We start from the raw sequence: 144,179 nt of genomic DNA, 5'->3' as shown, positions 1-144,179 counted from the left end.
TTTCTCACTCAACAATGCTGAGTGTGTCAATTCAAATGCGAACACCCTTTCCTTCCTGAACAGTTTTTGTAATTATCGGATTCTTCAAATTACAATGAACTAGCTAGAAAACGTAGCTCATTTCGAAATTACTGATCCTAATCATCTGATTGTGTTGATACGGCGATTCACTCGAAAAACAAAACCCGTTGTTTTTTACACTCATTAGGCTGACGATCATTTCTGAACTGACTGAAAGCTTAGCTGAACATTAGTAATGTGTAGATCTACTCCATCGCTTGCTCAATTCGACAATCATTTTCAGCGCAATTAAGCGTCATAATTGTCGCACCGTCGCCGATGATTATTGCCATCGTTCAACTGAAAGTAGTAATTTGGGTAACATCCGCTGCTCGATTCGTGTAACTCGACCGAAATTTTCGTCGGCATGTTTTTACATCCTTGACAATTTCAGTGCTACATGTATACCTTCTTGTAGCGATGATACTGTATGTTTAATTAATGCATTCAAACACCATTTTGCTTCATTTTCAACAAAGCCGAACTTACCTTTGCATGTCCAGTTCATTTACATACCCCTCCCTCGGTAGCCAATTCCATTCCGGAAAGCGCTACTCGTTGACGCCCAACCCCTTTATTGATCCGAAGCCATAATTGTGGGACCCATTATCTCACCGTTTCCGGCCCGCATGTGTCACTCAGCTCAATCACCAACCAACCAACCATCGTCAGGTCAACTTTTGGCGGTAGCACCCAAAGCGGTCAAGTTTTCCTGTACGTAGGTACATACCTCTTTTTTTCTTCTATCGCTGTTCACTGCAAAATGGCCTCCCGATTATGGCCAATTAGGTGAGTTAGAACGTGAAAATTTTAATGTCACCTGCTTCCATGATTTTCGTCTGTCGACGTGCAGCGCGCTGCTAGGCTAGGCGTTACAATCGCTATGGTTCAGGGATTGGTAGATCCTTATCATCACACGTTAGCTTGGTTGGGAAATTGTTGCTGTGGTTCTGATAAATGTTGAAGGAAGGTATGATGACAGTAATTTGTTTGTGTTTGTATGATGACCAACTTCTTGGAAACTTTGGCTCAAACACACTGAATAATAATGGTACGGTACAGATATTACAGATGGCGTGGTTTGATCGCTCGGAAAGTGATAGTTTGCGAACACCGCCAATCATAAGATTTATGCTCTACTGAAAAAACTTACAATGTGGAAATGGAAGTAAATTTTATCAGACCTGTTGCTATCATCCTCTTTCTAGGAGAAGGAAAGATTTCAGTGTCCACCGACGGTTAAGCGTCAATTAAGTCACTACATTCCCGTAACGAATTGCTGTGTTGTTTTGGGGCTACTTCGTTTTCGTTCCCTCAATTTAATTACTTTTATCATCATTAATTACAGGTTGAGTGTTTTGGAAATGCTTAAAAACTGCAATGCATTATTGTCTATCGACACAGTAGGAAAAAAACAATAAAAAAACGCGACTTTACTCAATAATTTCAATGAAATCTATGTAAATATTTTCAAAGTATGTTTTTCTTATGCAAAAATGACCGTATAATCGATTGATGAAATTCTTTTTTTACCCCAATGAGTTTCATAAATTGTATCATTATCTGGAAACTGTTGCCTACATATGAAATAAAAAACAATTGTTTTTGAGTTAAGACCAACATTTAAGTGAATAAAAAACATTTCACTCATAACCTGATTCACTGTCTGGCTCAGGGAAAAGCCGCACGGGTAAAAATCTATTGCCGGTACCATGATTGAAAATCATGAAATCATGAATTATGTCTATCATGAATAATAAGTCATGATTTCATGAGCAAAATGATTGATATCATGAACAATAACACATCTTTCATGAATATTTTCATGATATCAAGCATTTTACTTATTAAATTTTATGAGTAGGCATGGTTCATGATTAAAAAATCATGCTACCGGTAATAGATTTTAATCTGTGCGGGTATAAAAAATGAGCTTTAAAAACCTATTTTAATCCACCTAGTAGTGTAATGCTGCCTTTCTCATATCACTCATTTTTTCGTATATATTACAGCAGAATTTCTCCGAAATACTACAATTTCAAAAAGTTTAAAGGAGAGTTTTGCAGATTTCTATTGCATAGTACTACAATAGAAATCAACCATACACTAATAAGACTTACGATTTATTAGGATTCTCTATGATGATTTGAATCAAAAACTGTACCGGTAGTCGGACTTGGATAAAATTGCGCAAATCATTTATGGACTATTAATGGTTTATTTGGTTACAGACTCTCATGGTCTGCAAACTAGAGAAATTCATTAGCCAATATAAAGAGGTAGTTTATAAAAAAAATCAACTTGAAATTGGCATTTCTACACTAAGCACCATACCTCCGGAACCAGGGGTTTAATCCGAATAAAAATTGTAATATTTTTGTGGAATCTTAAGACTTTTCAGTAGAATCTAAGAAAGTGAAAATCGGTTCCGCCATCTTCGAGAAAAGAGAGTGACATAATTTTCACTTTTCTGGTGCATATCATATATCGAATTCGAATGGTATTCAGGAACTTTATATAAGACCATGAGACCTCTCATTTGAATCTAAGTTTGTGAAAATAGGTTCAACCATGTTCGAGAAAAGTGAGTGACAATATTTGTCATACACACACAGACATTTGCTCAGTTCGCCTAGCTGTGTCGAATGCTATATGACACTCCGCCCTCCGGGCCTCGGTTTAAAAATCGGTTTGCACAGTGATTGTATAGTCTTTCTATAGGAGAAAGGCAAAAAAAATATTTTACTGGTTTTACCTCGCCGCTCCTAGTGACGGTATAAACATTTTAACAATTATCACCCTGTAATTCCAGAACCGGATGTCGGATCCGAATGAAATTCAGGAGTTCAATGTGGGACCACAAGATCTTTCATTTGAAGTTTGTGAAAATCGGTCAAGCCACCGCTGAGAAAAGTGAGTGGAAACTATGACCACTATTTTCGATGCTCAATAATCGAGAACCTGGATAGCCGGAATCGGTTTGTTTGGTTGTCTACTAATAATGGCTACCGATTGTAGTAGTTTCGAGGACAAGCCTCGCCGCATAAAGTGACGGTGTCAAATTTTTAACACACTTTACCCTATAAATCCGGAACCGGAAGTCGAATCCAGATGAAGTTTTGGAAGAAACCATACGATCTTTCATTTGAAGTTAAGTTTTAAAATCGATCACGCCATCTCTGAGAAAATTGGGGAAGTAGTTTGAAATAAAAATTATCACACTTATCACCCTGTAAATCCGGAACTGGAAGTGGGATTGAAATAAAAATCAGGAACTTCATATGGGACTACAAGACGTTTTATTTGAATCTAAACTCATGAAAATCGGTTCAGCCATCTCCGAGAAAAGTGAGTGAAAAAAATGTTTCATAGATACATACACACATGAAAACATTTTGCTTACTCGACTAACTGAGTCGAATGGTATATGACACTCGGCCCTCCAGGCCTCGGTTCAAAAGCCTATTTTCACAGTGATTGCATAACTTTTCTATATGAGAAAGGTAAAAATAATGTTCTAATTGTAATACACTAAGGTCTCCTTTTACACGTTTTTTTTCACACGGATTCAGGAAATATCACGGGTTTTAGTTACGCAGTCTTAGAAATTACACAAAAAAAGAACCGTCATTTGTTGTGAGGAAAATTAGAAAAAATGAAACAGGTTGTCTGAAAGAAACCGGTTATGAGAACTAATTTAAAGTTTGAAAGTTAGCAAAAATCATTCATTCAACAATTCACTGGAGTATTGACTGTTGTTCCATAAAATGATTAATCAGTCGTCAGATCTTACATCCCCTTAGTAAATTACACGACAACGTCTTCTTCTGTTGTAGTGTATGATATATTGTCAGCATCGTCATTGATATCATTGCGTATTTCGTATAGTTGAATAACTAGTCTCTTCAACTCTTCATCATATTTAGCATTATTTTATACTACTTTGAATGATACATATTATGGTTTACGCCGATGAAATGAGTTGCTTCAGCATGACACATGCAAAGCAAAGTCCTAGCATTACATTCCTTTTGTGGAATTTGGCCTTTCTGTTTCAACAGACTTCGCAGCCGATTCTTAGTGTACAGAATCATTGCATGGCTAGTACTATGGATCTTACTGACACTAAGAATCCTTCCAGGTCGGGGCTCGAACATACGACAACTGGCTTGTAAGACCAGCGCCCTATGCATTGAACCACCAACCCGGGTCATGACACATAGTAATAGCTTTTATAATTTGATCCGTATTTATGTCCATGGATTCATCCCCTATCACTGCGTGCATAGATCTTTATCCAATACCCATATATTCTCACTCAGTTTAGTTAAAATGACTTTTAAAATCGTTGACTGAAACGATTTTGCAAACTTAGATTCAAATGCTGGTCTTGTGGTCTCATTCGGAATTCTTGAACTTCATCCGGATCCGAATTCCTGTTCCAGAGTTATAGGGTAAAGGGTATTAAATATTGTACACCGTCACTTAAAGCGACGAACAAAACCTGTTGAAAAATGTCTAATCTTGACTCAAAACAACAAAAATCGATAGCCATTATCAATAGGCAACTAAACTATCCGATTCCGCCTATTCTGATTCCCGATTTTCGATTAACAGCGGGAGATAATAGTCATATGCTCAAAAATGGATCTTACTTTAAAAATTTTAATTTAACTGGTGACCTAATCCAGACCTAATTCTAGAAATGACCGAAAATTTCATTTTTAATTACTTAATATTAGATTAGCTTGATTTTACTGGTTTCGACTGTAACTTGCATTCTACTAGCAGGTGCGACTGTATGAATTTAAATGCATATTTTTTACCAGTCAATCAGATGTGCGCTTTTGTGGCTCTGTCGATTAACCGACGTACTTTGCGATCCAATGATTCTTGGTTCAAATTCGGGCGGTCGCTATCAGCATTAATTTTTTTATTTCAATGAATTTCATGTCATAGAATTTCAGACACAATATTAAATGTTCTTCCATGTAAATTCGCGTGAACTGCGAAGCTCCATTTATGTTCATCTAATAAGATGTAACACCTGGTTGGCGGTTCAATGCATAGGACGCTGGTCTTACAAACCAGTTGTCGTATGTTCGAGCCTCGACCTGGATGGATTCGTAGTGTCAGTAGAATCGTAGCACCAGCCATGCATTGGTTCTGTACACTCTGAATCGGCTGCGAAGTCTGTTGAAACAGAAGGTCAAATTCCACTACAGGAATGTAATACCAAGGATTTGCTTTTAATAAGATGTAAAATCACATTCCGAATTTTGCATTCCTAAGTATTCCTTGCATACGCGCTACCATTTCGCCACCCTAAACCTTGCAATAGACACAACTCTAAAACACGGTTAGGCATGATAGAACGTACATCGAACATGGTCTACATTCTGGCCGTCTTCTGACCGGTACCATACATCCAAACATCTTCCGCTCAAGCACTGAGTAGGAGAGTGTATTTATAGTCACTTGTCACCTTCTCTACTGGTGCCAGACAGACACAGACGACAGACCCTATGAAGGTTGTATTGATAGTCTGCCCTTTCCTACCAGAAACAGATTGTTACGGAAAATCAAACCGCAATTGTGTTTAACGATTTATTAATTTTAGTTGGTTTGACGTAAAGTCGCCATATAACTAAGTTCCAATGTATGGTACCGGTCGGAAAAAGGTCAGGATGTAGACCATGTTCGATGTACGTTCTATCATGCCTTACCGTGTTTTAGAGTTGTGTCTATTGCAAGATTCAGGGTGGCGAAATGGTAGCGGGTATGCACAGAATGTATAAGAAGGCAGATTCGAGTCCTGTCTCTGAGCGTATCTTTTTCAAAAAATCATCTTTCATCTTTGTAAGGTGTAAAACTCTATACTGATCTTTTTTTCAAATATCGAAAAATATTTCTTTAAAAAGAAACCATTTCCAAACATTGCCCGACTCGGTCGATAAACTAATAAGACATTTGAAAAGTATCCGATTTCAGCGGGTTCGTGCACAGTTTCCAAAATGTCAAATTTCTTATGAAGCGGAAAAGTCGATTTCCGACAAAAGCAACAAATTCATTAGTTCTCGTTGCCCGGCCGCATTGATTTGTAGAAAACAACAAGCTGCATCTGTTTAGCTTAGAAAACGATCTGTTTGCTGTTTTCGAAGGGGTTGATTTGATTCACTATATTAGACAAATAAATAACATCAACGGAGTCCATCAACGAAATGGGATGCGAGCAACCCGGGGGAAAGGGGGAAGTGATATGGTGTCATTTGAACCGGAGAAAACACTCCTAAAATGAACCTCTTCACATGTGGATATTTTCCGTCGCCCGTCGAATTTCTAGCGAAATTTCAATAATCCAAGGGCTATCTTCAAACGGAGACTGTGCCGATGAACAGTGGATATTTGACACAAAATTTTCACAGTGTCTGCCGGTTTTCGCCGCCACCAGTGTCTGCTTCTCTAATCCGACGAGGGTTTGTTTTCCTGTTTGTGTGGTTGCTCGCCTCAAAGTCACCCTTTTTCCGAAATCAAACAATAAAACCTTCGTCTAGCGAACAGACGGAATCTCTCAGTCTCTCAAAGCTTATTCGTTCCGGTTCGCTAGCAATCAAAACAAAGAGCGAGAAATGGAAAAAAGCCAAAATTTGTTTGTGTGCAGAAAATATCCTGATTTCGTCCACACATTCGTTGAGTGGCGGGTGGGGAGGGTGGCAAGGCGTCAGCGAAGGACTTCATTGTATGAAAAATGCTTTATTTAAAACACATGTGACATATGTCAGGTTGATCTAATGGTTCTCTAATACAGTTTTCCGCCTCCCAGTCACCCACGACAAACTGAGATTGAGCTGAACTTCCAGAACCGAATTGGGCTTCGAGAAGAAGGGTTCTTTTCTTGTTGTTTTGCTGTGACAGCATCTAGGAAGGAGTCCCTCCTTGCCAGTTTGTGCTAGTCTCCACAGTTTGCTAAATTGAAGAAGTGAGTTGATTTATGAACCCGTCAGCAAATCCGGTTCCATATTGCTGTGCGGATTATTGGTAAGAAAATGTCAGGGAATAAAACTGCTTGAAAGAACAACGCATTCGAAAACAATCTCTTTGTCACTTTTATTAACGCACTTTTTTTTTCTTATGGAGTATCACTTTTTACCGTTTTTTCAATCGGTACTGTTTTGATCGCCGATCCTTGGTTGTTGATGAGGTCCGTGATCGACAGGACCGGAACCTCTTCCGGTGGTGGAGGAGGTCTGGTAGGATACGGAATACCATTCGACGCGTCGACGTGCTCTGAAAAGCTATACACTTCCTCCTGGTTAACCTGTTGGTTGACTTCTTCGAGGGGCAATTTGGGAACTTCGATCTTTTGCTCGGTATCAGCTAAAACCTTGGTGGGTAGTTCCGCTTTCACCGAAAACTGTTCGACCGGTTCAACAGCCACCGATAAACATCCTGCCACGGAGTAGAACACCACGATAGCACTGATTACAGCAGCAGCAGCGTTTCGCATTTTCACCGTATCTTGATTCGACTAACTCCAGACAACTTGTGAACACTAACGGAACTCGTCGTCGGGCTTATATTTGTTAGTTTGACCTCGATTCTGGAACGACGACAGGTTTAATCTTGGGAACGATCACTCGGATGGAAAGATTTTATTGCCTTCGTTTAGCATACCAAAAACATAACAGATCGAATCATCCAGTGAGGATTCCCTAACGGAATGAGGCTAATGTGCTATTCCGGTGCTAATTGCCAAACTACTGAAGCGATCGTGTGAGTTTGGGAACTGCATTTCGTTCATAGCACAGTCATTTCGGGTTTCTATTCGATCCAGTAAATGAGAATTGGTGAGGTAGTCGATGAAGTCTTATGAAGATATTCGATTTGAAAAGGGTCATTTCTCCTTAATCTATCTCTCAACTCGAGAATCCATGATGTTACCTTGATTATGCAGGTTGTACTATAATTGATGTTATCATAGTGTTCGGAATAAATCATACTTAATATTAGCTGATCTCATTGAATTTAATGGGCTAGAGTGATGAAATAAAAAAATAGCGCAGCTGAATATGGGAGCGGTTACCATAGAAACAATCGAGCTAGAACTGGATCCAAATATTAACATCTTTTCGTTGGTCGGAACTCGTTTGAGAGAAATTTTTTCGCTTAAGGTGTTTCTTTTTCTTAACATCTAGCAATATTTGAATGTCGCAAAGATACCACCAGTAGGGGGTCAGATTCTACAGGGTAAAGTGGGGTGAGGTGTCCCTCTGTGAGATTTACGCATTATCGAGTTTGTAGTTATAGAAGTGCTCTAGAGTGAAAATTATTTATTATTTGTATTTATTTATTTATTTATTTATTTGTTTTTTTATTTATTTATTCATTTATTTATTTATTTATTTATTTATTCATTGTCGTGAATACGACTTACTTTGCTATGGGGTGCATTTTCAAAATTTACCCTCTGAGAGAGTGATAAGTTTTTGATCGTGAATATCTCTTGTTGTATCTAACTAATCAACATAATTTTTGCTACATGCCATCGGAAATATGATCACAATTTTATGATAAAATATTCAGTTGTGTGACATAATCTCAAATAATTCAAAATTCAACTTTTCTGAAATGTTTGGTATAAACGAGTATCAAAGAGGATAATTCATAAGGCACGTTTGCTTTTCTCGTATTTTTAAAGCTCATAGCTCAGTGATCTTTAGAAGGATTTATATAATCTAACTACCAATAGAATCGAAAATTTTCAACTTGATCGTGTATTGCAACAACATTGAAGTTTTTCAATAGTACACTTTTGAAAACCCTGTCTCATTTGACCAATGTCAACAGTGCCCAATCAGAATGCGTTCTGAGGAAGAGAACAAAATATCTGCTGCTGTACAACAAATCGTTCGAGAAAATGTTTCGAACAGTGTTTAATATCGTAGTGAGTTCCTCAATTTGGTCCTTCTGAATGCGAGAAATGAATCCCTACAACATATTGATAGTTTCTTTCAATAAATTATGCAAATCCGAAATGAAATAATCGACATTAAAATTCTGTATGCGGCTATTTTTACAGCCGTTAGGACCGCTCATTAGTGAAAAGGCTACAAACGAAATTAGGTAAAAACAAACCTCTCAACAAAAATTGGATCTGTTTGGATTCTACCGCCATTGCGACCAGATGTATTTTGTGTCGTTTGCAAAGCTAGTTTCGCCTACGACAAGAGCGATTACGTCACAGCTGCCAGTCATTTGTTTGTATTGGTGAAAAAGCAACGGTGGAGGGCATTACACAAAATCAGCCGTTCTAATGGCTCTAAAAATTTAAAAAAAGAACTACTAGGATTTGTTGTTCGCAAATCGAAGAGAAATATCCCCAGTTCAGTGCAAATCTAGAACAGTTTGGTTAGATTCGTGCACTTTTCGCTGTGTGAAATTTATAGTAATCGAGATCAAGTGAAGCCTTCTTTGTTTTTGCGAAAAATGTTGAAAAGGGAAATGCTTGCATAATTCATACAATTGATCAACTAGTTGATATTCTGAAGTGTTAAGGAACATGTCAGTTGTTTCCGTATTCACGACATCCAGTTATGTCTCTGATATTACCCACCCGCCTCTTTTTATTTATCGGTTTATTTATCTATTTATTTATTTATTTATTTATTCATATATTTGTTTATTTATTTATTTATTTATTTATTTATTTATTTATTTATTTATTTATTTATTTATTTATTCATTTATTTATTTATTTATTTATTTATTTATTTATTTATTTTTTTATTTATTTATTTATTTATTTATTTATTTATTTATTTATTTATTTATCTCTTTATTTATTTATTTCGTCAAGCAAATGTAGACTACATATTAATATTTACCATGTTTACTAATAATTTTTTGACATAGCCAGGTCACGATGATTACAAAATTGATTACTTGAAATTGACGCATTACTCGAATGACTGGACTTTTTTTGCATAATTTATTCTATTGTGTTTTTCTAAAAATAATTTTCGTGTTCGTAATTAACGTCCAGGTACATAAAAATGTTATTGCGATAGAAGTGAAGATGATTGTACGTGTTGAGAAATAATGTCGTTAATAAAATAAAGCATTGAAAGATTACGACGTTCTTCAAATGTTTGTATATTGATGAGCATGGAGCGTGCTTCGTATGATGGTAGAGGAAATGCTTTTCAGTTGAATTTGCGAAGATCATATGAAAAAATTGTTTCTGGAGCGATTCAATGCCTTGTTCGTGAATAATATTATAAAGATTCCATACTAGGCCGCAATATTCCAAAATGGGTCTGACATAAGTAAAAGTTCGGCTGAAAAGTTCGTATCGTTTAATAGAAACACACATTTTTTTGCCAAAACTCGTTTTTATTATTCAACATAATTGTCATCAGAGGCGATACAGCGATTATAGCGATCTTCCAACTTTTCGATACCATTTTTGTAGTACGATTTGTCCTTTGCCTCAAAATAGGCTTCAATTTCAGCGATTACCTCTTCATTGCTTCTAAATTTTTTACCAGCGAGCATTCTCTTGAGGTCTGAGAACAGGAAAAAGTTACTGGGGGCCAAATTTGGAGAATACGGTGGATGAGGGAGCAATTCGAAGCCCAATTCGTTCAATTTCAGCATGGTTTTCATCGACTTGTGACACGGTGCATTGTCTTGATGAAACAAAACTTTTTTCTTCTTCAAATAAGGCCGTTTTTTTGAAATTTCGTCCTTCAAACGCTCTAATAACGCTATATAATAGTCACTGTTGATGGTTTTTCCCTTTTCAAGGTAGTCGATGAAAATTATACCATGCGAATCCCAAAATACAGACGCCATAACCTTACCGGCCGATTGTTGAGTCTTTCCACGCTTTGGGTTCGGTTCATCGCGTGCAGTCCACTCAGCTGACTGTCGATTGGACTCCGGAGTGAAGTGATGGAGCCATGTTTCGTCCATTGTTATATATCGTCGAAAAAAATCGGTTTTATTTCGATATAACAGCTCCAAACACTGCTCAGAATCATCAATTCGTTGTTGTTTTTGATCGATTATGAGCTCACGCGGCACCCATTTTGCACAAAGCTTTCTCATATCCAAATATTCGTGAATAATATGTCCAACACGTTCCTTTGATATCTTTAGGGTGTCAGCTATCTCGATCAACTTCACTTTACGGTCATTGAAAATCATTTTGTGGATTTTTTTTCACGTTTTCATCGGTAACAGCCTCTTTTGGACGTCCACTGCGTTCATCGTCTTCGGTGCTCATATGACCAGTACGAAATTTTGCAAACCACTTACGTATCTTTTGAAGGTTGGTACTAACTGAAAATGGTATGGATTTAATTCTAGTGGCGCCTTCTCATAGAAACGATACGAACTTTTCAGCCGATCTGTTACACCCAAACCTCCATGTACGTAATAATCGGGACTTCGTAAATCGAATTATGACGTAAAAAAATTTACGTTATTTGGAATTTTCAACGTAAAAAAAGTTTTTCCTATGTATGTATATTATTGGACATGTGTAATATAATGGATAACTATGGAACAAAAATTATTAGTATTTGCAAGAAAGGATGTTGTGGGTCGCATCAATTTCCAAGATGGCGACTTCCGGTTCATCGATGTTCGTGACAAACCATCAGAATACGGGAATATTTTCGGAACGGGTTTGATGAGTAGGGGAAGATGGGGTAAAACGCACCCCCGAGGCACAATGCACCTTTTGCTTTTCTCAAATGTTACCAATTTTTTTCAATGAAATTTTAATTAAACTGAAATAAATAAAGTCCGCCATAACAACAGATTACTATAAAATTTTGGTAGCGATGGTTCAATCATATCTGGAAAAAAAAATTGAAAACCTATTATGTCTCTGTTATAAGTAATTTTTGAAGTTTCGTTTCATAGTAATTTTCTAAGGTGAGGAAGACGATTTTAATTTTGTAACCAGTGAGCTTCTTTGTCAATCATTCGGGTTTCTAAAATTAGTTCTAATACAGACGGTCTATATGCAAATTTATAGAAAAATCGTCAAATTCATCGTCTCATATTTTTGGGGGCTAAACGACCCGAATTGTGTGAGGCAAAATGCTCACGAATTCGCTTACAAAAATTATCCATAAGTTATCAATTTATTGAATAATAGTGAACAATCTTCCACCTGCAAATATTTCGTCAACGAAAAGTCTAAAGCTTTATTTAAACAAGAAGAAGAAGATTTATGAGGGTGCATATTGCCCCTTGGTTGTCATGAGCTTTAATCCGTCGTTTTGACGGATGTTTTCCCGTTGTTTAAGATCATCCTGCCTCTATGTTTAAATAATCGTCACTTCGCGTAATTTAGAATGTATATTTTTCATGTTTTCCACGATCGGGCGTCATGCCCCGCATATATTTCAATAGACAATTTTTAAGGGTTTTAGAAAATAAGATATTTCATGTATTTTTTAATGTATTCAGCGAGTATTTGTACGTAATTTTGAGAAATAATGATTACGAAAGACAGTCATGCATGAAACTCTTCCGTGTTATTCTCTATAGTTAAGATGTAGCTACATTTCCTTAGGGGTGCATTTTACCCCATCTACCCCTAGATGTCAGAAAACGATGTTTGAGGTGGTTCTGAATTCCAAGATGACGGCTTTCGGTTTATTGATATTCCTTGAAAACTCTTTTGTAACGGTATCGATATTACTCGAACTGCTCGAATACCTTCACAATATGCATATTTTCGGAACGGTTTTCATAAGTAGACATTTACATTTTTGAATCAGTAGTATAACATCTGCTTCAGATCTAAATCATAGTCGGATTTAGTAAATACTAAAATACCTGTCAAATCAGATTATCAAAACTGTTGAAATTGCTGAACAAGAGTCCCAAATTAAGCAAAATTCTACATATTAGGAACTAATTCAAAACTCAGAACCACCTCAAACATCACTCACAATATCTCCTCATCGAACCCGTTATTGTAGGGGTTTTGAGGAATGCCAATATACCGGAAATCGCCATCTTGGAATTCAAAATGCCCATATTGTAGTAATTTCCATGGAATATAAATGAGCCGAAAACGATTTTCATTGTGTGCAAAAACCTCTTTTTACGAAGTAAGTTCGTAAAAAAAGTTTACATTATTTGAGATTTCGTTCAGTTTGGGTTTCGTTTTTCCTACTGGAAGTTATTGAGTTACATTTTTTTACATTGAGTTGGAGTAGACTTTTACAGCACCGAATGTGGAATAGCTTAACTTTCGTTCTGGAATATTACAGCGTCGTAGATATTTTTAATTCTCATGAATAGTTTAATGTCGTCTGCATATATAAGCACTTTCAGATTTTTCTGTATAAAGAAAATGTCGTTTATATGTAAAACGAAAAGAAGAGGCCCTAGGTGAGAGCCCTGAGGTACACCAGATGTTACATTAATTGGTTCAGAGTTTATGTTTTGGAAGCGAACTACCTGTACATGATTTAGGCCACTCAAGAAGGCTATGTTATATGCCATATGTTTGTAGTTTGTATATAAGTAATGGTGTGTCAGTACGGTCGAAACCTTTGGAGATGAGCCTCAGTTTTCTCTTGTTTATACATTTTATGTGCTTTCTGTTTTTTCTCATTTTTCAGGTGTTTGAGTTGTAGATTAAACCACACAGGTAATTTACTGTTTTGATTTTTTCTTCTTGTTTTCATTGGCAGAGTTTCAGATAATATATTTTTTATAGTAAGTCGTCGGCATTTCCTTCTACATTCAGTACACTGTGCCAATTTATTATATTTAGTCTACGCTTGACTTCTTCGAAGTCGATTTTATTGTATTCCAGCACTTTTTCATACTCCAAGTCGCAGGGAAGGTAAATATTGTGTGGAAAAAATGAATCGCTAGCGACGGACAATACTTTGAATAATACATATGTAAGCACTTTTTCGCAATAAAGCTTTTAATTTTGGAAAAAACGGCGGAAGCAAAGTTGTACACCTAATAAAAGAAGGTATTTCATTCGAAATCCACCTCAAAACAGTGACATAACTCATTTTCGTTAAGGATATCAAAGATCACAGGCAAAAGTTTGGTTTACACAAACTATGGGAAAGATATCTTTAATATGAAACGCATGACGTAAAATGCGTACATTCTTGATCAAAGAATGTTTTGATTCTTTTTTTTACAGTTTGCAGCTTGCGGACCTTACATAAAAGAAAAACTAATATAATGCCTAATTTGTGGTCACCCGAAAATTTGGAAGCAGCTATTAAATGTAACGAAGAAGGACAGTCGAGATTATCAATTTGTCTTCTTCTCAATTTTCGATCGTGGGGTTGTTCGAGCCATCGATGTGGAACAAGGTAATCAAAATTTCTAATGATCGGCATTTTTAATGAATCGTCACACTTTTGAATCCAAGAATGCACGAGAGTCTGCTTAGATTGATCTTTATTAGGAACCAACACCGAACACGCGAACCCAAAACATAGACTCTATTTGTCGTGATTTGTATTTGTTTTGTAGCCGACGAAATTACATCAATAGCCAAAATGTATGCAATTATATGTTTATACATACTTGCGATACGAATTTCGATATAAAGCTTTTGTTCAAGTTTTGTATGCAAGCAGTTATTTTTATAGCGTTTCTCTACTATTACTTCCATTCTGCGATTTTGGTTGAAGCGATAAACTTGTTCACATTATCAATCGAGTTCATCGCATATAAATTAGAAATAAATCTTATGCATTCAAAATTTACCCTGGGGTAGTTGTCAATTTCTCAGGCGGAACGACATAACATGGAATTTCATCCGATCTTGCATGACACAAGGTCAGAGCATACCAATTAAAGCTTCAAATCGTTGTATGGAACTTTTTGTCTTGCTGTCTAGCAACAACCTACCTCTAGCATGCTACGCGTAGGACTGAAACGTTAGCAAAAATTTTGCTTATATTTATAGCTTCGCGTGCTTCCAACAGCTTCGCTTTTGCATCGATTGACCAATCAGGGCGATGCTTTCCCATTGCTATATCGCTTACTCCTTCAAAACCGTCGATTATGGCAGGGAAATCCGGTATGCCGGAGATTTTTTGCAGACAATAAAGGACACTGATAGCTATTAATCAACATTTCAATGATATACTATTAAAAATACATGGCTATGAACATTGAAATCAATACGTAGAAATATTTTCAATCAAATGGTGACATAATATTAATAATTGACACAAAATTGACCAAGCTGTACTTGTTCAAAACCTGACCACATTTCTACGTGTATTTTTGTCGTGAATACGACTTACTTTACTATGGGGTGCCTTTTCAAAATTAGCCATATGGAAGAATGGGCAGAACTTAATCGTGAATATCTCGACTTGTATTAACGGTAGCAACATAATTCTTTCACCATGTCATCAAAAATATGATCAGGAATTGAGGATAATATTTTGAACAGTGCGAGATAACCACAAACAACTCAAAAATTAAGTTTTCTCAAACTTTGAAAACAACGCGGAAAACTCTTTACTTTTGCTTGGCGCGAAAAAGCAAGGACGACGATTTTGAGGTAGTCAGGCACATATCTTCAACTGACTGCGTATAAAAGGGGAACCGTGGTCAAAAATCGATCATTTCTTCTTGTGCGTTGGACGGAAGCAGACGTCGTGGGACTAGCAGCTTCGGAGAGTGCACCTTCTGCGTGGTTAAAAACCTTTATATCCAATCAGTGTTTGATATATTAGAAAATTATACAATTTGGCCCTTCAAGCACGCCTTCATTAGAGGTTCTTTTCAAAACCACCAATATTTTATCATAAAGACTATACTGGTTATTTTGTAATATTTGTGTGTCAGAATGTTTAATGTAACTAATCTGTACTGTAGTTTGGGTGTGTCGTTTCAAATTCTAGTAGTGTAAAAAGGCAAAACTTGCGATCAACTAATTGATATTTGGAAGTATAAAGAAATAGTGCCAGTTTTATTCGTATTCACGATATCCAGTTATGTCTCTGACATTACACACCTGTACTTTTTGAATTTCTAATTTGCACCCCTATATATAAAACAAAAATGTATTCCGCATTAAAATTTTTTTTGTTGCTTATTATTTATTATGATAATCATTGATTTTCACCGAATAAACATATCCTGATCATTTTATTTCAATTTAAAGAAAAGTGCGGCATGTTTCCCCACTTTACCCTTTTATGTATTTGAACTGCTCTGCACTGATGAGTCAAAGACGAAACGTAAAAAAAATAAAAACGGTTATGTGCCCTAGCACAAAATTTGGCTAACCCCTAAATGACATTAAAATAGTCGTATAAATCTTCAATTAGGCTGGTATGGTTAGTTTATGACCAAATACATTGGTTTTGGGTATATCGGATCATCGTTCCTGGTTCCGGAAGTACCGAAAAAGTGCTCGTGTGCTCGAAACCGGAAATAACTCCAATGTCTCAGAAATGGCGAGACCGATCTTCGCAACCTCAGATTTAAATGAAAAGTATTATGTTTTCCTGAGTTGATGTTGAATTTTATCCAGATTTGGCCGGAATTACAGGGTACTGTGTATGAAATTTGGTTCTGCTGCTGCTTCAATTTATGAGTTATGCTAGTTGCAGGTCAATCGAACCAATTTCAGCTATTTCGGTTCTAAGCTTCCAGTTTCGGAAGTACTGAAAATAGTGGTCGAAAACTCAATTCTCTTCATTTTCTCAGAAACAGCTGAGTTGATTTTCATAAACTTAGATTAAAATAAAAGAGTCAACGTCTATAAAAATAGTCTACTTTTGACCTTTGTGCGAATTTCACTTCCGGTTTCGGAACATCAGGGTGAGATGTGTTTAAAATCTAAAACCCGTCATTTGGAACGAAAATGCAAAAATAAACGAATATTTCCTATTGACTTGAGTCAGAACTGTTAAAAATTGAAAAAGTTCCGCCAATAAATGCCCACACAAACTTTTTTGTTCACTTTCGATATTCGAAGAAAAGTTTATTTTTGAAAAGTTTTAAGTTCATCTAGTTATGTTATTGAAAGCATGAGTTATACCAGAAAAGCATAATAGCACCATCAGGTGAATTGAAGCAGATTTTTTGAGTTCTCTAAAGAACGGCCTTTTTGCTAGAAAAAATGATTCAATAGTGCAGTAAAATTAGCGAAATTTCCAGTTTTTTTCATGTCAATTTCATTAGGAAATTGGTTGGGTGTAAATTTGTTTTCACGATTTACTCAACGGTGTTCCATTCCAAATTTAATAGGAGAAATTTCTGGCCCCTTTCTATTCAGACCAGTAACTCACCCGAAAATCGTTATATTCAAAAATTGGAAAAATAAAGGTTTAGGTAGCAGCAAATTGCCACGCAGAATTCGTAAATGCATAATAATTTCAAAATTAGAAGTGTTATAAAAACACTTTATTATGTGATTTTGCAAAATCGTAGGGAATTTCGAATCGCTTTGCAAATTAAGACCATTTAAACACAAATTTGTATGAGCCGTTTATTTTTGACTTCGTAATAAAGCAACACAGGAACGGGTATTGTGTGAAGGGGGTAAGTCGATACGTTTTACGCAGCTCATCTGGGTTCGATTCCCGACCCCGCACATAGGTTGAGCAATTTTTTCTTCTGGTCCGAATGACTTTGAGGTCTAAGCCTCTATAATCGAACCAAAAAATAAAGCAGCAGTAGATTTCAATAAAAATTGTAACTAACAAATCGATGTTTTAATTTGAGAGGTGCAGTTTTCGGTTGATTATGTTATGATTCAACAGAAGAACCCCCAATGAAATAGAAGACAAATGTCATGAAGAATGTAAATAATATTCATACAGAATGATTTTAAAGATACTTATCTGTTTGGTTTTTTTTCTAGGTAACCAGAACATTTTCTTGAAATCTAGAGCTTTTTATGTGCTATGCGATCGACTATTCAAAAAATTCGTTTGACATATGAACAAAACAGTATTCATATTTATTTATAATCAAATTAATAAAAATAAAACTAATTGCAAAAAAAAATGGATTGACAAAATTGATTTACTCTTTTCCAATGTTCATGTTTGTTAAAAACCTCACGTCGTATTAGCTTTCAGTTACTTACTTGCAGAAGTTTTAGTTACTCGGCTTCGTCATTGCCAACAGGCACACCAACGCCGCCAAGAGAAGTTCTCTCTCAATTTGTCAAGCAGGATTAGGAAGCCAGATTGCACTTTTTTGTTGTTGTTTCACTCTTACAGTTTGTAAAAAAAAAAACAAACAAACAACCAACAACCCAGGAGACAAGGATTAGGGCAACTTTTTTCTACTTCCCGCTGTGCATCTTCCTCCAGTTCCTATCTATTTTGCCTAATCCTTGGCCGTGTTTACTTTCCTATTAACTGAACCCCTCACCGAGCACCGATTCTCAAGCGGTGTGCAAATTACGAGGGAGGAACTGTATGGAGGGAGATAGGAAAAAAAATCATATTAAAAAAGAAGTGCACCATCCGGTTGGACCATTATTGCGGTAATTAGCTGCGGTGGATTTTCTATCAATTTAATATCCATAAGCAGGGACAGTGACTTCAAATGCATTTTTCGTTTATCCAGTACAGACTGGAACCTGTTTGACTGGGTGTTGTTTATGTTTTGAGGCTTTGTTTCCAAACTGTTCGGTTTTTTGAGTAGACATTTTTTTTAAACTTTAATTTTGCTACGTGTTATACTATCGAATATACATATCATATACATTCAACCATCGTTCTTCAAATCGCACTTTCCAAAGCAATAATAAGAGACCTTGTATCACCTCGCCGTGTCCCGCACCAAGCTTAGATGGAGCTCGAGAGCGTCTCAGATACTCGGACGTAACACAACAACATATTTATCTTAGTATGGACCAATAACGTAAATTTACCTGAAAAATCGAATTCGGGCATTATTTGTCATAACATGTACTTCAAAAAAGCCTCGGTCTGACGGAGAAAGCAATACTTTTCTTCCAAACTTCGATTTCTATTTTAAATCAGAGAACAGAAAATAATAAATGAGCGCCAATGTGGCGAATATGGTGGATGCGGTTGCAATTTTAATTCCAGTTTATGGAACTGCAAACAGTTTTTTCATATTCAAAATTATATTCCATTAATCACGTTTAAATTCAGTATACCAGTCTTTAATGGTTGATTTGCTTAGATCAGAGCCAGTAAATCGGTTATCAAGTCATTTCTTCACTTGCAATGTTTTTCCTTCTAAACAAAGGGGTTTTTGTTGCCTTTTTCAAGCCATTAAAATAGTCTAATTGAATCATTTGTTGAGATCATATGTTCGGCCATCCTTGATTGTGAGTTTATCAAATAACCTAATAACACATGGATCAATAAGTCCCGAGACTAACAATGGTTTTTTTGCAAAGTTTTTTTTTATTCATCAACATAATCACCTTTTAGGGTGATACAATGGTTCCAACGTTTTTCCAATTTTTCAATACCATGTTTATAAAAAAATTTATCTCTCCCTTCAAAATAAGCTTCAGTTTCAGCGATGACCTCCTCATTTGAGCCAAATCTTTTTCCCTGGAGCATTTTTTCAAGATCAGCAAAGAGCCAGTAGTCACTGGGGGCTAAATCTGGCGAGTATGGGGGGTGGCGAAGCAGATCAAAGCCCAATTCGTTCAATTTCGCCATTGTTTTCATCTAATTGTGGCAGGGTGCATTGTCTTGATGAAAAAGGATTTTTTTCTCTGCATGTGCGGTCGTCTTTTTGCGATTTCCTCCTTCAAACGCATTAGTAAGTCAATATAATAATTACTGTTGATCGATTTACCTTTTTCGAGGTAGTCAATGAAAATCACGCCATGCGTATCCCAAAAAACTGACGCCATGACTCTGCCAGCTGACTGCTGCGTTTTCGGACGGCCTTCGCCAGCGCCAGCCGCTTCGACTCTGGAGTGTAGTGATGTATCCATGTTTCGTCCATGGTCACGTAACGACGCAAGAAATCTTTTTTGTTGCGAGTAAATAGCGATAAACTGCTTTCTGAATCATCGACTCGTTGCTGTTTTTGTTCCATCGAAAGCAATCGCGGCACCCACTTGGAAAAAACCTTTTTCATGCTCAATTTTTCATGAAGGATAGTAAATACACTTCCATATGATATCTGTGTCATCTCAGCAATCTCACGGAGCTTCACTTTACGATCTTTCGTTATAATTTTTGTCACTTCACTCACATTTTCCGGTGTAACGGCTTTCACAGGTCTACCCGAGCTTTCCGCGTCATTTGTGTCGGTACGACCACGTTTAAACTCGGCGAACCACCGACAAATCGTTGCTTTTGATGGACAAGAGTCCGGATAACATTTTTCAATCCATTGTTTCGCTTGCACGGTGTTTTTACCCATTAAAAAACAATGTTTTATCAAAACACGAAACTCGGTTTTTTCCATTTTTTAAACAAACTACAAAACGACTTTACTCCAACCTCGATAACTCAGCTGTTTCTGGTCGGATCGACTTAAAATTTTGACCCGTTTTAAGCAAAGGTTAGTACTCTAGAAAGACGTGGTTACTGGTTTACTACGAGCGCCATCTCTGCTTTAGTCTCGGGACTTATTGATCAATGTGTTAATAGCGTTCAAATGCGTCTATGATTTCCGAAATCGATTCAGGCATAACCGAGAAATTTTGGCACAATGAAACATACTGTGATTTGTCGGTTACATCTCCTGAGCCAGTTACCCATAGCCCATAAGCTTTTAAATATGTCTAAGTTGATTGAAAATGAAAATCTTTGAGAAAAGTACGGGTAGTCGGTTACGTCACTTATTCCAATGTATCTGAGGAACCAGAAGTGACAGAAATTTGATTTTCAAACCTGATAAATGGCTCAATAGTAGGCATTCAAACGAGCCTAAGGTTGTTGAAATTGTTTTTATGCTCAGATCGCAGCATGCTGTGCGTTTGGCTGTCAGCTTTCGATTCTTTACTTGTTTGTGCGGTTGAAATTCTGCGTTTTCAAAATGTCGCGTATTGAAAAGGAAGTGAAAATTAAGGTTAAGGACACGAGGCTAAGTGAGAAGAGTATTACTATGCGAAAATTGGCGAAGCAGTTTGGAATTCATCATGCCAGTGTTAAAAACATAATTAATAAGTTTGGAGAACACTATTCTTAGGATGAGCTAGCAGGAAGAAGCAGAAAACCCGGTTCATCCAACCCGAAACTGGACCAGAAAGTTGTATCTCTAATCATGAAGAACAAAACAATGTCAATACGTGATTTTGCCAAAACAGCAGGAACGAGTGTCGGAATGGTCCAGCGTATCAAGAGGCGAAATCACCTGAAGACCTACAAGAAGCAGAAAATCTCGGAACAAAGTGTAAAACAGAAGAAGCAAGCAGCAACAAGGGTCCGGAAATTGTATTCGCGTCTTTTGCAGGGTCCGGATGCATGCGTTTTGATGGACGATGAGACTTATGTAAAGGAGGACTCGAAAACCCTTCCAGGTCCACAATACTTAACTGTCGTCGTTGGGGAGGATGTGAGCGATGCGGACAGGTCGATTCAAGTGGAGAAACTCTGTCGAAAGGTACTGGTATGGCAAGCAATATGTTCCTGTGGTTTGAAGTCAACCATTTTTTACACTACCGGAACTATAAATGCAGAAATCTATCGATCTGAGTGTCTGCAGAAGAGATTGCTGCCTTTTTATAAGATGCATAGTACATCTCCACTGTTTTGGCTGGATTTGGCGTCGTTCACTATGCCAAAACCACTCTCAATTTTCTTGGGAAAAGGGTATAAATTTCGTTGAGTAAAAAATCAATCCACCAAAATGCCCTCAGCTTCGACCCATCGAACATTACTAGACAATCGTGAAGAGGATCAAGAAGACTTGTAAGGCAGCTTGGAGCATGCAGAAGTTAAAAAAAATTTGGGCTCAAGCGTAAAATCAATGCGATGCAACTTGATAAAGAGCATTCGATCAGAAGTTTGAAAATTCGTGAAGGAATTACATCCGGTTTTCTTTATGCTCAAGTTTAACCTCGTACAATGAAGGATCAATTGGAAGTTGGAACAAAATATCGTTTTTTATCATAATTTGAAAGAAAAATTTGTGGATAGCTTATTTTCGATACACTCCTTAGAACATTCTTTTACTGCGAATACTAATAATTGTTGTTCCATAGTTTTCCATTATGTTACACAAACTATTTTTACGTTGAAAATTGTTAATAACGCCCCCAAATGACAAGATATACAAATTCAAGAGTTGCAGAATCAACACATCAAAACAATTTTAATTTTTCAAGTGACCTAATCGCTCGTACGCTGCAACTCATAAAAGATCAGGGTCATTTCGCCGGAAGCCATTTCGTCGAAAGCAGTTTCGCCGAAAGTCAGTGATGGTAAAAAATTTTAACACACTTTACCCTATATTTCCGGATCTGGAAGTCGGATCCGGATGAAATTCAGGAATTACGTATGGGACTACAGGACCTTTCATTTGAACCTAAGTTTGTGAAAATCGGTTCAGCCATCTATGAGAAAAATTAGTGCAAAAAATCGTTACATACACACATACGCACATACACACACACACATACACACAGACATTTTGCGTACACGACGAACTGAGTCGAATGGTATATGACACTCGGCCCACCGGGTCTTGGTTCAAAAGTCGGTTTTCACAGTGATTGCATAACCTTTAATGTTCTAGAATTTTCAAGTTACACAATGTTGCAAGTTTTGGCACGAAAATGTCGCATATTTTGATCGTTTGAAATCGGCCTGTTTTACGAAAACTTCTATTCTTTGATGATTTCAAGAGTTGGGCTGACATTCGATCGAAAGATTCAAAGTTGTTTCTTCACGGATTCACATGCAGCCTGCAAAATAACAAAACAGCAAATTTAGAAAAAATGTAAATTGGTAAGTAAAGGTACAAGTTTCCCCAAACGAAATGCATATCTACAATAACTAGATCTGTTAAACCAATCGATTCCGCTAGCCAGTCGCCTACCGGTGCAACGGTTCAAATCCCCGACTACGGTGGACCCCCGATATCCCTACTGATCCAATTCGCAGCTGTAATCGATTACGAATAATTCGCAAAACTAGCGCAGGCTATCTGCACAACAGCACAATTAATTATAGACTAACGGACTGAAATTGGTTTTATCGCATTCGGCACAGTAGCATCGCTTTCGCCTAGTATCGCGACTCGTCGCACCGATCGAACCTGTTGTACGGTGCGATATATCCTTTCTCGCTAGGCGTCCCTGCCAGCTCACCGTTACTTCGCTGCACAGCAGCCAGTTGGAGATTATCGGAGGTGCCAGTACCAATTGCACCTGCTAACTTTATAATTAATGGTGTCAATTCTCTCGAACAGAAATTCAACCTACAACCATCGGTACAGTATTCCGTTGTAATTGCATCGAATATTTAAATTGTTTTTAATTTCGAGCGATTTTTCTATCGCTGCAGCTGCCACGAATAGAGAAACTGGAGCAAACTGGAGGACCACCACGTCGCTACGTCGGTCGCCATCCATTATTGTGGAATTTTCAAAATTGAAAAGAACGAAAATAAAACCTAGCAGACGAGCATTTAGTGACAGCTTGAAAACCGAATCGGCCTGACAGGCTTGACAATAGAACCGTCGATCCCGTATCCAGAAGGACAATTCCAGACATGATCGAAAGCCAATTCCAACAATGGAAAGTGACACATTTTTTCCCCGAAAGATATTTGCCACATCCATCAAACGGAAATTGACGCTTGTTTGCGACTTACCACACATTAGCTTTCAAAATATTTTCATTTCACCCTTATTCCGTGTCCGGTCGTTAGAGAACTCATCAGACCAGATTCAATTGCGGCGCTTTTGAACCGATCTCACGGCGTTGGAAAAAATGTCACCCGTGTTTGTATTGTGACAGAATCGTTTGAAACAAAAAAAAATAAAGATTTCCTGAACAATCAGCGCTAAAACGCAGAATACCTGTGTGTCGAACTGCAAGGAAAAAATACTAATTTAAGATCGAGATTAAAAGTTTTCCTTCAGGCGAGCCATGTGTAATACATAAAAATTCGTTGGAAAATTTCGCTGGAAATAGTACCAAACTCATTTTATCACGCCGTGGAACTTTCAACTGCATTATGTTTGTCTTATTCTTATTCATATCGGCTCCCGTTTGGAAATTAATTAATTCCGCTCGACCCGTCAGAATGAGATTATCATTCACCTACGCACTCAGTGCCGTGCCGGATTTCCGCATTAACAATTTAATTGAAATCGCTCAATTGAAATTTCGTGCTTGCGCGTGCAAAAATCTGTAATTACAGCCCATCGGTGAAGATTATTTCGTAATTATTTTCCCAGCGATGCGATGGTGCAGTCCAGTACCGCACAACAAATTGGCATCGGATTTTTCCCACCGTGAAATGCAGACTTCGTACGATGGACCAGCCGCAAGCTGTGAACTGGGCTTATCAGATGACGATTATGATTATTTACTTCAGTGCCCGTGAGAGTGGCGGCGGTGGGGATCAAAAAACGGGCCCCAGGTGTGTGCTAGGTTACTGGGCATTGCACAGTGTCACGAACCAGTGGGTTTTAATACGATTGGAGATTGGTGGTTGTTTCTTGTAGGAAATCTACTATTCTTAATAATATGATAAATTTTTAAAGTATCACAATCCGACGAACCCAGACATTGTTCAAACTTTTCCATTTAACACTATTTCATTTGAACGAAAATTTAAAAATAGGCGGGTGGGTAATCTCACAATACATAACCGGATTGACGTGGATATGAATAACTATGGCTCGCTGAAACTCAAACCGTGCCCTTATACAGCACGATATCAACAGGTCAAAACTGGGCTAAACAAAACATATATAAAAGTAATAAACACAACGAAAGTATAGGATATATTAGAAATAATTATTTTCAATAACACGGAACGACCGAAATCAGCATTTTCGCGAAAAATTTAGTTGATTTGCTGATTTTAGTTAGCTATTTTTTGAGACAACTAAAAAATTCTTACTTTTGCTAATTTAGATTTTTTATTCTCATTCCCTCAATAATAATAAAATATTTGTTGAAATGACTATTTTTTTTAGTCGAATTCACAAATTAAACGTGCTGTCATTTCTTAGCTAATGCACATTTCATTTCCATTCAACTAATTTTTTAGTTGAATCAAAGAAATAAAATGTTGTTTTCAACCAATATGAATGGTTGAATTGGCTTCTGCAATCTGCAGCTATATGGCGCCCTGTCACCGAAACGGTAACACCGTAATGACTACTAGCCACTAGATGGCACACTACTGCCGAAAAAATTTCAGACGCGGTTGTCTTTTCCATATTGGCAGGTATAAATATGATGTTGTATTGGAGAAAAAGACATAAACGAAACATAAACATCTTTTTGTATTTTTTTTCTTCTAAATCACTGTTTTCTCCATTCTCACTGAAAACTTTGAGCACTCGGAAAACAAAAACCGAATACAAGTAGTACACCGAACGGCGCAGCTCGGAAGGTTTGAAGATACAAAAAAACTTCATCACAATTAGAGTGAAACATTCGAAATTCACTTCACTGTTCCGCGTAAAAACATTATTACGCACAATCGCTTCAAGTGCGCACAAATTCTGAATAAATACGATTTCCACTAACAGTTTACGTCATTTTCACATATCGGTTTAGAAATCTATATATGGCTACATCGTAACACATGCGAAAAACATCTAAACAATTTGCAAGCAGTTTCAACAAGACTGTCCCATTTAGCTTTTTAATGGATTGTTTTGCTTTGACACTTCTCATGAGTTTTTAGCTAATAAACTTGTTAATAATACCCATTTCAGTTTTGTTTTCTTTGCGCTGTCCTTCAGTAATGATGGTGATAGATAAATAGAAACAAATTTTCTGATTTTAATAACAAATTTTGTTGTCAATGAGAATTTCGTACTGGATTGAAATATTGCTGGTTTGTGTCCAGAATATTCGCCAACTAAACACATTCTCTAAAAATAAGAGTTTTTTTCAGCAAAGTAAATTCTCAATTTTAACTAATTTTATAGTTATTTTGGGAATTTTGTTGTTAAAATCAACTAATTCAAAAACAGTAATACGAATTAGGCGCAGAGCTAATTTCGGTCGTTCCGTGAACGCATGCGCCATCCTATATAATAAACATGTAAACTAGAGTTGCTTTACAAAGCAGTAAAAATGTTCTGTGAAGAATACTATTCCTTGTATCTAGAGCCTAGAATCGTGACCTCTACCATTAATATAATTTCGTTATTTTTTTAATAACTGCATTTTTATTGTCATCACAATCGGTCGTGTCTTTTGCACAACCAAGTAATTATTTTAATAGTCTAATAAGATTAAAATAATCGCTTGGTGGATTATAGCATCAATCAGAACCTCATACATTAAAAAACGAAGAACGAAAGGAAGTTACCCATATTTGTCTAATACGTTCATTATAGTGTGGCTTAAGTGAAATTCAATTTCTCCTCTTTATAGGACAACAGGTTTTGTCAGTCTTCATTTTCGAAATATACAGATTTCTATTAATAATATTTGGCATCGCTGTCCCGACTCTATATTAACACAGGTCGAAGATTTCATCTTTGATTGATTACGCATGTTTCGGAAATCTCAGTTGTTTATTAATTTATTAAACAAAACAATATTTCATTATGCGCTATAAATAAAGTTTCGGGGTGCTGGAACCGAGTATATTCATAAAGAAATTCTCTCCTTTTCGCGCGGCATATTTTAAAACGACACCCATACTAGTATGAAGATGTGATCCACATCAATACATTCAGTTTTGCATTGCGTAGGGGCGTGGCCCGTCGTAATTGCATGAGTTGAATAATCTTCAATTTCAATGTTCCGAAGTTTTCTTAGACCTAAGTCCATAGGTTCTAAAAAGAGGAGAAATCCTCAGTGTTGGAAATATTCAAATGAAATCTCCATTTATGACTGACTGTAAGTGACTGTTCGCAAAAAAAATTTTGTTATATTATCATAGATACTTCACAAAAGTGTTTGTATATAAGAAATAGTAATCGAAGATTCTCGCTTTTTAGATTTTCCTCCAAATCATATTTTCATGACGGCTTTGACAAAAGCAAAAGCAAAGTCTTGGGATTACATTCCTTTTGTGAAGTTTGGCCTTTCTGTTTCAACAGACTTCGCAGCCGATTTTTAGCGTACAGGATCATTGCATGGCTAGTACTACGATCCTACTGACACTATGAATCCTTCCAGGTCGGGGTTCGAACATATGACAACTAGCTTGTAAGACCAGCGCCGTATGCATTGAGCCGCCAACCCTGGTCAAGCTTTGACGGTTTTGACAAGCAGGATACAAAACTAATGTCATCCATATAAAAGCTTTGGAATCCTTATAAAGTTTTCAAATTTGAATCTGTTGATGAGTGAGTTTAAAAATTATATTTTGAATGTCATCGTGATCGGTGTCTCGTACACGAACCTCAAACTTTTTGTTAAACACGCGTACACAAAATCATTCTGCGATCTCGACTAGCTGAGTCGAATGGCATATGATACTCGTTGATCGTCAAAAGTTAGGTTTGCTGCATAGCCCTCTCTAGTTTTCTGTTATTTTGAGGACCAACGAGTAATACATATATTTGTTCTTTGCTATATTGCATATCGCGTATTTTTCGGTACCCAGTTTAAAAGTCAGTTGCGGAATCACCACAGCGACTATCTGAACATCGTCGTATCTCGCTGCAACGAATTTAAGAATTGTTGAACAGTACGGATTCAAACACGCATATAGCAGCTGTGTGTAGCAAAGCGTTTTTTATTGTACACATAAAAGAATTCGTCTCTGATATGTATCTAATGAAGATTAATAAAAGGTGAAGGATCTGATGTAAAAAAAACATTTGAGAAAATTCGTTAAATATTGATTGAAATCAACAGAACACAATTCAGTCGGTGTTGAACAGTCGTTCGCACCGCACGCGTATAGCTCTTGGCTCCTGGTAATTTTTTCTGGCTACCTAGAGTTTCATTGATTCAAGGCTTCAATCTTTTTTAAAACTACCTGAATCATTAACGGTCTTTTTCAAGGCTATTCAAAGAGTGATATTCTAATATAATCAGTCTTTTTCAAGACTAAAAAATTAATCAGCCTTCAAAGAACTATTCTTCGAACTAATCAGTCTTTATTAAGACTACCACAAAATCTGTCTTTATCAAGACTTATCCAAACTAGGAGTCTAATCGAAGACTAATTTAGCCTAGTTAATTTAATTTAAAGTTTCATTCATTTCAAAAATGCCTGCGTCCAACCGAAAAGGCATTAAGCCTAAGGCTAAAAATAATTCAATACGGCCTTTATTAAACATTTTTCTGATAACATTCACGATCTTATAGAATCTGAATGTAAAAATAAAAGACAACGGACGGATTTCCCTTCCGTTGATTCTATGCCATCTGACAATATTTTTCAGATTCTTCCTGAATCCGATTGTAGCGACATAGAAGAAAATTCTTCAAAAATTCCCAAAATGGACGCTTGTCGTTCTGGGAAGGAACAACAATCTATGCCTCCAGTGACGGTGATGATTTCCGACTTCAAAGCATTCCGTACTGAACTTTCTACTTTTCTCTCGGAAGTAAAAATCTCATTTCAAATCGGACGAAGAGGAGAATGTCGAGTCTTGGTTGATGGATTGGAAGATTACGAACGTCTTATTCGATAATTGTCCGAGAAACTTCATAAATTTTATTCATATGATATAAAATCAGACAGACCCTTCAAGGCTGTCTTGAAAGGCTTATCAAATGATCAAAGTACTGATGAAATTAAAAATGTGCGTCCTATTGAAAATGAAGTCTCACTGAAATATGATCATATTTCAACTCAAGTGTTATCACAAGATGACATTATTGAGACGAATTTTGATGAAATAAATCAATTATTAGGAAACTTAAAAATAAGAAGGCTCCTGGTAATGATGGAATTTTGAATATTCTTATTAAAAATCTTCCTGATGTTGCCTTGAGACTCCTGGTTAAAATTTTCAACAAGTGTTTTTCATTAGCTTACTTTCCAAAAAGATGGAAAAACGCTAAAGTAATTCCTATCCTCAAACCTGATAAGAACCCATCAGAAACATCAAGTTATCGACTAATTAGTTTACTTTCTTCTATCACAAAACTTTTGGAAAAAATTATCTTGTTGAGAATGATGTCTCATATAAATGAGAATACAATTTTTTTTACCAGAACACAGTCACGTACCCAGAGGGGGGGCCCGAGGGGCCCTGGCCCCTCCCGAAATCAAAAACAAATATATAATTATTTAGAAGGTCTCAGCCATGTGTTACAGAAATAACAAGAAAGTAAACGTAAAGAAATGTAATACAATAACAGTTCCAGTGGAAAAGTTTAAAGTGTCTATTAGAAACACCCATTAAAGGGACACCGAGAATTAGGTACACCAGCAATCTTCAGTAACATTATTTTTTTTTATCTTTGGGCTCCTCCCGAAACGAAATCCTGGGTACGGGCCTGCCAGAACAGTTAGGATTTCGTCATGAACATTCAACAACTCATCAACTTGTCAGAGTAACGAATAAATCTTCTGGGTTATCCACTGGAGTTGCTCTTCTAGACATAGAAAAAGCATTCGACAGTGTTTGGCACAAAGGTTTAAAAGCAAAAATGTCTGATTTCCAGTTTATTTATTTGTTTATTTATTTATTTATTAAACAAAATCCATCGGACTGATGTCTAAATGGACTAACAGAGTGGGAAAAAGCCCATCTGAGTTGAAAAACCACTATCTTTTAAAACATTCACAAAAATTACATGACAACTACACAACTACTTAAAAGCTATTACAAACAACTTATAACAAATTCAATTATCCATAGTCAGATTATTTCAGAACGCTTGATTTTTTCAATGAAGCGGCGGGAAGGCTCTCCAAACTCAAACAACTCTTCTACTGTAGTGAATGTTCTTATGCATGCAGTAATTGGCTCGTTGTATCCGAATACAGTCCTACGGAATCTGTTCTGAAGCAGGTTTGTGTTACGCAGTGATCTATTCGGTATTCGAAAATTAAGGTCATAAAGCAGTTCAGGAGCATCAATCTCTCCGTTGATCAACTTAGCAATTATCAACGCCTGTTGAATTTTTCTACGTCGCATCTGTCTGAATATGGTGGCAAGTTTACTGGATCTCTCCACGGTAAATTTCGTAATGCCATACGAACAAATCGTTTCTGCACTCGTTCAATTCTAAGGCTCCACGATACTTGATACGGAGTCCAGATTACCGACGCGTTTTCGAGAATTGGGCGAACGAGTGAGCAATACAAAGCCTTAAGGCAAAGTGGGGAGTGCAGCATTGTCAAAGTGGGGAGTGGGGAGTGGGGAGTGCTCCCATCGTCCACTGTAGATCGCAGTGCATTCAAACAGTTGCCACTGGAAGCATTTGCTATAACGTTGACGTTGCAAGCTGCTTTCGAATGAAGACAAACGTATTCCGCATCAGATGGTTTATTTGATAAAAATTATTAAAAATTATTTAATTGATCGTACTCTTCAGGTTAGCTATCAGAATTGCTACCCGTACCAGCCGGTTTTCCGCAGGGTTCTAGCGTAGCTCCAATCTTGTATAATATTTTAACTTCTGATCTTCCAAATCTACCCGTTGGTTGTCAGAAATCGCTATTCTGTGACGACACAAGTCTGTTAGCCACAGGTAGAAATCTAAGAGTGATCTGCAGTCGCCTACAAAAAAGTTTAAATATTTTCAGTGATTATCTGTCAAAAAGGAAAATTAAACCAAATGCAGCAAAAACGCAATTAATTATCTTTCCTCATAATCCAAGAGCTTCTTTTCTTAAACCAAACAATACTCACATTCTCAAATTTAATGGCTTGGAATTGACATGATCTGATCAAGCTAAATACTTAGGTTTAACGTATGACAAAAAACTCACTTTCAAGAATCACATTGAAGGAATCCAAGCGAAGTGTAATAAATATATTAAATGTTTATATCCTCTTATAAACAGATATTCTAAGATCTGCCTAAAAAACAAATTGTTAATTTATAAACAAATTTTCAGATCAGCCATGCTTTATGCAGTACCAATTTGGTCAAGCTTCAGAATAAAATTCTGAAAATGATTTTGAAGCGTCCTCCCTGGTTTAGTACAAATGAGTTACACAGACTTACAAATATATAACCATTAGATGTAATGTCACATAATATTATAAGCGTCTTTTACCGATATCACACACTAGTAGCAGACATCCGTAACCGTTTCGTTTTATCTATAGCGTATACGAAATAAAACAAAGCACGCATCGTTCGTTTTGTGTTTTCTTCTTCCACGTTGTACGTACCGGTGTTGTACATATGGTCATTCTACAAGACGATTTGAAAACACTTTGACACTCATCGCCCTGTAACTGCGGAACCGGAGGTCAGATCCGGAAGAAATTTCACAGAAACTTCAAAGATAATATGAGCTCTAGTTCAAATCAAGATTTGTAAAAATTGGTTCAAGCATCGCAGAGAAATCGAAGTGAATTCTAGTTTTTTGAGTTTTTCTTCACCACTTTCGGAGCTTCCGGAACAGGAAAAGGTCCATGGCCTCAAAATAGGATTCAGTTGCAACGATGACTCTCTCATTCGAGCCAATAATTTTTCTCGGGAGTGTCTTTTTCAGATCAGAAAAGGACAAATAGTTGCTGGACGTTCGGTTATTGAGAATATGGTGGGTGAGGAAACAGATCGGTGCCTAATTCGTTCAATTTGGCCATTGTTTTCATTAACTCGTGACACGGTGAATTGTCTTGGTTAAAGATATTTTTTTCTTTTTGATATGAGGCTGTTTGTTTGATTTTGCTCTTCAAATGCATCAGTAATTCGATATTATAATCACTTGTGATGATACTTTCCTTCTTAAAATAGTCGATGTTAATTATACTCGAGCATCGAAGAACTGACGCCATGATTGTCCCAGCTACCTGTTGCGTTTTAGGATGACTTTCTCCGCCTGAATGCGGATATGATCCCGCCGAAAAATGTTGGATCCATGTTTCGTTCATTGTTTCATGCCAACGCAAGAAATCTTTTCTATTTCGTCTAAACAGTGCCGAACAGCTCTCTGGCTCGTTGAAGCGTTGTTGCTTTTGTTCTATTGTGAGCGAACATGGCACCCATTTGGAAAAGAACATTTTTATGCCCAGATTTTCGCGTAAGATCGAAAAAGCATATTCTGTTGATGTGCTAACCATCTCAGCACACCTAATCTCACGAGCTTTGATTTTGCGTTCATTACAATTATCAAAACTATTTTTTTTTCCGGATGACAGAAATCTTTGTTTTCAATGGATCCGAGTGCGAGTAACACTTCTCAACTCATTGCTGAGTGCTGGACTTTCCCTGTAAGAAGAAATATTTTATCAATACAAGGATTTCGTTATTTCCATTTGTGGAACGATTGACGTAAAAATTTAACACATGTCATCTGAAGGTTGCTACTTTCGAAAAATAAGGTTTGTTTGACATCACAAATGTCATCTTTGGGTCAGTCCCGGGACTCTTTGAACAATGTGTTTTGCACATCAGCGTCTGGCCTGGACTGTTTATGGATTTGTTTCGTGCGCCGCTCGATACGCACGAGACACATTTTGATCGAAAATCAGCTGTTTCTTCGTATTCGAGGAAATTCTCGGTGGTTTCGATCATGGGTTGGCGGTTCAATGCATAGGGCGCTGGTCTTACAAGCCAGTTGTCGTATGTTCGAGTCCCGACCTGGAAGGATTCTTATAGCGTTTTCCATTGGAAAACACTGGTTGCCAGAGTTGCCAGTTTATTTTTTAAAAAATCTGTCTCTGATTCAAAAATTTATCTGGATTTGTCTGGATCTACTATATACAAGGAAATTTTGACCGGGTTTCATTTTCAGCAAGCAAAAAAAAAGTCCCACCACCTATCGTATAGAGGCCAGAACTCGTAAAGAACTGGGAAATCTGACAAAATCTGGCTAGTTAGAGTGTCTGACGAAGTGAGAAAAATCTGGCGAGAACGCCAATAGAAATGTAATACCAAAACATTTTCGATTATGAAGTACTGAATGAACGAATTCAGCACCTTCCATCAGTGATTTTGAAACTAGTTATGTAGTCCTACGTCAACAGCTCGAACAACCCCACAGTAGTTTTATGTCGTATGTGCAATTTTGTTTCAAGACAAAATACCAAAAACGCTTCAGATTTCGAATCTTCGCGTCTCATGCAAAGTTCTACCGAAACAAAATTTTAATAAATTAATCATTCAAAATGGTGGGTCGTTCCCCCCGGTACGGAAAATTATCCACCTGGGCTTAACATGTTTCATCAGCCCTGATCATATTGACAGATAAATTGTTATTTTGAACGGAGCAAAAGAAAATTTATGTACGTTCTAGGTACCACCCTATTCTGACAGTACGCTGCACTACTCAACATCCTTGTAAATCGCGTGGATCGCGTTCACACAGCACACCCGCTATAGTTCGCTCGTTCTGACTAAGCAGTCAGTCTCTCAATGGCATTCTCTCCTTTTGACGCACTCAATATCAGCACTCATTCTCGCATGTACCGTTGGAGTGCGAATTTACGCGCAGTAGGCCACGCCTCCCGGGAAATGGCAGCATATCGACAACGTTGTCAGTCTCACCTTTCAGCTCGCACTTGCAACATCTCGCTGGAATTGGACCTCGGTGCCTCGAACGTACAGTCAAGTTCGCAGCCCGCCGACACGTTCTTATCAACTTGGTAGGGCTTTCGATTTTCCACCCGATGAAAATCTCAAACAACCACCCACTCAAGGCGCCCCCGCTATTTCGACTGAAGCCAACTCGTAGAGAAGAGAGTGGGAAATCGTCGCCTCAATTGAAGAGCGGAAAAGCTTTCTTTGATTGTATCACGACCAACATTCGGAAGAGGATGAGGGAACCAATTTGAGATCTACGGGCTGCCACTCAAATCGGATTGGGATTTGCCGGCGATGGAAGGAGTACGACAATATGTGATTTAGCTGTCGGCGCCAGAAGCCAGAAACAGTTGCTAAATGAGTACGTGACTAGTTTGGCGGGTTTAATCAGTTCACCAGGCGGAATGGAAATGGAGAATGCTTTCAACACGACAACAGTTTTGGATGATCCTAATTTTGAATTCCATTCACGATTTCAATATCATTCTACAATGAATTGTTGTCTCCTTGTATCGGAATCGTAACATGTTGATTTGAATGTGGTAGTAGTATTTTTGTGCTCAGAAAAGCCAACCAAATCTGGCAGAAGTTTTATCTTTAAACTTTCCAACCATCTCCGCCATTATTAACACAACAGCGTCACATCGTTGGTACACAGAAGATTGTCAAGCCGGTACTAATTTACCTTCCTTCGGCATCCGTCAGGTGGAGCCTCGCCAGATAGGAGAATCGCACACAAACCGGCTGCTAATCTGAGCCTTTCTCGTCGTTCGCGTCTGGTGAAATGGTGAAGCATCGTTTGACACACCGACGGAAGGTTCTTCCTTACGAAAAATCCCTGTTACTCTACGCCTCGACGAAGTTTTGATTCCTGGCCTGTGATTAGAATGTAAATTTTATCTACTGCTAAATTGGACCTTTTTCACGCTTCTACACATCACCGGTGCTACTCTCGTCGGAGCCTTTCAAAGGCAGACGGGTTCGGATTCGGGCTCGGCTTCCGACGCCTGACTCGACACGTCGCTGCTCGGTTTGCTTAGCTGCTCATTGATGAGCTACGCCAAGAATCTGTTGAATGGTGAATTTATTCAATGGGAATTTCTTCACTTATGTGCAAATTCGAGACGGTCTGGTTCATCCCACATTTCCGGTGGAGGAGATTAGCGAAATCATAAATGAAGTGAACATTTCTCCTACTGATATGATGGCGCGGAGCGGAAAATCCGACGGAAGCGAGCTGACTCGATGATTTTCGCTTTTTTTTTCCCTGAACCACTTCAAATGGTATCATTTATTTTCCATTTTGAGAACGCAAATTGCACACAAATCAACGATAAGTGGTACGGCTAGACGATAATGTTTTGTTTGTTTATTGCGTTACAAAATTACTTAAATTGGTAGGAATTGTTTCTCAACAGAACTGCCAACATCGGTTTACTCGCGCTGCATTTATTAGGAACTGAAAGCGGGAGAATTTAATTTTATTTGTTTTATTTTAATTTTTTTCTGGTTGAAATAAAACAATGTTGTTCAGGATAGATCATTGATGACTTACTCGATCAATGCTCATTTGAAAATGAGCAATGCGAATGCAAGGAACACAGTTTCAGAGAGCGGCATAAATTAAGATGGTCGAAAAAACTCTTCGAAACGTCATAGAGTAACTTTCGAAATAGAAGCAAACATTCATATCGCGCTGCGGCTGTAAATAAACGAAGTATAGCAAATCCGTTTTAAAATTAAATGTATGTAAGAGTCTGTTTTGATCCATTTCATAAGCGCATGTGCTGTGAAAATCATAAACAACTTGACCCTTGAATGAATGAATGAATGAAACAAATGAAAATAAGGCTCAGAACTAAAAAAAAGTTTCGCGATCTTTTTTGAAGACTACAACTCGTTGTTTGGTTTGGTCCTCAAAAGTTCCTATCTCATGCCTTCCCGTGTGTCATTTGGTCAATAAAGCGGCGTCGACTGGGTACTATCGTCTTCTGCGTTAGTAGCAGAATGAGAGGTTCCGAATTGGTTGGAAGTAATAATTCATTTGAAACGCGAAAATCATTGAAAATAGGTCAAATATTTCGCCTTGACATACTTTAGCTGAAGTGTGCTTACACCTTTAATGTGACTTTAAATTGTCGATTTTTGTTCATGAAAACCGTTTGCAGCATTCCTTGCAATTACTAAATTAGCATTTTACAATTGGACGCATAAAGCATTATACAATTGGACACATAAAGCAAAATTAAAACGTAAGAATAACTTTTTGTGTACAAACAATAATTCTATTCTTCTTAAGTGTTTTGTTTCCTACAAAAACAAAATATTCAGAACTGTGCAATCTCATACTATGTTCCCAGTTTGTAATTGGGTGGTTCAGAATACTGCAAATTTGGAAGGTTTCGATACGGTAAGAAAGTAAACATTGAATGCAAACTCGAGTATTGTTTAAGTTAGAAAATGTTAATTATTCTTACTAAACGTGTTTAATCCACCTAGCAGCGAGATGATACCTTTTTGCCTTTCTCATATAGAAAGGTTATGCAATCACTTGAAAAACCGACTAGTGAAAATTGGCCCGGAGGGCCAAGTGTCATATACCATTCGACTCAGTTCATCGAGCTGAGCAATGTCTGTGTGTGTGTGTGTGTGTATGTGTCAAATAATCTCACTAGGTTTTCTCGGAGATGGCTGAACCGATTTTGACAAACTAGGATTCAAATGAAAGGTCTCGTGGTCCCATACGGAATTCCTAAATTTCATTCGGATCCGACTTCCGGTTCCGGAATCATAGGGTAAAGTGTGTTCAATATTGTACACCGTCACTTAAACCGGCGAAACAAAACACGTAAAAATTTTTCTAAACTGGTCTCAAAACTACACAAATCGATAGTCATTATCAGTAGGCAACTAAACAAACCGATTCCGGCTATCCTGGTTCCCGGTATCCGGTTCCGGAAGTACCGGAAATAGTGGTCATATATACCAAAACGGATCTCACTCACATTTCTCAGCGATGGTTTGACCGATTTCCACAAACTTAGATTCAAATGAAAGGTCTTCCGATCCTGTACGAAATTCCTGAATTTCGTCCGGATCCGACTTCCGAATCCTGAGTTATAGTTTTATTCTGTATGTTATGCATAAACAATCACTTGGTTTCTTTCAAAAATCGAAGAGAAAATTTTTGAATAGAATACCACAATATTATATGTACATGAGAAAGGCATCATTACACCACTAGGTGGATTAAAACAGGTTTTTATCAATCCGCATGAGTTTTTTGCATGAATGTTCTTCGGTGGCCAGTATGGTGGTCAAAAATAAATATGACGAAATTGCAATAGTTTTCAGTCCAACTTTGAAGCTTTTTAGAATTGTTATCTTCTATATCGACTTGAACTTTAAAAACTCATCACCCTGTAATTCCAGAATCGGATAGAATTCATTAATTTTGCATGGGAACATAAATCCTTTAATTTGAATTTTTGTTTTTGAAATTCAATTTTTTGATAAAACGATTTGATACTGGAACCGGAATTCAAAATCAGTGTAGCTGAAGTCAGTTAAATTCCCCTGAGGAGTTGTATAGTTTACATTTGATTCAAAATGTTCGAAAATCAAAGCAGACTGACTAAAAAGCAAGATGTTTTATAGAATTTTAAAACCTTTAATTTGAATCTTAGATGGACCTTAGATTTAATTTGAATCTTAGATCGGTTCATCTATGAGAAAAATGAGTTAGACTATTTTAATTTCGTTTGACATATCAAACTTAGTGGTACTTAGAAACAATCGTATGTAAATAAATTCTTTAATTTGAATTTTTGTGTTTGAAATTCGATCTGGGCTTTTTCGAGAAAACGATTGAGCTTTGCGAAACGATTCGATACTGGAACCGGCATTCTAAAATCGGTGTAGCCGAAGTCAGTTAAATCCATCTCAAGAGCTGTATAGTTTACATTTGATTCAAACTGTTTGAAAATCAGTGTAGACATCTTTGAGAAATCGTAGTGCGAATTAAATTTTTGGGTACCTTCCGAAACGAAAATTGAATATCGCTAAAACGGAAATAAGTTAATTTGGTTATCGACGATCCAAATCTACAAACACGATAAACCTGTTAAATTTATATGAAATGGGCATTTTTATTATAATCACCCTGTATCCTCTAAACCGGAAGTTAGATCTGACTAAAAAACGAGATGTTTTATAGGACCTTAAGATCTTTCATTTTAATCTTAGATCAGTTTAGCCATCTACGAGAAAAATGAGTAACACTATTTCAATTTCGTCGCACATGTCATCCTGTAGTTCCGGAACCAGAAGTCGAATACAAATGTAATTCAGGAACATTGTTTGGGAGCATACGACTTTTCATATGAATTTGAAATTGTAGAACATCGTTGAGCCATCTCCGAGAAAATGAAGTGAAATTATTTATCACACATGCATTTGCTGATTTCGACGAACTGATTCGAATAGTATATGCGTGTTATGTTCTTCCAGCATTTGTTTCTGTAATTAGTTTAAATCAATATAATTATGGAATTGCTTTCAACTCGAAAAAGCTGCCATCATCTGGTTAACATATGTCATATGTCAACATATGTCAACATTATGTTGCTAAAAACTAACCGTGCTAAAATCGGTCCAAGGCAAAATTTTATGAAAAAGTATACTGTGCACAGTCTTTTTGGTACATAGAAACAATTATATTAAAAATCGTGTTCCACTTTGCTCCCAGACATTACTTTGTCATTCAGCGCTCAAAAATCTTACTACTGGAATATGGCGAAAAGTCGCTTACACAATAATATCGATATCTCCTTTAAAATGGACTGATTTTGACAATCTATGGCTTGTTGGATAGCTATTACCGTTCGGAATCTAAGTCCAAAAACATAATCTGTTTTCAAGGTTAGTTGTGACAGATATTGAGCTTGAGCTTGAGCTTGAGCGACCACCCCTGGTTGCTACTCCGTTACTGATCGGGATTAGCTGAAATTGTACAGGGAGTTTCTAGATGATCCGACCTGGGACTGGTAAATCATCCTTCAATGTACATCTTCTGGTAATCCCAGAATTCATTGATCAGTACCGGCGTCGGCCAGGCCCGAACATAGATCGTCTAAGGAATGGGAAGGGATGTTAGTCCAACACTTGTTGTTACTAGAGGCCGTATATACTACTGCGCACTCCACAAGTGTCACGGGAGAAGGATATTTGTTAGTAAAAATTTCAGTATTGGTAGTATTTGCGCGCGACTCAGTATGTTCCGGTTTGAAGATGCTCGGATGCACCACTAAACTCACTGACTTCCCGAGTGAACGTTTCAACAATATCCTATATTGAAGTCCCGGGAAGTCTTGATTCACAGCTCTTATACGAGGAACCTGAAGAAAAAATTTGCAATACTATCGCGTAAAGAATAAAAACTTCCCTATTTTTTTTTATAAATGAAATTACGTGATACAAAATAAACGAGTAAATAGGATCTAGACAAAATAGTTAATTCATTGCAAACAGTTTTTATAAAATCATCGGGGAACGGGTATAGCGTGATGGGTAAGTCGATGCCTTTCACGCTGCCCACCTGGGTTCGATTCCCAGCCCCGCACATAGGGTCAGAAATCTTTTCTGGCCCGAAGAGGTGAATGACAACAATGTTAAAACCTATATAATCGAAAAAAAAATCATTTTAAATCACCAAATAAAGGTCAACAGATTTCACGCGCGTCTTGATTGTTTACTGTTTCCGCTTTATTATTTTAATTATTTATTAAAATTTTTAATTGGTTATATTGGTTGATCTGGGCAGCCGGCTACCGAGAAAAATATTATTTTATTGTTTGAAATATTAATATCATGTTTTTTTTACTATGTATTCAATATACCGATATATGTTATCTTTGTTATGACCTTGTAATATCAACGGATTAATGCACGCTAGACAGAAATTGATAGGTTGGATGTAGAGATTTTCCAAGATATAAGAAGTGAAACGTTGAAAATATCTGAGAACTGAAAAGAAAAAGAAACTCCTGCAATTGTCGCCTTTTACGACATGGAAGTAGGAACCCAGTGAATCTATTCTTGGTTATTTTTTTTCTGTCAGATTCCACACGGCATCTAGGCTGGTACTGTCCGGAGAGAGCTAATAGGTACTATCAATCTCCTAGTAAACCCCAGCGTCTATTACAAAAAATGAACGTACAGCGCGGTGAAAAACTATTTTAAACTCTAACTTCGAATCAATATCAAAAAAACTGTTTATGACAGCAGCTGGCCATCGAGAAAAAAAATTATTCGATTGTGTATTCCACATTGTATGCCCTAGATCGAGGAAAACTAAGGCTAACCATTCAAATCAGGGGTTCCCAAAGTGGTCGATATCCTTTTTGCGGGGGTTGATGTAAACGAAAACTGACTATGGGGGTCGACGAGGTCTAGAAATCCATTTCATATTGTTTGATATTTGTTTATTTGTTTGCTACTTCTATCTGACAATAAAAGTCTTAATGAATATAAGGCCAAGTTATAAAATCGAGGATTGCGACACTTTCTGAACAAACTTATGCGATGATTCACCAAAATCGAATAAATTTTCAACTAGGGAGAAAGTTCGAACATGTCCGATGTCCGATGGAATCCTCGTTGTAGCAAACCTGTTGATCGTAGAGTTCGTTGGGAAACCCGGAAGTCGATGAGAGACAGAATCTTTGGAGAGTCGATTTCGCCGTTGATAATATTCGCCACAATCTTCCTTCGTCGTTCCAGGGTGTCAAGACCTAACAGGCGACATCGATCAGGGTACGGTGGCAGATCCAAGGGATTTCGCCAGGGAAGATCTCTTAGCGCAAGCCGAATAAATCTTTTCTGAACACGCTCAATCCGCAAGTTCCAAACGAGTTGATATGGACTCCATACCAAACTGGCATTTTCCAACAAAACGCGCACTAAGGAACAGTATAACGCCTTCAAACAATGTGGATCTTTGAAATCTCTGCTGATTTTAGCTACGAATCCGAGTTGTTTAGTTGCCTTAGATATGAAAGCAGAACGATGCTGATTAAATGTGAGTATTCGGTGAAATGGTATTGTGCATTTTATAACTATTAATCGGAAACGGAATCACCCAGTACGGTGCACTTCTTACCTGAATGGTTGTTCTTGATGAAATGTGTGAAACAGTTCTTTTACAATGCGATTGACCTGTTGAAGTCGTACCCACCGCAATTTGTCATGGCATGCTATGCATTGATCATTATGAATTCGTTTGTACCCACACAGGTATTACTTGACATTTGAAAAGTGGTGATCACAAGATGGTTTTTGTCGACACCATGCGACAAATTCATCTAGCAGTTCTTGAAGATAGACGCTAGACATAAGTTGTTATTTGAAATATTTGCGCTAAGAAAGTCGTGTTTATTTGACCATCCGCGAAAAATTGGTAAGTATTTTACATCAATATTAAAAAAAAAACAAGTAATTGAATTTTCAAAGGAATTTGTTGATGGGGGTCTGAGGCCTAAGTTAATTTTAGTAAAGGGTTCCATGGCCCAAAATAGTTTGGAACCTCTGGTTTAAATTAAAATAAAGTAAGTAGTCATGAAGACCACATTGTAAGGAGGAAACGAGCCAGTGATACCATAAGAAATGGATGTACTTTCACATAACTTTACGCGTAGATAAGAGTGAAGATATTGAAATACAGTAGATAAAAATTACGCAAAGACAACACTTAGCTTTTGATCCTTAATCCAGAAGTGGTCACAGAGGCTGGTCCTTGTCGATCGGCACAACAGTAAAAAGATTTGCTGATGACGAAAAAAGCACAATCGCCTGTACGGCACAACAGCACTTTTCACCTATAGAGAAAATATTATGCTAGTTTTTTGCGCATAAAAACTTTATTGTTTTTATTCAAGGTCTGAAGAAAATTAATTTTGAGAATTTTTGTGTAATATTTATGAAAAGATTACTGACACGAGAAAGGCATCATTACACCACTAGGCGGATTAAAGTACGTTTTCTATTACTATAAATAGAGTGCATGAAAAGAACAAAGAAGATTTGGCAAATTACTTGAGTGTAAAACTTAAGTCGGTTGAACATAGTGTTTTACCTCGTGATTTCTTAAACTTCATAGAAACAATATTCCTGATTTTACTAGAGAGATTTCGCTAGAGAATTAGCAGGAAAAAACGGACATTTTCTTCCATTACTACTGTAACTATTACTAACAAAAATTGGAAACTTTAACAAAATTTGAGTCTAACGGAAATAAACATATATTTAGGTAATATTTTAATAGTTCAGAACAGTGCTCGTAGTGTAGAGGGTTAAGCGCCAGCGGCTAGCCGAAACAGAAGGAAAACCGCAAAATAATCATAATTTTAAACGTTGCTACGAGAGTAAACTTCTAAGCAACCGGAAAGTCTCATACTTTCCAAACTTCCACACGTTCCGCACAATTTAGATATCAACGTCAGCCAACGGAAAACAATTTGGTCGTCGATAACCATCTAGCGACACATTACAAATGACACAGGCACACATTTGGAACCACATGCAGCCTGGATGACAAACTGGATGTTTTGTCTGCGGATAGGCTCACACACGCGTCCAGCTGCCGTTGGTCACCGAAACGTGAAAAGTAAACAAAATAGTGAAACCACCCGAAAGTCGTGATCGTTATCAGATAATTATGATATGCCCGGATATCAATTTCTCGAAGCTCGCGCAGGGCAAGGCGACCCACCTTGCGGCTGGGTGGGGCAAGGGATCGCGGTGGCATCATTAAATATCTACCGATGACAATCAGCAAAACTCACTGGTTCCTGACTGCTCGCGAGTGTCCCAAAACAATCGCCCGAAATGGCCACCGGGACACCATATTATAATTGTTAATTGTTATTATGTGAAACTACGGCTTCCGGCGGTGTTCACGGCGACGGCGGTGCTGCTGGTGGTGGTGGTGGTGGTCATTATCACTCCAACGTCATCATCAAATCGGTTCGCGCCTGTATGACCCTGGTGGTGGAAATACGGTACCACCGTACCACCCTCTTTTCGTCTGCTCGGTTTGCAACCAGTGACCAGAGCTAATAGAAAATAATTTTGCCAAATTTCCCACAAACTTTGCTCGCGTGCCCAAAACCCAACTGGTGGCCGAAAGCTTCAGTGAGGCATCGCCTCAATACCACCGATAAGGATACGGACGGGAAAAATACACACACACACACACTTTAAAATGATTCTCTGACCGCTCGATGAAGTTACGCAGTGCACTTTTGGAGTACCGAATCAAATCGTTTCGAGTGGTCGAAGAAAAATATGAACTCGGAAAAGCGCGAAGCATGTGTTTTGACACCAATCCGAGTGCGGATGGAGTGGACCACCGGACCACCGAGTCGGGTGAGTTTACCGATTATACTGGAACATGGTCTGTCTGAAAGAAGCAGATTTTTACCAAACACCTGATCATCGATTGTGAAGCTTACTAAACAAATTTTAGATTTCATTAGTAAGTAGACAACCTAGTCTACCGAAATTCGACTCTCTGGACCCGCCGCTGGGGGTGAAGGATTTTTCAATTACCTCTTTCAGGCACTCCTTTAAGATTGTCAATCACTTTGAGGCGCGATCAGTGCGTGCACCGACGCCTTCAACCAACTTCAACTGCGCCACTGCTTCTGCATTCGATGCAAGAACCATTCCGGCGGAGTTTTGTTCGCAGCGAGCGTGATTCGAAGATAAGACGGTTAATCTCCGACGCTTCGAGAATGCTGAATGGGTTTACCGAACCAGAAGATTGGCGGGAACGTAAGTAAATATAATATGATTGGGTGACGCGGTTCTTAATGAAGCGCGAATGACAACCGTAGCGAACAGCGGACGATCGCAGAAACGTATCTGAAATTGTTTTGTGGCGTTTTTTTTGCAGACCAATTCTAAGAAGCTTACCGGGCGTATTAGTATAAAAACAAAACGGTGAATCGAAAGATAATACGATAACACGAACATGGATATGGTTTGATAGAGATACTGCATAAATATTCACTCTGTTCCCGGAGATATCACAATGTTTTATATATTTTTCGGTCAAAGATAGACAGGTTAGTTTTATCTAGACAACTCTTTTCTACAAACAAGATAGACTGTATTCTTGTAAATCGCTAAAAACGTTCGAATATTAAATACTTAGCACACACTGTTGAAAAGTGTTACACAGAAAAATTCACTGAAAAAGTTTCAAACAACAACAACTGAACTTTTCAGTTCGGGTTTACGTCTCATCCAAGTCAGTCGATAAAACAAAACCGCTTACGTTGGGGACAGAAGAAACCAAGTACAGTATTGTGTAGTGAACAATAGACCTCGAAAATGAGTGAACCAAACGAACAAAAGCTACCGCCGGTACGAAAGAATACAATTATTGTTGACTTCAGACAGTGCAAAATTCGACCTTCGATACGAGAACTTGAAGGTTTACTTAAGGAGCAAATGCATCTTGACATTAAACGTGTGCATTTACTTCAATGCAATAAGACGAATAATGTTGTTTACATTCAGTTTTAAAAAGAGTTGGATGCAATTCAATTCGCAAAAGACAATAACAATGTACACTAAGGAGTGTATCGATAAGTAGTTAGCAACATTCAAACAGTTATTACTCTGAAATGGCTTATTTTTTGCAGCGTGTTTTGCGGTGACATGTTTGTTTACATGTCAATAACAGCTGCGCAATCGATTGATTTCGGTACGGTTTATCGTTTCAATGATGAGTCGAATTGATCCGGAAACGCGAAAGAAAATTCTGCAAACTTGGTGCTCAGAAAGTGGTGTCACCTACAACAAAATTGCAAAACGGGTGAAAGTGCACCACACCAGTGTCAAAAATATTATCGAGAAGTTCGGTAAGACCCTTTCCATGAAGGAATTGCCCCGATCCGGTAGGAAAACGGGTCCCAGCCAGCCCGGTCGGGACTTGAAATTGGTTGAGTACATCAGGAAAAACCCATCGGCGTCGACGCGGGATTTGGCCAAGCAGTTCAACACCAGCATCGGGATGATTCAACGGATCAAAGTTCGGAGCTCCCTGAAAATGTACAAGTGACTTTGACATTTGACAATGAATGATGAGATAAGCCGCGGACAAAGTGACCCCCGATCCTCGTTGGATGGCAATGGAAATGGAAATACATAAAATTACAGTTGCTCTGAAGATGAAGGTATAACCTTCGAAACGTTGGCCTTTAACGAAAAATAAATGTTTTGACCTGAAACCAATTGACCAAAAAGCCATCTCTTTATTTGAAACAACATTAACTGGTCGCATCCGCATCAAATAAATTCGATTTTGGTGAATCATCACATAAGTTTGTTCAGAAGGTGTCGCAATCCTCAATTTTATAACTTGACCTTATATTCATTAAGACTTTTATTGTCAGATGGAACAAGCAAACAAATAAAAAAATAAACAAATAAAGCGACGAAGTGAACGAGGGAAATATTGTTTTTAAATAGGATCAAAACTGTTCCAATTTGTAGGTCATATTTGTTGCGGACCATAAAAACAAATATCAGGTTAATCCGGTTCTCGAAATCAGGTTTCGGAAGTATGGCAAATAAAGGTAAAAAAAAACTGCAAAAAAATCTCACTCACTTTTCTTCAAAATGTTTATGTCTTAATACATAAAAGTTTTATGTCTTAATACATAATCCATGAACACCCGGTGAAAGACCAAAATGGTTAAAGCCGGGGTAAAATAAATGATATAAATAAATAAACATAATCCATGAACTCGTTGTGAGTAGTACCTCCGTTTTCGGAACTACAGGGTGTTTTGATTCATAGATTTCGTTAGACTACGTTCGAAGAAACTTTTCCTGTTTCCATTCGATGAACAATTGTTTTACCTTATATATATATATATATATATATATATATATATATATATATATATATATATATATATATATATATATATATATATATATATATATATATATATATATATATATATATATATATATATATATATATATATATATATATATATATATATATATATATATATATATATATATATATATATATAGATATATATAATAGATATAGAATTCGCTCAAACTTTAGAAAAATTTTCCGAGCCCGGAGGGCCGACCCAAGTAGCATGTTAAGTTGCTGTCCTGTATTTTTCTACTGATTGTGCAATTTATCAAGTCAGTTTATATAACTATTCTAGTAACTGTTGTTTTTTTTTATTATTAATGACACTTTACCATCTTTGTGGCATTCGTGTCATAGTAACTGTGGTGTTATGGAAAAAGCGCAATTTTTCTGTGTTGTGCAACATATTTTTAAGTCTATCCGTTATTACGAACATTTATTCACAACGATTGTGCAACTGATACAATAACTCATGCCTCGATCCCATCACAAAAGCAGTAATAAAATCAGTGAAAAAACAATTGTGAAACTCGTGAGAACCACTACGTAATGTAAACAAGAAATGGAATGACGTTTACAAAAACATGCAAACTTAATTTCGAATGAATAAGTTTCACAATTGATTTTCAATACAACGGCTCTTAACACAAACTTGGATCTTGTAAAATAATCTGCACATGAAAAATGATAATGCTACATATTGTTGAATTAATCTTTTGAGTTTTTGTAAATGAAAAATCGACAACGAACTGCATTTTTATGGTGAAATATGTATTCGTGCGGCCGAAATTTTCAAGCGCCTTTGAATTAACGCGTTTTTAATAATTGTGCACCAGTTACTGTGAAAAGAACAGTCTATTATTTTTAATGAGAATCATCGGAATGGTGTTTAAACTACATGTATTCAAACATTCTTCAAATTTTCAGTCGATTTTAATCAAACTAATGTGTAATTGAATCTGAAAAATCTCGAAATTAATTTTGCTTGAATATTTCCCAATATGGCATAGACGGTAACAGTGAGTTGAATAGAAATTGGTCCACCCAACGTAATGACATATATGATCTAAATAACAGTAAACATTAACATGTTAATATTTCGAAAAGAAATGCTCCACATTTTGTTTTTTTTTATCAGTTTCAATCTTCTAGTTGAATTAAAAAACAATACAATATAGTCATTCATCTTAGCGGGTCCGACTTTTGTGATACCCACTGTATTTATTTTGGTAAGTCCGTGTGCTGGAGTTGCAAAAACAAGTTGCACAAGCGGTAATAGAAAACTGTGGGAGTAACTATGATGAAATTAACTTTTCGTTCAATATCTTTAAAAAGTGATGTCAGGTCTGCTTTTTATTTCGCGAGATGAAAACCGAATACGAATTATTCGATTGATTTTTTTTTCATTGCGTATATAATGCTGTATTCCTGAAACTTTTATGATAATAATATCATATCTACAAGTTTTGCGTTCAATTTAAACAGATAAATCTTGCACAACTTTTTTGCAAGTTTTGAATTTTATATCAATGTTTTTCTAAAACTGAAGAAAACTGCACACACTGATCTAAAAATTCATGAGGCAGCAAAAACAATGCGGACTCGATATTTTTTACAACAACGTTATCAATTCGGCTTAGCCTTTTTTAACCTTGCGGAGAGCATCAATCATTTCACTAATCTTTCTTCCACAAGAGATTTATAGCAATTTCGACGTATATTGTGTCCGGTACAATTATGACAGCCGTTTGGAAAGTTTTTGATAAGTTGCACAATTGTTATAGTTACTCCCGTTTTACATGACGATGTGAATATTTTTGTAGAGCTTCTAGTGAAACATTATCAAGTTGGTGATTTACTGTACAATTGTTTTAGATGTACTTAAAGTTGTTCAACAGTGATTTTTTCGGTAGTATTGTGAAACTTAACAGTGATAAGTTGCAAAACCAATTTTAATATATATTTCTAAACATATCTAACATAAATAACATTTCTAAATCAATTGCAAAACATCTTGAAAGTTCAATAAGTTACTTTTGCTACTTGGGGAATGTCATATACGATTCAGCTCGGCGAACTGAGCGAACTGTGTGTGTATTGTCAACTAAGAGGTCGAGATCTCAAAGATAGCTGGACCGATTTTGATCAAACTAATCGCATATGAAAGGTCTCCCCATCACCCTGAACGCTATTGAATGGTTTTGAGATCGGATGTTTACTTTTTGAGTTATACAATGTTTTATGTCAAAATTTTCAGTTTTTGACAGTATATGTCACAATTGACCTTGAAAACAGAACATATTTTCAGACTTAGATTCCGCACGGTAATACCTATCCAACTAGCCATAGATTGTTAAAATCCGTCCATATTTAACGGAGATATCGAAATTTTTGTGTAAGCGACTTTTTCCCCTATTCCAGTAGGTAGAAGTTTTGAGCGCTGTATGGCAAAGAAATGCTTGGGAGCAACATAAAACTCGATTTTTTGCACTGTTACATACATTTGTTTCTAAGTACCCAAAAGACTGTGTACAGCATGATATTTTGCCTCGGACCGATTTTAGCACGGTTCGTTTTTGGCAACATAATCGTTCGAATATGCCATATGTAAACCAGATGATGACAGAATTTTCGAGTTGAAAGCAACTCCATAATTATATTGATTTAAACTACTTACAGCAATAACTGCTGGAAGAACATAACACCGATATACCATTCCAATCAGTTCGTCGAGATCAGCAAATGCGTGTGTGACAAATAATTTCACTCAATTTTTTTCGGAGATGGCTAAACCGTTTTCTACAAATTCAGATTCATATGAAAAGTCGTATACTCCCAAACAAGGTTCCTGAATTATGTTTGGTTCCGACCTCTGGTTCCTGAACTACAGGATGATGTGTGAAACGAAATTAAGACCGTGTAACTCATTTTTCTCGTAGATCGCTGAATCGATCTAAGATTCAAATGAAAAGACTTAAGATCCTATAAAACATCTTGCTTTTCAGTCAGATCCAACCTCCGGTTTCGGAGATACAGGGTGATTAGTATAAAAATGTCTATTTCACATAAATTAATCAGGTTTAACGGGTTAGCAGTTTTGGATAGTCGATAACCAAATAAACTTATTTCGTTTTTGGTTACGATTCCTCAAAGATGCCTACATTGATTTTCAAACATTTTGAAATAAATGTAAACTATACACCTGAGAGAATTTGTCTGACTTCGGCTACACCGAATTTCGAATGCTGGTTCCAGTATCGAATCGTTTCTCAAAGCTCAATCGTTTTTTCAAAAAAGCCAAATCGAATTTCAAAAAACAAATCCAATTTTATCTAGTTCTGACTTCCGATTCTGTAATTGTAGGATGATGAATTTTTAAAATTCAAAGCGATATAGAAGATTTTTTTTTTTTTTTTCATAAATACGTTTATTTCATAGGCAATATACATAAGTTTTTCTTCGCCGTGGCATCCACAATACATAGTAGTTTAAACCTAATACATTTCGAATATCATATTAGTATGTTGGTACTCATTAGTTAATCTAAACACTGTTTTTATCAAGCGAGTTGCTATTTTAAATTACATTAAATAAAATACATTTATTTTGTACATGATCTTATAACTATTTCAGGATTGTTTGTATCAGTTCACCACTTATATTCAATATCCTATAGTTGGCTATTGGTTGAACTCATGGAAGAGAAAACAGTTTAACATAAAATAAAATTTAAATTGGAACTCCAATGGATTTAATGAAATGATAAAGAAGTTTCATGTATGGAAGGTCACGACAAGCAAGAATGTCGCGAACTGGGACATTGGATAGTCTACCTTGGGTACGCAAGGAATTTATTAGTTGAGATCTGACATCACGAAACTCCACGCATGTCCAAACAACATGGTCAATATCGCGGTAACCTTCGCCGCAAGCACAATGATTAGTCTCGGAAAGTCCAATTCGAAGGAGATGTGCATCTAACGTGTAGTGATTGGACATGAGTCTGGACATCACACGAATGAAATCTCTACTCACATCCAGTCCCCTGAACCATGCCTTTGTCGATATTTTAGGAATAATTGAGTGCATCCACCGACCCAGATCATCTTTATCCCAAGAAGCTTGCCAGCTGGCAAGTGTTCTTTGGCGAGACGCGCTATAGAATTCGTTGAAAGCAATCGGTCTCTCATAAATTTCACCCTCAATAGCACCACGTTTGGCTAAAATATCGGCTCTTTCATTGCCTGGAATGGAGCAATGAGCCGGAACCCAAACTATTGTGATTAGATAATTATTATTCAATATGTCGTTCAGACACTGTTTTATTTTACCCAAGAAAAACGGTTCATTTTTGCCAGCAGCGTTTGAGCGAATGGCTTCAATTGCACTCAGACTATCTGTGAAGAGGAAATAATGGTTTGGAGATAATGTGACGATTACATTCAAGCTATAATGAACTGCTGCTAACTCTGCTATATAAACAGATGCAGGTTCTTGAAGCTTGAATGAGGCCGAAACATTATTGTTGAACATACCAAACCCTGTCGCTTCTTCCATTCGCGATCCGTCCGTGTAAAACATTTTCTCAGAGTTAATATGCCTGAACTTACTTGAAAATATTTTTGGGATTTCCATTGAGCGTAGGTGGTCCGGGATTCCACGCATTTCGCGCTGCATGGATGTGTCGAAAAATAAAGTTGAGTCAGGTACATTTAGGAGGCTGACACGGATAGGAATATATCTTGAAGGGTTGATTTCCTGTGACATATGGTTAAAATATACTGTCATGAATTTTGTTTGAGATCGAAGCTCGACTAGTCGTTCGAAATTATTAATTACCATGGGATTCAGCACATCACATCTTATTAGCAGGCGTGATGAAAGCTCCCAAAATCGATCTTTTAATGGAAGAACTCCCGCCAGAACTTCAAGACTCATTGTATGTGTCGAATGCATGCAGCCTAAAGCAATTCGCAAACAACGGTACTGAATTCGCTCAAGTTTGATAATATGAGAATTTGCAGCGGAACGAAAACAAACGCATCCATATTCCATCACTGAAAGTATCGTTGTCTGATACAATTTTATTAGATCTTGCGGATGAGCACCCCACCAAGACCCTGTTATTGTTCGAAGAAAATTTACTCTTTGTTGGCATTTCGTTATCAGATACCTAATGTGTCCTCCCCACGTGCATTTGGAATCAAACCACACCCCGAGGTATTTGAAAGTCAAAACCTGTTCGATTATTCTTCCCATCATATGAAGCTGAAGTTGCGCGGGATCATGCTTTTTTGAAAAGACGACCAGCTCTGTTTTCTCCGCAGAGAATTCGATACCAAGATGAACAGCCCAAACGGACAATTTATCTAAGGTATCTTGCAATGGTTTTTGCAGATCAATAGCTTTGGATCCAGTAACTGAAACCACGCCATCATCTGCCAATTGTCTTAGTGTACATGGGGTTACTAGACAGCTGTCAATGTCATTCACGTAAAAATTATAGAGGAGCGGACTGAGGCATGAGCCTTGCGGGAGACCCATGTAGCTAATTCTGATTGTTGCCAAATCGCCATGTGAAAAATGCATGCGTTTCTCTGACAAAAGGTTGTGCAAATAATTATTTATAACCGCTGGGAGTCCATGTTGGTGGAGCTTGTCTGAAAGAACATCAATGGAAACTGAATCAAATGCTCCTTTAATGTCTAAAAATACAGATGCCATTTGTTGCTTTTGAGCGAAGGCAATTTGGATGTCAGACGAAAGTAATGCAAGGCAATCATTCGTCCCTTTATTTCTACGGAAGCCAAACTGAGTATCTGACAACAAACCGTTCGTCTCGACCCAAGTGTCGAGACGTCGTAGAATAATTTTTTCGAACAATTTTCTGATGCAGGACAACATCGCAATGGGTCTATATGAGTTGTGATTGGAAGCTGGTTTCCCCGGCTTTTGAATGGCGATAACTTTCACTTGTCTCCAGTCAGGTGGAACAATATTTTGCTCAAGAAACTTGTTGAACAATTCCAACAAACGTCTTTTTGCGAGGTCGGGCAGATTCTTCACCAAGTTGAATTTAATTCTGTCCAATCCAGGAGCGTTATTGTTACAAGACATGAGTGCTATGGAAAATTCCATCATTGAAAAGGGGCTATCAATGGAATCATCATTTGAAGAAGACTCCCTAACAATGCTATGCGTAGGAACGGAATCTGGACAAACTTTCCTCGCAAAATCAAATATCCATCGATTCGAGTACTCCTCACTCTCATTTCCTACGTTACGATTCCTCATTCGTCTGGCCGTATTCCAAAGAGTGCTCATTGAGGTTTCTCTTGACAAACCTTCCACAAAATGTCTCCAATAGCTGCATTTCTTAACCCGAAGTATGTTCTTGTACTTGGTTTCTAAAACCAAGAATTTTTCAAAATTCTGAGGAGTTCCTCCTCCTCGTTTTAAAAACGTCTTGAAAGCATTTTGTTTCGCGTGTTTAGCATCTGAGCACTCTTTGTCCCACCAAGGATTTGGAGGTCTTCTGTTAGACGATGGACCAAGAAATCGTTTGGTTTGGGCTTGTTCTGCGGCCTCCAGAATCGAACAAACGAGGAAGTCATATTCTTCAAGTGGGGGAAGCTCTTCCATTGAAGTTAAGACACTTGAAATATTACTTTGGTATTTAATCCAGTCAATATTTTTTGTCAAATCATATGGAATATTAACTGAATTAGCAATGCCTTTGTTACTGCTAATTGAGATGATGATTGGTAAATGATCGCTACCATGTAAATCAGGAAATACTTTCCAGGTGCAATCTAGTCGAATTGAAGTCGAACAAAGAGATAAATCTAATGCACTTGGACGTGCAGGAGGTCTTGGGATCCGTGTCATGCTACCCATATTTAGTACCGTCATGCTAAAATTGTCGCAAATATTATATATTAGAGATGATCTGCTATCATTGTAAACGGAACCCCACATCATTCCGTGCGAATTGAAATCTCCTAAAATCAAACGTGGAGCAGGAAGGGCTTCGACAATTTCATTAAGCTGTCGTTGTCCAACTTGAGCTCTTGGAGGAATATATACCGAAGCAATGCAAATGTCCTTTCCTTTAATGTTTATTTGACAAGCAACAACTTCTATACTAGAAGTCGAAGGAATGTTTAATCTATAAAAGGAATAACATTTCTTAATTCCTAAAAGCACTCCACCATACGGGGAGTCTCTGTCGAGACGTATAATGTTAAAGTCATTAAAATTTAAGGCTATGTTTGATGTAAGCCATGTTTCGCACAAAGCAAATACATCACATTTTTGACTATGCAACAAAACTTTAAATGAATCAAGTTTTGGCATGATGCTTCGACAATTCCACTGCAGGACAGTGATTGAATCATTTGCGGCGGATGATAAATTATCCATCAAATGATACAAAACCTGTAAGAGCTGGCCATTGAGCTGATAACTGTTTCAAAAAAGTTCTAGCTATTGGAAGGAATGCTGTTATGATGGTCTTTAGAGGTTCAGAAATATTGAATGCAGCGAAAATCCATTCTACAATTTCCGAAAATTTCAGTAATCCTGTTGGTGAATGTGAAATGGAGCCCACTGGATTATTGTCTTTTCTTGAGCTAGTTCCTGGATTGGTTTGTGAATTTGACAAACCAGGAGGCACAGTTTTTGGTTTTAAATTTGGCTTTTTAGCTTTAACACGGGGATCTTTTTTTGAAGGTATAATTTTAGGTGTCTTTTTTGGTATTTTGTGGTTTGTTAATCTCCTCTTAACAGACCCTTGAGGAGTGACAAACGAGGTATCTTCACTATTTCCGTCAGAGTCAGATTCCTCTGGCTCCGCAAGATTTGAAAAACCGTTTTCGGTTTCCAAAGGGGAGACATGTATGACCGTTTTGAGCATTTCTGCATATGTGCGCTTAGACCGTGCTTTTAAAGAAAGCTTCATTTTGTCTTTACGCAGCTTAAATGCAGCGCACACTGAAAGATCATCATGAGGGCTTTCCCCACAATAAACACATTTTTCAACATCTTTATCGCAAAGATTATCCTTATGAGGCCCTTGACATTTGATACATTTGGACTTATTACTACAGTAAGTAGCTGTATGTCCGAATTTTTTACAGTTCGTGCAATTCATAACATGCGGTACGAAAAGCCGAACAGGAAGACGAATTTTATCGATATAGACATGGCTAGGCAATGCAGATCCGGCAAATGTTACGCGAAACGAATCTGAGGGACGATAAGACTTTTTTCCATCGACAATAGATGCTGAGTACAATTGTTTGCACTCGAGTATCTTAACTCCCTCAAGCATGGAGTTTTTAAAACGGCCAACTCCATTTTTAAGTAAATCATCTGCTGTCAGACTTGCTTCAGTCACAACACCGTCAATTTCTACCTCCTTCGATGGAATGTAAACTCGATATTCAATAGCAAATAATTTACAGGTTACAATATCGTTTGCCTGTTTCAAGTCGTTAACTACAACTCGAATTTTATCTCTATTAACCTTACAGATTTCTTTAACTTCAGAGAAATGTGATGTCAAATCCTTTGTAATTTGCATCAAGTTTAAAATCTTTTCTTTTTTTCGAAGATAGACTATCCATGGCCCAGTGGTACCCTGTGGATAATGTTTAGCCCTCGGAGTATTTAAACTTTTACTAGTATCCGGAATCGGATTCGGATGATCTTCCATGAGATCATCCATTACATTAAATTTTTTTTGTAAATTAATAATACCAAAATAAAAACTTATGTTTAGTAAAATTTCAGATATAAGAAATAAAAAATAAATTAAATTAAATCTACCTTGTAGCTGATGTCTCTGTTCCTTTATCGTGAAGAACGACGTGAAGCTCTTCCAACGATTTCCAATTGGCAGTCTTTTGCTGTTTCCAATTGGCAGTCTTCTGTCGTTTACTGCTATCTCAGTTGCTCTGCCGTCGTTGTGAACACCACTGCACTTGCTGTACCTGACCCCAGGTACAGTGCTTTTGCTCTTGGTGGCGATCAAATGCGATGCTTGCAGTGTAGCACCTCGCGATATATGCCGTCTCTTTTGATCCTACGCAGCGTACAAATTCTGGTACCTGGTAGATCAGCACTGGGTTGCTTTAGCACCTCTGTGCCTTTGCACCCCTTCGTCTTCGCACCTTTATGCGATGGCACCTCTGTGACTCGTCACTTCTATGCTCTCGCACCTCTGTGTCTCTACACCTCTGTGCGTATGAACGGGATGGCCTTCGTTGCTAGCTTTCCAGTCGGGAAACGCCCCGAATATTGCGTTTGCTATGGGCAGTTTAACTACCTGAAGCTTAGAATTGTCTCGGTAGCAGCCGTTAACTCACGAGCCAGTACAATCGAAACACAACCTCTTCGCTTGAATGGTTTTTACTGAATGAAAGCGATATAGAAGATGACAAACCCGAAAAGTTTCAAGGTTGGACTCAAAATATTGCAATTTATTCGTCATATGGCCATACGAATCGGTTTGTGTTATTCTGGTTCCTGAATACCACCTCTGGAAGTACCTTAAATTACCCTAAACTGGAAATTACTTTGACATATCATGGAATGTTTAATCGATAGTTACACTCTTAGATTCAAATTCGATCCGATTTGCAGTTTCGACATTACAGAGTAATGAGTGATGAAAATCTCAAATTGCCACTTAAAACGACGGACATTAGAATAATGTCATGAAAACTGAAACACCGAAGAATATTCATGCAAAAAACACATGCGGATTGATAAAAAAGGTATCATCTCACTGCTAGGTGGATTAAGCACGTTTTTATATTATAATCTACAGTAAATTTTCTGTTGGTATGAGTAATATGAGAAACGTATCATTACACCACTAGGTGTATTAAAACAGGTTTTGCGGTTCACAGGTTTGCGGTGAACTTTTTGAAAACGTTTGTAATATGTAGATATGTAAAACCAATTCAAAATTTAGCATTACAACACGCATAAGAAAACTGTTCCTTTCGCTTAACTTTCATTGAAAAAAAAACAACGAAATCAAAATCAAACTTAATTTGGCCTCGCACAGGGCAATTCCGATCGTACCCGGAATGGTGGGTCTGGCAATGTTAATCTCGTGTCTGGTGCAGTGTGGGTGATCTTCAAAAAACATATAAAAAGGAAGCAACCGTAAGATGATCGTTAATTGAATTCAAAACACTTGAGATGGGGACGACGGCAGTGCGCTGTCTGTCGGCATTTCTCTTCCTTGGCGAGTTGCTCCCGGAACCATTCGAGGCTGAACATTTTTGATGGATGGTAAAAGTGTGAGGTTCACTTTCGAATGGCGATAATTTGGTGAAACTGGAGAGAAGAAATCCAGATCAAATGGACTAAAAATAGCATCGGCTGCGTCGTCTGATGGTTGACTAGAGTAAATGCTTCTGGTTTTCATCCAACTACCGGCCGTCTCCGGGTTGGTTATTGCGAGGGTGCCCCCTCCCCCACCCCTTGTGTGAGATTCGGCCATTCAGCGAACAGACAGCATCGCAAAACGGGGCTGTCTTAACTCTTCAATCGTGTCCAAACGGGCAGCGAATAAGAAAAACACAACCACGGTGGAAGGAAATTTATCGCTTCTCAGCACTTGAAGCAATTATCATCAAATCTGCGCACCCAGCCGAGTTGGACTTTCGAGTGGCATGAAAAATTGCAATCACATGTTTGTTAGCACATTTTCAGTGCAATTATCGTGTGTTACAAATTGTGCCTGGCATCAGCAAACTCACGGAGCGATTCCAGCGGCGTGCCTTGGCGCAGGGTGGCGCACTCGGGACGGTTGAGCCAGCAAGCACAAGTTAGGATGTGTGACGGTGGTGGTGGTGGTGGCGGTAGCGTTTCCGTTTAATGACTTCCCGTCCCTAGCATTTTTGATGAGACATTGTTGTGTTGATGCTGGATACTGTCTGTTTTGAAGCAGAAAGAATACTGACTCTTCACAGAAATTCCGAGGATTTGCACAATTGTATATAGTATTTGAGAAATGAAATCCGTTTTTATTCAAAATGGGAAATAGTGTTTGAGAAATTCGCATACTCCTCACCCAAATCAACAACTTTGTGCAACTAACTTGCCAATCACAGTCATAAAGTAATTTTCAGAAATCGCACATCCGGAGAATATAAAAAAAACTTCTCCACACTATATCTGATGACGAGGAAACTATATCACTAACCGTCGAGAGCCGAGGACCGTAAATCATAATTCTCTCCGCCTTCCGTGGTAAACGCCCGGAGGCAGCGACAACTTTTAATTAGCAAGTAGTTTCCCAACGGTTTGCCTTTCCGCTGGCAGCCCGGACCGGCGAGAACCGGCAAACGTGTGCTCTCCCGAAAGCCACATTTCCTCATTATTTATGACATTTTTAATGCCCTTCAAAGGAACAGATAAAAATCGACTTTATGGTAATTTGTACGAACTCCGTCAGTCCGTACTCGACTTCGTACGCAGCAACAGTCGCACTTCAAGGAGCAAACATAAACGAAACTTCCTTTCCCGACTGTGCTGTAATGTTGCCTTTATGGGTTTGAAAATGCCAACAAAACAAACCATAAAAAATCTCTTTCGAAAGATCTCACCAAACTCGAATGATCCTACCACTGACCTAAACTGACAGGTATTGCAACGCAAGTGACGACTGTTCTATGCACCAGAAGAGAGTTATCTTTCCACTTTCTCACGTCCCATCAAAGCGATTCCCATAATCGGTCCGATGTCCTTGATCTAATCCATCATCAAAACGCGTTCGAAGCTGTCACTTTCACCTTAATCCGTCACACACGCACAGGAAAACAGAAGACGCTGCTCTTTTGTCGCTTCGGCCGGACGAACTCATGAAAGCAATATCTCGGGTCAAAAAAACTTGAACAGAATATCGAAGCGGCTCGGTTGTTTGTTCTGATCGAACCTTCGCCAGGGTGATGCTAATAGGGTACCAACACAGAAAACTACTTATTACACTATACCGAGCAGTGGTCACACGTTTCGGTATCGAGAAAAAAGAATATGGGATTAACTTTTTTCCTAGCATTAACATCAGGCATCCGTCGACAAAACGACTGTTTTGGGTGGAACCTTTTTAACACCTGCTTGAGTCAAGCGTCCCGGCAGTGGATTAAGCAACCTTTCACTGCTCTGATCGATTAGCGATCGGATGGGATGTTAGTTTCGGTAAATTTTGAATGGGAATTTTGATGTAGTTTAGGAATCGAAAAATGTGTCATAATATGATGAATCGATGCGGAACAAGTGCCATCCATTGGCGTCGTTTATTTTGGATTCAGAAACGGTTCGTGACTTCGAAAAAACACATTGAAACAAAACAATGCACTTAACTTAAAGTTGACTTATCGCCCCGAAAGTCCATTGCTACATAAATTTATCCAAGGCTTTGGAACGACAGATACTTTAGGTCAAATTGGCAAAAAAAATTATCTTCCGCGTAGAATTGCGGCAATGCACTTTGCCTAAAGCTAGTTTATTGCTTCGAAAGTCCATTACTGCGTAGTTTAGTTATTCGGAACGATTTTCATTTCATTTGGCAAATGTTGGGGGATTGAGTGGTTAGTGGAATGAAACTAAACCAAAAACGAATGTTCCCCTCAATTCCACTATGCAAAATTTCAACTGTTTCGTTATAATACTAACGTAATAGTGACAGACAGATACCAGTATTTCGAATGCTATTTGTACACTGAGGATGAGTGCAAATAGCATTCGAAATACTAGTATCTGTCTGTCACTAGCACGTTAGTATTATAACGAAATAGTTAAAATTCTTCATAGCGGAATTTAAGGGAACTTAACAAAATATGCCTTTTCGAAATTCTCCCTGTTAAAGATAATTATAAGCAACTCAAAGATTTAGATCTTCTGTGTGATATAAAGCCTCAAGCGCTCAGGTTGCGCTATCATTCGATTATAAAGTCTCATTTGGGTTGGATTTTAGAGCTGAAATCTAAAACTGAATTTTGGTACCAAATGCAACCTGAATTTTGAACTTAACACACTTTCGAATTTACATTAATTTTACAAATTCATTTTGGTTACAATTTAATTCACTAAAAAGAAAAACGGCTTGATGCTGATTTTAATTACACAGTGCTGCCACTATAAAAATTTATTATAAATGAGATTGAAAACAAGTGAAACATTCTCAGAAATTTTTCATTTTCAATGGTGAGCTAAAATTATACATTTTAATAAACTTGTTTTCTGATTTTCTTTATACTTGGCATCATTGCTCGCGTACTCTGCAAAAGTTTTTCCTTTTCACAATGTGAGGGTAGCAACATCAAAATCAGCCTATCAGAAACTGGTCCATTTTGGAACAAAAGCAGCCCCCCCAGTTGTCAGGTCTTGTCTTAGCTGGTTCCTTGACTAGATTTGGAACTACATTTAGTGCCTTAATTTGAGTACGAAGTCCAGAATTCTCATTCTTGAACAAATAATCAGAATTCCGTCTCTTTTCACACGGTTTTTTTTTTCGCACGGTTTTTTTATACACGGTTTTTTATCTTTTTACCTTTTTATATATATAAAAAATAGGTATAGAATTCGCTCAAACTTTAGAAAATTTTCCGAGGCCCGAAGGGCCGAATGGCATATACCAATCGATTCAGCTCGACGAACTGAGCAATTGTCCGTGTGTGTGTATGTGTGTGTGTGTCTGTATGTGTGTTGTCAACTAAGAGGTCGAGATCTCAGAGATGGCTGGACCGATTTTGATCAAACTAGTTGCAAATGAAAGGTCTCCCCGTCACCCTGAACGGTATCGAATGGTTTTGAGACCGGATGTTTACTTTTTGAGTTATACGAAGTTTTATGTCAAAATTTTCAGTTTTTTGACAGTATCTGTCACAATTGACCTTGAAAACAGAATATATTTTCAGACTTAGATTCTGCACGGTAATACCTATCTAACAAGCCATAGATTGTTAAAATCCGTCCATTTTTAACGGAGATATCGAAATTTTTGTGTAAACGACTTTTTCCCCTATTCCAGCAGTAAAAGTTTTGAGCGCTGTCTGGCAAAGAAATGCTTGGGAGCAACATAAAACACGATTTTTTATACTGTTACATACATTTGTTTCTAAGTACCAAAAATACTATTTAAAGAATCCTTCTTCATGACATTTTGCCTCGGACCGATTTTAGCACGGTTCGTTTTTGGCAACATAATCGTTCGAATATGGCATTTATAAACCAGATGATATCAGCATTTTCGAGTTGAAAGTAATTCCATAATTATATTGATTTAAACTATTTACAATAAATGCTGGAAGAACATAACAGCCATATACCATTCGAATCAGTTCGTAGAGATCAGCAAATGCGTGTGTGACAAATAATTTCACTCATTTTTTTTGGAGATGACTCAATCGTTATCTACAAACTCAGATTCATATGAAAAGTCGTATACTCCTAAACAAGGTTCCTGAATTATGTTTGGTTCCGACCTCTGGTTCCGGAACTACAGGATGATATGTGAAACGAAATTAAAACTGTGTAACTCATTTTTCTCGTAGATGGCTGAACCGATCTAAGATTCAAATGAAATCTAAGAATCATCTAAGATTCAGATGAAAAGTTTTAAGATTCTACAAAACATCTTGCTTATCAATCAGATAAAACGTCCGGTTTAGGGGATACAGAGTGATTAGTATAAAATGTCTATTTCACATATATTAATCAGGTTTATCTGGTTTGCAGATTTGGATAGTCGATAACCAAATAAACTTATTTCAGTTTTATGGGCATTCAGTTTTCGATTCGTATGTCTACACGGATTTTCAACCATTTTAAAACAAATGTAAACTATACAGCTATTCAGGTGAATTTATCAGACTTCGGCTACACCGATTTTCGAGTTCCGGTTCCAGCATCGATTCGTTTCTCAAAGCTTAGCGTTTGCTGAAAAAAAGCCAAATCGGCAAATATAAAATTAATTAATTTTATCCAATTCTGACTTCCGATTCTGGAATTACAGGATGATGAATTTTTAAAATTCAAAGCGATATAGAAGATGACAATCCCGAAAAGCTTTAAAGTTGGACTCAAAAATATTGCAATTTATTCGTCATATGTCCATACGAATCGGTTTTGGTTATGCTGGTTCCTGAATACCGGCTCTGGAAGTACCTCAAATTATCGTAAGCTCTAAAGTGGAACTTACTTCGACATATCATGAAATGTTTAATCGATTGTCCCACTTTTAGATTCAAATTCGATCCGATTTGCAGTTTCGACATTACAGAGTAAAGAGTGGTTTAAATCTCAAATTGCCACTTAAAACGACGGACATTAGAATAATGTCATGAAAACTGAAACACCGAAGAATATTCATGTAAACAACACATGCGGATTGAAAAAAAAGGTATCATCTCACTGCTAGGTGGATTAATCACGTTTTTACACGGTTTTTGTTGAGAGTTTTAAAAGCACTATCATTTGTTTTTTGAGAAAAAATTTAAATAATGAACAGGTTGTTTGTAAGAAAAAGGTTATGAGATCTAATTTAAAGTTTGAAAGTTAACTAAAATCATTCACTCAACAATTCACGAGATCATTGACTGTCGTTCCATAAAATAATAAATCAGTCTTCAGATCTTCAGTCCCTGTTGTAAATTACACGACAACGTCTCTTCCGCTCAGTTGTGGTGTATGATGTCAGCATCGTCATTGATATTATACCTTTTCTAATTTGATCCATATTCATCTCTATTAATTCTTCCCCTTTAATTCTGTCGCTGCGTACATAGATTTTCTTCCAATACCCATGTCTTCCCACTCAGTGTAGTTGAAAATGACTATTAAGATCGTTAGTTTTTACTACACATCGCACCTTCGGAATTGAAAAAAACTTATTCTTAAACTTTATTTGCAATGAAAGTGTTTTTGGGTGGTATTATCAGTGTTTCTTAAGTCGAACGTTCTAAATTGTACGTCTTATCGTTCTACTGAAAACCGAATTCATTAAACAGAAGGCATGAGCCATTTAGATTAATTTGCTTATCATACAACGTGTTTCCTGAGTGTTCTAATTTGAATTTGTCATGCAATGTGTTTTATCAATTATGACTAGACTTTCTTGTAACTTCGGGCTGGTTTTTGGATTTCCGTTTTTATTGTGAAAAAACAGTTTCATTTTATCAAAAACAAAACAAACAAATAAACAAATCTACGGTTTTTGGAATTATTACGAAAAATTTTTCACGCGTTTTTTTTACACCGTTTCCGCAATTCACACGGTTCTTTTTACGCGGATTTTTTTAACACGGTGCGTAACTCCCGTGTAAAAAAAGACCTTAGTGTACCCTTATTTACATTAAGCATGCTGGAATTGAATTGAATTAAATTTGGATCCTGCATTGTGAAAATGAGTTCAGTTCCACAATTCAAAAACTAAATCATTGAACTGAATTCTTGATTTGGATTCCAATCCTGAATTTCGCAACTGAATTCGGAGCTAGTCCCATTTTCCAAATTCAGTTCCAGTCATACTTTATTATAGATGCTCCGTTGGAATTCTAGAAGCGAAGCAATAGAAGTTGTAAAATTCACACAATCAGTCAACTAATATGAACGATTATCACTTACTATTATTATTATTCGGAGGCGTGAAAGATGCATGTCCGTTTGGTTTGTATTCACGTCCTCCAGTTATGTCTCTGACATTACCCACCCGCCATTTTTTTCATAACTCAATTTTATCAGAAACAACTTAATACGCCTAGGCTCATTTGAAAGCTACAGGGTCCGGCACTCGAAGTGTAACCAATTAAAAAGGCCATAAATTCAGTTTGGCAAATTACTTTTACTTAATTCAAAGTACAAAATGTGTAAAAATAATACAAAATTCAGAATCAATTCACTTTTGCTCGATATGACCACCTTTTGCCTTGACTATGGCCTTGAGACGGTCAAAAAACGAATCGCAAGCTGCCCGAATGTGACTTGCAGGTGTATTTTGGCCCACTCGCGGACAATAACTTTTTTCAGCGCCTCGAGACTGGTGTATCTTTCAGTTCGGACTTTGCTCTCCAAAATGGCCCAAAGAGAATAATCCATTGGATTCGCATCTGGTGAATTCGAGAGCCATTGTGTGGACGTGATGAAGTTCGGAACGTTGTTTTTCAGCCATTCTTGGTTCACTCGAGCTTTGTGAGACGGTACCGAGTCCTGCTGAAACGTCCATGGTCTGCCACCGAAATGTTTGTCTGCCCACGGCTTCAAAGCAACCTCCAGAATACTTTCCCGATAATATGTCGCATTTACCTTGACGCCAGGCTCGAAGGTCTGAAGATGGGTACACTTCGAGTGCCGGACCCTGTACTACTGAATTTTGAATGAAACTTGAAAATCAAATAGTTGTCACTTCCGGTTCTGAAGGTAAGTGGCGTAACCGACTAACCACACATTTTTCATTTGCTGAAATTTCTCGAAGATGACTCAACGAATTTCGGTAAACTTAGGCTTAGTTGAAAGTCAGCAATATTAATAACATTTGGAAGCCATATGGCTAACATTTCCGGTTCGAGATATTTTATAATATATGTGAAACCGACAAATCTCAGTGTTTTGACGTAGGACTACGTATTTATTTACTATGCTCACCTGGGTGCATTTTCAAAATTTCACAACCCGAAAGTGTGGAGTAATTTCCAGATTTGATTTCTTAATAACTTATTCCTGAAAATTGCGTTTACATCGCGATGCTTTAAGTTCCGATCTATGTTTATTTTTTCAAATAAATTTCAATTCATTGACATACTTTTATTCTTTCGGTCGCACTTATTATCAAATAGCGAAAAAAATTATCAATCGCAGCACCTTCTTTTACCAATAACACACACCAGCAACAGACATCCGTAACCGTTTCGTTTTCTTTATAGCGTGTACGAAAAAAAAACAAAGAAAGCATCGTTCGTTTTGTGTTCTCTTCTTGCCCCGTACCAGCACGTACCGGTGTTGTACATATTGTCATTCTATATAGAGATTTGAAAACTTTGACACTCATTGCCCTGTCATTGCGGAACCGGAAGTCGGATCTGGATGAAATTTCACAGTAGCTTTTGAGACAATATAAGCTTTAACTCAAATTAAGAATTGTGAAAATCGGGTCAAGCATTGCTGAGAAATCGAAGTGAGTTCAATTCATGGATTTTTTTTTCACTACTTTCGGTGCTTTCGAAACAGGAAAAGAGGGGACCAGTACTGCCTAATTAAGTTTATATGCCACAAATTAGCAAGTTCTAGAAGAATTTATCAGACAAGTATAAGTTTTCTCGCAACACTGTTCGTGAGTCTGACGCGCTTTTGTTAGAGAATTTTTAACCGTTTTTTCGGCTGCAAAATCAATTTTTTTCGTTATTTTTGTTAGCTGTTTTGAGACTCTAATTAATTAAGATCGGCTTTCGACTGGATTTGAATTCGGTTGGTGTCCTACGAGTGAATATAGTGAAGGCTAATTTCTTTGTATCGCGACATCTTACACTGCACTCCTTGTTTTTCTTTGGTGCCCTATTGCTCAGCTTGCTCCCGCACTTTATCACTAATAAACCCGTGCAAAGCAAAAATGGAAAAAAAAAATGTGCGGAGAGTGTCACTTGCTAATCAACGATCTGGAGCCGGTGCGTTGTGGCTTTTGTGATGATTTCTTCCATATTAGTCAACAGTGCTGCGGTTTTAACAATCGCTCGAACAGGGATTTGTTCACTTAGAATAAAGCGATTTTTGTTTGCTCAAAATGCAGAGTTGAGTTGAATGGTCGCAGCGTTTCTGTTTACATTAAAGACACTTTGGATGATCATCTGTTCAGGTTCGTCAACTATTTGATCTGGTCCAATCGCTAAGCAAACAAGTCGAACATTTAGTGTCTGAGCGTTCGACTTCTGATCCCTCTATCGGTAATAATTGGCCAAAATTAGGAGTGAAGCGGCGTTGTGGAAACAACGGTCGCCCTGTGCAAGTGACCGCAGATCGTGGAACTAAGTCTATCGACTTGAGTGATTTATCTGTTCCGTTCATCGTTACTCCACCCGCGCCACAGAAATTTTGGATTTACTTATCGGGATTCCAGCCTTTGGTTACTCCCGATGATATACAAAAAATCATCTCTCGTTGTCTGGATGTGTCCGATGCTGTTGATGTGGTACGGCTGGTTCCGAAAGAAGCAGATGTCTCTAAAATGTCATTCATCTCGTTCAAAATTGGACTTGACCCTGCGTTAAAAGAAAAATCACTGGATGCATCTACCTGGCCAAGTGGAATTTTGTTCCGCGAATTCGTCGATCAACGAAGAATGCGTGCTTCTGAACGAGTTACACCTAGCATCCCTTTAGTCACCAATTCAGAGAAGTTTTAGTCAACCCATTCTCATCACACGCTCCGGGACACCCTGTAACAAGCATTGAGGAAGTCCCCCTACCACCCGACCCAGTCGTGCTCTCCGCTGACATCCAACATCGTCATCGTCCCGGTCCTGTGGTTGGTGATGGTAGTGGGGACTTTCGACTTGTTACTCCAGGCGAGTATTTTGTTTGTTCTAATCCTGCTGTTCCTGATACTCAAATTCATTTTAGCCATCCACCCTGCTCTACTTCATCGTCTGAGTGCATCAGCATCTATTACCAAAACGTGCGTGGATTACGGACTAAAATAGATGGATTCTTTTTGTCTGTAATGGAAGCAGTACATGACGTCATCGTTCTGACAGAGACCTGGCTCGACGATCAAATTTTCTCCACTCAACTTTTCGGACATCTGTATACCGTTTTTCGTACCGATCGGTCCCCGGCTAACAGTCATAAAACTCGCGGAGGTGGTGTCTTGATAGCTGTGTCTAAAAAATTGGATTGTTACATCGATCCCTCACCGATCTCTGACACCATTGAACAGCTTTGGATTGTCGTTAAGCTGCCACAAGTTGCTGTCAGTATTGGTGTGATTTACCTGCCCCCAGATCGGAAAAATGATTTTATGGGCATATGTGCACATGTAGACTCATTGAGCTCGATTTCATCACGTTTCGATCCTCACACTCCTGCACTTCTTTTTGGCGACTACAACCAATCCGGTATTCAGTGGCGTTTCTCAGAGAAAGGCTTACCGTACATTGGCCTATTGCACTCGCATATGTCAACCGCCAGCAGCGCTCTTTTTGACGGGTTTAATCTAAACGGGTTCAACCAAATCAACGATCTGCTGAATCGAAATGCTCGCCTGTTGGATCTTGTTCTCGCCAACGATATCGCCACACCAATCACCACCGTTTCATCGCCGATTGAACCTATTACGGACCTCGACGCTGATCATCCCGCCATTGAAGTTTCTCTCAGAATACTGACACCAGTCGTCTATGAAGAGTCTGCTGTACTGCATTACCCAGATTTTCGACGAGCAGATTACAACGTTTTGAACGATTTACTCTCTCACACAAATTGGCGCGCTCTTGATGCAATTTCCGATATCAACGATGCTGTAGAGTATTTCAGCGAAGCAGTTGAGTTCGCTATTTCCTGTGCTGTTCCCCCTAAACGACCTACACAGAAGCCACCTTGGTCTAATAGTCGGTTACATCCATTCAAGCGTGCTCGATCTGCTGCCCTTCGAAAATACTACAACTCCCGTTCTGCTTACTTCAAACGCCAGCTAAATTTTCACAGTAATAGGTACCGCCACTACAATCGCTTTCTCTATACTCGATATGTAAGACGAACCGAGGAGAACCTTCGCCGAAATCCAAAACGTGTTTGGTCGTTTGTTAACTCGGAAACGAAACGAAACCGGCTTACCGCGCTCTATGTTCTTAGAACAGGAAACAGCCAGCAATGATAATGAGAAATGCATTTTGTTTGCGCAACACTTCAAACATGTTTTCCACGATCATTGCGCCACATCGAGACAGATAGAAGAATCCACAGTCGGTATGCCACGTGACGTGTTTAATTTCGACATACCTCACATCACAGATGACATGGTTACAGCTGCCTTACTTCGACTAAAGTTATCGTTTGCTGTCGGTCCGGATGGAATCCCATCTTGTGTGCTAAAACGTTGTTCTGAAGCTCTAATCCGTCCGTTAGCAATACTATTTAATCTCTCGGTTCAGCGAAGTGAATTTCCCCTGCGTTGGAAGTCATCCCATATGTTTCCGGTCCACAAAAAAAACGACAAGCGTAATGTTGCTAACTATCGAGGAATAACATCATTGTGTGCTTGCTCCAAGCTGTTTGAAATCATCGTGAACGACATTTTGTTTTCCTGTTGCAAAAATTATATAGATTCTCAACAACATGGCTTCTTTCCAAAACGGTCGGTTTCGACAAATCTCATGCAGTTCACTTCAAACTGTTTACGGAATTTGGACTGCGGGTTGCAGATTGATGCGGCTTACATCGATCTTAAGGCGGCATTCGACCGGGTAGATCATGGAATCCTTCTAAAGAAATTGGAGTTACTTGGCGTTTCTACTCGCGCAGTTTGTTGGTTCAGATCCTATTTATCGCAACGGTGTGTGCGAGTTTTAATTGGCTCAGTTATGTCGGATGAATTTTCGAACCTTTCTGGAGTTCCACAAGGTAGCATACTCGGCCCGCTGCTGTTCTCGATCTACAAAAACGATGTGTCTCTGCTTTTGCCACTGGATTGTCGATTATTTTACGCAGACGATACAAAAATTTTTCAAATCATCAAGTGCCTTTCGGACTGCATCGAATTACAAAAAATGCTGAATGTATTCCAAAATTGGTGCTCTAACAACCTTTTGGAGTTAAGCGTCGAAAAATGCAGGATTATTTCCTTCCACCGTAAAAAAGCTCCAGTTGCTTTCGATTACAAAATCTTAGGACGCTCCCTCGCCCGAACAGAGCACATTAAAGATCTTGGCGTGATTCTGGATCGTGAAGTTACTTTCAAACTACACTATGACAGCATCATTCGTAAAGCAAACCGACAACTGGGCTTCATCTTTAAGATTTCGTCCGAGTTCCGTGATCCGTTATGTTTGAGATCCCTTTATTGCTCGCTGGTTCGGTTATTGCTCGAAACTAATGCGATTGTATGGTGCCCGTTCCACTCTAATTGGATTACCAGGATCGAGGCAATTCAACGAAAATTCGTGAGATACGCATTGCGGTTTTTACCTTGGTCTGATCCAACGCAGCTACCGTCATACGAGGACCGTTGCCGTTTACTAAATCTTGAACCTTTGGAATTGAGAAGAGCATATGCTCAAGCATCATTTGCTGCGAAACTGCTTTTGGGTAGTGTAGACTGCCCTGCTTTACTCGAGCGACTAAATTTGTATACTCCTGAGAGGCCTCTTCGACAACGACCTTTTCTGCTATTGGAAACTCGTAACACACTATATGGTCAAAATGAACCATTCAGATCCGTTTGCCTACAATTCAATGAAATTGCCGAATATTTTAATTTCAACGTGTCTTCTAATGTTTTTATCTTAGATTACTTGATCGTTTTCGTGTTGTCTACCGTAATAATGTACTTTAAGTTTTACTTTTACATTAAAATTTTTTATTCATTAAGACATACATTGTCAGATGAACTAACAATAAAATAAACAAATAAACAAATAAGGGATTTGTGCCTGTTTTTGCCCATCGCTCGTGAAAAAAACTCATGAAATTAATACTTTTCCACTTATCTCGCCTAAATGTTCTAGAAAATTTTAAGAAACTATGAACAGTACCGAAAATAAGCTATTCACAATTTTTTTTTCAAATTATTATGAAAAACGATATTTCATTAAAACTCAAAATTAATCCTTTATTGTACGAGGTTAAACTTGAGCATAATGAAAACCGGATAAAATTTAAACTATTCCTTTACGAATTTTCGAACTTTTGATCGAACGCTCTTCATCAAGTTCCGGACAAGTGTTGCATCACATATTTTGGACGCTCGAGTCCAAATTTTTTTGAACTCCTGCATGTTCCCAGCTGCCTTACCAGTCTTCTTGAAGACCCTCTTCACGATTGCCCAGTAACGTTCGGTGGGTCGAAGCTGAGGGCAATTTGGTGGATTGATATTTTTCTCAACGGAATTTATACCGATACGATTGATATTTTTCTATACGAAATTTATTTATTTAGGTTTTGGCATAGTGAGCCGACGCTAAATCCGCTCAAAACATTGGAGGAGTACTATGCTTCTTATATAAAGGCAGCAATCTCTTCTGGAGACACTCAGAGCGATAGATTTCTGCATTTATAGTTCCGGTTCTAACAATGGTTGACTTCAAACCACAGGAACATATTGCTTGCCATACCAGTACCTTTAGACCGAGTTCCTCCACTTGAATCGACCTGTCCGTATCGCTCACATCCTCCAAAACGACGATTATTTGTGGACCTGGATGGGTTTTTGAGTCCTGCTTCACATAAGTCTCATCGTCCATCTAAACGCATTCATCCGGACACTGCAAAACACGCGAAAACAATTTTCGGGCTCTTGTTGTTGCTCGCTTCTACTGTTCTACACTTTGTTTCGTGATTTTCTGCTTCTTGTAGGTCTTCCGGTGATTTCGCCTCTTGATACGCTGGATCATTCCGACACTCGTTCCTGCTTTTTTGGCAAAATCACGTATTGACATTGATTTGTTCTTCATGATTAGAGATACCACTTTCTGGTCCAGTTTCGGGTTGGAAGAACCGGGTTTTCTTCCTGTTAGCTCATCCAAAGAAAAGTGTTCCCCAAACTCATTAATAATGGTTTTAACACTGGCATGATGAATTCCAAACTGCTTCGCCAATTTTCGCATAGTAATACCCTTCTCACTTAGCCATGTGTCCAGAACCTTAATTTTCACTTCCTTTTCAATACGCGACATTTTGAAAACGCAGAATTTCAACCGCACAAACAAGTAAACATACGAAAGCTGACAGCCAAACGAACAGCATGCTGTGATCTGAGCATAAAAAACCATCACAAACACATGCGTGCAACACAAATGTATGTGAATAGCTTATTTTCGAAAACTCTTTATTGACACTGTAATGGGGCTGTCCATAAAAGACGTCACGCCGCAAGGGGGAGGGGGGTGTTTCAAAAAACGTGACCTTTTGTGACAGGGGGAAGGGGGGGGGGGGGGGGTTTGGAATGTGACGTCCTATATTTTCAATGAGCGCTTTTTTGAAATACCTAATTATATTACTGCTTTACCCTATTTCCTGAAAAAAATCTCCACAATAAACGTTTACATTCTATAGGAAAACGTGTATTTGTTGATGTAAAAGCTTCTTCTTGTAAATTCGGAAATGAATGATGCAGGAAATCATTTCTGTTGTGATCAGCACGGAGGAGCGAGTAAATTAGCGAAATTAATAAATTTTGCCTAATATGAGTAAAAAAGAAAAAGATGCTTTTAAACAGTTTAACTAAAGTTATGCACTGACAATTTTTTCAGTAATTTGATTTTCTAGCATTGATAATAGTATATCATAAGAATTTCTCTTATCTGATTCTGATGCAGTTTATTCAATTGTACTTCATTTCAAAAAGGGCGGGAGATCAACGATTTCAGACGTAGATCATGTCATGTCTTATCTTGATCATATGTGATTTTCCTCCACCAACATCAAAGCTTATTGAATCATCCAATGATTGAACTTACATAAATCAAGAATCATTTTAGCTCAAAATCACTACCCATTTTGTGACGGAAGATCAGTACCGATATTGATCGATGTGATTTAACATCACTGATCAACTGATCATGAAAAATCTCTCCGGCAGTGATCTCGTTTTGATGAGGTTTTGGTCTTTATTTTCTCAGCCCTGTATGCTACACCAAGGAAATTTTATTCTTTACCTAAAACAATAATATATCTGTGTACTCCTAGGAGGAATAAAACAGATTATTTAAATGTTTCATCAATTCCAACCAAATACTTTTGTTAATTTTTATAATTGATATTAATAAAATAATTCCGATGATTTTGTAGTTTTAGGGATATTTTTTAATCTAATGACAGTATGTAATAAATCGATGTTTCCCTTATATTTGTATGGTTTGTCATACATATTGAGAATTTATTGAGATGAATTTTATTTATTTTGAATTCGTGACATGTGACAAAGGGGGGGTGGGGGGTCTTTGCTTCTGTGAAAATTTGTGACAAAGGGGGGATGGGGAGTCAAAAATCGTCAAAAAAAAGCGTGACGTCTTTTATGGACAGCCCCTTAAAACAAATTCTGAGAACGAAGTATGAATTGTGAAGTTAACAGATCGGCTGAAAAGTTCGCATCGTTTCTATGAGAGGGCGCCACTAGAATTAAATCTATTCCATTTTCAGTTAGTACCAACCTTCAAAAGATACGTGTATAAATTTGACAGCTGTCTGATTATTAGTTTGTGAGATATTGCATTTTGAGTGAAGCTACTTTTGTTATTGTGAAAAAAAATGGAAAAAAAGGAATTTCGTGTGTGGATGAAACACTACTTTTTGATGAAAAAAAGTGCCGCCGATACCAAAAAATGGCTTGATGAGTGTTATCCAGACTCTGCACCGGGCGAAGCAACAATTCGTAAGTGGTTTGCAAAATTTCGTACTGGTCATATGAGCACCGAAGACGATGAACGCAGTGGACGTCCAAAAGAGGCTGTTACCGATGAAAACGTGAAAAAAATCCACAAAATTATTTTCAATGATCGTAAAGTGAAGTTGATCGAGATAGCTGACACCCTAAAGATATCAAAGGAACGTGTTGGACATATTATTCACGAATATTTGGATATGAGAAAGCTTTGTGCAAAATGGGTGCCGCGTGAGCTCACAATCGATCAAAAACAACAACGAATTGATGATCCTGAGCAGTGTTTGGAGCTATTATATCGAAATAAAACCGATTTTTTTCGTCGATATATAACAATGGACGAAACATGGCTCCATCACTTCACTCCGGAGTCCAATCGACAGTCAGCTGAGTGGACTGCACGCGATGAACCGAACCCAAAGCGTGGAAAGACTCAACAATCGGCCGGTAAGGATATGGCGTCTGTATTTTGGGATTCGCATGGTATAATTTTCATCGACTACCTTGAAAAGGGAAAAACCATCAACAGTGACTATTATATAGCGTTTGAAGGACGAAATTTCAAAAAAACGGCCTCATTTGAAGACGAAAAAAGTTTTGTTTCATCAAGACAATGCACCGTGTCACAAGTCGATGAAAACCATGCTGAAATTGAACGAATTGGGCTTCGAATTGCTCCCTCATCCACCGTATTCTCCAGATTTGGCCCCCAGTGACTTTTTCTTGTTCTCAGACCTCAAGAGAATGCTCGCTGGTAAAAAATTTAGAAGCAATGAAGAGGTAATCGCTGAAACTGAGGCCTATTTTGAGGCAAAGGACAAATCGTACTACAAAAATGGTATCAAAAAGTTGGAAGATCGCTATAATCGCTGTATCGCCTCTGATGGCAATTATGTTGAAGAATAAAAACGAATTTTGGCAAAAAAATGTGTGTTTCTATCAAACGATACGAACTTTTCAGCCGAACTGTTATTTACACTTTTTCATAATAAGTGTTTTATTGTTCATTGAACTTAATATTGAAAATCTTCCATTCCCTTACGCACGAGTCTGTTTAACTCAGGTCTCTCCGTTGAACAAGTTTGGTGAATTCGTTGGTGACGTTGCCAAGTATCGATTCCAATTAGTTTACAATTAGCAGATTAGCTGGATCTCACCACGGCAGATATCGCAGTGCCAAACGAACTAAGCGTTTTTGAACACGTTCAATTTTCATGCACCACGAAGTTTGATAAGCAAACCAAACAACTAACGTGGTCTTAAGGGTTGGCCGAACCAGTGAACAGTACGAAGTTTGAAGGCGGTGGGTCTTTGAAATCCTTAGCAATTTTAGAAATGAATCTCAATTGCCGTAACGCCAATCGTTGAACAAACAGTATGAATAGCAATGGTCCCAAATTACTGCCTTATGGAACTGACGTACTAATTGAAAATTGCGATGACGTGCTATTATCGAATTTCACTCGTAAAATCCCACCAGAAAGATACGAGTTTAACCTGCACACAAGCTGAGCAGAAAACCAATAATTTGCACAACAGTATCTTTTGTCAAAAGCAGCATTCAGATCAGTGTAGATGACATCCATCTGTCCCTTAGTCTCCATGCAAGCGATACACTCTGACGAAAACGTTATTAAATTAGTTGTCATAATCCATAATTGGTTCTTGTATAGGGAATCCGAAGAATACAGGAAAGATTTGCTCTCTCATTATTACCAGTACAAGACCATAGGGTACTATATTATTCAAAAAAATGCCACAAAAAGAACCCTTTATTTTGACAGTTCAAAAATATTATTTCATCCTAGAAATACTGCGATAAAGTTGATTTCTTACGTCGATGATCTAGTATAATCCCTTAACATCATTCAGGGTTTGTAGAAAATCAGTGATACTCTGCTTCATTAGTTTAAATAAATCCGTAAAAATATCTTCAGGAACGGTGTTCAGGAATCACTTCTTTTCCTGAAAGACTAAAACTTTCATCATCAATTGAATATCTTCACTAAACATTTCCCGAGAAATCCGCAACCACCCGACAAACTAATAAAAACATCATTATTATCTGAATCCATGCGGGGATGAAATACTACCGAACAATGTGCAACGTTGACGAGGGGCTGTGATACGAAATAGTTACATTGGTTTTCCCTCTTTCACTCAGCCCTGACAAGATCTCCTGCTGGCGCTGGGAATTATCCTGATTGGACGGGTTTTGATGATGTTATCGGTTCAGTTACACAAATTGCAACACGAACATAGACCAAACGGTACACGGGTGGGGGAGGGAGAGTTAAGGAATTAAACAGATTAGAGCAAACAATAAAATCACTTGACGGTTTCCGATCCGGCCACCGAAGATGGCAAGTTTCGTTCGTTCGGGAACAGGCGTAATTTGTGTTTAACTGTGCTGTGCCGTAATTAACTTCTGCCAATCCCTTTCCGGGACACCGGGTGATTGTTGCTTTCCGGGTGGGGTGCTGATTTGCGTTTGACATAGGGATAATGTTGTTGAGATTCTATGATAACAGCCCCAACAGGGGACGTGGTATTGATTTCTGGATTCGTTAGTCGGTCGAACTTTTCTTTTCGATGTACTCAAATCAAACCGTCCTATTGAACCGATGATTGATTTGGGTTAATAAATAGAATAATAAACTAAGCAAAGTTGCATCTAAATTTCCAGAAAACAAAACAAGCACAAAGAAACAGAACGAGCGCATCGAAATCAATCCTAATCGGTCTTCGATTGGATCCGATCCAACATAAAGAAAACCGAATCAAAGATCAATCAGGTTTTATTCGATTTGTGTAACATTGCGTTGCAGAGTGATTCTCTGCTTCGATCCATTCTTCTTCATTTCGTTCGTTATCCCAATCGACGCGGTCTACTCGTTACTGAAGTACGTTCCTCGTTGAGTGCGTGTGCGTGTGTGTGTATGTGAGCTTTGCGATGTTTCTATTAAATTGTCAAGAAGTTCGTTTCAGGTGGTTGATATGATTAATGTGGTCTTTGCCCTTCTGGAACAGAGTAGTAATTTATTGAGGTTAGTTTGTTTTTGTTGGTGCTTCGTCACGTTGCATCCTGTGCTCAATATAAATGACGTTTTCTCGATTCCACAACAGGAAGATAGAAATAGTACTAAAGGTACAGTTTTTTTTTTGAGTTGCCACGGAAATCCCATTAATCACCAAATTGAAATATTGCCATATTTGCTTCTCGGCTTGAGTTCCAGCTAAAGAATATACGTGGAAATTTTACAGAATATTCTTCAAATGGAATTTTCAAAAACACACAGTTTTTCTTAGATTTTGTTCAGATTCGAAGTATTGGGGTAATATGTGTAAAGGAATTTTATTAAGTTCGCATGAACTCCGCGTTTTTAACGATCGCTGAACCAATTTCAATAAACTTACATTCAAATGAAATGGGCCTATGGTTCCATATCCAGATTCGACTTTCTGTTTCGAAGGGATTAAGAGATAAACTGTTTCAGAAAATCGTTTCTTATCATTTTCAGTAGTTTAACATTTCAAAAATATTGTGTTAAAAGTTTCAAATCAATCGGAACAAAACCAAAAAATATCCAAAAATTATGTTTTGCTCATTTTTTGAAAAAAAAATTGCAGAATCTACTGAACCGACTCTTTTCAAACTTGGAACATACTTTCTTGGTATAAAATGCCTCCCCCCCCCCCGTTTTTTAAAATTTTCCATTTGCATAATACGGTAGTTTTTCACCTCAAAATTGGCGGAAAATTTAACGTTTCGTCTTTAACTCATCAGTGCAGAGCAAAGTCAAAGACGAAACGTAAAAATAATAAAAACGGTTATGTGCCCTAGCACGAAATTTAGCTAACCCCTAAATAAAACTTTTTTTGAGATATTTGAATTTTAGGTGTTCTTCTTAAAATAAAAATCTAACAAAACAGTTTTTTCAACAGTTTTAAATTTTTTTACATAGCTAAAACATTACAGAAGACACCAAATCGATTGGATCTACCGTTTCTGAAACATATATAATTGAAAATTTTCAAGTGATTTTTTTAATCCCTTCTCAAAAGTAAGGCTTGAGTAAAAATGGAAAACTTCTGATGCAAATTATTTCTTCTGATCATAAAAAAAGTATATGCAAAGTTTGTGCTTAGGGCACATAACCGTTTTTACTTTCGCTTTACGTTTCGTCTTAGACTGGTCAGTGCAGAGCAATTCAAATTGAACTGCTCAGTGCAAACTTAAACAAGAGCGGTTCAAGTTGAACTGTTTAAGTTTGCACTAAGCAAATTTACAGTGCTCTGCACTGACGAGTCTAAGACGAAACGTGAGGAAAGGTATCATTGATTAGTTTGTTGTTTTGATCACCAGTTCTTTTGAAATGAAAACAAGAATGACAGTTTAGAATAAACAACAACAGTCGATTAGTTGTACCAAATTTTAACCAATAAAATTCAGAAATTCAATTTATGTTTCAGTTACAAGGCGAACGGGAGTAGTTCCGTGAGGGATTATTGAATTTTGAGAATTTTTGAAAGCAGTGGAGGCAAGTTCCATAAAATAGTGAGAGGAGGAGGGGGGCGGAGTGGGCACAAAAAATATTACTACAGATCATTGAACTTAACAATATATAAAGCCTTTTTTAAAGAAAACGGAGAGGTTAGAGCAAATAACAAGCAACCAAGTCAAAATCACAATTTCCTTACTATTCCAGTAATAACCAATATTCGAAAGTGGTAAAATATAGCACATTTCCGATTGTAGTAAATGAATTCAAAAAATTATAGTAACTAAGTTAAGAAATATGAAGGATTACGGAGACGAACTACGGGGATAACAGAAAAAAGTGTTATATCATAAGATATTTTTAGCATATCTTCTAATATTAAAGGGGGGGGGGGGGGGGGGTGGCGGCAAAAAGAGCTTCCCCGCCCCCCAATAATGTTGCGTGAACCATTTTTATTCAACCCACTGTTACCATCGATACCAAATTGGAAAATATTGTAGCATATTTCTTTTCAGGATTTTTCAGGTTAATAAAAACATCAATTTAATAAAAAATATCTGAAAATTTGTAAGAATGTTTGTAAGTTACCTTATACATATTATAAACACCATTCCATTGAATTTCATTGAATAGAATAAACTGTTTTTCCACATAAATTAGTATACAATCATTAAAACACTTTCAATTTTCTTCAAAAAAGTGCAGTTAGTTGACGATTATTATTTTGCAATAGCACAAACTATATATTCTTTAATATGTATCATTGTCATGTTTTATGTGCAGAACATTTTTAATGGCCCATGTGTGTGTTACGAGTAGTTGTATTGAAAATCAAATGCAAAACATATTCATTAGAAATTATGTTGTTTATGTTTTCGCATTTCTCATATAGAAAGGTTATGAAATCACTGTGAAACCCGACTTTCGAACGGAGGCCGAGTATCATGTACCATTCGACTCAGTTCGTCGAGATCACAAAATGTCTCTGTGTGTGTGCGTGTGTGTGTGTGTGTGTGTGTGTGTGTGTGACAAATAATGCCACACAATTTTCTCAGAGATGGCTGAACCGATTTTCACAAACTCAGAGTCAAATTAAAGGTCTTATGGTTCCATAGACTGTTATTAAATTTTATCCCGATCCGACTGCCAGTTCCGGAATTACAGAATGATATGCACCAAAAAAAAGGGAAAAAATAGTCACACACGTTTCTCAGAGATGGTAGAACGGATTTTCACAAACTTAGATTCAAATGAGAGGTCTTATAGCCTCACACAATTTTACTGTGTTTCATTTGAATCCGACCTCCGGTTCCGAAATTACAACGAAATATCTGCGAATTTATGAAAAAATGATTTTCTCTTAACAATATTAACTGATTTTCTCAAACTAAGGAGCAGGTAAAAAGTCTAAAAATTATTTAAAAAGTCCCCGAGAAGTTCATCCAGATCCGACTTCCGGTTCCGGTATAATAGTACGATTAGTGAAAATTTTCAATTTCATGAGTATCTTTTCACATGCGGTGGTGAAACGAGGTGCCATTTTCATAAAAATTGCTGTTAAATTCATATAGTTGGCAGATCTTGTTAGTTAGTGAATATATAAAACTACTTTGGGGATACTAGTCCCCGATTCCCGCTTCCGGAAGCACCGATAATAGTGAAGAAAAGCTTCAAAAACAAAACTCACTTGGACTTCTCAGCAAGAGTTACACCGATTTTCACAAATCATGATTCAAATTAAATCTCTAATTGTCTTGAAATATACTGTGCAATTTCATCCAGAACCGACTTCCGAAATTATAGGGCGATGAGCGCCAAAACATTCAAATCGTCATTCAAAATGACGATGCAAAACTGGTACACGTCGATACGTGCTGGTACTAAAGAAAAAAACCCCTTCTTAATCCACCTAGTGGTGTGATAATGCCTTTCTCTTCTTTCATAACAGTCTCATGAAAATATGTTTCATACTTTTATTAAATAATTTTGGACACTCATTTTGACACCAATTGATTCAGATTGATTCGAATAGTTCACAAAAGCATGCTTCAGTGTTTATGTCACACAGTCAGCATCATTTTTCCAAACTAGTGCTTGACATTTGCGTTGCCTATTTGTAATCAGTGATGCTAATCTAAAAAAGCCTTCTTAGTCCACTTAGTGGAGTTTTCATATATCTTGAAAAAATCACCATAGGGGGGAGTACATGAAATTTTCGAAATCGAAAAAAAAATTTTGATGCCAAAAGGCTTAGAATTGCATGAAACGTCGAGATTTAGTGTCATCTCGAAAAAAAAATTTTTTGAAAAAGTCGACTTTTTGGGACTATATATGAAAATTTTTCTAAGTCCCAGAAAGTTGATTTTTTCAAAAAAAATTTTTTTTTAGGGGACACTAAATTTCGATGTTTCATGCAGTTTTAAGAGTTTCGGCATCAACAAAAATTTTCGATTTTGGAAATTTCATGTACTCCCCCCTATGGTGCTTTTTCAAGATCGAAAATTGTCAAACCTTTACCACCGGGCAGCACCCCTTAAGCATGTCCGATTTAGGTCAAATTTTGCATGAAGGCTTTCTTCGAGGTGCTTAAACTTTTGAGAACTAGAACTTAACGAAAATAGAGGTGATCCCAAAATTTTGGCACCCTTATATATATAAGAGCGGTAAAAATCAACGTGTTTTGTCGGTTACGTCACTTATACAATCATATATCTGGAACCAAAAGTCACAACCATTTGATCTTCGAACTTGATCAATGGCACGATAGTAGCTTTCAAACGAGCCCAAGTTTGTTAAAATCGGATCAGCCATCTCTGAGAAAATTGAGCACGTTCAAATACAACGCTTTTTGTCGGTTACGTCACTTATACAATCATATCTCTGGAACCAAAAGTCACAGCCATTTGATCTTCGAACTTGATCAATGATCCGATAGTAGCTTTCAAACGAGCCCAAGTTTGTTAAAATCGGTTCAGCCATCTTTGAGAAAATTGAGCGCGTTCAAATACAACGCTTTTTGTCGGTTACGTCACTTATACAATCATATCTCCGGAACCAAAAGTCACAGCCATATGATCTTTGAACTTGATCAATGGCCCGACAGTAGCTTTCAAACGAGCCCAAGTTTGTTAAAATCGGTTCAGCCATCTCTGAGAAAATTGAGCGCGTTCAAATATCTTCTAAAAGTGCACACACACACATACACACACACACATACACACAGACATTTTCCGATCTCGTCGAACTGAGTCGAATGGTATACAACACTATGGGTCTCCGAGGCTCCGTTCGAAAGTCGGTTTTTCCAGCAATTCTAATACCTTTCTATGTATAGAGAAAGGCAAAAACACCACCGGCTTTGATCCGTTCACAGCGTGCTTTGTTCAATTTCGTATAGAGAGCAGGGTTGCCACATTTCAATCTATATTTTTCAGGTGAACGATATGTAAATTTGTAAATCTTTTATTCAATTTTTACCTACTTGCTAGCATTATTACAAAATCATGATAACGATGTTTTTCTATAAAAGTACACTTATTGCCTTTCTCATATAAAAAGCTAATGCAATCACTTGAAAAATTGACTAGTGAAAATTAGCCCGGAGGACTGTGTGTGTGGAAGTGTGTATGTATGTGTGTGAGAATAATGTCACTCATAAAATAAAAAATCTCATAGTTCATTAGGTTACTATTGAATTTCATCATGCTTTCATAGGGTAAAATGTGTTTAAAAATGCACACCGTCTTTTAGAGCGACGATGCAAAAGAGGGTAGAGTTCTTCTAAATTTGGCTCAAAACTGATTCAATTTGTAGGCTATATTAGTTACTTACTAAATGAACCGACTTCGAGTATATTGGTTCCATGTTCTCGGTTCCAGAAGTAGCAAAATAGTGATTAAAAATTCTAAAACGAGTCTCACTCAATTTTTTCAGAGATGATTTAGTCGATTTCCACAAACTTAAGGGCTGAGGACAGTACCGTAAAGTGGTAGGTTTTTTGCTATTTTTCCGTTTCAAATTAAATTTTCTTGGAAACGGTGCAGAATATAGAAAAACCCACCTGACAATGTCTTCGAAATTTAGTTGAGAATATTCTGTGAAATTTTCATAATGATCCATTGAGTTTAGCGGTCGTGTTGTATTTTTTTCTAACGGAAGAACTGCTGAAAATTGGAACACTCGGAAATGCATACCTCTACTTGTTCATCGAATATCTCGGCTTTGAAGGCTTGTATCATAAATCTACCGTGACAAAGTCTAGATAATTTAGTTTAGATGCGATTAGTACATAAAAACATATACGTTATCGCGATAAAAATAAAGTCTTGTGTTTTTCTGTGAAACAAAGTCAGTTTCAATGCATCCACCATTTTTTTCGCTTTGATTTCCTGATAGCATTCTGAAAAAGAAGAGAGAAATAAAATTGGCTCGATAAGGCTGCCAAACACACAGACATTCAATCTTTGTGAAAGTTGAATATTTTTTCATTGTTCATTGGAATCCACGTAATGTCCAACCCATACGATAGATTAATGTGATGAACTTCTCATCAAAACAATAAAATGCATGCTGGCAACCCGGTACAGTTTGTTCATATACGAGAGAGTACAAGAGAAATACGATGCGCAAAGGGAATTGAGCGAGCCACGTGGTCGATTTAAAACTCAACACGTGGCCCTCTGTCCTCAGACCTGAAGCTCGAATTAAAGTTCCTATAGTCTCATAGGTTGCTGTTTAATTTCATCCGGGTATGGCTTCCGGTTCCAGATCTATAGGGCAAAGTGTGTTTAATCATTTAGTGCGACGATGCAAAATAAAGAAAAATTCTAACTGTTTATAATTTGAAAAGGTAATGTTAGTTTATAGCTAAAGAAAGTTTCTTATTTTATTCAAGAATAAAAAAAATTTCTCCACAAAATCTTCTGGTGATATTTTTGAAAATATAAGTAATATGAGAAAGGCATCATTACACCACTAGGTGGATTAAAACAGATTTCATTTAAAAGAAAAGACTTGTATTTCCACAGAAATTAGTATGCAATCATCAAAACACTTGAATTTGAAGGCGCTTGAAAATTTCAGGCTTACGAATACATGTTTCACCATAGAAATGCAGATCGTTGACGATTTTATTTTTACAATAGTAAAAACTGTCAATTCTATAATATGTAGCATTATCATTTTTCATGTGCAGAACATTGCTAAAGATCCATATTTGTGTTACGAGTAGTTGTATTGGAAATCAAATACGAAACTTGTTGATTAGAAATTATGTTTTTTATATTTTTTGTAAACATCAATCGAATTCTTTTTTATTTTATTTAAAAGTTCGTTGACGATTTTATTTTTACAATAGTAAAAACTGTCAATTCTATAATATGTAGCATTATCATTTTTCATGTGCAGAACATTGCTAAAGATCCATATTTGTGTTACGAGTAGTTGTATTGGAAATCAAATACGAAACTTGTTGATTAGAAATTATGTTTTTTATATTTTTTGTAAACATCAATCGAATTTTTTTTTTTTTATTTAAAAGATATTTTTATTCAGGCCTATTTGCGTACAAGCTTTACGTGGCCGATTGAACCGATTTTTTAAATAAATTTTTTTTTGAGTTGGATCTCGTTGTCACCCTTGTTTTAGGGGGAGAGAAGCTTTCATTTCCCTCCTGCGAGGATTGAGCCATGTGGCCATCTGATTGTCATAGGTAACAAGTGATTTGCACGGAATTCTTGTATCTTGACCGAAAATCACATAAGAAGGTATAGGCCTCTTCAAGTGTATGCGTAATAACCGTATGCCATTTAGAATACTGGGGAAAAAATTCTTCCACTTTTTTTTCGATAGAGAGAATCTCTCCGTATTGGGACATAGTTTTGCAAATATATGAATCGGTAACGCTTGAGGGAAGATCATGCACACGCACTTCTATAGCACTATATTCTATATATACTGGAATGTTGTACGTAATGTTCTCGTGTCCCACATAGGGCACATTGTTATTGTCTTTTGCGAATTGAATTGCATCCAACTATTTTTAAAATTGGATGTAAATAACATTATTTGTCTTATTGCATTGAAGTAAATGCACACGTTTAATGTCAAGATGCATTTGCTCCTTAAGAAAACCTTCAAGTTCTCGTATCGAAGGTCGAATTTTGCACTGCCTGAAGTCAACAACAATTGTATTCTTTCGTGTCGGCGGTAGCTTTTGTTCGTTTGGTTCACTAATTTCGAGGTCGTTCTATTGCTCACAACACAATACTGTACTTGGTTTCTACTGTCCCGAACGTAAGAAGTTTTGTTTTATCGACTGACTTGGATGAGAATTCTTGTTTACATTACGCAGTAGCTCCCGTAAAGAGTTTCGCAATTGTTTTTTCACTGATTTTTTTACTGCATTTGTAATGAGATCGATGTAAAAGTTTTTTTATCAGTTGCAAATCGCTTTAAATAAAGCAGACGCTACTGCGTGTTCAAATAAGTTTTAATAATAAATAAGGTGGCTAGGATTTAGACCATGTTTTATGTAGGCTTTACCATACCCAGTTGTGTGTTAGAGCCGTGTTTATCACAAGGCTTAGGGTGGCGCAATGGTTGCGCGTATGCACGGATTGAATAAGAGCGCAGGCTCAAGTCCTGTCTCTGAGTGTATCTTTTTCCAAAAAATCATCCATTCCATTTAGCTTCTCCAATATATGTTTCCACTCAGTCATTGCCAAAACTGAATCATATAGTTGCATATTCAATTTGTCATAATATAAGAAGAGTCACATTGTCACTTAACGATATGTTGCACAACACAGAAAAATTGCACTTTTTCCATAACCTTGCAGTTACCAGTATAGTAATATAATATAACTATCTTGACAAATTGCATAATCAGTATAAAATTATAGGACAGCAACTCAACATGCTACTTGGGTTTGCTATCAGTACTAGAATGTTCCTCACGAACATTTTACTGTTATCGCAGAAATAATCGAAAGAGAAAGTAAACAAAGACAATCTGTCATTGGCTTTTAGACCGAAATTGAAATGTTCTCGACAGAATAGTCAACGTTCAGCGATTCTGCAGGCCCCACTTTAACATCTCACTCATAATCAGTCAATTCTGGGTCCGTGGTTGGGTGACTGAACGGATTCACTCAATTAGCGCGTCCAACCGAGGGCTAGCCGATCATTTGTCAAATGTAACACGTGTGTTCACAAGCTGCCTACATTCATCACATTGAAGGATACTTTGGTGACTTGTAAAGTGAGGAACCATGGGTATTAATCACGCCATCAAGTGACAGAGTCAGCATCTGGCATCGCACGATGTCCTGAAATCTTGGCGCGAAAACCGCAACCTTTTTGTTGACTGCCTGACTGACGACGATCGTTGGATGGCATTTGGCGATGGAAACCGCTCACAGATCGCACGAATCAACCGTGGCCGGGATGATCGCTGCGCGGTTTGTCGCCACACAAAAGTCTAATTAATTACTCAACGACCCTGTCGTGAAGTGAAACATCATTTTCTTCACGATTTCGCGAAACTGTTGTTACTCCGAATCGCTAAACGTCTTCGGAGCTCGGCGACGGCCCAGAAATAGAACGAGTGAAAATTTGAAAAACCGTTTGCGGAATTTAATTAGCGAAATATTTCCCTGTTTCGCTGACAGGGACGAATGAATCTTTTGCTCCACTGTGGCCTCGGTCGCTCTCCGATTCCGAGGCGGATTCTCGAAGAGGTGCAGAAAATGGCCTCAATCAACCAAATGCCGTCTACTACTTCCCTTGGCCGGACCAACCGACGAAAATCCACCATCAACGCTATTCGAGGTTTCAGAGCCAAATGCATGTATGTATGTAAATGTGTGAATGTTCCTGCTGGCAGCCTGCGCACCGAGCAAAGTGACAGAAAGGAATTCATTCGGAGGTCTTAATTAGGGTGCAATTTGATGTTTGACGACTCGTTTAAATTCCTTTTGATCTGCTGCGGTTCTTCACTCGCCGCCAAGCTTGATGGAGAATGTGTCGTTTAATATTTCCTACCCCTGCAGCCGCACACATGAAACCCCCCATGAGCCGTTGGCACAGTGCCGCTTTTTTGCCAAGATCGTTCATTAAAATCGAATTTACGCCCAGGGAACATTAATTTGGTGGAAAATTTTTTCGCCGCTTCGTGGACGAAATATAAAAAAAAAAAACAGACAAGTGCAAACGTGAAAAATGGTGGAATGAGATCGTTTGATGCGTCATTTCGGAGATGTGTATGAAATATCACCCCTTTCGGGAGTGCTGCAAATTTTCGTTAAAACCATTAAAGCTAATGGCGGTAGGCAGGATGGCCATTAGCTGTGATTTTTCGTTTCAAAATTTCTCAAACTTAGCATTTTCTGGTCTCGGTAAAATTACGTACGAGATTACATTCAGCAACATACAAAATACATACTGGAGTAATAATTACAGTGCAAGGTTGTCTCTCACGGACGCTGTCCAAATACATCTCAATTCGCACACACGGATGCAGCAAATGTCGGGATAATTCCAACCCCTGCAGCAGCAGCAGCATCACCGCTTACAGACAAACAACCGGAAGAACGATCAGCAAAGCCAATAAAATTAGTAACACTTGTTACAGGGTTTATCAAAGCAAAATAATTGATAATAAATTTCGTCATTCTATTATCCTTAAGCCCAAAGATTCGGTTATACGCACCCCTCTGCTTCTGTTTGAACCAAACTGAATAGGGACTGTGCCGGACGGGGATTGCTGCAACAGTAGATCCTTCGATGCAGTACGCTGGCTTTTATTTCTAAATCCTGGTCTAAACTAGCTTTTTATTTGTATGTTTGTCTGTGGATTGCCGCTCGATGCGGGCAGTGCAGTTCGATTCGAAACTACACGCACTTGTTAGCCGGGATTCGACAGAGTCTTCAACCCTTAGAACACACACAGACGGTGAGGCCGATGCTCTCGATATGGGAAAGAGATTTCAATTTATATCCGTGATAGAGGCAATAAAATTTCACAAAATCGCACTTGTTCCATTGCGGCAATCTCCGGCCTAAGGGGAGGTTGCCTAAGGATAAGCACTCGTGACCGAACCCAAAACATAACGATGAGCCCAGCTATGAACCAAATTTTTAATGGTATTTTTTCAGGATGTTCGCTTCATGTACGTGTAAATAACCGACCAAATTAACAAATCTCTGAATTGAGAGTGCACTTAACCCGCCGAAAGGTTTTGGAGATCTGAGGTAAAAAGGCATTGAGGATCGAGTGGCAAAACCTTATGGGAAGCCACTTATCAAATTATCAATTACGTCGATAGACGACAAAAAGAGCACAAATAAATGTTTTATTTGTATGTTTTGGAATATCGACATTTAATAATGCAGTAGAAAATTGTTATTTTTTCACATAGTTTTAATAAGTTATTATACTTAGGATTTATCCTCGCCAAGGTGTCATTTCTGATAACGTTTAACATATATTCGAAAACACCTTTTATTATCGATACACATGTTATCTGAAACAATAATCGTTTTTCTCTTAAAAATTGTGGGTCTATTTATTTATTTATTTATTTATTTATCTGACGGAAAAGTCCGCGGGAGTGAATTTGCGATAAATCCGTCTCCCGTAGGCATAAAACATCTTTTTTCCGAAGTACCAACAGTATACAAAACCAAATGATACAAAGTCAAAGTCTTGGCATTACATTCCTGTGGTGGAATTTGGCCTTTCTGTTTCAACAGACTTCGTAATTTGGCTTACTTTAGACGGAAGAGGGCACAGCAGGTCCGAAACGAATGATGTTTTAACAACATCTCGACGAAGGGACAGTGTCTCGAGGCCGATAAGGTTGCAGCGGTCATCGAATCGTGGAAGATTGAGAGGATCACTTCACGATAGATGACGTAACGCAAAGCGTAGAAAATTTGCGTTGAATTTGTTGACCTTAACGTCTAAATGTATTTCTAGCTTGGAGGCAAAAGCACAAATGGATGTTATCTACACCGATCTGAAAGCAGCGTTTGACAAGATTGATCATCGAATACTGTTGTGTAAATTATCTCGACTTGGTTTATCATCGCAACTCGTGCCTTGGCTGAATTCATATATTTCCGATAGACAACGGCGTGTACAAATCAATAACGTTGCGTCGTCCGAATTCTCGAAAAAATCGCAAGGTAGCGACTTGGGACCCTTGCTATTTGTAGTATTTTTCAACGATGTTGCATTACTCTTGTGATCTGGTTGTAAATTAATCTACGCAGATGATTTGAAACTGTATCTCGCCGTTCGTAGTGTTGCGGATTGCCAACGACTGCAAGATTTGCTTACAAGGCTCACAAATTGGTGCAGGGAAAATAAACTCATTATCAATGTAACCAAATACCAAGTTATCACATTTCATCGGATTCTACGTTCCATTATATTCGTCTATAACAGTGATGGAACAATTTTATCTAGAGTGACTCAGGTGTGTGATCTTGGTGTACAACTGGATGCCAAATTGACGTTCGATGTCCAACGGTCGCTAGTTATTTCGAAAGCTTCCCGTCAGCTGGGATTCATCTCTAAAATTGCCAAAGACTTCAAAGATCCGCTTTGCTTGAAGGCTTTATATTGCTCACTCGTCCGCCCGATTCTGGAAAATGCTTCAGTATTCTGGTGTTCGTATCAAATATCGTGGAGCCTCAGACTTAAACGTGTTCAGAAACGCTTTGTTCGCATGGCATTACGACATTTGCCTTGAAGAGATCCTGTAAATTTGCCACCATACCCGGACAGATGCCAATTAATGGGAATCGATACTTTACAGCGCCGAAGAAAAATTCAACAAGCATTGACCATTGCGAAATTAATAAACGGGGAGATCGATGCTCCAGAATTGCGTAGCAAAATTAGTTTTCGAGTACCAAGCAGATCGTTGCGATATACGACTCTACTTCAAAACGGATTCCACAGGACTTTATTTGGAAGTAACGAACCTATAACTGCGTGCACACGAGCTTTTACTTCGGTTGAAACAATTTTTGAGTTTGATGAGCCTTCCCGTCGCTTCGCAGAAAGAATGAAACGAAGTATATTATAAGGACTGTTTTTTTCTATGTGTTAATTTATTTCAGTTGACGCATTGTAATTACTTTTTGTTTTGTGTTTGTTGTTTAAAAGATAGTGGTTTTTGCGGCTGTCTGAGAATGGCATGAAATTTGTTCAATTCATATAGGCTTTTTCCCACTCTGTCGATTCATTTAGACATATGTCCGATGAACCCAACAAGAAATAAATAAATAAATAAATAGATTCTATACGTTGAACACTGTTCTGGTAAAAATATGCCGAACTAAGGCCCAGTACAGAGTTTTCAAACAGTGTACATTGAATGCATTCAAAATCGTCCTGTTACTGAAACACCAGTTTGTGAACGTTTCAAGTAGAAAAGTAGTAGAATAGTTTATAGTCGTCAGCATACGATAATTTGAAGCATCGAATCGGAAGATTCACATCGTTCATACACAATAGAAATAAATATGGTCCGATATGACTGCCTTGAGGTACACTATATTCCGATATGGACGGCAATTTTTCGATCAGTTAATTAAGATTTAAACCATTCTAGAAAGTTTCCGTGAAAGTCGAATCTTTAAATTTCGCGATAGCAATTTGGTGATTAATTTTATCAAAGACGGATGATAGAGGCAGTATAAGTAGAATCTACTCGAAAACGATCCTGCATTGGACGAGCGATGAAAGATGTGTAAGCCTTAGTTGAGTTGAAAGATTTGTCAAAATATTTACTAAAATAATTAGGAAAATTCTCATATAGAAAGGTTATGCAATCACTTGAACAATCGACCAGTAATAATTGTGTCAAATATCATTCGATTCATCCCGGGTTGGCGGTTCAATGCATAGGACGCTGGTCTTACAAACCAGTTTTCGTATGTTCGAGCCCCGACCTGGAAGGATTCTTAGTGTCAGTATGATCCATAGTACTAGCCATGCAATAATTCTGTACACATAGAATCGGTTGCGAAGTCTGTTGAAACAGAAAGGCCAAATTCCATAAAAGGAATGTAATGCCAAGACAAAAAAAAAAACATTCGACTCAGTTCATTAAGCTGAGCAATGTCTGTGTGTATGTGTGTGTATGTGTCAAATGATCTCACTAGATATTCTCTTAAGGAAAAAGCACTGTTTCATTCTGAAGGTTTTACTAGTTAATGTACAAACAATCCCTTGGTTTCTATCAAAAATCGAAGAGAAACATTTTGAATAGAATACCACAGTATTCTATACGAGAAAGGTATCATTACACCATTAGGTGGATTAAAACTGTTGTTTTGAATACATTTTAGTGAAATGATAAAAAGACAGGTGGGTAATGTCAGAGACATAACTGGATTTCGTGAAAAAGTAAACAACTGACATGTTCTTTAACACTTCCGAATATAAATTAGTTGATCAATTGTATGAATTATGCAAGCATTCCCTATTTTCACATTTTTCGCAAAAACAAAAAAAGGTTTCACTTGATCTCGATTACTGTGAATTTCACACAGCGAAAAGTGCACAAATCAAATTAAACAGTTCTAGATTTGCACTAAACTGAGGATATTTACCTTCGATTTGCGAATAAGAAACCCTAATAGTTATTTAGAAAACTTTTAGAGCCATTAGAACGGCTGATTTTGTGTGATGCTGTCCATCGTTGTCCTCTTTTCGTTATTTTTTCACCAATGCAAACAACTGGCAGCTGTGACGTAATCGCTCTTGTCAGAAGCGAAACTAGCTTTGCAAACGACATACAATACATCTGCTCGCAGTGGCGATAGAATCCAAACTGATCCAATTTTTGTTAAGAGGTTTCTTTCTACGTAATCTCGTTTGTAGCTTTTTCACTAATGGGCTATAAAAATAACCACATACAGAATTCTAATGTCGATTATCTCATTTTGGATTTGCATTTTATTGAAAGAAACTATCCGGATGCTGTACGGGATTCATTCCTACCTTTCAGAAGGACAAAATTGTAGAACTCACTACGATATTAAGCACTGTTCGGAACATTTCTCTCGAACGATTTGTTATACAGCAGCAGATATTTTGTTCTCTTCCTCAGAACCAGTGGTGGTAAATTGCGAACCGAACGCCGATGCTTCTGCAAATTTACTCAAAAATGTTCACCGAGCGTAAGCATGCGATAGGTTCGAAAACTATTCCCTCGGTTAAGGCGAAGGTGTTCTGTGCACGGTGTTCGGCGAAGCAATCTGATTCGAACCGTTCGGTTGGCGGACCATCGGCGAGGGCCGAGTAAACAGCGTTCGATACGATGATTTGTTGATTTCAATTCTCGCATCCTGGTTTTGAAATTATCAATGCACACGTGATCAGCACAAAAAATTGTTTTGTTCGATTGATAAATCGATCAATAGCAATTCAAATGGTAATATTTTGGACATTATCAGTGTGCGTAGGGTGGCTCGATATGGAAAATAGTAAGTTTTGGATCTTTTGCAAATTTTATGGTTTTGGTTACAGAATCTATAACAATAAGAATTGAATATTTTGGAACATTTCAGCAATCGTAGAGTGGCTCAATATGAAAAGGGATTTTTTTACTCTTCCAAATTCGATGTTTAATAAACTGGTTAGTCAATAGCAAAGAAAATTGAGTAATTTCAGGTATTTTCAACGAGCGTATTTAAATTTGATGTTCTATTGATTGTTGAATCAATAGCAGTTCAACTTGGATAATTTTAGACATTTTCAGAGAGCGTAGAGTGGCGAAATTTAAAAATTCGGTTTTTTTTACTAATTCGATGATTTATTAAATAGTAAAAAATCTTTGGAAATTATCTGCCACCGTAGGGTTTTTCTATTTGAAAAATTGTGAAATTTTTGACTAATACCAATTCGATGGTTTGTTGATTGTTGGATCAATAGCAGTTCGAATTGAATAATTTTGGGCATTTTCGGTGAGGGTAGGATGGCGCAATAATAGTGAATAATAACATTAATAACTAATAACAATTACAAATTGCTCATTTTTGAGATTTTCAGGGACCATAGGATGGTTCTATCTGTATAATTGTAAAGTTTTTGACTAATGTCAATTCGATGTTCTATTGGTTGATAAATTAATAGCAGTTCAAATACGATGATTTTCACGATGATGATAAGAACATTTTCAGCGATCGTAGGGGGGTTTAACATAAAAATTTGAAAATATTTTGATTATTGGTATTTTAATGTTCAAAAGATGAGCGAATCAGTAGCAGGTAGAATTGGATGATTTTGGACGTTTCTAGCGAGCGAGCGACGTTTGTTAATTTTGGATATTCTCAGCGAGCGCTGGATGGCTTAATATAAAAATTGTAATTTTTAAACTATTTACAATTCCATGCCAGCGGTAAAGCGGGAACCGAGCACCAATGCTTTGTACATATTTGAAATGTTTCCTAGCAAAAATATGCAAAAGCTGTTCATTCGGTTTATGGTAAAGTTCGCTTGCTGTTCGACGGAGCAATATTTACCAAGCCATTCAGTTTGCAGACCATCGGCGAAGGTCAATTGAGCTCTATTCGATGCGTAGTTTTATTATTTATGGTTCGATGAAATGCCTACCTACAGCATCAAAACTAAATTCTATTTCAGTTGATGGGCAAAACAATAGCGCGTTAAAAATTACAATCAAAATCACAGGCACTTCGACGATTTGCATGTTTAAATCCGATGGTTCACCACCACTACTATTTATATATTAATCAATACAGCATCCGATTTGGAAAAATAGTTCACAATTTCTCATATAAAGCTGCCTTACCACCGAACAAAATGCTTAAAATTCTAATATTCCAATTGCTATCTATTAAACATTGAATTAGCAAAAGGTAAAGTATTCCCAAATTTTTATATTAAGCCATTCCACGCCCACAAGATATTTATAAAATTATTCTATTCGAATTTAATTCATTCACCAATCAATAAAGCATCGGATCTGCAAATTCAAATACTAACATTTTTCAAATAGGACCACACTACGCTTGCTGTAAATTGGAAATCCTATTGAAATTGCTATTGATTCACCAATTAATAGGACATTGAATCGACATTAGTCAAAAATTTTAAAATTTTCCTAATAGCACCACCCTACGCTCGTCGAAAATGTCCAAAATTATCAAATTTTCATTGCTCTTGATTCACTATTAAATGGAACATGAAATCAGCAAAAGTCTAAATATATGCAAATTTTCATATTGCACCACCCTACGCTCGATAAAAATGTACAAAATTATCCAATTCGAACTGTTATTGTTTCCAGAATCAACAGACCATCGAATTAGTTTAAGATTCAATTTTTGTCGATTTTTCAAATAGAACCATCCTACGGTCGCTGAAAATGTCCAAATTGTTATATTTTAATTGCCTTTGAATCAATATTTAATAAAACATCAAATTAGTCAAAATAAAAAAAATTACAAATTTTCATATTGCGCCACCCCCGCTCGCTGAAAATGTAAAAAATTATCCAATTCGAACTGCTATTTATTCACTAATCAATAGAGCATTGAAATGAGATTAGTCAAAAAAATTTCTATTTTCCATATACAGGCACCCTACGCTCGTTGTAGTACTCGAATCGGATGTTCATGAACATACTAGTAACGATAGGCTCACAAACTAAAGCATCGGTTCTTTCACCATCAGCATCGCTTCTTGGTTCGGCGATGCTTGCTCGATCGATGGTATCGGCAAATTTATACTCGCGATGGTGGTTCCCTTTTTGGTTCGGAACGAACACGTTTTGCGAGTTCGGAATCGATGGTTTACCACCACTGCTCAGAACGCGTTCTGATTGGCTGATGTTGACATGGGTCAAATGAGACAGGTTTTACAATAGTGTACTATTGAAATACTTCAATGGTTTTGCTATACACGTTTAAGTTGAAAAATGTCGATTCTATTGGCAGTTAGATTATATAAATCCTTTCACGGATCACTGAGCTATAAGCTTTCAAAATACGAGAAAGGTAAACACGCCTTATGGATTATCCTCTTTGATACTCGTTTATACCAAACATTTCAGAAAAGTTTAATTTTGAATTATTTGAGATTATGTCACACAACTTATAATTTTATCATAAAATTGTGATCATATTTTCGATGGCGTGTAGCAAAAATTATGTTGATTCGTTAGATACAACAAGAGATATTCACGGTAAAAGACTTATCACTCTCTACATTTTGAAAAGGCAATAATAAATAAATATATAAAAAAATATGGAAATAAACAAATAAATAAATAAATAATGCTATTTAGCTTGAATTACATATACAAAAGTATCAGAAGCGCAGGTTCATTGGATTTCGTTTTATTGGTTTAATTGAAATAAAGCATGAGAGGTACGTCAACCAATTGGAATTTAACCCGCATCCATCCCTCAAAAATTGCAACACAAAGGTTCTAATGTATCAATTTGATACATGTCATCGGAACTTACTGAATTCAAACAAAAACACGATAACATTTTATCAAACTGTAAGAATATTTGTTTTTCTTTTCTACTTATGTAGGATCAGATACAGGTGGACAAAATTCTTTTCGTTTGTATTATAGACTGTGGGCAGTAAATTAATCAAACGCATTGAATACTGAACCGTTTAACATATTTTCAAATATAGTAGCTGGTCAACAGACACGGGAGTGGTATGGCTTGATGGGTTAGTCGCTGCCCTTCACGTAGCCCACCTGGGTTCGATTCCCAAACCCCACACATAGGGTCAGAAAGTTTACCTTGCCCGAAGAGTCCAATGATATTATGATTAAAACCTCTATAATCGAAACAAAACAAAATAGGCCACAGATTTTTTTTGCGAGAATAGCGATAATTGCAAAATCGCACGTTCAAAACCTCGAAAACAATTTTTTTTGTTATGGTAAAGGATTTTGTCAGTATCTCTTAAAAAATTTTCTAGTGTGTAATGAACTCCAAGAAATTACAAATTGGTCAGTACAGAAACAGACTTCATCTTCTGCTTAGAGTTCTACAGCCACTTCTGAGAAACATTCTGTGATTTTCAATAAGCCTTATTAGATAACCAAGCCACATACCACATTTCTCTCCTCTCCCCTGCTCCCCTGTAACGAGAACACCCAACAAAACCTGATTTGCAATAATTATCTGTGTTCGTGAGGTGTTCGTTTCATGGAAAAACAGATCAATTAGACCTTTGACCTCTATTTTCCCTTGTAAGGAGTGTATCGAAAATAAGCTATCCACATACATTTGTTTTCTACGCATGTATTTGTGATGGTTTTTTATGCTCAGATCACAGCATGCTGTGCGTTTGGCTGTCAGCTTTCGTTTATTTACATGTTTGTGCGGTTCTGCGTTTTCAAAATGTCGCGTATTGAAAAGAAAATGAAAATTAAGGTTCTGGACACATGGCTAAGTGAGAAGGGTATTACTATGCGAAAATTTGCGAAGCAGTTTGGAATTCATCATGCCAGTGTTAAAACCATTATTAATAAGTTTGGGGAACACTATTTTTGGATAACCAGGGAAAGGCAGAAAACCCGGTTCTTATAACCCGAAACTGGACCAGGAAGCGGTATATCTAGTCATGAAGAACAAATCAATGTCAAAACGTGATTTGGCCAGAAAAGTGTGTCCGAGTATCGGAATGATCCAGCGTATCAAGAGACGAAATCACCTGAAGACCTACAAGAAGCAGAATATCTCGAAACAAAGTGTAGAACAGAAGAAGCGAGCAGCAACAAAGGCCCGGAAATTGTACTCGCGGCTTCTGCAGTGTCCGGATGCATGCGTTTTGATGGACGATGAAACTTATGTAAAGGATTGGCTTGCGGAAAAGGATATAAATTATAAATTCACCAAATTGCCCTCAGCTTTGATCCACGAACGTTGCTGGGCAATCGTGAAGAGGGTCTTCAAGAAGACTGGTAGGGCAGCTGGGAACATTCAGGAGTTCGAAAAAATTTGGGCTCAAGCGTCCAAAAACTGCGATGCAATACTTGTCCGAAACTTGATGAAGAGCGTTCGCTCAAAAGTTCGAAAATTCGTGAAGGAATAACTTAAATCTCGTCCGGCTCTCATTATGCTCAAGATGAACCTCGTACAATAAAGGATCAATTTTTAGATTAAATAAAATATCGTTTTTTATCATAATTTAAAAGAAAAATTTGTGGATAGCTTATTTCAGATACACTCCTTACGATACGCTGCATTTTACCTTTCGATATACTCCTTGAACCTCCTCGCTCGTCATATTCGATCAATTTCACCAATTTTCCGTATTTTTCGCTTAACGATTACGCAATTATACAGAAAAAAGTTCAAGTAGTTCTGATTGGCTCACATCCACATACAGCAACGCTGTATAGTCCCTATATATTCGTATCAATTTGATAAAGAGGATCCAATGTGTGGCATTTTTTGTAGCGGCTTCCGGTGACGGTAGAGAGTTCTGTAAAGAAGTTTTTTCGTGTTGATTTTGTGAAAATAGAGCAGTTTTTGTTGCTTGTACACCTGCATAGAATGCAAAGCTATGTTTCACATCCAAACACTTAGTAGTTTGTGTGCATGATAAAACAATTCTGTTTTAATACTTCATTCAACCATTTTTGTGTCTCTTGCCATTTTTGCCTTTCACTATAGAAAGGATATGGAATTGCTATACATCATTTGACTAAACTTATCAGGAATCAGAACAAATTGGCTCAAATGGCACGCTCCCCTTGATAATTGGATATTTGTGCCTTGCCATCAATTTTTTTGTAGCATCATTTTCCCGATATATAAAAAGGAAGGATTGAAAGGAAATGGCAATGGTTGGACTAGGAGGATAGGAAAAATCGACGACACAAAAACACATAAAAGCAGAAGTAAGGGATGCTGCACAATCTGCTGGGGATCACATTCAGTGGAAGCAGAAGTAAAGGTCCCGAACAGTCTGCTGTTAATAAAACCTCTAACCCACGAGAGGATTTAGAGATCTTACAAAAGCGACACCATTCTGCACTCCCGGAAGAATGCAGAACGATTCACAGAATGTACGAGCAGAAGTAAATTCGGTACCCCCTAAAGGATGCCAAACAATCTGCTAAATCCTATTTAAGGTGAATACAGAAGGGATTCATTCACTCCAGGAAGAACGATGAACCCTTCTGACTATAGCTCCTTACCACATTGGGTAAGAAACGAGAGAATATCCTTCAATGTTAGCTCCGCATACACAGACTCAACCATGTATGGAGAACCAAAAACCCGGATACGTAGCTGCGTCAATGCGGGACAATTGCATATCAGATGATATGAAGTACCATAATCGCATTCACACAAATTATACTCAGCACGTTGAATAGTAGCCATGTGATAATTGAGTTTGCAATGTCCAGACACTTTTACATTTTCAGATTTAAATCTATTAAAAATGCTTTTGTCTGAGCGCAAGTTTGCAAGCTGCGCCAGTAGCTGTTGGATGCAGCCCAAGAACGAATCTTGTGCTTTATCCAACTAGTTGAAAGTGGTAAAGCTAGTTCAGGGCCAACGAAATCATTTGTTGCACCAGCTCTAGCCAACTCATCAGCCCATTCATTTCCAGTAATACCAGAATGGCCGGGTACCCATAAGAAGTAAACAGCATTTGAAATGCTGAGGTCTTCAATTTGAGTTCGACATGCGATCACTAGATTCGACCGTGAATCATTCGAACTGAGTGCTTTTAAAGCTGCCTGACTGTCGGAACAAAAATAAATTCGTTTACCACAGATTCTCTGCTGAAGTGCCGATTGTATTCCACACAGAATCGCGTAGATTTCTGCTTGGAACACAGTACAGTATCTACCAAGTGAATGAGACTGCTCTAGCCTCATTTCACGACAGTAGATACCAGCACCAGCACGACCATTCAACAGAGAACCGTCCGTATAACAAACTATGTGTTCATCAAGTTGTCGTTCCAGACAACCAGACAACCATTCCTCACGAAGAGGATAGCTCACATCGAATACATGTAGTGGTTTAATGCACAGTTGCGCCTCTAGAGCAGCAGTAGGAGTTGTCGTGAGTGCTCCTGTCATCGCCATTAGGACCATCCTTTGGAGATGATTTAGTTTTAACTGAACATTCGCGACTTCTCCTTTCTGCCACCATACAAAATATCCATATGCTAAAATTGGTCTAACAATAGTTGTGTAGATTCAATGAATGTATCTGGGTTCGAGTCTTTGGGAATAAATTTTATAATTATTTCCTGCCAGACTCTTGGAATATATCCTGTCGCAAGACTAAAAGTAAGTATTTTCTTCAAAACATGTTTGAAATGTTCATACCCTTTCTGCAGGTTGTATGGATCCATCACCGACAGCTCTTCCCGAGACTTTTGCAGGTAGTTACGATTCTTGGGCCCTTGCTCGAAGCGTCGTGACGATTGAATCGGTCAAATGGGCAGTTGAGAGTTTTGCTCCGTACAAGTCTCCTGGAAAGGATGAAGTTTTCCCAGTTTTAACAGCTGTCGGTAATGGATCCATACAACCTGGAAAGTCAGTGTTAAAAAGATAGTGAAGTACATCACCTTCATCAAACAAGTGCTCACCATCTGAGGTTCTTAAGAAACTGACATTAAAGTCCTTAGACTTCGAAAGTAACTTATTTAATCTGCTAGCCTCGTTGAGACTAGAGACATTTGTGCAGAGGCTTTTCCAACCACTTCGCTCAGACGACCGAAGAACATTTTTGTAAGCCCTTCGAGCCGACACGAATGCCTCCGACCCATCTCTGCGTCGGTGGTTCCAAGCTCTTCTGCATAGTTTCCTTAGTCTAGCAAGTTCAGCATTCCACCAAGGAGTTCCTCTAGTAGCTCGCACAATCCGAAGTGGACAAGCCTCTTCATATGCTGCAACTATGAGTGAATTTGTCTCGTCGACAACATTTTCCAAATCAATTGGGGTTTCAATTGTTGGTTGATACCCGTAAAATCTTTTCGCCAAGCCCTCTTCATAGAGGTCCCAGTTTGTAGATTTGGGATTACGATATGTGATAATATCAAATTTAACGTTTGAATGATCAAAGAAGATGTACTTATGATCAGACAACGAAGGTTCGAGCTCATCGGAGACGAGCCAATTCACCAACTCATGCGCAATTCTATGAGAGCAGAGAGTTACGTCCAAAACCTCCTCTCTTCCAGCTCTCGCAAAAGTTGAACGGTTTCCTGCATTGACTATGTGCAGGTTTGTACTGCTCACAAATTCCATCATATCAGAGCCTCTCGAATTTATATCTGTGCTGCCCCAAATGATATGATGAGCATTTATGTCACTGCCGATTACAAGCGGTAAATCACTTTTGCAGCAGTATGATACAACCTTTTTGAAGTCATCGCTTGGCGAAGGTTGGTTATGCGGCAAATATGCCGAACAATAGACATATTTTCTGTCTATGTCATCAATAGTCATACCAACTGTGACAGCATAAATATCCCTAGTTGTGAACTCCGATATGAGAGAAACATCGAGAGCACTATTTGCAAGTATGCATGCTTGAGGCATTTCACGTGGATTAGTCATACCGGTCTTGTTGAAGGCAACAAAGACTGGGTTTAACAATTTTCCAACGTAGAAATTTCCTTTTTAGAAATATAATTCTTGAACCAAAGCTACAGAAGCTTTACCTTCTTGCAGAAGTGTGGATGGATTTATAGTTGCTGTACGTTTATGCTGGAGATTGATTTGTGCTACTCTAACCATTATCAATTAGAGTAATGAACACTCCATCTCCAGCACTTATCGTACAACAACTAGAAAAAACCTAATATATATTGGCTTATAATCGCCTATAGCTAACCATGTAAGGATTTTTTCAAATGTTTTTATCATTTAAATCCCACGAGTTGCGAAGAAAGAAGTCGTCCACTGTGCCAGAGCTTCGCTTAACACAGTAAGGGAAAACCCCAAGATATTCCGTTCACGACTGCATTGTTTAACCTCCTGCAGCCATCCACCCATCGGCACGGAAATACACCTTGACTTAGGAGTTCCTATTTTTGTTGCCTTTTACGACATGGAACAGGAAACCAGTGGATCAATTCTTGGTAAAAAATAATTCCGCCGGATGCCACACGGCTTACCTGTTTGGTGGACTTATACCACCGGTACAGGTGGACCGTAGCGTTGTTCTTAGCCAGTTGGGAAACCGCTACCGACACTACACGGATATCTAGGCTGCTCAGAGAGGGAAGTTGACATTGATGGTCAACTTCCATGGATGGCCGAGCAGCCAAACAATTTTTGCCTTTCACTATAGAAAGGATATGGAATTACTATACATCATTTGACTAAGCTTAACGTGATCGGCAAATGTCTGTAAGTGTATTTATGTGTGAGTATTGCTCAATGATTCGGAAAAATTCTTCTCTCTCTCTCTTTCAATTTTCTCGGAGTTGACTAAACACGTTCCAAAATTCTTAGGTTTGTTTCAAGTGACAGCTATTTCGGGTTCCGAAAATGAAACGCAAGTGTTAAAATACCATTAGTACAGTTTTTATTAATGATCAACAGAAGCATTATTATTCGTGGACCCTATCTTATCCGAACAATACTTTGACATCCTACTTTACGTTATTAAGAAATGCAACTTTTTAAGTTTGTATCCCAAGTAATACAATAAATTCAAAATTCAACTGTAAATCTCCACAATTTGTGGTTCCGGCAACATTACCAACGTCACACTGCTATAGCTTAATTAGGCCCGAAATAAATGAATCAATCTCCCATTTATCACTTCCTCACATTTTACTCGCGCGGCAGATTTCCCACCCAGAAATGGTTCCACATCAGCCGTACACGCAGTCAGTCAAACAGTCGTCAGCATATTTTTAGTTGCTGCCTAATTTACATGAAAATAACTGTCAAAAGTGCCATAACGATATCTTTCAACTCCGACGCCCGGGCAGCATCCGCGTCTCATAAAAAAACATCATCGCACATACCGCACAAATAACAGAAATCTAACCAGAAGTACACGACCAACAATAGCAACAACAACAACAACAACTATTACTACTACTTCTAGCACTGCACTGGTACAAATGGTCGCCGGAGAAGTAAAGCAAATACCACCGTGCTAGCTGTGAAAAGCTGATGGGGGAAAATTGAAACAAATTTGGCTTTTCTTAGCACTGACAGATATGAGCGAAACAGAAACAAACAAGAGATAACAAGCCGCTGCCAGTAGACTAGAACACCCAAAAAACACAAACAAAATAGCAGCAAAAAAAATTGGAATCACCACGGTTTGTCCTTAGCAAACCAGCAAGCAACGAATCGAAGATAACGAAAAGAATAACAAGAGAGCGAAGACAACATTCCCAAACCGGGTGACTTGAGGAGGATCGCAACATAATTTATGCTTTTGTTTGCTACTGATGCATGCGCAGAACCGAAAAACTCCGGTACCTCTCCGCAGCTGGGTGAGACCTTGGCGCGCAAAAAAAAACTGTTGAAAAACTCGGTCTTATTAAAATTTCACACTCCAACGAGATAAAAATATTTATGTGATTCCACACATCTTCGCTTCCCTTTCTGGACTGCTTGTTGGAAGAAGACGAAGTGATGGAGATCCTAACTTGGTGCCCGTATGTATTTTAGTCAGATGAAGTTACACTTGGGTTGGTCCTCCGGCTGACTGGCGGAGTCACGACATCCCGAAAGAAGCAGCATCGCCATCCTCGGTAGTAACGCATATACAAACAGATCATAAAGTACGACATAACGATTCGTTACAATAGAGTGTGGGAGGCACATCTTTTGAGAGTTACCTTGACAGAAAGGATATTAATATGTAGTTTTATGGTTTAAATTATTCTTTAAAACAGGAACACTATTGCAAACTCTAAATATGTTTCCATGTGATTATTGTTAATAGTTAAAAAAAAATCGTTATGTAGAACGAAAGAAAAACCAAGTGCCGAAACGTAAATCGGTGCCCAAACCGCCTACCACTTGTTAGTGTCGCAGCAAGTGTCATTACATTTTTTTCCGTTTTTTTTTCTCGATTCAACGACTACGAAAAAGAAAAACCCAAAGAGACACCCTCGACTTAAGACGAAAAGAAGGAAGTGACGCTTCGTTTCCATAATCCCAGATCCCGGGTGACACCTCCGGAGAAACTTTCGTAGACGAAGAGCGTGGAAAGACTGTGCTGCTTCGGAGGACACACAGCCAGACAAACGCCCGCACGTCTGGTAATCTGATGCCCGTCGATGCTTCCTGCATTTCCCTAACCAAAGTGCAGGGACCATAATAAGCACCCTTAATCTTCGCCCCCGACAAAGTTCATCAAGCGGCACGGCAATCCGCGCTCGACTATACAAGTCACAGTTCACATTTGCCCTAACCGTCGTGGTGGGTCTTTCAAGTATGTGCGAGTGTGTGTGTATGGATAGGAAGATACAGCAGAAAACAACCGATTCGACACATTTCACCCAACTTTTCGCAGGCGACGATTCGCGAAAATTCAGCTGAATGCTTGAATGCCAAGATGCTCACATGAACAGGACATAATTTATGGGACTTTTGCTCACGACGCCGTATCGATTTATGATTGCATAACGTGCACGGTTTTTTGTCAAACTACTGTGTCTGCTCCGGGCGTGAAAAGTGTGGGCTAACAGTCAACACCAAACCATGATGCGACCATAATTTCAACATTCTTAGCGCCAGTAAGATGAAATCGCGTTGGAACTGCCGTCAAAGTATCTGCGGATAAGCTGGTTGAAGTAGGATTTCATGCTATTTACCGTTGGAGGAGCAAAGTGTTTGTAGAGGAAGATGTTTTATACGAAAAAAGACAATTTAAAAATGCACATCTCTTGTTGTTTCAGACACAGCTTTCTACCATAAATACGTTTATTTCATAGGCAATATACATAAGTTTTTCTTCGCCGTGGCATCCACAATACATAGTACTATAAACCTAATATATTTCGAATATCATATTAGTATGTTGGTATTCATTAGTTAATCTAAACACTGTTTTTATCAAGTGAGTTGCTATCATAAATTACATGAAATAAAATACATTTATTGTGTACATGATCTTATAACTATTTCAGGTTTATTTGTATCAGTTCATCACTTTTATTAAATATCATATAGTTCGCTATTGGTTGAACTCATGGAAGAGAAAACAGTCTAGCATGAAATAAAATTGAAATTGGAACTCCAATGGACTTAATGAAATGATAAAGTAGTTTAATGTAAGGAAGGTCACAACAAGCAAGAATGTCGCGAACTGGGACATTGGATAGTCTACCTTGGGTACGCAAAGAATTTATTAGTTGAGATCTGACATCACGATACTCCACGCATGTCCAAACGACATGATCAATATCGCGATAACCTTCGCCACCACCAGTCTCGGAAAGTCCAATTCGAAGGAGATGTGCATCTAACGTGTAGTGATTGGACATGAGTCTGGACATCATACGAATGAAATTCCTACTCACATCCAGTCCCCTGAACCATGCCTTTGTCGATATTTTTGGAATAATTGAGTGCATCCACCGACCCAGATCATCTTTATCCTAAGAAGCCTGCCAGCTTGCAAGTGTTCTTTGGCGAGACGCGCTATAGAATTCGTTAAAAGCAATCGGTCTCTCATAAATTTCACCCTCAATAGCACCACGTTTGGCTAAAATATCGGCTCTTTCATTGGCTGGAATGGAGCAATGAGCCAGGACCCAAACTATTGTGATTTGATAATTATTATTCAATATGACGTTCAGGCACTGTTTTATTTTGCCCAAGAAAAAAAGGTTCATTTTTGCCAGCAGCTTTTCAACGAATGGCTTCAATTGCACTCAGACTATCTGTGAAGAGAAAATAATGGTTTGGAGATAATATGACGATTACATTCAAGCTATAATGAACTGCTGCTAACTCTGCTATATAAACAGATGCAGGTTCTTGAAGCTTGAATAAGGCCGAAACATTATTGTTGAACATACCAAACCCTGTCGCTTCTTCAATTCGCGATCCGTCCGTGTAAAATATTTTCTCAGAGTCAATATGCCTGAACTTACTTGTAAATATTTTTGGGATTTCCATGGAGCGTAGGTGTTCTGGGATCCCACGCACTTCGCGCTGCATGGATGTGTCAAAAAATAGAGTTGAGTCAGGGACTGTCATGAATCTTATTTGAGATTGAAGCTCAACTAGCGTTTCGAAGTTATTAATAACTACGGGATTCAGTACCTCACATCTTATTAGCAGTCGCGATGAAAGCTCCCAAAAACGATCTCTCAATTGAAGAACTCCCGCCAGAACTTCAAGACTCATTGTATGTGCCGAATGCATGCAGTCTAAAGCAATTCGCAAACAACGATACTGAATTCGCTCAAGTTTGATAAAATGAGAGTTTGCAGCGGAACGAAAGCAAACGCATCCATATTCCGTCACTGAAAGTATCGTTGTCTGATACAATTTTATTAGATCTTCCGGATGAGCACCCCATGGCATGTTGACATTTTGTTATCAGATAGCTAATGTGTCCTTCCCACGTGCATTTGGAATCAAACCACACCCCGAGGATTTGAAGGTCAAAACCTGTTGAATCATTCTTCCCATCATATGAAGCTGAAGCTGCGCGGGTTCATGCTTCCTTGAAAAGACGACCAGCTCTGTTTTCTCCGCAGATAATTCGATACCAAGATGAACAGCCCAAACGGACAAGTTATCTAAGGTATCTTGCAATGGTTTATGCAGATCAATAGCTTTGGGTCCAGTAACTGAAACCACGCCATCATCTGCCAATTGTCTTAGTGTACATGGGGTTACTAGACAGCTGTCAATGTCATTCACGTAAATATTATAAAGGAGCGGACTGAGGTATGAGCCTTGCAGGAGACCCATGTAGCTAATTTTGAACGTGGCCAAATCGCCATGTGAAAAATACATGCTTTTCTCTGACAAAAGGTTGTGCAAATTATTATTTAATTTAATGGTAGTCCATGTTGGTGGAGCATGTCTGGAAGAACATCAATGGAAACTAAAGCAAATACTCCTTTTATGGCTAGAAATACAGATGCCATTTGTTGTTTTTGAGCGAAGGCAATTTGGATGTCAGACGAAAGTAATGCAAAGCAATCATTCGTCCCTTTATTTCTACGGAAGCCAAACTGAGTATCTGACAACAAACCGGTCGTCTCGACCCAAGTGTCGAGACGTCGACGAACAATTTTTTCGAACAATTTTCTGATGCAGGACAACATTGCAATGGGTCTATATGAGTTGTGATTGGAAGTTGGTTTCCCCGGCTTTTGAATGGCGATAACTTTCACTTGCCTTCAGTCAGGTGGAACAATATTTTGCTCAAGAAACTTGTTGAACAATTCGATCAAACGTCTTTTTGCCAGGTCGGGCAGACTCTGCACCAAGTTGAATTTAATTCTGTCCAACCCAAGAGCGTTATTGTTACAAGACATGAGTGCTATGGAAAATTTCATAATTGCAAAGTGGTGATCAATGGAACCATTATTTGGAAAAGATTCCCTAATAATGCTCTGCGTAGGAACAGAATCTGGACAAACTTTCCTCGCAAAATCAAATATCCATCGGTTCGAGTATTCCTCACTCTCATTTCCTACATTACGATTCCTCATTCGTCTGGCCGTATTCCAAAGAGCGTTCATCGAGGTTCTCTTGACAAACCTTCAACAAAATGTCTCCAATAGCTACATTTCTTGGCTCGAAGTATGTTCTTGTACTTGGTTTCTAAAATCAAGATTTTTTCAAAATTCTGAGGAGTTCCTCCTCCTCGTTTTAAAAACGTCTTGAAAGCATTTTGTTTCGCGTGTTTAGCATCTGAGCACTCTTTGTCCCACCAAGGGTTTGGAGGCCTTCTGGTAGACGATGGACCAAGAAATCGTTTGGTTTGGGCTTGTTCTACGGCCTCCAGAATTGAAAAAAAACGAGGAGGTCTTATTCTTAAAGTGGGGGAAGCTCTTCCATTAAATATGGAAGACATATTACTTTGGTATTTAATTCAGTCAATATGTCAAATCATATGAAATATTAACTGAATTATCAATGCAATTGTTACTGCTAAATGAGATGATGATTGGTAAATGATCGCTGCCGTGTAAATCTGGAAATGTTTTCCAGGTACAAACTAGTCGAATTGAAGTCGAGCAAAGAGATAAATTTAATGCACTTCGACGTGCAGGAGGTCTTGGGATCCTTGTGATGCAACCCATATTTAGTGCCGTCATGCTAAAATTGTCGCAAATATTATATATTAAGGATGATCTGGTATCATTGTAAACGGAACCCCACATCATTCCGTGCGAATTGAAATCTCCTAAAATTAAACGTGGAGCAGGAAGGGCTTCGACAATTTCATTAAGCTGTCGTTGTCCAACTTGAGCTCTTGGAGGAATATATACCGAAGCAATGCAAATGTCCTTTCCTTTAATGTTTATTTGACAAGCAACAACTTCTATACTAGAAGTCGAAGGAATGTTTAATCTATAAAAGGAATAACATTTCTTAATTCCTAAAAGCACTCCACCATACGGAGAGTCTCTATCGAGACGTATAATGTTAAAATCATTAAAATTTAAAGCTATGTTTGAAGTAAGCCATGTTTCGCACAAAGCAAATACATCACATGATACAAACTCTGAGACAATTGACCATTGAGCAGATAACTGGTTCAAAAAAGATCTATCTATTAGTAAGAATGCCATTATGAGGGTCTTCAGGGGTTCAGAATTATTGAATGCTGTGAAAATCCTGTCTACAATTTCCGAAAACTTCAGTAATCCTGATGGTGGCTGTGAAACGGAGCCCACTGGATTATTGTCTGTTCTTGTGCTAGTTCCTGGATTGGTTTGTGAATTTGACAAACCAAGAGGCACAGTTTAAATTGTACGTTATCGAAACACACACTCCAATATATAAATGTCACTTCAGGTGTTCCCCAGGGTTCACATTTAGGCCCTCCTCTTTTTATCTTGTACGTAAATGACATTTCCTTTTTACTCGAACATCGCGTTTTTCTGGAAACCAATTTTTCGAAGTTTTTTTCTAATAACATTCACGATCTTATAGAATCTGAATGTAAAAATAAAAGACAACGGACGGATTTCCCTTCCGTTGATCCTATGCCGTCTAACAATATTTACGAGATTCTTCCTGAATCCGATTGTAGCGACATAGAAGAAAATTCTTCAAAAATTCCCAAAATGGACGCTTGTCGTTCTGGGAAGAAACATCAATCTATGCCACCAGTGACGGTGATGATTTCCGACTTCAAAGCATTCCGTACTGAGCTTTCTACTTTTCTCCCGGAAGTAAAAGTCTCATTTCAAATCGGACGAAGAGGAGAATGTCGAGTCTTGGTGGATGGATTGGAAGATTACGAACGTCTTATTCGATATTTGTCCGAAAAACTTCATAAATTTTATTCATATGATATAAAATCAGACAGACCCTTCAAGGCTGTCTTGAAAGGATTATCAAATGATCAAAGTATTGATGAAATTAAAAATGAAATAAAAGAATTGCTTGGTTTTGCCCCTTCCCAAGTAATACTTATGAAAAAAAGAGCGAATGGTACTTCTAAACCACGCTCTGGAATTTCCCATGAACTTTACCTAATACACTTCAATCGAAGTGATGTAAACAATTTGAAAACTTTAGAAAAAGTACGTTTCATTTCCCACATTAAAATTCATTGGGAACATTATAAACGGCATAATCGTATTGCTAACTTAACGCAATGTCGTCGTTGCCAAGGCTTCGGCCATGGAACCAAAAATTGTCATATGGATATACGGTGTTTGAATTGTGGTAAATCGCATTCGAAAGACGTTTGTCCAATGAATGAAACCACTGATAAATTTTCATGTTCAAATTGCAATGGAAATCATAAATCCAATTATTTGAAATGTCCTGTCAGGGAAAAAATTTTAAACGCTCGTTCGCTTAGACAACAAGTCAAATCAACGACCTTAAATTTACAGAACATACCTGAAAATTCTTCTAAGGCACCTGCTAATTCGTCTTCTAACGAAAACAATTTATTGACAGGTAGATCGACCTCGTCATCATCTTCTTCTAATGTCAGTTATGCTGGTATATTAGGTAGAAATCTATCTCCTATTTCTTCTAATGTAAATAATCAAAACACAGGACCGCCTTGCAGTTCTTCTTCTAACGAAAACAATTTATTAATAGGTAGACCGGCCAAATCATCTTCTTCTAATGGCAGTCTACCTACAAATATTCCTTCAATGCCATTCGCTTCTTTAAATGAAGTCGATTTAGGCGATATAACTGAAAATAAAATGATCTACCTACAAGATCAACTTTTTCAAATGATCATCCAAATGAATTCGACTTCATCACTTTTTGAAGCATTTCAAATCGGATGGAAATTTGCAAATAATATTATAATGAATTTAAAATTTAACAGTGATGTTAAATAATTATTTGAATATTTTAAATTGGAATGCTCGATCTTTGAAATCGAGTGAAGATGAATTTTATAATTTTCTCAAAGTTCACAAAATTCATATTGCCATTGTGACAGAAACTTTTCTTAAACCAAATGTAAAATTGAAAAGTAATCCACATTATGTGGTTCATCGATTTGACAGGTTTACTGGAATTGGTGGTGGAGTTGCCATTTTTGTCCAACGGCAAATTAAACATCGAATTTTACCTTCTTTCAATACTAAAGTTATTGAAAGCTTGGGAATCGAAGTTGAAACCATTCATGGAATTTATTTCATCGCTGGAGCATATTTGCCATTCCAATGCACCGGCGAACAATTAAATTTCTTTAAAGGCGATTTGCAAAAACTTACAAGATATCGATCGAAATTTTTCGTAATAGGGGACTTAAATGCTAAGCATGTCCAGTGGAATTGTAGGCAAAATAACAGTAATGGTAAAATACTTCATAATCAACTCTCAGCTGGTTACTTTACAGTTCTTCATCCCAGTAATCCTACTTGTTTCTCTTCCGTGAAAAACCCGTCTACAATTGATCTGGTTCTAACAGATCAAAGTCACATTTGTAGTGAACGGATTACTCATGCTGATTTTGACTCAGATCATCTTCCTGTAACATTCAGACTTTCCAACGAAGCTATAATTAATCCAATTAGTTCTATTTTCAACTATCATAGAGCTAATTGGTTGGATTACAGATCTCACATTGAAAATCATGTGGATCATGAAACTATTTTAGAAAATTCTGCGGACATCGACACAGCAATTGATAATTTGAATCATTATATTATCGAAGCTAGAAATCTTTCAGTTCCCAAAGCTCAAACTAAATTAAATTCTCCTATCATCGATGACAATCTTCAACTGCTCATTCGGTTGAAGAATGTTCGTCGACGACAATATCAACGTTCTCGTGATCCTGCTATGAAAAACATAGTTAAGGATTTACAAAAAGAAATTAAACATAGATTTACTCTTTTGCGAAATGAAAATTTCGCTAAAGAAGTTGAACAAATTAAACCATATTCTAAACCTTTCTGGAAACTTTCTAAGGTTCTTAAGAAACCTCAGAAACCAATTCCTGCTCTCAAGGAAGGAAATCAAATACTTCTTACAAATGGTGAAAAAGCTCAAAAGCTAGCTCAGCAGTTCGAGAGTGTCCACAATTTTAATTTAAACGTTGTGAGTCCTATTGAAAATGAAGTCTCACTGAAGTATGATCATATTTCAACCCAAGTGTTATCACACGATGACATTATTGAGACGAATTTTGATGAAATTAAATCAATTATTAGGAAACTCAAAAACATGAAGGCTCCTGGTAATGATGGAATTTTTAATATTCTTATTAAAAATCTTCCCGATGTTGCCTTGAGACTCCTGGTTAAAATTTTCAACAAGTGTTTTTCATTAGCTTACTTCCCAAAAAGATGGAAAAACGCTAAAGTAATTCCTATCCTAAAACCTGATAAAAACCCAGCAGAAACATCAAGTTATCGCCCAATTAGCTTACTTTCTTCTATCAGTAAACTTTTTGAAAAAATTATCTTGTTAAGAATGATGACTCATATAAATGAGAATTCAATTTTTTTACCAGAGCAGTTTGGATTTCGTCATGAACATTCAACTACTCATCAACTTGTCAGAGTAACGAACATGATAAAATCAAATAAATCTTCTGGGTTATCCACTGGAGTTGCTCTTCTAGACATAGAAAAAGCATTCGACAGTGTTTGGCACAAAGGTTTAATAGCAAAAATGTCTGATTTCCAGTTTCCTATTTATTTGATCAAAATGATTCAAAATTATTTAACTGATCGTACTCTTCAGGTTAGCTATCAGAATTGTAAATCTGAATTGCTACCCGTACGAGCCGGTGTTCCGCAGGGTTCGAGTGTAGCTCCAATCTTGTATAATATTTTCACTTCTGATCTTCCAAATCTACCCGTTGGTTGTCAGAAATCGCTATTCTGTGACGACACAAGTCTGTTAGCCACAGGTAGAAATCTAAGAGTGATCTGCAGTCGCCTACAAAGAAGTTTAAATATTTTCAGTGATTATCTGTCAAAATGGAAAATTAAACCAAATGCAGCAAAAACGCAATTAATTATCATTCCTCACAAGCCAAGAGCTTCTTTCCTTAAACCAAACAATAATCACATTCTCAAATTGAATGGCTTGGAATTGACATGGTCTGATCAAGCTAAATACTTAGGTTTAACGTATGACAAAAAACTCACTTTCAAGGATCACATTGAAGGAATCCAGGCAAAGTGTAATAATTATATTAAATGTTTATATCCTCTTATAAACAGAAATTCTAAGCTCTGTCTAAAAAACAAATTGTTAATTTATAAACAAATTTTCAGACCAGCCATGCTTTATGCGGTACCAATTTGGTCAAGCTGTTGTTCCACCAGGAAGAAAACGCTTCAAAGGATTCAGAATAAAATTCTGAAAATGATTTTGAAGCGTCCTCCCTGGTTTAGTACAAATGAGTTACACAGACTCACAAATATAGAACCATTAGATGTAATGTCACATAATATTATAAGCAAATTCCGACAAAAATCGATGCAATCTTCAATAGAATCGATTCGCTCTCTGTATTAGTTAGTAAGTTAGTATATAAGTTCCTTTTCCCCATTACACAATACAAGTAGGTTTAGAATTTTCCCTACACAAAAATCTCAGAATTGCGGAAGCAAATGATGTCTTCATGGTAATAACCAAATCATATATATATAACAGGGCTGAAAAGTCACCACTTGTGGCTGAACACCCAATTTAAATCTTAATAATTTAATTTTCACTCATATTCCAATAAATAGTTATTTAAAAAAAAAAAAAAAAAAAAAAAAAAATTTTTCGAAGTCATTGAACACGATCCTGCAAAATCTACTGAACCAATTCTTTTAAAACTTGGAACATACTTTCTTGGTATGAAATGCGTTCCCTCGACGTTTTTGAAATTTTTCCATTTTTATATTATGGTTGTTTTTCACCTCAAAATTCTCGGAAAATTTAGCGTAAGATCGCGTTTGTTCCTTAAATATGCCACGAACTATTAAAAAATCAAAATAATACTTTGAGAATGATGGAGGAGGGAAAAATAACTCGTACTTTCAATAAATTTAAGATTATTTTTGATTTCAGATAATTCTACGTAGAGTTATCGTGATTCTCAAAAGAGGTTTTGAGGTATGCTTTGTAATGAAGTTTGAATAAATTTGCATAAGCTATTTCTTCGTAAAAATACAAAAAAGTGTTTTTCAATTCAAATTATCCCTTATTCCCTTCTTAAGAAATGTAGTTCAATATCGTTTAGTAGAAAAATCATGTCTCCTTCTATTAAAATATGTTTAGGAAACCAACCTTAGAAAAATGTAAAATTATTAGAGCCCTAGGCGTAATTTTAGACTCAATACTTAGTTTTGTGGAGCATTATAATACAATTGTCAATAAAGTCAATAGTATGATATACTTCATTAATCGTTCCAGTTATAAATCAAGTAAAATTATTATATACAACTTGTGTCAGGCCAATTTTGGAATACTGCAGCATAATTTGGAACCCATGTACCTCCGTACACGTAGAACGCATCGAATCTGCCCAAAAACAATTTCTACTGTATGCGCTACGTGGACTAAACTGGACTACATTCCCTTTTCCATCATATAAAGCGCGTTGTATGCTCATAAACTTACAAACTCTCGAAGAACACCGCAAAGCTACAATGCTTATGACATTATTCCTCAACGAGTACAATCTGAATCATTGCTTTCACAACTGAAATTTTATACTCCTAGTCGCCATCTCAGAAGTTGTCAAATATTCTTGGAAAAAAAATTAAACAAATTATACCAAAAATAGTCCTGTTAATCGAATGATGCGCTTTTATAACGAAAACTGCCAAAAAATCGATCTAACTATGTCCAGGAAACAAATAAAAGAAAAATCCAGTTCGTGCTCGCATCTCATCCGACACAGTCGAAAAATGCTTACGATTGAGACGACGAAAACAAAGACTATACAGTGTTGTTGTTGTTGTCGTTTATTAGCGGCTTTAACCACGATTGGGTCGTTCACTGCACACTATACAGTGTAGTTAATACACTAAAACCTCAATTTACGCAATCTTAATTTACGCGTATTTAATTTACACGGCGTTTTTTACGCGTTTCGTTTGAAATAACACGATTTTCTATTTAATTTACACGAAGATCGCGTAAAAACAGGTTTTTGCATAATGAAGGAAATCTCAATTTATATACATATACAAAACAATCTAACATGCTTCAGGGAATTGAATATTGTGAAATATACATTAATGAATTGTTTTGTTTCAAAGAATCTAAATAAGATCGGGGGCATCCAAGAATTATCTGGAAAGCGAATATTGTATATTATCACTTTTATATGACTATTGAGTGCAGTTCACAGAAAATTGACGTACTGTGGTAAGATCTGTAGAAGCGCGAAATTTAATTTACGCTCCCCCGGCTCTGCGCGTAAATTGAGGTTCAAGTGTAAAAGAATGTTCAGTCTACAGTTTCTCGAAATGTCTTGTAATTCAAGAACTCTAAAACTCAAAAACAAATTAATGGTGATAAGAAAGTCCGAAATAAAAACCTTGATCTAATTCACCTAGAGGTTAGATACTTTTTCCTATTACTCATATTTTACTATATATTTCTAGGGAATGCTTAAAAAACTTTTCATTGGCATAAAATTGCATACTATTTCCAACTTGAAAACAATGTTGACCCAATATTGTTCCCGTTTTTCTCATCGTCTCTCTTAAACGACGGTTTGAAAGTTTATGCCTCCACCACCTCGTAATTCCGAAACCGGAAGTCGTATCAGGATTAAATTCCCAAAGTTTGTATACGACCACAACAATTTTCATTTGAATCGGCTCAGCCGGCTCTGATAAATCGGAGTGAGCTTGCACACCAAAAAGCTTCACGAAGCCTGTTAGTGGACTAGTCACAGTTGGCTAACACTGGCAATATTAACACTAACAAAACAAAGACGGGTGGGTAATGTCAGAGACATAACTGGAGGACGTGAATACGAACAAAACAAACATGCTTCTTTCACACCTTCGAATGACAATAAGCGGTCATGTTAGTAGTTTAGTTTTAGAATTGTGGAATTAAACTCATTTTCACAATTCAAGATCCAAATTTAATTCTAGAACTGAATACAGAATTTGAACTCCGAACCTGACTTGAAGCACTAAACCCAGTTCCAAAATCCTGTTCCTGAATCCAAATTCCTGAATTCAATTCCAGCATACTTAATCTGACTAAAGGTAATGAACTCAGAAACTGTAATTAGGAGATAAATTCAGGTTTTGAAGTCAATTTCAAAATTCTGATGCATATCTAAAATTTTGTTCAAACATCCAGATCTTGATTTCATATCATAATTTTTGTTTCGGTATTCTGAATATTGGTTCAAGAATGAGAATACTGGATACGAATTCTGAATTCAAATTAAGGCACTAAATTTAGTTTAAAATCTAATCAAGGCACCAGTTCCAAAAACTCTAGCTCCAGAACCTACAGGGTGGGCCATTTAAAGTGGAAGCATTTGTTTATGAACAAAATATATGAAAAAAATATTCGCAATTATTTTCATTTCAATTATAATTTATTTTGGTTCCAGAAAATATTGGAAGCTTTTTTTAATAACGATATCGCATAAATGGTCACCTTTGACCTGGAGTACAAAATGTGCCCTCTTTTCGGCGTTTTCAATCGTTTTGGCCAATATATCGGCCGATATGGCGGCGATTTCACGTCGTAAGTTGTCTTTCAGTTGAGCTATGGTTCTTGGCTTATCAGTGTATAGCTTGGATTTCAAAAAGCCCCACAAAAAATCTGGTGATCTCGGGAGCCAGTCAAAATCAACGTTATTCGTCCGGATAACAATGATTGTTACAAATCAATTGTTAGTCGAGCTGTATGGCATGTTGCACCGTCCTGTTGAAACCAGTAGCCATTCAAACCATTTGAACGAACAATGGCCATCACAAAATCACTTGTCATGGCTCGATAATAATAGCAATTAACAGTTTTCGTTGTTCCATCATCGTCTTGGAAAAAAACAGGGAGTAGTGGTTGTTCGAATGCATTGCAAGTTGCCATTACGTTGCGTCGCATACAAACGGTTTGCAGTTGAAAACTGTATGTTACGATATATCATGGCATGCAAAGTGTTGTGAGCTTAATCGGAGTACAACAAAAACGTAGAGCTTACAGCAGAGGTCTATTGAATATGGTTTTAAAACATTTATTCTGAAGAGTTTGTAATTTTTTCAGATGAGAGCTCGCTGCAAGTTCTCAGGCCGGTACTCGATAATTAAGTTGTGAGAGACTATAAGCATCTTCTTCTTCTTCATCTACTTCTGGTTGGAGTTTCTTTTTTTCTTTCGGTCGCACTTGCGATGACACCGATTGATGGTACAGCAACTTAAGATATATTGCCAGTTTACTTTCGTTTATAGTCAAATGGACATTCTTTTCACTGGACTACAAGTAAAAACCTCGTAGCGTGACAACGTCGAGTCGCCAAGGTACGGATAAAAACCCTTTCTTTCTCGCAAAATACTCAAACTTTCATCGCACTAACTCGATACAACGTGTTCAATCGTTGAGGGTTTCACCGGAAGTGTTTCGTTTTCTTTACAGCGTGTACGAAATAGAACAAAGCACGCATCGTTTGTTTTGTGTTTTTTTCTTCCACGTTGCACGTACCGGTGTTGTACATATTGTCAATCTATATGACGGTTTGAAAACTTTGACATTCATCTCTCTGTAATTGCGGAACCGGAAGTCGGATCCGGATGAAATTTCACAGAATCTTTTGAGACAATGTGAGCTTTAATTTAAACTAAGATTTGTGAAAATCAGTTTAAGCATCACTGAAAAATCGAAGTGAGGTCAATTTTTTGAGTTTTTCTTCATTACTTTCGGTGCTTCCGGAACAGGAAAAGGGAGGACCAGTAGTGTCGAATTAAGTTCATATACCCACAAACTAATAAACTCTGCAAACTAGAAGAATTTTTCAGGCAGTTTTATGGGATTTGAACCTGTTTTAGACCATCGTTCGTGAAAAACACTCATGAAATTGGTAATTTCCCACCTATCACGCTTTAGTTCCGGAACCGAAAGTCGGATCCGGATAAAATGCTCTAGCAATTCTTAGAAGACTATAATATCTTTCATCCGAATCTTAGTCTGTGAAAATCGTGAAAGCCGTTTCCGAGAAACTTGAGTTCACATTTTATCTCTAATTTTCACATATTACCATTTAACTCCGGAGCCGAAAGTCGGATACAAATAAAATTCAATAGACCATAAGACCCTTTCATTTGAATCTGAATTTGTAAAAATCGGTTTAGGCATCTCTGAAAAAATTTAGTGCATATTTTTTCATTTGGTTTGGTGCATATCTTAAAATTTTTTTAAACGTGAAAATATATATAAATACACAGGCTGTATTGATCCATCTGAATATTTTTCGTTTTCGTCATACAGTTTTCTGCTAAATGCACAAACAGATTTTTCATTTTCTCTCCATACTTTCGAGATCGTATAGGTTCTTAAATTATATTGCGTTCTTAGCGTGCATTTTCTCTTGCCAAAATGTTCTGTCCGCTGGTCACAAGTCTTTTTGTTGAAACTATTGAATGCTTTTTTTGCACATGCCAGGCAATGTTTTTTTTTTTAATAAAATAAATTGAATCAAGTTATTTTATTTTGAATTAATTTCTGGAAATTATCGCTATTTGCTATACACTACATAAATGCGTTCGAAACATTAGTAAAAAAATGAAAAAAGGAATCATACGTTAATAAATAGCGTCTGACGCAAATCAGAAATGAAGACAGACTTGTTATGTGGTGTGCGTTGTTTTTCTGTTGGATGTGTTTTCCTGAAAATAGAGGCCAAATTTTTCGGCTTGATTTCCCTAGTCAATTGGGCTATATCTTCATGTGTTTTCATATGCAGTACACTTCAATTGGTAGAACAATTCCACCGGTTATGAGTTACCTACGGGTTCGAGTTCCATCTCTGCGGCAACCCTTTCGCGGTTTTTGTTACATATTTGCATTTGCATGTTATTTTTTCAATCTGTTTTCCCCGTTAGAGGCTGATCAAACTTAAATAAATACGAGGTCTGTTCAAAAAGTTCCCGGAATTTTTTAATTGCGCGCGTCTGGAGAGTCCGGTGGTCAAATTTTTTTTTATTGTGTTGGTACATATGTCCCTAATGTATGGTGAAATTTTCAGCTGTATTCATTGTTTACATTCTGTCTTGTAGCGGCTAGTGTAGACGTGTTTTTTTGAGCTCGGCGATTTTTGTTAGTTTAAACAATGCACAGTGGTTCAAAAGCGCAATTTCACGCTCTTAATTGATAACTTTTAGGAACGTGGTTTTTGAGGTACAGTATCTTCAGCAAAGTTGGTCAGAATGATAAACGCCATCTTTTGGATAATTTTATTTATATGATTATTCCCCCAAAAGTGATATAAAAATATTATTTTAGTTCAGAGCCAACATAGGGCTAAGTCACTTTGACAAAGTTGTGCAGAGAGATATTTCAAACAAGTTTGCTGAAGGTACTATTCCCGTAACTTGAGTGTAATTCATGAAATTATGTATTTTCTGAAAAGGGTGTCCAAAAACCAGTTTTTGTAAGAAAACATATATATTTTCAATTTATATGAAGTTATACAAAGCTGTTTATCTTTAAAATCTACACAACTTTCTCAAACATACTATGCTGCTATCATTTCAGTTTAATGAAATAAAGCCATTTTTCATGTTTTTTTTTAAATAAAATTCCAACTTGTCTATTATCAAAAGGCGCAGGAAGGTGCAGATGAGACTACTTACATATTAAACCACTTCAAACGAGCTTTCATACCGTGGTTGAGTTACTCGTCTGCGATCGTCTGCAGGCGAGATATGTTCTTTTCAAATATCCTTGTCCTTGGCATTTGCAATGATAAGGTTCATTTCATATCAGATCAAATTTCAGTAAATATTCATTACTATGGTACTTGTTATAAAATATGATTGTTTTTGCACATTGGAGTCTATAAATTGAACAGTTTAGTGGCTGTTCTGTCACGACTTTAAAAAAAGCAATCATCAAATCGAAATAAGTTATGTCATCTTCTGGTAGAGAAAAGTATGATCAAAACTCATTTTATAATTATTTGTATTTATTTTATGATAGCTGACAATGTTCTCAACCAGCTAAAAGAATTTTATCATCGGCCGACTTCGTGAATAGCCAATCACGAATATTTGTAACCAAAGGATCCAATGAAACTAATAACCGATATATGGTTAAGTTTATCGATCTCCACTTCAATTGATGAATAGAGGATATTTATCCGCAGAGCTTTTCTATAGAAAACCTTACCAAAAAATGACATAACGTAATTCGACATGATGATTGCCTTTTGTCAAAGTCGTGGCTCTTTATCTCACTTTTAAAACACCTGAGAGTTACTTTAAAAAAACGTCAGTAACGATTACAAAACTTTTGTATTTGTAGACTTCGATGTCCATAAAAATCATTTATTGTGAGAGTTACCATGGGAACGAATATATATTGGAATCTGATCTGAGTTATCAATTAAGAGCGTGAAATTGCGCTTTTGAACCACTGTGCAATGGAAGAATTGAAGAGTCGAAGAATTTGTATTAAATTTTGCGTGAAAACTGAAATAAAGTGTAACCAAGTGTGCGAAATGTTACAGAGAGCCTACGGTGAGTCTGCTATGAAAAAAACAAGTGTTTACGAGTGGTATAAGCGTTTCCAAGATGGCCGCGAAGACGTTGAAGACGACGAACGCGCACGTCAAAAATCGATGAAAATGTGGGAAAAGTGGAGAAAATGATTATGGATGATCGCCGAATCACTATTAGAGAAGTTGCTGATGAAGTTGGCATATCAATTGGCTCATGCCATCATATTTTTTCAAATGTTTTGGGCATAAAACGAGTGGCAGCAAAATTCGTTCCATTCATCGTTGCTTATTCGTGATTTTTTGGCTAAAAACAAGACTTTAATCATGCCCCAACCTTCTTATTCACCAGATATCGCTCCGTGTGATTTTTTCCTGTTCCCAAAGTTGAAGAGATCCATGAAAGGACAGCGTTTTTCATCGATTGAAGAGATAAAGGCAGAATCGCTGAGAGTGCTACAGAGCATTACAAAAAGTGACTATCAGGGGTGTTTCGAAGACTGGAAAAAACGCTGGCATAAGTGTATTATATCTAGGGGGGATTACTTTGAAGGGGACCATATAGATGTAGACGAATAAATAAATATTTTTTTAGAAAATTGAGAATTCTGGGTACTTTTTGAACAGACCTCGTATCTTATCATTTTTCGCTTCATTCATAATTATACTTATGCTGAAGTGGTGCTGCAAATAACACCATCGTATCACAAAAACCATAAATTCCTTCTTCCTTCTTCCTTCTTCCTTCTTCCTTCTTCCTTCTTCCTTCTTCCTTCTTCCTTCTTCCTTCTTCCTTCTTCCTTCTTCCTTCTTCCTTCTTCCTTCTTCCTTCTTCCTTCTTCCTTCTTCCTTCTTCCTTCTTCCTTCTTCCTTCTTCCTTCTTCCTTCTTCCTTCTTCCTTCTTCCTTCTTCCTTCTTCCTTCTTCCTTCTTCCTTCTTCCTTCTTCCTTCTTCCTTCTTCCTTCTTCCTTCTTCCTTCTTCCTTCTTCCTTCTTCCTTCTTCCTTCTTCCTTCTTCCTTCTTCCTTCTTCCTTCTTCCTTCTTCCTTCTTCCTTCTTCCTTCTTCCTTCTTCCTTCTTCCTTCTTCCTTCTTCCTTCTTCCTTCTTCCTTCTTCCTTCTTCCTTCTTCCTTCTTCCTTCTTCCTTCTTCCTTCTTCCTTCTTCCTTCTTCCTTCTTCCTTCTTCCTTCTTCCTTCTGCTATTGTTAAATTTTCACACTTCCGAACACCGAACACTTCCCATAACATTAGGAATTCAACGATTTATTAATTTTAAATTGACGTAAAGCCGCCATGACTAAGTTAGGAATTTGTTTTACGTGACTCACTTACGAACTCAATAAATCAATTCCTTGTCTTGTAGACTTTACATATTGCGTCAATTGATACTTGACAAAACGGAGCGAATTGAGAGAAAAAAAAACCTGTCCCACGTTCTCGTCGCTCAAACCCGGTGTTGGATCATTTTCCCATCGGAACTGAACTGTGAAATGGAATCCGTATTGTCAGAGAAAAATGTTCAATCGACACCGAAGGAACCGGAGGAGCAAGTGCCATAAACAAATTCCCTCGAGGGGTAAAACAACCGAGCAGGGGAAGGCAAGACACGAACCGAGCGATCTGAAAGCACTCAATTACCCAAACGCGAGCAGCACAGAACAAGTGCGCCCTGGAAATTAACTAAATTGATATAATTTATCGTTCTGTTTTTCCCTTTGAGTGATTTTTTTTTCTTTCGCTTGTTCTGCTGTGTGAAATTTTGCAAGGCGAAAAACGGCGAAACCGATATAGCGTGGGAGTGAAACCGGTCGAAATCGTAAAAATAATTCGATATTGAACTAACAGCTAGACAAAGGATTCGACTCAGAAGAAATAATAAAAATAGATGAACGAAGAGACGAGTGGGAAAAAAATTCGACAGCAGCTTGGGAAAGTCGTAAAAATAAAACTATATCGAGAGATTCGAAATGATTTCGCGTTTTTCCGATTTGTTAAGGGGAGAAACGTTTACACAGACCAACACCGATCGAAGCAGATTGGAAACGGTGGGATTTTCCCTAACCTGCCAAACCGAGCGCGCACCCCTCGGCAGTTGTTAGTTGATTGTTATTGAATTTTGCCAAGTCGCTTGATGATCTCTTGACTCCGCTTCCTCCTCACTGGCTAATAGTTGTAGTAGATTTGCTGGCCAATCTTTCTCCGAATTATTGGCAACGAACGGTACCGCAAAAAAAGGCTGCCCTGACTAATTCAATTTTATCGATTTTATGCGGTTTATAAAATTACCGTTTTTATTGTTCAAACTTTCCCACTTGGCTTCCAAAATGCCAGGGAACAAACGAACGAACGATGAACGAAGTAAAAAAAAATACTGGAAGCAAAACCAAACATCAAGTGAATACGCAACTTCTGATCGTCATCAACGGAACAACGGAACGTTTTTATTGAATTAGCACCGAGCTGCTCATCACTGTCAGGGAGATCCCCTACGGTGAGGCTGCTGGATTGGGGCAGTGAAGTGGAACAAAAAAAAATAAACGAAACAACTTCGGTTCGACCGAGGAATCATCCAATCTGGTCCGTTCTCAGACGTTCGGTTCGTTTGAAATTGTTGTGGAAATTTTTTCATCTTTGAATGAGTCTTACTTCTGAAGCACGGATTTCGACCTTATTTTTGAGCACTTGTTAAAAATGGTTGAAGATTGTTTTTTTTTTGTTTGAATATTGTTGCCTTTGTTGATGGAATGTATAGGATCTTCCGATTAACAATGGACGCCGTATGATGTTTAAGTGTATGAATAAAATTTAGTTCAGTGTGAAAAGTTGTCAGAAATAAAATGCACTGAATGAATGACAGTGTTGGTGTGACGTAAAACTATTTCCACAATGCGCTACATTCTTCTTCAAGTTTAAGTACTTACTACATGTCAAGTTACCCAACAATGACAATTTAGTGCAGGAAGCAAAACATACCTATTATCTCTATCCGGCAGGATCAGCCGTGTGGAATCCGACAGAAAAGAAAAATTAACCAAGCATAGATTCACTGGGTTCCAGCTTTCATGTCGTAAAGGGCAACAATTGTAGGGATTTTTTTTCTTTCCGTCAATTATCAAATTTTTTCATCGTTTTATATCTGGTCGCTCTATTTCATTCAATTATCTCTTCATTTAACAAACAAATTTTTTCAAAAATATTTTCTCATCATTTGACGACAATATGATCTCTTATCTATTCCCATCTAGCAGTTGAGAAAAGTTTTATTCGTTATCTTTTTCCATTGTATTGCTTGTATTTCAAGATTTTAAATTGAATAATAGATAAATCCGTTAATATTACAATGCTACTAACAGAGATCACATATATAAGTATAGGTATAACTCCAGAACTACTGAACGGATTGCCACCAAATTTGACACAGGTACTTGTTCTTTAGAGATGATCATGAGTGTATTTTGATAGAGAAAAAAGCAATGGAATTTTTTTTTTGTAATAAAATTTTTATTCTGGCCTTTTTGCGTAAAAGCTTTACGTGGCCGATTGGCTCACATTTTTGTTACTTTTTTTTGCTATTGGATCTAGTTGTCACCCTTTTTCTAGGAGGAGATGAGTTTCCATTTCCATTCAACGAGGATCGGGGGTCACTTCGTCCGCGGTTGTTTTTTTTTTTTATTCAAAAGATATTTTTTATTCAGGCCTATTTGCGTACAAGCTTTACGTGGACGATTGAGCCGATTTTTTAAATAAATTTTTTTTCTAGGGGGAGAGGAGCTTCCATTTCCCTTCTGCGAGGATTGAGGGGCACTTCGTTCGTGGTTCGTCTCGTCATCCATTGCCTCATCGGTTGTATTGTTGTTGGTTTCATTGCTAGTTGCTGGAGATGAGCCTTGTTGTATATTGTTTGCAGTTGCTGGTTGGTTGGATGGTAAGTTGTTCACTGCAGCTAATGCACTTTGTTCTATAGGGGATACGTTGGATGGTTTCGTTGAAGGGGATGCTTCACTGTTGTTGGTGACTGTTACAGGTGTACTGGGGTTGCTTTGGGTTGGTGTGACGGAAGCACTGTTGTCCTTTGGTGTAGTTGTCTCCTTGTCCAGTTTATCACATGGCTTACCGTAGTGAACAGCTTTTTAACAATACTGACATGTGGCCATCTAATTGTCATAGGTAACAAGTGATTTGCACGGAATTCTTGTATCTTGACCGAAAATCACATAAGAAGGTATAGGCCTCTACAAGTTTATGCGTAACAAACGTACGCCATTTAGAATACTGGGGAAAAAGTTCTTCCATTTTTCTTTTTCGATAAAGAGAATCTCTCCGTATTGGGACATAGTTTTGCGAATATAAGAATCAGTGATATCCGAGCTCAGCACACGAGCTGCTCTATACCTGCAGTGTGTACCTATTAAACTCGTGTGCTGTGCTTTTCAAACCAATATCATGAACGTGTGCTATTTGTGTAATCCACCTACTGACAAGAGACAATACAATCGCTTACACTGTGTGTTAAAAATTATATTATATTATTAAATAAAAAAACGGACACTCAACTCAGCTCGTGAGCTAGCACATGAGTCAGCTCACGAGCTAGCTCCCCATTCCAGCTCATGAGCCAGCAGATGAGCCAGCATCGCGAGCTGATTCTTCGAAGCATACGACTCTCGATCTAGTAGCAACACGGCACACGAGCGTGTGCTTCAGACTTCGTTTGCGTGTTTTTGAAAAGGTACAGCACACGGATTGTATGAGAGCTGGCTCGTATGCTGGGCCATCACTGATAAGAATCGGCGACGCTTGAGGGAAGATCATGCACACGCACTTCTATAGCACTATCTTCCATATATACTGGAATGTTGTACTTAATGTTCTCGTGCTCCACATAGTGCACATTGTTATTGTCCTTCGCGAGCAACATTATTCGTCTTATTGCATTGAAGTAAATGCACACGTTTAATGTCAAGATGCATCTGCTCCTTAAGCAAACCTTCAAGTTCTGGTATCGAAGGTCGAATTTTGCACTGCCTGAAGTCAACAACAATTGTATTCTTTCGTGTCGGCGGTAGCTTTTGTTCTTTTGGTTCACTCATTTCGAGGTCGTTCTATTGTTCACTACACAATACTGTACTTGGATTCTTCCGTCCCGAACGTAAGCGGTTTTGTTATATTGACTGACTTGGATGAGATGTGAAAGCGAACTCCAATGTAATGTAACGGCATAACTCCGGAACTATTGAATAGATTACTATAAAACTTGGCACAGATACTTCTTGCTTTTCAGAGATTTATTTTGTAGGGAAGGGAGTGTAGCAAGTGTCCTTAACAGAGGGGTCTTGACTAAATTTATCTAATTTGACGAGAATCGATACTTCTTGAAGACCTTAGATACATATTGCACACCTGAGATATGATTATAAAGATATTTGTGGGGGTAGAAGTAGTAAAGGCTTCTAAAAAGGAGGGGGATGGTGTAATTTATGTAACGACATAAATCTGAAACTATTGAACGAATTGCCACCAAATTTGGCACAGGTACTTTTTGCTCATTCGAGATGGTCATAATGGAGACATCCTCTGTATGTCCTGGCTGCCCAGACGAGATCGAGACGGCAGAACACGTCTTGTTCGCATGTTCCCGTTTCGCGGCTCAATGGAGTGAGTTACTGGAGGCATGTGGCATTGACACCACACCGAAGAACCTGATCCAGAGAATGTGCCACTGCGTAGAGAACTGGAACGCAGTGTCGACCGCGGCATCCCAAATTGCGGGCATATTGCAGAGGAAATGGAGTGCGGAGCAACAACAGACAGCCGCGACCGCTGGTCGCGTGCAACCCTAGTAGGCTCAAGAGGGATTAACGAATAAACGTCAATCCGGGAGAACCTCCTTCGCCGGGAGTTCTTCGTCGGAGTAGTCTAGTCTAGTAGTCCTTCGTCGGGGACTAGACGAGTAGTACGTAAAACTGTTAGGATCGTCGGGGCGCCAGTGAACTCCAATCGGAATCACAGGATCATCCCAGGCATCCTCTCGGTCGGGCGTTGACGGGTATCGAAAGCGTCGGTTTCGGGAGAGCCTCCTTCGTCGGGGAACTCTTCGTCGGTGTAGGCTAGATCCTTCGGCGGGGGCTAGTCGAGTAGTCGCCACAACACCGATTCGAGTCGTCCAGGCGCCAGCGAACCGGAAGCCATGCTCCAACCGGAATCGCCGGATCGACCTCGGCACTCCTTCGGGTTTCCCGTGTGGTGCAACAGAGGACTCGGTATCGGGAGAACTTCCTTCGCCGGGGAACTCTTCGTCGGAGTAGTCTAGATCCTTCATCGGGGACTAGACGAGTAGATCGTGGCGTAATACCGCTAGGATCGTCAGGGCGCCAGTGAACCAGAAGCTATTCTCCAACCGGAATCACTGGATCGACCCAGGCATCCTCTCGGTCGGGCGTTGACGGGTATCGAAAGCGTCGGTTTCGGGAGAGCCTTCTTCGTCGGGGAACTCTCCGTCGGTGTAGGCTAGATCCTTCGAAGGGGGCTTGTTGAGTAGTCGCCGGTTCGACCTCGGCACTCCTTCGGGTATCCCGTGTGGTGTAAGAGAGGACTCCGTGTCGGGAGAATCTCCTTCGCCGGGGAACTCTCCGTCGGAGTAATCTAGATCCTTTGTCGGGGACTAGATGAGTAGATCGTCGCGTGGTACCGTTAGGATCGTCTGAGCGCCAGTGAACCGAAAGTCACGCTCCAACCGGAATCATTGGATCGACTTAGGCATCCTTTCGGTCGGGTCGTAGACGTGTACCGTAAGCGTCGGTTCGGGAGGACTTCCCTCGTCGGGGAACCCCCCTTGGTGTAGACTAGATCTTTTGGCGGAGACTAGTCGAGTAGTTCCGCGACGTAGCATCATTTTTTTCGTCGTCGAGGCGCCAGTGAACCGTAAGTTACCCTCCAACCGGCATCACTGGAGCGACCTCGTCATCCAACTGGTCGATCCCTTGAGAGCAGGATGCTGATCCCCAGTCTGCATACATCTGGGGAGGGTACTGTGAGCACCAATAGCCTTCCACCCCGAAGTAATACCTAGCGGTGGTGCCGGGGAGGTAGGGCTGGATATCCACGGTATTTTAGTGGGTAGTTCCAATTAACAGTTAGGTAGTCCTGGGGAGAGTCTCACATTCAGTGCGTAAATTGCATTTCACCTTGTAAAAAAATGGTCATAATGGTATTTTTATAGAGGAGCGTAGCGAGGGTTCTTAACGGGGTTGGGGGGAGGATCGAAAACAAGCACACATCGCGTCACAGTTCTATTCTCGCTATTCTGCTTTGCCACTGGTCACTGATTAGAGATTTTGTTTTTGTCTCTTTTGCTGCCTAAAGCGCGTGCTGGTCGTGGTTGAAAATTTCAATAAAAAAATGAAAAAAATAGCCCCAAGTTTGGAATGATTTTAATTGTTTATGAACCTTTGATTTTTTTCATTAAATCAACAATACCGTTTTACGGACCTAAATGACAAAGTTTAAAAGGTCCTTGAACAAATAAAAAAAAAATACCGTTGTTCTTGGAAATCGCATATTTGAAAGCTACGAAAATGTCACACATTTAATAACTTGGACGATTTTCGTATCTTTATTAGATTTTTTAGTACAAGCTGTTGAAAAAAAAGGTATCTTTTTAGTGAATGCGGAACTCAGAAAGATCATTTCTCAAAAATTCCACATATCACATTGATTTTGAGTTCTTATTTATTCAAAAATTTCGGTGGCCGATTTTGTGCTGAATGCCTCATATATAAGATAATTAACATAAAAATCGTCATTTTTTCAGTGAGCGATGCATCATGTCTTTTTCAGGTGGATCGATAACTTTTTCATATTACATCAAGATAGAAATATATTCAGTCAGTTCGCTTTCACATCTCATCCAAGTCAGTCGATAAAACAAAACCGCTTACGTTCGGGACAGAAGAAACCAAGTACAGTATTGTGTAGTGAACAATAGAACGATCTCGAAATGAATGAACAAGACGAACAAAAGCTACCGCCGAAAGAATTGGTGTTGACCGTCACCGATTCATATATTCGCAAACTATGTCCATATACGAAGAGATTCTCTCTATCGAAAAAGAAAAGTGGAAGAATTTTTTCCCCGGTATTCTGAATGGCGTACGTTAATTACGCATACACTTGAAGAGGCCTATACTTTCTTATGTGATTTTCGGTCAATATACAAAAATTCCGTGCAAATCACTTGTTACCTATGACAATCAGATGGCCACATGTCACTATTTCCAAAAAGCTGTTCACTACGGTAAGCCATGTGATAAAATGGACAAGGAGACAATTAAAAAAAATTATTTAAAAAATCGGTTTAATCGGCCACGTAAAGCTTGTACGCAAATAGGCCTGAATAAAAATATCTTTTGAATAAAAAAATATATATACAGTGACCTCAAATTATTATTGAAAACTCATCCAGCAGACGTTTACCACAGCCCCGCCTTAAAAAATTTTAGCATCAAATGGATTCAAACATTACAGAACAAATATTACTTTCAAATGGCACGCAATTGACGCGTATTTAGTTAGCGTTGTTCAGTTTTGTATAAATAGTTACAATTTTCATCCAATGTCCAATTTCTTAAAAATCGTATCCAAATATTCAGTCTTCGGAACTAGTCAAATACATTCTTGGGACATATTATTACATCTGAATATGTTTCCTATAGACGCAACTACATAAAACACTAATAATAAAAAGTGAAAAATTATTTATGACCAAACAGTTACTGTTACTCATAAGATTCATTTTACTTTATGTGTCAAATAATTTCATGAAGATGATGAAAATGCTAATTTATGGAGAATGCAAGGAAATTTCAAGGTGTTCAAACTCACATCAGTAGCAGAACGTCAAGTCTAACGTAGGTATTTGTAGGATTCAAAATGCTTTTTGCATTTTATAGAAGTTATTACATATAAACCATTCCACACCCTCTCATTCTGCTACTAACGCAGATGACCGTTTTATTGACCAAATGTCATCATAGATACATGGGGAGGCAAGAGATAGGAACTTGTGAGCAGTTAGTTATCTCACCTTTTGACGAACTTCTCCAGGATAGTAAGAATCGTAACCCGAAATTTGAAAACTTTTGAAAGAAAAATAAACTCTCTAGAATTTCTTAAGGAGTGCTGTGGGGTATATTTTGTTCCTTCCGTATAAAATGTATGACGTTAAGACGATGTTGCGTATCTAGAAGTTCAAATGGGTAGCAAACGGCTGTAACTGTTCACTAGTAATACATTTTGCAGTATTTTCGCTCTAGAGCAATTCCAGGAATGAGTAGACGAAAATGTGACAAAATCAGAATCGACCTTCTCCGATTTGGATGAAACTTTGCACATGGCTGCAGTATGGCAAACCATAAGTGTTGGACCGATGGAGAGGCCAATTCGACTCACGACTGATTTTTAAAAAGGGCGTATGTATTTTGGCCTTTCATCAAGACTGCCTTTTTCAAATCGTTGTAACTCGGAAACCGTCAGTTGGAAATATAAAAAATGGTGTTATAATTGAATATCCAAGTATCTCAAGAACAGCTAATTTTAGAAGAAAGGATATCATGGACAAATTTATTGCCTTTAACCTGTAGAATAATATTCTACTGTTTAAATGATTATCTTTCAACGAGAACTTGAAATTTCGAATATATCTGTAAATTGTTTTAGCTGTAACTTCTTTATTTTTCAAAAGACACGGATGGGATAGCCATCAATCTGTAGGTTTTAATAAGAGCTTTAAAATAAAAATTATCAAAAAAAAATCGGGGGACGGGTATAGTGTGATGGGTAAGTCGATGCTTTTTCACGCAGCCCACCTGGGTTCGATTCCCAACCCCGCACATAGGGTCAGAAAGTTTTTCTGATCCGAAGAGGCGAATGACCTTAAGGTTAAAACCTCTATAATCGAAACAAAAAAAATCGAAACCCTGATTTTTTTTAATTTAATTTTTTTTATTCATTTTGAAATTATTGAGAAAAAAATCAAATTTTTTTTTTCAGTGCATATTTATTTTATAGTGCCCTATTGATTTCCTACAACTTCTTCCTGAATGCCATTTTTGTACAATTAACGATTTCCGAGTTACAACGATTTGAAAAAGGCAATTTTGGTGAAATGCCAATATACATACGCCCTTTTTGAAAATCAGTCGTGAGTCGGATTGACCTCTCCATTGGTTCAAAACGTATGGATTGCCATACTGAAGCCATGTCCGTCCAAATCGGAGAAGGTCGAGTCTGATGATCTGCTAAGCATTTCTGGAATTGGTCTCTACTTTCCGAAAATTGATGTGCTATCCTGTGGTTATAAACTACACAGATTAGATTCACCGAATCAAAGTGATCGAATCTTGCTAAACCATAACAAAGACAGCTAACAACAACTCTTCTGTTCTCATTAAATTTTATTAATTGAATAATTTTCTAACTCCGCTAAATCAATGCCTACCATGGTTCTGTGTAACGAATCTCGACAGAGCTATTCTGAGCTGTCCTTGTTTTAGGTGATGCAAGGACAAAATTGGAGACCAACTTCAGAATAAAATATCGGAACGATAAAGTTTTCCAGCATCAACGACCCCCGGCTACGCGTGGTTTTCTCTCTAAACATCGACCCGACCCCCACCACAAACAGCTCCGACTGGATGATGATTTTTATTTTTATGACCTGTCGGTTGCCGGGCGGAAACACTCCCTCTCGGTTTCACCAGATTCGACTGTCATTTGACGTTACCGTTTACTGATCCCGGCTCGTCACTGCCACTAGCGGCACCGGCAGGATTAATGGCTGGGAAGAATGATCCCACCCGCCCCGGCAATTATTGTCGTATCAGCGCACACCTCTCGCTGGATGGCGAATTAGCTAGGCAATACGAGAGGCCACGTGACCGGACAAATTGCGTCGACTTCGGAGATTCACCAGCCGAAACAAGCCGAGAAGGTGTCACTTGCCATGCAGTACACCGTTGGCAAGGATATATCGTTAAAGTACGTGCGAGCCGACCCTATAAATAGGATATCGGATAACTAGGCCCTCACTACCCCTCACCATCGGACCCCGGGCTTTGGCGGCGCTAAAGTGTCGAATTCCCCGAGGATGATCGGAACGAATCGAATTTATTGCTCAATTGTTTCACACGCGGACGCGGATACTCGGTCGATGCAGAGACGATGACACTCGCCAGCAGAAACGGGCCCGAATTGTCACGCCGTATTTCGCCAATTGCGATGACACATGAGCGGTCACGTGCTTGATTCGGTCGGTAACGGAGCTGGTGAATGGATTGGATGATTTGTGAATTTGATACGGAAGTTTCAGTTTCTCAACCTTTTTCGGAACCCAGTTTTCACTACAATGATGGGTGCACTTGTGTGGCTTTGTGCCGTTTTGTTAATTGGTGTGCTTATGTGCTCTCGTCGTTCCTCGTTTTAATTAGATCTTCGACTAAATTTTAACGAATTCGGTGTTGGTATAGTTTGAGTAGCGATGCATTACTGAAATGTATTACATGCTAGCTCTGTGAGAAAGTGACCTGTGTTTTATAAATATGATGCCACCAGCAGGTTTAGGGTTTCTAGGTTTCTTGTGTGATGGAAATCAAGTTTTTCGGGATGGCATGCACGGCGGAGGTTTCTATTTGCTATCGAAAAATCTATTGCTATTGGAATCGGTTTAATCCTTTTCTCAGAATTCCTCGTGCTAGAACTAACTATGGCTTTAATGAACCGTTTTCGAGTATGTGTCGCGTATTCAATACTTGCTCTGATGAATTTGATTTCAATTTATCTCGTAACACCATCAACCCCGTCTTCCCCGAAACTTTTCCCGATAGTTTCATTAAGATAATTAGACGATATGAGTAAATGTTAGTTAGCTTTGTAGTTTAAATAAGGATAATTTAGGATTTGGTTATGTATCATTTGAACAAATGTTATCTGTTGATACAAAAGCTCAGAAGGTTTTATGCCTACTGGAGAAGGAAAAACACAAAAATTTTTAATCACAATTTCAAAAATTCATCTATAAATTGTGTACAAGACCACGCTTGAAAAAAAAAATACCCAAAAAATAATTCACAGTTTCATTTTTTTTCATGATTGCAATGAATATGGGTTTGTTTACCTATGTTTGTTATGGCAATTCGAGCAGCAACAGTCCGAATCTAGTACCACATTGTTAGGATCTCGATCACGTGGTCGAAAGCAATACGTAATGCCTTAGTTCAGTCGAATCGACTTCAAAAATAATTGTTTCGAGCAACTCGATTCGAGATGCATAATGTCAGCCCCGGTCGTGTGATAGAGCCGTGTCTATCACAGGCTCAGGGTGGCGAAATGGTAACGCGTATGCACGGATTGCATAAGAAAGCAGGTTCGCGTTCTGTCTCTGAGCATATCTTTTTCCAAAAAATCTACTTTTCTGAGAGTTTCTCATTAATTTGGCTTCTCCAATATATGTTTCCACTCAGCCATTGCAAAAACTGAACTTAGTTATGGCGACGAACTAAAAATATATAAATCATAAAAAATTATGTTTCTCAGTCGTATTGCAATGAAATACCAACATTCTCGAAGAAAACATACGCTTTGACATATTGACTTATTATAACAAGGGAGGGTTCAAGGAAGAGTTCAAGGGAGGAGCCAAAGGGGGGGGGAGGTTCAAGGGGGGTGATAATACTAGGGAGAGAGGTGGGTTCAAAAGATGGGGAAGGTGCAAAAATTTTAATGAAAACTCAAGTTTTTTGCACTTTTATATTAAAAGTAAGTATATAAAAATTACTCAACGCACGGGGCTGGTTTGAACGTGTCATTCAGAACATATTACTTGAAATCTGGATATTATTTCAAATCTCTACATATGGGTATTTTTGAATCGGTTCGACGAGAAGTAATGTTTGAGTTATTTTCATATCTAAGATAACGACTTTGTGTGTTGTCTAAGTTATTTTCAAAATCTAGATGGCGATTTCCGGCTTGTCGATTTTCAAAAATTTCACATTCGGTTTAGCCCCAATACTGGTAGTGGTATAGTGGAAGTAGACAATATCAGATACTAACCATTGTTTATCCACGTCGACCCCGAACTATTGTTTCTGACATTACCCACATTAATATTGCTATTAAAACTCGAAATGAAACGACTCGTTATATTTTTCGTTAAAACCAATCAGAGTAGCTGAAATATATTCTTTTGTACTATGAATATCGTACCGTATCAGTGATTCCAGTTTTTTCTGACATCAATCTGTAATGAATCGAAATATAGCCTAACAAAACATTATAAGAAAATGGATAGTCGTGTACTACTTATTTCTAAGGGGTAATCCAACTTTGCTTAATAACAATCTTCAAACATAGCAAACAAATCACCGGTGGCGTTTGTCTTGAATAAAGCGGAAGTTTGCAGGAAAAACTATAGATGTTATTATAAATACTTCTTGAACGCACTTGACGATGATATATTAGTAACTGAAGGTTCTAACTTCCTAAAATAAGCTTGATAGTGTTTCACAATAATTTGCCTATTTTTCAAATTTAAATCGTTTCCAATTTACATATGTTGGATACTTTAATAATGAAAGCGGAAAAAATTTATTGCCCAAAGTGGTTTTGAAAAATGTTCTTCAACTTTTTGAACTGAACGATTTACAATCCTCACATGCACTACAGGAAAAGTTAGCTTGTTAGTAAATGTCCTACTAATATTATCATGTGTTTATTGCTTTGGGTAGCTAGCTACCGAGAATGGGTTGAAATGTCAACGTATTTTGCATTGATATAGTACAGGAGGAGGATTTTTCGGTTTCTAGTAGCAACATGCAACATTTCCAAATTGATCTGCATTCGGAAGTGGACGACGTAATAATGATAATGAACCGTATGCAGTGTGTACAAGGTAAAACAACGTGTTATTCTCAAGCACGTTGTTTCCGAAAAAAACATTTTGCAAGTTCAATTGGTCCTATTCAATAACAAAGTAGCTACCCATAGGCGGACTCGAATACTAACGACATATAACAAAAACCAGCTTCGCTTTTAAAAAAAAAGGCGGGTGAGTAATGTCACAGACATAACTGGAGTACGTGAATATGAAAAAATGGCATACAGAAGAGCCATTTATTATTCTCTACGACATTAAATAATGTTCTCTTTTTTCATATCGTTTATTAATACCCGGCTTCAACCTAATTGTGGTCGTTCGCCGGCAACACTGTTTTTAAACGCAAAGCAGTCAAATGCTGGCTCTATTCACACTCGTTTGGTGCGAATTTTGTACTGCAAAAAGTGAAAAAAGTAAATCAAACTATTCTAGATTTGCACTAAGCTGATAGTGTTTAGCTCCGATTTGCAAAGCAGCATTCTTTCTAGCTCTTAAGATAACATTCGGAGCCCTTAAAAGGGCTGATTTTGCATAATGTTTCCCATCGTTGTCTACTTTTCGTTGAATTTTGCTCCAATGTAAACGACCAGCAGTAGGATGATTCAATCGGAATTCTCTTCTATTATCAGTATAATACCATTTTAATTTAAAAAAAAAACAGCTCAAAAGCGATTCCATCGGAGTGTACTTTACGTACGTTCTCAGGTGGGCAGTATTGCAACCGTTCACCTACCGCAACAATTTAGTATCTGCGCCTTGTGGTATCGTATTGAGAACAAGCCGACAGAAATCCGCTTGATGCGATGACATTCATTTGCCATCAATTAATCTTAGTTATTGTACTTGTACGCTAAACTTCCCATCGCATCCCGCGACTCGGTAACTCGATGCACAAATTAACCCATCGCAGCCGCACAGTGTTGCTAGGGTGGCAATAACTCAAAAAAAAAAGTTCTTATTTCAACTGCAACAATAATACCATTACATAAAAATTACATTAGGTTAGATTAAAAACCTTACCGTGCTAATTTTGTTTAATTTGAGATGCTGTGCAAATTATTTTATTCCTTTCGCAACCCGAGTTGGCCGTTCAATGCATAGGACGCTACCATGTTATACGCTGGTCGTTGCCATCATTTTACTTAGAGTATAATGAAAGATGCAATTATTCCATATTTTTGGTAAGATTCGACATAAATAAATAGGTATAGAATTCGTTCGAACTAAAGAAAAAATTTCAGAAGTGTGGAAAAGCATGTTTGTTTCATTCGTATTCACGTCATCCAGTTATATCTCTGACATTACCCGCCTGTCATTTTTATTGTTATGACTTAAATTTTTCTATTCTTCATTTGAAAATAAACTAAACTAATCAACTCGAGTTTCATGTTCGACCTTGTAAACAAAGAATAACTACATGAATTTTTGAAGAAAAGAGATAGAAATCCTATAAACTCATCTACTACCGATTTGAGACTTTAGATATGAAATATCCTCATAGCGCCATCGTTTTTCTACGGAGTAAAGCCAAGTCTTGGCGTTACATTCCTTTTGTAGAATTTGGCTATTTCAACATACTTTGCAGCAGATTTATAGCGTAAAGGATCATTGCATGACTAGTACTACGATCCTACTGACACTACGAATCCTTCCAGGTCGGGGCTCGAACATACGACCAGTGTTTGAGTTATAACAATAAAACAATCAAGTGAAACCAAATATTTTCAACTTATAACGCATAATATTCGTATTTTTGTTTTTTAGGGCTACCTTTTGGGAAGGGTCAAAGCATATTTGGTAAATTATTGTATCTGAAACACATATAGTACTATTTTTTACCTGGAGCTGTTAGTGGAATGTATTCAACTGTTTCACTTTTTCTGTACCATTTAATTCCACTATTTCACTGTCACGTTATTACACTTTCACAAAGTCACTATACTTGAATGAATCATAACAAACGTTACAATACAGATACGCGTATTTCGGAATGTTACTTACATCCTTCTTCAGTGTATCGGTTTTATAAGTTTGTTTGAAAGAACGCTGTAATGCTACTCCTTTTATACGAAATGTCTTATTGTCAACGGGAAAAAACGGGAAGAAACAGGTAGTAACAGACGGGTAGGACGGTAATTTGATTCTCAGCGGAGGGCAACAAACTGAAGAAGTGGGATATTAAGAGATTAAGTATTACCTAAATCTATTTGTATCTTATGTGTCGGTAATAGCTTGAATAGCCAGGAGGGCTTATTTCCTTGGTCACGATTCAATAAAGAAATGGAGTTATTTTTGAAGATTTCTAAACTTTCAGCTGTGTCTAATTTCCATGGGTTGGAAATTTGTCTTATGATTTCTATGTCGTTGGTAGTGAGTTCATGATCTTCAGAAAAGGCATGTTCAGCTACTTTTGACTTGAAATGATGTGGTAGTCCTTTCTCTAATTCTTTAGATGCTTTCGCTATTCCAGCGACGTGCTCTTTGAAACGGATGTCTAGAGTTCTCTTTGTTTGTCCAATATATATTTTATCACAATGAGAACACGAGATTTTGTATACCCCAGATTTTTTCAAATTATCCGTAGGATCTTTTGTAGAACCTAGTAAATTTTTCAATTGACAGTTCATGCTGCTGAATACTAAATCCAAACCAAATTTATTTAGTTTTGATTTCAAAGGATGTGCAATGTTTGGATTGAAGTCTACCGATATTCTTTTTAAATTTTCCGATGGGGGAGACAGAGTTGAAGTGATTGTTTTTTCAACAATCTTAATTTTTTGTCGAGGATTGTTTGAATTGAACGCTCCGGATATCCATTGAGCTTTCCAATTTCGAAAATAAAGTTTTTCTCTTTTATTGCAGCATCTCTCTTAAGGGGTAAGGTCAGCATTCTGTGAATCATATGGTGGAAAGCTGCCATTTTGTGTTGATGGGAATGATTAGAAGTATTTGGTATGACCCGATCTGTGTTGGTTGGTTTCCTGTATATCTCAAAATTTAAGGTTTTTGCCTCTCTGATAATGAGAATATCTAAGAAAGGTAAACTGTTGTCTTTCTCCTCCTCATACATGAATTTAATGTTTTTATGTAAGTTATTAATCATTTGTAAGAAAGTTGATAAATCATTGCGTTTGATGATACAGAATATATCATCAACGTATCTCCACCAGCGATTAGGTAATAATCCCTGGTTTTTCAAAAGTTCTTCAAGATTGGCCATAAACAATTCGCATAAAAACGGGGAGAGCGGATGGCCCTTGTAACTGTTTATAAAATCCGCATCTGAATTTGAAGTAATTTACATCCATACAAAGCCGAGTTAGGTTCAGATATGACCTTACTTTGCTTTTCCATAAATTGTTACTATGTTGTTGAAGTAACCAATCTTCTAATAGATTAATTGAGTCTTTCACCGGGACACTTGGGAATAAGGCGGTTACATCGAATGACACCATTATTTCGTCTTCTTCGATTTCACCAGAGTTTTGAAGTTGTCTCGTAAATTCTTGTGTGTTGGGGACTGATCTACTGAAAAATTTTTTTTGGCATAGAATGGAATTCTTTTACTAGCCATTTGGCGATTTTTTGGGAAGGGGCTCCCACTGAAGAAATAATTTCCCTTATTTCGTTAACAGGTTTGTGAACCTTTAGTAGTCCTTTGATTTTGGGTAAAGAAGGGTTAGGAACTTTGAGGTGATTGAGGTTGATATCGAAGTTTGGATTACATTCAAGAAGAGTTTTATCCACTTTTTGATAATTTCAGGAAGGGGATCGGTTCTTTGTTTCCTATAAGGACCGTCATTAATTTTTTGGGTTATCAAGTCGTCATAATCTTGTTTGTCCATAATAACTACTTTATTTCCCTTGTCAGCCTTTACATAAAAAACAGGCTTTTCTCGCAATTGTTTCACTAGTTCTTTTTCATCAATGGTTTGCTGATTATTCAAAGAAGTACTTCTAATGACGTCAGCTACGATAGTTCTGGCGTCATTAATTTGAGGAAACGAAAGATCACAGTTATTTAAACCTGTTTCTATGTCTATAATAACTTTTGATTTACTTTTGAAGAAATTGCATAATTTAAACCAAGATTTAGAGGATTAGTTTGTTCATTGGTAAAATTTTCAGATGAACGATTTACAAGAAAATCCTCTAAAAATTGTACTGGAGGTTTTTGGGGGACGGTCTGAACAATTTTTGGAACGTATAGTAATATATAAGTCATAAATTGAAAATAAGATGATACAATAAAACAAATTTTCTTAGAATATTATCGGTTTTGATTGATTGAACTTGCGGAAACTCGAAATTCATAGGAATATTAAAAAATAATTTTATAAGCTTCATAGCAACTGATCGAATTCGTCACCTCACAAAGTTATAGAGTAATGTTGTGAATAGCCAAAATTTTTGCTACTCGCATTGTCTACGGGAACTACCATGCATCTGAGTTTTGAACGGTTTTAACGATTTGAACAATTGAATGAACAATTTTGCTATAGGCGATAAAATCTATTATAAAAATAGTTTTACTATGTATTGAATGACTAAACTGACCATTTTAAACAACATGTACAGATTTCTACCTCATATTAGTCTATTAAAAATACTCATGGTTTATAATCAGCTCACAGCACCCAATCACTGAAAATATTCTGCGTCTTACTACATGTTGGTTTTGCACGATATGCTTTGGGCGATGATTCTTTCAATTCATGTGTTTGGAGTTTTGCGCGCCTTATTTCGGTACTGAATTTCACCCTAACGCCCGTCCATACCAAACATTTTGGAAAACTTGAGCTTTGAGTTGATTTTTGGATATCTCGTATCTTTCAAAATCTTATCATAAATTGCTGAACATATTTCCGATGGTATGAAGAAAAAAATATGTTGTTGCCTTAAATTAAGTTCTAGTCATTCTTGTACAGGGTGAAATTTGAAAAGACGCCCCATAGTAAAGTAAATCGAATTCTAGACAAAATAAAACTTGAGATATATTTTTCATCTGAAATATTGTCCAATGTGTTATCGAATTTCGATTCACGATTCCATGAATACACCCAAGTATTATGTACCCATATGTATAAACGGTTGCACTGAGCTGACATGATATCAATGCTAATACGGCATTTTATTTTATTTTATTTTATTTTGGGGAGCAGGGAAAAGCCCGATGGAGATGAAATATAGCAATCTCTCTCTCCAGCAGGCATAAAACCTCCTCGTCTTTTGTATCAACAGATTACAATGACCCAACAGATACATTTACGTTTAAAACTAACAATTAAAACTAACAGTTAAAGCTAAACCACTAGCTCTATAACTAGTTGATGACACAATGTTACAGCATTACAGAGCAGCTTCCTTGAAAGGCGAGATAGAAGAGAAAAGCGGATATAAAGATGGAAGAAGAAGGTTAGTTGAGGGAGCAGTGAGTGAGTGTGGACAAACGACGGGGTTAGAACCGGCATGTAGATCTAGTTAGCGAACAAAAAGATGGTGGAAGACGGAGAAAATGAGAGGGAGGACGAACAGGTTAGTTTCGGCGAATCTGATTAGTTTCCAATGAAGATGGTGAACATTTATTTACTGGATAGTTAAGGAATCGTTGAATAAGCATTTTATCGAATTACGCGAGAGATGGAAATCAAAGACCTGCGAGCAACTGTTAAACAAACGACACATATTGAGAAACGGTTCATTATATCCGTAGTTAGTTCTAGCACGAGGGATTCGTAAAAAATGGATGTGAACGAAGATTGCGACGATGGATGTCAAAGTTGACCAATCGTAGGAGATCAGGGCAATCAATATGTAAAAAGCCTTGGTATTACATTCCTGTAGTGGAATTTGACCTTCTGTTTCAACAGACTTCGCAGCCGATTCAGAGTGTACAGAACCATTGCATGGCTAGAGCTACGATTCTACTGACACTACGAATCCTTCCAGGTCGGGGCTCGAACATATGAACATACGGCAATCAATATGTGATTGTATTAAATCAGCAATGAAAACAGACGTTTCTACGAATACACAGCGGATCCAGTTCGATCAGGCGGCAACGATCATTATAACTTGGAAGGTTTAATGGGTCTCTCCATGGTAGATTTCGGAGAGCAACAAGTCTGTCAAGTTTAGCAATTGTTATTTGATGGTTTATTTTATCAAATGCCGCTGAAAAATCAGTGTAGATAGCGTCTACCTGTAGACGAGATTACATGGATTGCATGATAAAAGATGTGTAAGTTACTAGGTTAGTAGATGTTGACCGTTCAGGCATAAATCCGTGTTGATTTTCAGATATATAGTCCTTGTACTTATGAGTTATGAAGTCGAGAACAATGATTTCAAATAACTTGGAAACATGGAAACAGCCCTTAGGAAGGCTATTCCACGGTAATTTGTAATATCTGATTTGTTTCCTTTCTTAAAAACCGGGAAAATGTAGGATTTTTTCCAGAGGTCAGGAAATGCTCCCAACTGGAGGGATATGTTGAACAGCACTGTCAGTGGTGAGACATGAACCCATAACATTACTTTTAAGCCATACATTTGAAATTAGAATCCATAGAAACTCTGCAGTAACGTAGCATCATAGTTTACTTGATATGATTCAAAAGTACATATCTAAATTGTGTAAGCATTGGCGATTTAATGCAGTAAATATTAAATATACTAAAGAGTTCGACATATTTGCGTAAAATTTCCACACATCGCAGAAAATACAATAAGTTTAGGCTCATTTGAAAGCAACAAGCTTAGGCTCATTTGAAAGCAACTATTTCATTATCAATTAAGTTCGAAAATCAAATGGCTGAAACATCTGGTTCTTGAGATATAATTGTATAAGTGACGTAGCCGACAAAATTCTTTTCGCACTTTTTTTTTCAGAGAGTAACCAACGATCAAGGTCAAACGTATTATTGCTGATACTCTTGATTTTTAGAATGTTGTCGAATAACTGTCGTAAGCGTTGAGTCACGCTTTTGTGAACCAACCGAAACAATCTGAATGATTTTGTGTTAAAAATCAGCCCAAATTCGTATATGAAATTATCCTATCGAAAAAAATAAGTTTCAAGAAGACTGTTTGAATGACAAGAGAAAGGTTTTTTCACGCCACTGGGTGGATTGAACCGAAGTTTTGCCTTTCTCATATAGAAAGATTATGCAATCACTTGAAAAATCGACAATTAAAAAATTGAAAGGTTGTTTGCAAAAAACGACCGAGCACGATTAGGGGAGAGTGTTCGGTTACCGGCACCTTGCTTTGTTTCGATAGCAGATATCACTGATAATTTTTCAGGTTTTGTCGAAAAAATGGGGTGCCGGTAACCAAAATCGGGAAACATTATGAAAATGACAAAACAAATCTTTGATTGCGAAAATTTTGATAGTATCCGATATTAAATCACAAAATAGATAGATTTCGCTTTATAAATATTTAATCCACTCACCTTTCCGATTGATGCTTTTCGATTTATGATTCTATTAAAAAAGTCAGAAAAAAACTTTTGTGTTGATTTTCACGCAATTATAACTTGTTTTGAACGCAGCAAAAAGTACAAGCGTCTGTTCGCTTCGGTATTCGGCACAAATACAACGTGCTGTTATTACACACACATGACATTTGTCGGAATGACGCTATCTGTTTTCTGTCAAAAGTTACGGTGAGGTGGCGGGAACCGAACACTTTTCCCTACAATAAAATGAAATAATACCAAGGTTCCCGAGATAAATACAAAAATAAAGATGATGGTAGACTAATTACAAATTTACTGTACTATAAGCGCTTGGATTTATTGCGACTTATAAAATTGACAATAAGATTAGACAAAAACTTGTTCAAATTGATACTGCATAACGCATAATTTCATTGCATTGCATTGTTTTTTTTTACACTTAGTCTGGATTCCTTCTATGAGATTCTTGGAAGCAAGATTAGACCAAAATACTATGCTTTATAAGACTAAATTGAATTTTAACTATACAACTAGGTTACACGATTATTGTTGAGTTAGAAAATAGGGTCTGAGGAATTATGCTGAGAGATGGCTCAGTGAGTTTAGCCACATTTAATGAAAAAGAAGAATCTATGATTATCAACATAATACAAATTTATACTGAAACCATTTGCGCGCCACCGTTTTGTTCATATGTAAAAAGAGTATGCACACGATCCGTTGACAAATTGAAACATTTTTAAACGTACAATACTGAAGCTTCGACTCAATTAAATGAGGCAAATCCATCAACAAATCACCGAGATACAAGCGCTTCAAATTAGATCCGAAAAATCTATCGCCGATAATTTGACCTGCTAGTTACCAGAGAATCAAAATAAAATACTGCTATGCTATACTGAACACACCGCACACATACAAAAGCGTCTATCCAGCGAGCGAATGGATGTTACTTTCATCCACTCACTACTCAAATACCTTCACCGGCCTCGCTTACAGCCAGGGTTTAACTAAAACAGAAATGTGTTCGAACATATAAAGCTTGCTTCAGATAGAAAGACAAAGACAATTGCCAGTATTTCAATTATGTATTATTGAATTCAAGTTCTCTTTTAAATACAAATGTAGCGTTTTCTTGATACTTTGAAGAAAAAATACGGATAAAATTATTCGTCATGGTTTCGAAGGAATTCTCGAATTTTTCCTGTAACACGGCTCATTAGGCGGCGCATTCCTTCTTCGTCCATCGTTTTAGCTATCTTATTCCACCAGGTCGTCATCTGATTGATGTCTTTGACAATCTTTCCCTTTGCCTTGAGTCTCCCCTTCATGATTGGCCAGTATTTCTCAATATAGCGGAACTGGGGACAGTTGGATGGGTAAAGGGTTTTCTGAACAAACTGGACCTCTTTCTCTGCATACCATTCTTGAACGACTTTACTGTAATGACAGCTTGCCAAATCGGGCCAAAACATTACGGGATGGTTGTGGGATCGAATGAACGGCAAAATTCTTTTTTGAAGACACTCTTTTTGGTATAGTTCCGATGTCATTGTCTTATTTGTAACGAAAACTTTCGTTTTGTTTTGCCACAACTGCAAATGCCCTGCCCATAAATTTTCTTGCAAATTTGTCGGCAAAAACAAATTTAAATTTGGCTGGAACATCCCCCCGAGCCGTTGCCAAGTAAAATTTTTGACCTGGGATTTGCCCGAAGTCAGCCTTGACATAGGTTTCATCGTCCATCAGAAGACACCCGTCGAACTTGGTCGTTTAGTTTCCGAGCACGAATTTTTACCACACCATTCTGTTTTATGGTCCGATTTGGCTGTTTGCTAGCTCGATACGACTTGATTCCTTTCCGGAGTCGAGTTCTCCTCACGGTACTATGGGCAGCACCGAATTTTCTGGCCAAATCACGGTTCGACAGATTAGTATTCCTCTTAATCGTCTTCAAAATCTTACCACGCAGTTTCCGGTCGACAGTTCCACTCCGAGGATTGGCTTGAGGCTTCCGAATCGTCGTCAATGTTTCCTTATACCGTTTGATAACGCGCCATACGGTATTCCTGGGCAATTTCAGCTGTTCAGCTAGCCTAGATGCTGTAATGGCTGGCTAGCTAGTGGTTCTTTTCTCAGGGCCGGCTTACCACTGTTGCTTTAGAGGACTCACAACCGTTACTTACCCCGCAACTAATACGACTCACAATTTAGAACGACACACAGAACAGACTTGAGGGCTCAATAGTAAGAAAATAACAAGCAAATATCTTCATTTAACTGATTTATTAAGGGATTCATAAATCTATTGGGAATTGGGGAAAGGGATTTGATGCGGCCGAACCGGAACCGATGGAGCTCATGCAGTTGGATGCGAGAGGGTTATAATAATCTCATACCTGCGAGATAGCGATATTCCGAAGGAATTCGCTGACGAATAGAGCCATGCAGGGTCATAAATCAGTTCTCGTCTCCGAATACCACTGCAAGGGAAGCGATTGACTCTACTCCGGGTGCTCGTATACAGTGGGTAAACTCATCGGCCCAATCATCAGTGAGCGGGGGCCAGGCTCAACCAGACCCCACTGGGATCAAGCCTTCTAAACGTCCGTTTCCGCAAACCGTACACGTGTGACACGACGATATCGGAACGGGGCTCGCCGGCCACCAGCACCACTCGTAGTTGAATGGTCGAATTATCACCTCCGTTGGAAGCAGGATGCTTAGCTTTTAGACAGGATCCTTCTCCGGTCGAAATACGGACACGGTTATATGTCGACTTCACCTGCTGAACCGACAATACGATCGTCCCTCCTCTGCGTTGTCTTGCTGGATCTCTTCCGAACTTCACACCGCACGTGGGAAATCAAAAAAATTTGCCTTTTTTGTGCACCGAACCGCGTCCGAAGGCCTCAGCAGTTTACGGCCGACTCCCGGTTTTCAATTCTCCGATACTTTTTCTCTTAATCCAACCCTCTTTTTCCTGTCCCTCTCGCTCTATCGGATACAGTGGTGTCGCGATGAAGAAACGGTGAAATGCGCACCCACGTACGTTGCTGGGATGTCTGGAGTGGGATTCTAGGGTATCTTTTCTAACGGGCCTATAATAATCTATAATTGACAAACAACTAACTGACTAACAAAATTCAAATTCAATTCAAATCAATTTATGCAAAAAAAAAAAACAAGAATATTTTGTGTGTGGGCCTGCCGAAATTGTGACCGGTTTATCAACGGTAATAATGCAGACCACAACGGATTTTCCAAAGAACTGTGCACAATTTTTCCATTCTTTCGGCTTCCATGTTGAATGTTTACAAAGTACAGTCGACACGTGGGCCCCAAGAACTTCCGAATCCGTCCATCAGGAGCGCCACAATATGAACAAAAGTTTGTTCCTATTCTAAATGAAGCAAGCTTTATTAATAGATTCCCTTTTGTGCGATAGTTCATGCTTCGCAAATCGGACAAAAGGATGACATCATTGACTGCGACTGTGATTGGCTCGTGAAAACGTAGGTCAATTCAAACAAATTTTTCGATGGTATGCAATTAAAATATTTAAACGACGTTACCACATAAATTTAATTTAAATGTTTCCGAATCGATTGGTTGTTAAATTATATAAATCCATAAACAAATGACTGAGTTAGAAGCGTTTAAAATTATGACAGAAAAAGGTTACGCGGTTAGTTTTTAATTTTTTAATTGATACCCAGCCTCATATAACGAAGAGTAAGATATTTTGAATGCCAAAAATTGTCCGGAGGGTCAAGTGTCATATATCATTCGTCTCAGTTCGTCGAGTTGAGCAATGTCAGTGTGTATATGTGTGTATGTGTCGGATAGTCTCACTAAGTTTTCTCGGAGATGGCTTAACTGGTTAACCGGTTCTGGAGTTATAGGATAAAGTGTGTTGAATATTGTACACCATTACTTAAAGCAGCGAAACAAAAACCGTAAAAAAAATTCTAAGCTGGACTAAAAACTACACAAATCGATAGCCATTACTAGTAGGCAGCTAAACAAACCGATTCCGGCTATCGAGACCCGGTTTTCGTTTACCGCCCGGAGATAGTGGTCATATGTTCAAAAAAGGATCTTAGGGTCGAATAGGAAGCCTTATGGCCCTACCAAAATTATTGCATACTTTAGGATTCAATGAAAAATTTACGTCGTCATGTTAGTTGATACGAATCGACATCGATTATGCCGGTTCTCGGGTTCCGGTCCCACAAGTACCCTTATTTCGTTTCCTCAGAGAACTGCTTCATTCTTTTGGTTATACTAGTTGATACACGAACGAACTGACAAGCTCCCATCACTTTTCCGAATATCAGTTAGTTGATTGATTGTATGAATTGTGCAAGCTTTCCTCTTTTTCACTAATAGAGTTTGAAGCGATGCACCTACATTAAAGTACAGATTAGTTACATTAAACAGCTCCTATTCTACAGCTATATATTCCAAACTTGAAACAATTCCTTTTTAATTTGCCAATATAGGAGGCTAGGTACGACAAATTTGTAGTTTATTTATACTGAAGCTATGAAGTTCGAAGATATCTGATTCTTCTCGAAATTTCAGTACGAGACAATTGCAATGGCCTGGTCTGAAATGTATCATTTTAATAATAATAATGATAGTAATAATAATGATAATAATAATAATAATAATAATAATAATAATAATACAGATTAACCTGTATATATGGCAACCCTGTTTCGCATGGCATATTTTCACACGACCCCATACTAGTATAAAGATGTGTTCAACATCATCACTTTCGCTTTCGCATTGCCGTTCGTAATTGAATAGGATGGTGCAAATTATTTTAACTTCTCGTATGTTGCCGAAACAAGGGTAACAGTTGCTCAAAAAATGGTAGGAAAGCGACAAAATTCAACTAGTTCTTCATAATAATCTTTAGCACTCAAAAGTGCTTTGAATGGGTCTTGCTGGACTTTTTGGCTGCCTTTCTACCGGTTTTCGGTGCCATCGTGCTGACGGTGTCTCGTACGTTCAGAGTAGCTGCTTTAACTTAAATGACGCTAATTCTCACATCACATTTCATTTTATACCTGCTACTGGCAGCGGTGTACGGACAGCCCCTTTGTTAGAATTCCTTTCCTGTTCAGAGAACAGGAAACAGTGAGACGACAGATTCTCGATGTTGCTCTCGTGTGTCTTGTTTCGGAAACAGATTCTCAGCAAATGGTAGGAAAAATGAACCACTCAATTTTTATATGGATGCTATTGTATAGATGCAGACACCTCGCGTTCTGATTGGCTGGTGCTGTCATGGGTTAAATCAAACAGGTTTTTCAATAGTGTACTATTGAAAAACTTCAATGTCGTTGCAATACACGTTCAAGTTGAAAATTTTCGATTCTATTGGTAGTTAGATTATATAAATCCTTCTACAGATCACTGAGCTATGAGCTTTCAAAATACGAGAAAGGCAAACGCGCCGTATGAATTATCCTCTTTGACACTCGTTTGTACCAATTTGAGATTATGTCACACAACTGAAAATTTTATCATAAAATTGTTATCATATTTCCGATGGCATGTCGCAGGAATTATGTTGATTCATTAGATACAACAGGAGATATTCACGATCAAAAACTTATCGCTCTCTCAGAGGGTAAATTTTGAAAAGGCGCCCAATAGTAAAGTAAGTCGTATTCACGACAAAAAAACATTTTGAATACCACAGTATTATATATGAGAATATGAAAAGAAAGGCATCATCACCAGGTGGATTGAAACAGGTTTTCTAAAAATATATTCAATTGACGAAAACCTACAAAACAGGTAGCTTTTGGATATTTAGGGATTTTTACCAACTTTTATACGGGGAAGCATCACTGTGCAGCAGTTCAGGTCGACGCAAACCGTTTCGTCACATGCAATTTACTTGATGGATGACAATTAAAATAACCATCTCGTATCACACTTTTCACCTGTTTTCACGAGTCGGCACCCTTCCACACCGTGCTCCTTTATGCTGACCCCAAACAACGACGGATGCTGTCTGGCCAGTGCTGATTTTCTATCAAGAAGTGCATCCATTAATCTCCCGAAAGCTGCTAAGGACTCGGTTCGGCACAATTTAATGTCGGTAATTGGCTGTAAAATTGTCACGTTGCACATTGCGAAAGCCCATCCCGTGCAACTATCAAATGGAAGAATGTAGAATTTTTCGTCCAAACCGACGACCGGCGACGGTTGCATACGCGATGATTGATCGAGAAATAAATTCGAACTTTTCGCGATTGCAAAACCGACTGACTTTTCCCGAGTCGTCTTCGTTTCGCCCGCTGTACCCGGACGAGGTCATGGGAGAATTAGGTGCGGATGGGTACACATTACAAGTGCAGTCGAGAAGAGTGCTCATCAACCATGTGACACCTTTACGCTCGGTTGATCTTTGGCAGCGGAAAGACTTCGGTTCTCGGCCGGTGCACTGCAGCACCGAACACGACCAATTTGCTTCCAATGCAAAATAGTTTTTCTCACTTCATCCGGTGACTTTGAGTTCGGGCA

At 37.7% G+C, this 144,179-nt stretch overlaps 1 protein-coding gene across 1 annotated transcript; it reads left to right on the top strand.

The window, feature by feature from the left end:
- Positions 1-65,540: 65,540 nt before the first annotated feature.
- LOC131429154 (uncharacterized) lies at positions 65,541-66,692 on the top strand. Its single transcript, XM_058593201.1, has one exon. The coding sequence runs from the start codon at positions 65,541-65,543 to the stop codon at positions 66,690-66,692; it is 1,152 nt and encodes a 383-aa protein (XP_058449184.1).
- Positions 66,693-144,179: the final 77,487 nt, after the last annotated feature.

This window comes from Malaya genurostris, chromosome 2 (assembly GCF_030247185.1).
Source record: "Malaya genurostris strain Urasoe2022 chromosome 2, Malgen_1.1, whole genome shotgun sequence".
In the NCBI taxonomy this organism is placed as follows: Eukaryota; Metazoa; Arthropoda; class Insecta; order Diptera; family Culicidae; genus Malaya; species Malaya genurostris.
This window is presented reverse-complemented; position numbering and strand designations above follow the sequence as displayed.

What these genes read in the sequence shown, in the direction of transcription:
- LOC131429154 (XM_058593201.1), top strand. Translation starts at nt 65,541, where the DNA reads ATGGAAGCAGTACATGACGTCATCGTTCTGACAGAGACCTGGCTCGAC.